Source organism: Carettochelys insculpta, chromosome 4 (assembly GCF_033958435.1).
Source record: "Carettochelys insculpta isolate YL-2023 chromosome 4, ASM3395843v1, whole genome shotgun sequence".
NCBI lineage: Eukaryota > Metazoa > Chordata > Testudines > Carettochelyidae > Carettochelys > Carettochelys insculpta.
Genome location: NC_134140.1, coordinates 47,408,723 through 47,530,618, shown reverse-complemented (window position 1 = coordinate 47,530,618; position 121,896 = coordinate 47,408,723). Strand labels below are relative to the sequence as shown.

The 121,896-nt window shown below is 42.2% G+C and overlaps 1 protein-coding gene across 1 annotated transcript; it reads left to right on the top strand.

Annotated features, from left to right (window-relative positions):
• Positions 1–372: 372 nt before the first annotated feature.
• GABRA4 (gamma-aminobutyric acid type A receptor subunit alpha4) lies at positions 373–66,756 on the top strand. The gene is made up of 9 exons (XM_074991801.1): positions 373–455; positions 557–675; positions 12,898–12,965; positions 15,319–15,539; positions 15,635–15,717; positions 17,573–17,716; positions 21,667–21,819; positions 30,334–30,593; positions 66,223–66,756. The coding sequence occupies exons 1-9, from the start codon at positions 373–375 to the stop codon at positions 66,754–66,756; spliced, it is 1,665 nt and encodes a 554-aa protein (XP_074847902.1).
• Positions 66,757–121,896: the final 55,140 nt, after the last annotated feature.

Below are 121,896 nucleotides of genomic sequence, written 5' to 3'. Positions count from 1 at the left end.
GCCTGGGTGGGACTGACTGGCGGACTGGCGCAGGGAGGGAGGCAGGGAGAGAAGGGAAGGGAACGAGCGAGCGAGCTTCGCTGGAGTCGCCCGTTTGGTTCCCTCTCGGCCGGCGGCGCTGGGAGGGGAGCGGGACGGTGGCGGAGTGGAGCGAGGCGCAGGTGGGCAGCGGGAGCCCGGTGCCCCCGAGGGAGTTAAAGGCTGGGGCAGCCGCGCCGCGGGCTGCCCGCGATGTAGCGGCGCCGCGGTGCCCCCGCCCCGTGCCGGGCGCTCCGGGGCGGGCTCGCCCTCCGCCCGCGGCTGGGCTCGCTCCTCCGGACCGGGCGCCGCGTGACGGGCAACGCGGCCAGGCTTGAAGTATGGCATGCAAAGATGGGATCTGCCACGGAGCCAGCGATCGCCATGTCCTCCGGGCTCTCGCTCACCCTCCTGCACTTCCTGTGCCTGGCCACCTGGTGAGTACCCCGGGCGGGCCGGCAGGGGCCGGCGGGGCGAGCCCACCCCGCTCCCCTTAGCCAGCCCCCGCCACGGCCGTGCCTTGTCTGTCCCCCCGCAGCGTCACCGAGCCCCCGGGCCCCAGCAAAAAGGAGGAGAGGTTATGGCCGGAGAATTTCACCAGCATCCTGAACAGTCTCCTGGATGGTTATGACAACAGGCTGCGCCCTGGATTTGGGGGTATGGTTTCTGTGCACGGTCCCTCCTGTCTGTCAGTCTGCCTTGCCTGTGTGTCTGTCTATGGGGAGAACTAGGTAGGCTTCGTGTGTTTACAATCGCAAGTAACGCGCCTGCATGTTGTTGATCTAAATGCTCCTGTGACAATGCCCCTTTCCCCTCTCACCAAAACGTTGTTGTCCCTCCACGCCTGAGGTGGGAACTCCAGCGAGGAGAGGGAAAAAGCCGGATCTGCTTAGAGGTGGCCAAACCCTACTGGTTTTTTGGATCCCCCAAATTGTACCGTGAACAGAGAGTGCAAACCTAGCTGTTCTGCCTCGTCTGGACCTTGAAGCAGGTGATCTGAAGACGTGGGTCTGTCCCACCAAAGCTCATTACCTAATAAAGTGTTCTGTTATCTTTGAAGTGCTACAGGACTGCTGGTTTGCTGCGTGACCCATGCCCACCTTGGGTCCTGCAGATTTACAGCAGTAATAGCTCAAATTCCTTCACATGAAGGAGTTCAGCTGTGCTGATATTTCTGGCAGGCTCAGCCCCAAGCAAGGGGGCAAAGAGTCGGATCTGTCTTTCTGAACACTGCTGGCTTCGGCTAATTTTAAACCCTGCTTTCCCAAGGGCTATGGCTTAACACAGAATAGGTTTAGCTGCTCCTACTGCTCTAAAAAATATTCTGTCTCCATGGGGCTGCAAAAATACTTGTAGGACACTTTGATCTAGTTGGATCTGGGCAGTTTTTGGTCCCAAGAGCCTGTATGTATAATCCAACTAGAAACCGGGGTTGCTCCCACTGTGAATAATCTGAGCCTTGATGCATCTGCTCCCATAGTACTGGGGAGGGGGGGGCGGGAAACCTGGAATCTGACCCTCAGTTTTTAACTGAAATTCTGGAATCTTTGCCTTGTCTTTAGAGCAGGCACACATGTTCTCTACTTGGATATTAGAAATTGAGGACTTTGGCCCAATATTTAGCTGGCTCCATGGGTTGACTGTGTGTTCAGCACTATTGTGTCATGAAGTACTGGGAGCGAGAGTGTTTTTTCCCCTCTGGTGCTACATGAGAAGATAAACTGTACCATCAAAAGAGAAAGCATACTAAGAGCTAGGGACCGAAACTCATGAGCATCCTGATATATCTAGCTTTTACTTTTTCCTGGAACGAGGGTATTAAAACAGGCGTGGGGGAAAAGAAAAGTGACACAGCATCTCTGGTGATGCACCAGGCTGACAAAGACAGTCATGGGGCTACCTACGCATGAGGTTTGAATGAGGGTATGCTCATGTAGGCTTGTTCTGTGAAATACTTCTATTTTAATTTACCTTCTTCATGCACTTGATACAGCTACACTAATCTATAATCTAACCACTCCAAACACATACCAAATAATATGTGTGACCTTACCATACAAAGGGGAAAAAACTCCACACAACACCATTACAAATCTAAAATAAGCAGAAATTTAGTAATTTTGTGGAGTGCACTTCCTATAAGCCAAGCTTAGGACATTAGTTGTAAATAAAGGTAACCCTATTAAAGCACCAGTGAGGATAATTTACTCAGATGGTCTTTTGCAGCTTAACTCTCCTTAAGGTTAGATTCTTCTGCAGGTTTCCTTCAGAGGAATGTGCTCTGTCCAGAGACACTGTTTGTTCTCTCTCTCTCTCTCTCTCTCTCACACCTGCTCACATAGACAGATACTAGGCATAAAAAGTATGCTTTAAGTGTAGTATTAGAATATCTAAAATGAGCAGAAAATGCCTACTGTATAGCTCAACACCATATAGGGGTTTTTATATTTTCAGTCTATTCTGTAAATACAGAATAATTAAAAATACAGCTTTTTTTCTTCCCCCCCGCCCAAAAGTGCTACCAGGAAGCAAGGAACTGTGTTCTCCTTCTTACCTCCTAACCTATGAATGTAAATAAACAAGTTAGTCTGGGAGGGGGTGGCGGGGCTAGAGTTCAGGTTGAAAAATATATTTTTGGTGAATACTTTAAAGTGTGGAATTAGCCTACTTGTTCGTTCTTCTATAGCTGCTAACTTTAAAACTCAAAGGTGAGCAGTTGTAACATTACAAAGCTGATGAGTAATGCATGAAAAATACACTCTCTCTAATTTATAAGAATGTTAGCACCTTAGCTCTTAGTTACAAAAATTATTTTCACCTGAATGGGCAAAATCTGCTCCCTTGCACCCCCCAGTAATACAATCATGTATGTAAATATCGAGGTTTGATTCTTTGACAGAACTCAGAATAAGAGTTGATTAATCATTAAAATATTTACTTTCTTTCATTAGTTTTAACTTTATTCTGTTCTTTGCTGATAAATATTTATGGTAAATATGATTCATGTTTTTTAAAGTGGGTCATTCACCCGTGCATGCATAGAAAACAAATATCATAGAGGACAGTAATAGTTACAGACAGAAAAAGTACAGTATGTTTCAGTAATGTTGAAGTTATGTCATGCAGACAAACAGCATAATATTCAATGCTGAGGTTTAGTCACCAACCACACTTCATGAAGCTAAAATGCTTATTTCCCTAAGATTATTATGACTTTGGTTTTATATCCTCTCTCCCCAAATTGAGCGTAATTTCTGATTCTCACAAATGTCAGTGAGATTAGAACTGGACCCAAGAAGCTAGCCATACTTTTTGAATTTTTCTAGCATTTACTTTATCAGAATAACAATTTGTTAAAAACTCTGCATACAGAGGAAGGATGGGAAAGATTTTTTTTTTTGTTTGTTTTTTTCCTACAAATGGGATTGCTCCAGCTCCTATAAAACTAAATGGAAAATACTTAAAGGAATTGGATCAAGCCTAATATGGATCCAAATGTTGAAAATGAGTATTAATTAACACAGTTATTGGCAGTTTCAGAAGAGGGGCTGAATATAGAGACAAACTACCATTTTACACTTGTATCTCTTCAGGAATGGGATTGAACCTCAAATAGCTAGGGGTGAGGAAGCTGTCACCCATTCTGTATCAGCTCTGTGCCTAAATGGTAGAGTCAAGTCTGCTAGGCAGCCGGGCTTGTGCCATTCATTAGTGATCAACTAATTTAAGAAAGCAAACACAAAAATGTCTGTTTATAAAATTATTTCTGAATCATTTTCTAGGTAAAGCTGTTTTCAGAATAGTTAATTTACAAGGGTGTGTGTGGAATTAATCTGATTAATAGCAATATGAAACTAAGTTGATAGCATAGTTTTAATGTTTCTCAAAAGTCAGCAAGGGCAATATTGTAGAAGAAATCTGAAGTGTAATCAGGCAGATTTCTTATGCACAGCTGTTTTTGAGGATAAGCAGGTGGTGTTTAAGGAGTGGGAAAATATGTAGCGACTAATGAATAAAATATGCTCTGTGGTTTGGAAGTAAGCTATGCTAGAATTCAAGTCAATTTGCTATCTGAACTATTTATACTTCATTACATTGCATTCAGTATTCTCATTACAATTTAAAGTGGACTTGACCTTTCCAGATCAAAAAAATCATAATGCACTAGCTCAGAAGAGCATGGCGTTCACAGTAAAAACAATGGAAGGTGGCTATAAAAAGACATTTCATGTGAAAGATCATATCTTTTTTGCCATCTGCTGCAAAAATGTTACCCTGCCCCACAGTTTCCAGAAGCAAAAATCAGATGGTGCACCAGTTCTAGCCACAATGGGAATTCACTGCTTGTTTCCTCTATTTTATCATAATAGAAAAGGAAGGAAGAAAAATATGCTATGGATAGCTATAAAGCTTGTGTTTTCTTTGAAAATTGAGCTTGTTTCCTTGGCGATCTTATACTAAATGATATAATTAAAAGTGATCTTTTCCCAGAGGCATATTGTTTACCTGTGTAAATGCATAGTTTCTAGTTTGGATTACGTGGGTACTGGGTTAATGCAAATCCATGGACTTTAATGGAATTACTCGTGATTTACAGTGCAAGTGATACATACTTAACACATTTTGGTGTGTTTCTTAATGGCCTGTATGGTCCCTTAGAACTTGCATGGTTTATTAGGTAAACATAGTTAACCTTTCTTCCTACTAAAGTACGAAGAATTTTGGCTGTTGCATTGAGTGGAAGTAGGCTCAGCACAAGTATGAATTTTTTTTTTTTACATTTGCTGACTTGTGAAAGCACATACTTCTGAAAAAACAAACTCAGGTGACCCTCTAGGTAAGGGCCATGTGTAATACTTGATCTTTCCCATAACTCCTATGGGAAATTTAATGTAAGTTACATGCACAGACTGTAAGGGAGTTGTTTGTACCTTGAAAGCACAGAGCACAGCACAAGTGGTAGTGCAGAGCTGGCAGTCCCAGTGACAACCCATGGAGTGGCAATAACTCCAAGTATGGGAGTCTAGCTGCTATCCCACCCTTGCCACGTGTGCTTCCTGCCACATTAGGCCAGATCCACTGGCTCTTTCAAGAGGTGGAATGGAGCTGTGATCCCTTTTCCACTAACTTTGAAGAGGATAGTGCAGATGGATTTGTTCACTTAGAGCAGTCAGGGGGTTTATGGCAGTGAAGTGAACTGCCATTCTACCCAATCTTTACCCACGCAAAGGGTAGAAAAGTTCCCTCACAACCTTAATCCCCACCTGCACTATGCACCTTCCATCAGGGGATCTGATAGAGAGAAACAAAATAAGGAACGGCCCACAGATGGCAAATGGGGCCCTCCTGTTTACCAGCTCTTGTAATGCAGGAGCAAAGGCCCATTCACTGAAGCAGAAAGGCAGCAAATTCTGAGGTTTTCTTTCTGTGCGTGCAATATACAGCTAGCCTGTGGAAGCTATTGTGACCAGATAGCATTGTGTCAGAGAGCTTAGTAGGAGTCAGAAAAATAGACCTTTAAAAGATATTGAGAATATGCTCACTGACAGTAAATAAAATACATGGGGCTATACATATCTCATAAAACTGGAAGGGACCTTTAGAGGTCAAGTCCATTCCCCTGCACTCACAGCAAGATCTATCACTAGCCCTGACTTTTTTTTTTAAAATCTAACCCTGCCCTAGCACCTTGCAAGTTCCCTCCTGCAGGGGACCTTTCAACCCTGGGTTTACAAGGGCAGTGCTCTAATTGATTACATTTTGATTAAAACTTAATGGTTGCATAAGCAGCTATTTGACTGGAGTTAGGAATAAACTTTGCCTTTGAGCAAGTTATTACTTAATTGTCCTATTACAGATAGTGATGTGTTTGTTTTTCATGTACCTTTCTCGGAAGCATCTGGTGCTAGATACCAGATACAAGATGCTGGACTTGATGGAGTTTCCCTCTGATCTGGTGAGGGAAGACCTATGTCCTTAAATGGTACACTTTTGATCTGCTAGCCAGACATCCTTGGGATTTCAGGGTTCATACAGATGACAACTAAGTTTCAGCAAGGTAGACATGCCCAGCCAATGTTTAATTACATATTATACAATCTTGAGCTGGTGTTGCAGATTGAAAGACTAAACCTTTAGGCTACGTCTACACTAGCCAAAAACTTTGAAATGGCCATGCAAATGGCCATTTCGAAGTTTACTAATGAAGTGCTGAAATACATATTCAGCACCTCATTAGCATGCGGGCGGCCGCGGCACTTCGAATTTGACGCGGCTCGTCGCCGTGTGGCTCGTCCAGACGGGGCTCCTTTTCGAAAGGACCCCAGCTACTTCGAAGTCCCCTTATTCCCATCTGCTCATAGGAATAAGGGGACTTCGAAGTAGCCAGGGTCCTTTTGAAAAGGAGCCCCGTCTGGATGAGCCACACGGCGGCGAGCCGCGTCAATTTCGAAGTCCCCTTATTCCCATCTGCTCATAGGAATAAGGGGACTTTGAAGTAGCCAGGGTCCTTTCGAAAAGTCCCCTTATGCCTATGAGCAGATGGGAATAAGGGGACTTCGAAGTAGCCGGGGTCCTTTTGAAAAGGAGCCCCGTCTGGATGAGCCGTGCGGCGGCGAGCCACGTCAATTTTAAAGTCCCCTTATTCCCATCTGCTCATGGGAATAAGGGGACTTTGAAGTAGCCAGGGTCCTTTCGAAAAGGAGCCCCGTCTGGATGAGCCGTGCGGCGGCGAGCCGCGTCAATTTCGAAGGGCTGCGGCCGCCAGCATGCTAATGAGGTGCTGAATATGTATTTCAGTACTTCGTTCGTAAACTTCGAAATGGCCATTTCTAAGTTTTTGGCTAGTGTAGACACGGCCTTAATGTTCCAGTTTTATGTTAACTAAATCACTAAAATGATTACCCATCCCTTTGAAATTTAGTGTTTGAAGCTGCATAATTTAAATTCTGTGAAATATTGTGTAAAATAAGCACAGGATAGCATTTGTACATGACTAACATGTTTCCTTTAAAATCACTGATCATTAATGAACTAATGAAAAATACATTAGATTTAAACATTTTTTATTAAAAATATGGGTTAATTCCACCCCCGGTTATTTAATATCATAGACTCATAGAACAATAGACCTGGAAGAGACCTAAAAAAGCCATCAAGTCCAACCCCCTGCCCTAGGCAGGACCATGTCATTGACTGAAAAGTAACAGTTCAAAAAAGCCTCCTTTTATTCATCAGATCTGTCCTGTATGTGTCAGTGTGTTTGTATTTGCTTACTTGCTTAGCAGATTTTTGTTTGTTTTTTGCAGTCACCTGTGGCAGAGCCTACATACCTAAGAGGGAGTAAAATAGATTACAAGCAAAAATGAGTAGAATTTTAAAATGTTCATTAATTTCTGATTTGATATACCTGTGTAAACACTGAGACAATGAATTAAATGTGCTGGGGCTGTACAGGTTTCGCTCAAGCCATCATTTGGGCTGCATGGTCTTTATTACTAGTGGCAATGTCAAGAAAATGAAACTTGAATGTCAGACTCCAGTCTGAGTTTGACAAGCTGGCAGCTAGCAGGGGGAAAAAAAAAACAAACCCAAAACTACTTCTCCTCCCTCAAAATCCCTCCTGCCTCGTTTGTATTTGTAAACTGTGCCTACTTGATCTGGAAATAGTAAACATGGAATCCCATAATGCTGCTTTGCACAGTCACTTTCACAGTTGTGCTTCACTTGAATTCTAGTCGTAAGCATTTTTTGTCTCATTTTTAAATGGATTAATAACTTTCTGAGGATCAGGAGGATTTGCCTGTTTTGCCTGCTGAGACTGTATTTGTGAAAGAGTGGATAGATTCTTTGTGGAGCAGAACTACTCTCTTCCAAGAAGTTGCCAGAAGGGTTGTTACAAACGTCCTCCCACCCATCCTCGGGGAGACACTAGCCGTTCAGTGCAGAGCCTCTCCTCCATAGCTTCCACTCCCTACCAGTCCACAGAGACCAGTGAACCCTTTGTAAATAGTTTAAGACTGGCTTCCAAGAATCCTTCAAGCTCCAGTTGTGAGCAAGAAATACTTGAGTGAGGAAATGTTTGTGGGATTAGGGCTTTCATTTGGACTTGCCATCCAGTAAGCTACAAAATAAACATGAGAGACAAAATTTACCTCTGCTCTTCCAGTGTTTCTAGAGGGCAAAAAATGTTTACAGTTATGAACATCTAGTAAGAATTCCTACATCGCTTCAAGGTTACATCATATGGCCTCAGGTACTTATTAAAAATCCTCACTGGGCTAGGAGTGGGAACTGTGCCATGAAGCTGACTGGTTTTCCAGGCAATGGTCCAGTCTTCCTCAGTTAGGTTGGGTGCATCACAGGATTGTTAGCAGGATATAGGATGATTTATCTGTAGTTTTCTGGTGGTATTTTTGAATCTGGCCCAGGCTGGTAGTGACTGAAGTCATTACCATCTGTCTGCTGTTCAATGACTTGGGTAAAATTAGCTGGTATTCTTAGACTCCTATCTACTGGGAACTGGGCTACGTTATGAAATTGACACCAGTTACTATCTCATTGGCAGTTTCAGTGGAGATCTTGACTACTGAGCTATCTCCTGTTTCTTGAAGAGGTTCAGGGTTCAGGCAAATGTGCAGGTGAATGTGTGTGAAGAGGCATGGATATATTGAAATGCAGTGTTTGTCTGAATGTGATGTATAAATGATCCATCATTTATAGTCAAGCCCATAGATACAACCACATCTGCTCCAATCCTACTGACAGAGGCCAAAAACTTCAAGATCTCCATCAGGCATAAAACTTAATAACCCACTAGGAGAAGTGTATGTATTTATTTATTTAAAAAAAAAAGCGGGGGGCGGGGGGGTGCAGAAATACCCACAAACCAGCTACTTCTAGATAAGCCCAAAAAGGTTAATAACAGAATACCACTTATCACCACCTATAGCTCCCCAGCTCAGTCCTCTCTAGTGCATTAACAATAATCAACGAGCTATACTAGAACTTCATGCTATTCCCTTTGGCCTGCCCATAATTTTGGGGTCTGGAATCTCTCCTTTCCAGTAATCCATTAACTTCCCTGCACACAGCCAATTATTTTAGCTTTTTGCGGGGCTGATGTTAATTCTGCATGAGCAGATCTAGAACCATTTTGTTTTGCAGGCTCTGATTCCAGCTTGCCAGTCCCACACACTGCTATGGGCACTACCTTACTACTCAATGGATTTAAAAAAAAAATTCCCCATCATGGTGTTTGTAAATAGCTCCTTAATGTTCAGAGGGTTTGTTGATGTACAGAGACATTCCCTCTTCCGGCAAAGAGCAATTTTTTACTGATCAAATTCAGTGTTAATTGGCTTCTGGTCAGTCCTCTGCTACAGCAGTTTAGGGTTTTTAAGTCATTTTGATTTCATGGCCTGAGATTATTGACTAAGTGGTACAGTGCTCTCATGATGGAGAATTACTTAGTTTCAAGTCAGTGATGTTTTTGACTACATACCAGCTCAAAACACCAAACAGTTTAGCATGTAAATTTTGATATATTAACTCTTTCCCTGTGGCCAGAGAATAGGAAAAGCAGAGGGTTGCTGGTTAGGATGAGCGGTAGAACTCGAGGTGGAAGCTCAAACATTGCTTATGTTCATTATGGCTAGTTCTGTAAGCTGCCATTAACATTTCACAGATGGAAACTTTCATAAGCATGATGTTCCCATTAACTGTAAACAATTTTATTTACGTTGATGATGATTTATGGGTTGTAATGCCTTAACTGTATCTCACTGACGTTAGGTGAGACAATCCAATTGAAGTCATTGAGCAGTCCATTAATTTTAGGAGTGTGCGTTTTGAGTGTAAATTCTCCATTGGAGCTTCTGTTTCTTTCTTTATTTTCTTTGAAAGCACCCTTTGTATGAATGTGTTTATCTTAGGAGCTTGTTAAAGCTAGTCCAACATTTGACCAGAAGTAGTTGCTGGAACAGTGGTTGCCAAATGTTTTGGCATCATGCCCCATCTTTTGATTTTTGAGAAACTGCCATGCCCCCCCACCTCTTCTTTACCATCATCCAACCCCCCTTAACAAAAAATTCAATTTGTAATTTGAAATAAACACAAGTTTGATATAAAATGTTGTTTTAAAATTAAAAATAAAGACTTTTTTTTTTCTTGGCCCCTTATATTTGCCTGGTGCAGCCCCAGCTGGCTAGCTGCCTGAATGTCGTGTCAGCCTCCAGAGCTGCCCATACCAGCTGCCTGCCCGCCCACCCAAGCTCCATGCTGCGGGGACAAGCCACCCACTCACCTGTTAGCCATCCATCTGCCCACTGGCCACCCAAGCCCTGCGGTGCTGTGGCCAGGCGCCCGCCCACCAGCCACCCACCCAAGCCCCGCATTATCAGGGCCAAGTGCCCACCTACTATCCCAAGCCGCCTGAGCCCCATGCTGCTGAGGCCAGCCCCACAAGCTGGCTGCCCAGCCATGCCCCTTCCCTGCCCTCCCACAATGCCAGGTATCCCCAGCCCCTCATCTAACCCCATCCACCTTCTCCTCCAACCCAGCCCACACTCACTCTCATTAGCAGAAGGCAGCTGGCTCCACATGGGTCTTTGCTGGCTGCCTGATTTTTATAGCAGCTGTGTTGGGTCACCCACGTAAAATGGCAGGGGCTGAGAGCCAGAAGCAAAGGCCAGATCTTTCGTCAGATGTGGGGGAATGATGGGGGGTGGGGCTGGGTCACCTTGTACTCCCCCATGGAGTTTCTTCATATGCCTCCCAGTTTGGGAAACCATGTGCTAGAAAGTCAAGTGCTCCTTTGCCAGAGCTTCACATCAGGTTAACTTCTGCAGTAGCGCTAATCAAGCTTTCCAAGTCATCACCTTTACACTGGAAAATTCCATTTTGTTAAGATGGGAATGTGTCCTATTTTGATGGCGGGAAATTTTTTTTTTTTTTGGTGGGGGGGGGGGAGGGGAGGGAAGGGAAGGGAAGGAGTCATTTAAGTTTGAAATGTTGCAGTTCCAAAACAACAACACAAAAGACTTTTCTTCAGAACTTTATATTTGTGGTTTTTTTGTTTAAAAAAACCTTTTTGTTGAAAATTCAAAGCAAAGCAAATCCTGAGATGCTGAAAATTCTGCTTGTCACACAGCTGTATCCTGCAGTGCTTTTAGCCTCCATCTACTTGTGATATGAGGATCTAGCTAGTTACTCAAATGCTGGTCCCATGAGGTAGCAAGACATACTGGTTTTTAGACCTCTGTTGTCTAAGCTAGCCTTTGAATCAGCTTCTAACTTAGTTTTACATCATCTATTTTCAGGATGCTTCAAAGAATGATTTCACTTAATATACTCTGTAAACCTGTCACCTGTCTGGTTACAGCTGTTTAGTTTACTGAAGTAATCAGTGCCTTCAAGGAGCCACCATTCCAGTGGATGCTTTGTGCCTCTCATTATTTCGATACAGTTAAAAAGTTATATAGCTGTGAATTCAGATGGGAAAAATACACTAATTGAAAAGAGAATGGAAGAATTTGAGGAGTGTTAAAACTCATTTAGAGTTAACAGATGAAGTAGTTGGTTAAGGTGGTTATCTTATGTCCTGGAGTAAAAGAGATTAGTGCTTACTTTTTTTAAAGTAACTTGTCCTGTTGAAATAGTTTGTAGTCTGTTTAATGGAGTAATTTTACAAATCTTTAATCTGCTTGTGGCTTGCAATGTGTGTGCTTGGCCAAGGAGAGAAATAGTTCACTTGTTTGCAAGTTGCCTACATCTTTCTTTCTTTTCATGTCTACATTTTGATTTCAGATGACATCTGTGCACACAACAATTTTCCAAGAGACAGATGTACTTAAAAGTTTTCACTTGCTGCTTTTTGGATTGTAGGAGCTATCAAAACAAAACAAAATAAAAAAGCCTGAGTTAATATTGACCCAAATGTTCTTTCTTTAGAAACAAGACTCTCAGGACACTGGCAACTGTGTATCCTTTCACTTCTCTGTTACCAGTTCAAATGTATCTCAAAGTTGTTACTGTTTAATGGATGTTTGATAACATATATGTCACAATTCGATGGTCCAAGTTAAAATTCTGTTGGTCTAGTGCTCACATCACAAAACACCAGTGATATGGGGTACTGTTTAGTACCCTCTTAGCTGTCTCAGTAGGGACAGATCCAACTCCCACTCAAGTCTGTAGACGTTTTTCCCATTTATTTTAGTGGGAATTGGTTCAGTCCCTTTTGTTGCTGGAATAACAGTACCTGCTCTTGGAGGTGATTTCTCTGTAGGATGGGTTCAGGTGGAGGCAATTTGGATACAGCTCATGAAGAGTCAGTTTACTTCAATCTATTGAAAGGCATACGACAAAAGTATTAAGAACAGTTGTGAAAGCTGCAGTGTTTATCATCAATGGAAATCCTAAAAATGAGTCTCAAAAGTAGTTTACTGCTTAAGTAATTGTAGTCCCATCAATTTTAATCACACCTATGTATGTTAGTAGTAAGCCCCTTGGTGTTAGTATGAAGATTTTGATAATTGAGGCCCCTAGTAGTTTAAAATACTAATTTTCTTAATTTTTTTTCCATTGTGGTTCTGGTTTTCTTATCTGTGGAATCAAAGTGTATTTTATTAGTGGAAATTAGTATTGTAAACATATATGACTGACTTAAGCAAGTGAAGCTGATTTCTCTGGTTAACACTGTGACCCTGGGAAACCACTGTAGGCTTGGTTCTGAGAATAAGCTGTCTGTGTATCATGATGTGATTAGTCCACAGAACTTTTTGGAGGTACAACTGCATAAAATGTGGTATACATGCTGATATCCTCTTTAAGACATATTAACTTGCAAAATTTCTTGCTCACTTCCCTTTTATATGTTAGGTCCTGTTACTGAGGTCAAAACAGATATATATGTCACCAGTTTTGGACCTGTTTCCGATGTAGAAATGGTATGTATTTCTGGAATTTAAAATTCCATTTTTTTTTTTTGGGCTGAGAAACCATTAACTGCAGTAAGGAATGGATGATTTTGTACTGTACTGTCAATCATGCAAAGTAGGAAAGATTACCAGCAGCTTAATTTGTAGGCTATGATTAGACTGAGCAGGCCTGATTCTGATCTCACTCAGGCTGTTTTTTTTTCTTTTTTTCTTTTTAAAGACTGGTGTAAGGAATTGACATCAATTTATAACAGACTTATACTGATATCAGAGTCCGCTCAGGTCCAGTAGGGTATCTGAAAGCACTATGTAGAGAGCAGATGATTTGTCTCAGGTCACAGAAATACTTTTCCCCTCTGTATCTTGTCTTTCTCTGCCTCTCCAATTTATTAGTATATATTACTAATGAGTAAATAAGACACTTGTTCCCCCAAATATTAGTTGACATTTTCACTTTAAATGAATTAATCATCCATCCTCATGCCCCTGCTGGTCTTGCTTTCTGTCAGCATGCAAGTAAAAGTCTTTCCAAAAATATTTGCAGAAAGATAATGTCAAAGTGACCTGCATGAATAGTCCCTGAAGACACATGTTAAATGCAAATACATTTGTGACTGTGAGAGGCGTCCACGCTCATGCAAGGCCTGATCCAGAATAAGTCCCATTGACGTCTCTGCAAGTCCCTGCCCTTAAGAAAGGGAAAGATCCAACTGTCATGTGATTTTTTTTTTTTTTTTAATTTAATTTTATTTTTTTTTAATGTGGTTAAGCACCTTAACTCAAATTATGCAGATACACTGTGCTTCAGTGTGAAGTTTAGACAAGATGTTCTTTAAGGGCCAGACTCTGATTAAACTTGGGGCTTCTGAATAGCTGTATTTGTGCTATTCGGCCTGAATTAGGATATCGGAGTTTAGCTCCAAGTAAATCTGATTTAATGAATACATTTTGAGATAATTAACTGTCACCATAGAATAAAGACTATTTGTCAACTAAATTATTAATTTGGAATTATTAGCTCAGCTCCTTTTAATTATACAGCACTCTGGGGGTGTTGGCGCTTTACAGGAAACTAGAATGGGCAAATACCTGCCTTAAGGTGCTGATGATTTAAGGCACTATTCTGTAACCATTACTCACACTGAGTGCTTTTTACAGAAGCAAACTGTCTTATTGTGCTCAGTGACATAACACAGGCATTATGCAGAACTGCATAGCCATAATCAGAATGAGACATTCTGTAGCAAGCGGTGAGAATGAACACAAAGGGAAAGGGAAAAAAAACAAAAACAAAGGCAGTGAAAGACCATGAGATGTTTATTGTTACATACTCCTTCTATACTCAAAACAAGTTTCCGAAGCCAAGGTATCTCTATCGTTCAATAAAATTGGGAGCCCAGTCCTACAAATCCTTGCTCAGCTGAACAGGTGTTAGTCACTGCAATGCAGTTTCAGTGGTTGTGAAGAGGCCTAGTAATTGATCACCCATGTGAGGAAGTGTTTGCAGGATCAAGCCACTAAGGAAGAGGGTTTATATGTCATACGCTTCTTGGAAAATTGCCAGAAAAAAATTAGATCACATTTTAAAAATGTTTCAGCAGAGAACTGCAGCTACATGAGTTAGATGAGTTAACAGCACGGGGCTCTTTCCCAATATTATGCATGTGCAAGTGCTTTGGTATCCCAAGGTAAAAAGTACTATGTGAACATTCCTTCATTTATAACTGTTACTACCTATTTATGGCCCTAATCATGCAAATATTTATGTACATGCTTTATTTTAAAGCATGGGAGTAGTTCCGTGGAAGGCACTGGGAGTACTTGAGCACTCAAGTTAAAACAAATGTTTTGCTGGACAAGGGTTTATTGTATACACTTTTTGTACAGGTGACAGAAGAACAATTAATCTTTTTTTCTGTCAACCACCTGCTTTTATTCGTTGTAATTAGATGTATATTTTCTTATGGTTTTGGTGAACTTGGGAGAAATAAGAAATGATGTGCCCTCATAAAAATCCACAGATGTATATCTCTCTACAGTGCATTGAAACTTGTTATCACATTAGTCATTTTGTTTCCAGTTATATGCTAGAGTACAAGCTTAATTGTCTGCTTCCTGCAATTTTATTAGATTATAGTAATTACTCTTGAATGATTAAAAATGTATTGCAATGTATTTATATGACTAATGTGGGAAAATAAGGTATTAAGAACTGCACAATTCACTTTAATTGGTGGAAACATATTTTTTAGGTGACTTAACAATATTTACTTCAGCACTCTTTTGTTTGATCCTGAGGGATTTTTACAGGAATCATACACATAAAAGTGTAACATGTTTGCTTTTCTGCAATTTACCATAGGAATACACAATGGATGTCTTCTTTCGTCAGACATGGGTGGACAAAAGATTAAAATATGATGGTCCCATTGAAATTTTAAGACTTAATAATATGATGGTTTCAAAAGTGTGGACACCTGACACTTTTTTCAGGAATGGGAAAAAGTCTGTCTCACATAATATGACAGCCCCAAATAAACTCTTTAGAATAATGAGAAATGGCACCATCTTATACACAATGAGGTATGCAGTTATTTATGTCTTCTTTCAATTACTGTAAAGAAGTTATACTGCCTAGATAAAATCAAACCAAATCATATTCATTTTTTTCATTACAGGCTTACCATAAGTGCAGAATGTCCCATGAGATTAGTGGATTTTCCAATGGATGGTCATGCTTGTCCCCTCAAATTTGGGAGTTGTAAGTTACAATTATGAATTTCTTGTAGCTATGGGTATAAAATAAGTTGTTGTTTTTTTTCCTTTAAATTGTATCAACTGAGGTTTTCAAATATTAGGCTTGAGCCACAAGACTTGATTATGAAAGTCAATGGGCTTTTTCTGTGAGTTTGGTTTACGTAGGGATGGCTGAATCAAGTCTGTAGTGCTGTTAAAGCAGGACTCTGAGAAAGTACCACAGATGCTGATAGTTAAAGTAAACCTCACCTCTTGGACTACAAGGATATTTCAGGGCCTGATCTAACATTCTCTGAAGTCTGTGGAAAGATTCTCATGGACTCCAACAGGCTTTGGCTCAGACTCTCAGTGTCGGATAGAAAGAGGAGAGCTTCAGCAATCAAGAGATCTTACAGAGATCTGCTAATTTTAAAACATCCTCCAGTGGTAATTGATTGGGTCAGGTTCTCTGTTGCCTCCATCTTGTGTATGGCACAAGAGAGGGGAAGAGCCAGTCATAGCTCCCTGTTCCCTGATGTATGCTCAGAGCAGTTTTGAACAGTCTGGGGACCAGCTGCAGCATGTTATAATCTCTCTGTCCTCCTGCCCCATTGAACCCCTGGCGCATCCCTGTGCTAAAATCTGATATTGTGGACAGTGTGACCGAAGGGAGTCTTGTTGCAGCCTACATGCCCTATTGTTCTGTCTGCGACTGGTGTAAATCCAGCTTACCCCAATGGAAAATCAAGCATAAGAACTGGTTGTTCTGAAATTCCTCATTTTCCCAGATAGATGGCAGCTGGCGTAAGAGGAGGCTATGATGATAGCAGAGATTCTCCCTATACTGGGAGAATTCTCCAGGGGGATCACTGGCCAGTTTAAATAAGTGCAGTGAAAATTGCACTTCATTCAGTGAAATGATAGAGGACCTACTCCTTTCACATGTAAAAGGAGGACTGGATTTGGCTTTCACAGGAACTTTGGCTATGTAGGGACTGCATGGTAGGCATTAACTGTTTACATCCTATCTGAATATTTCTTGAGGGATGGTGTACATTTTTTTTACAGGCCTTCAGATTTTGACAAACACTTTGCAAACTTCTGAGCTTGGCATAAGTGTTCCCTTAAAATAAATGTCTCCAACCTCTCAGCTATATCCACTTGGGGTGTGTCTACATTGAATTGTAAACCTGGGCTCAGGGTTAGGTTTGACCCAAAAATCCCTCTACTCTCCACACACAGATCTTAGACTTGGGTCAGTAAGCACTCAGGAACAGCATCCTAGGACCCAAAAGGCAAGGGGTGAGTCCAGGTCTGAGCTCCTCTGGCTATATCTGCATAGTCCGTAGAAGTTGGTCTGTAAGGGGGTTGCAGGGGTGGCTTCGGAGTGGGATCCACAATGTCAAGTGTTACACTACTTTTTAGAGTAAGAACCTTGCTAGTTCACACTTGCACACCCAGGCTGGAAGCCTTGCTTCTGCAGACTGTGTAGATGTACTGATTGAGACACGGTTCTGGCCCTATTTTGCAGTTTAGCCACAGATCAAGTATCAGTCGTAAGGTGGAAGTTCTGTGCATTAGTGCAGCTGTGAGACTCATATCCAGCAGTTGTAAATCCATATTTAAAAAGCATGGGGATTCCTCAGGGGTGTGCTTGGAAACACTGAATCCACAAACATAGGTCTCTCAGAGCAGTGTAGATATACCTTTGGTGTACATCATTAGTTAAACTTTCCATGGCTAGATCTGTGCCCTTTCCAAACATTTTCAATTGTTGAACCCCAAATTAAGGGTCTGATCCTGACAGTGTCCTGCATGTAGATGTTCCATTGATCTTTATGGTGGTTCCAGTCTTCATGTTAACAATATGTTCTCTTCAGATGCTTACCCCAAGAGTGAAATGATTTACACCTGGACAAAAGGACCTGAGCAATCTGTGGAGGTTCCTGAAGAGTCTTCCAGTTTAGTTCAGTATGACCTGCTGGGGCATACAGTATCCACTGAAACTATTAAATCAATTACAGGTAAAAATCTCATCTGTGTAATCAGTTTCAGATACAGAATTAACAATGTAATTTTGTCCTAGCCTTTTTCTATAAAATATTCCCAGTTCAACTGTCCTATTATGCATATACACATCTAAATCTGCTCAGGGCTTTTATTTCCATATTAACACTTGCAGATTCACTAGAAGGGAGTTGAGTTCAAAGTCCCTTCAGGAAGCAAGTCAGCATGAGATCATTAGTCAAAAGGCTAGATGAAAGCATGTAGTTATTGCTTAAAATACCTGTATAAACAGGAGTCATGTCACTAAGGCTATTAGAGGCCTCGAAGTCCAGTAAAAGTAGTAAAAGTACTTTCTTGGTGTCCCATCTGTGTTTATATGGGAAAATAATTTTGTATTTTCCGTCAGTGCAAACAATTCAGAATAGGAATACAACATGTAGAATATGTTCAAGTAATAGATTAGAACTATATTCAGGTTCATACTATGTTAATTGCAGACAAACTTGTTTGTTTGCTACTGAAATTTCCATGACAAGTGACAACAAGCTGGCCCCAATAAGTGAAATTTCAATGCTTAGCTATCGTTGATTTGTTACAAAATTACATGACTGAATCCTTGATGTTTGTTGTAAAATAAAATGCTGTGGCAAGATAAAGATAAAATTAAACAACCAACTGAGGAAATACATTTGACAGACTCCTCTAATATTGTTTTATCTTCAGATAAATAGATTTTCTTAATCGGCATCTTGGATATTGGAGATATTATCACATAACACAAAGTAGAACAACAAGAAGTCCTATGGCACCTTATAGACTAACAGATATTTTGGAGCATAAGTTTTTGTGGGCAAAGACCCACTTCATCAGATGCATGAGTGTGTGTGTGTTGGGGGGGGGAGGAGAGTTCAGAGGAATGTTTATAGAGAGGGGTCCCAGTAAAAGGGAGGGCCAGAGCTGACACGGTCCGTTCAGTCAGGGTGGAAATGGCCCATTATCAGCAGTATGCATCAAGAGAGGAGAAAAAACAAGTTGGATCAGTCCGGGGGGATGTGGCCCACTGTCAGATTCTAATGTGGAGATGTGAACTTCCATAGCAGAGAAACTGCTTTTGTAAGGGGCTAACCATTCCCAGTCTGGCTATGTCTACACAAGCCCAAAACTTCAAAATGGCCATGGAAATGGCCATTTCAAAGTTTACTAATGACGCGCTGAAATACATATTCAGCGCCTCATTAGAATGCCAGCAGCTGTGGTACTTCAAAATTGACACGGCTCGCCGCCGCACGGCTCCTTTTCGAAAGGATCCCGGCAACTTCTAAATCCCCTTATTCCTAACAGCAGATAGGAATAAGGGGATTTAGAAGTTGCTGAGATCCTTTCGAAAAGGAGCCCTGTCTGGTCGAGCCGTGTGGCGGCAAGCCGTGTCAATTTTGAAGTGCCACAGCTGCTGGCATTGTAATGAGGCGCTGAATATGTATTTCAGCGCTTCATTAGTAAACTTTGAAATGGCCATTTCCATGGCCATTTTGAAGTTTCGGGCTTGTGTAGACGTAGCCTCTCTGTAATCCTTGGTTGATGGAGTCAAATTTGTACAAGAAGTGCAGCTCAGATTTCTCTCTCCACTTTATTTTTGAATTTTGTTGTGTAGGACTGCAACTTTTAAATCTGTTACTGAGTGTCCAGGGAGATTGGAGTGTTCTCCTACAGGTTTATGTATGTTACCATTCCTGATGTAAGACAAAGTAGATCATTTCCCTTTCATGCCCCAAAGAGACCTTTTGCAATCTAAGCTTGCTGTGTTATATAGTCTTCTGAATACTAGCTCAAAGATGCATGGAGTAAAATCCTGTTCCCACTGAAGTTAATGGGAGTTTTGTCATTGACTTCAGGGGGGCCAGGTTTTCACCTATGATGAAGACTGGACCATGTCTATATTTAGGCCATTTTTGTTGCTTTCCCAGTAATCAAACTTTTGTTCTCAGCTGAGGCATTTGTAGGAGCCAGTTGTGATCTCATAGTTAGTAGTGTTGTATCTAGCAGATGGCTCTGAATTTTCATGACTCTGTACAGTGTATATCTGTATGAATGTTCACTAGTGGAGGAACTTTACCACTTCTTAATGGAAATCCCATTGGCTGGGGTTTTTTTAGGGGAATTTCAATTCAATGGATTGAGAAGATAAGGGGGTAAATTATAGTTCTATACTGAGGAGAAAGTGGCAGAGAAGCCTTCCCTGAACTCCTCTGCGTTGGCATAAGAAAGCCTTGAGACCTAATCTTGCACTTTTTTTTCCTTTTCTTTTGTGAGTAGTCATGACACACTGAGAGAGCCTTGTAGATATCCAATGAGTACAAGTTCATCCCCTCTGGGGAGTCTTGCCACAAACTGGACTCTCTGCTTTTCTTGGTTGGATTCATCTAGATTGTGGTTTCCATTCCTTGCTGTAGATTCCAAGGCCAAAAAGGCCCATCGTGTCATAAAGGAAGTCAAAAGAAATGACCACACAGGTTACAGAATTGCTGCTAAGTGGGGTCTTAAGGCAGAGGAATGCATGCATTACCATATTGGATCAGAATAGTCCATCTAGTGCAGTGTCTTGCTTCTGAAGCATCTGGCACTGACCAGAGGTAGAAAAAGTACCCAAAAAGTTATTTGAGTAAAAGTGCAGCTGCTGTAACCTCTAGATACTTGAGTACAATCAAGGTGTGATGTGTGCGCGTGCTTTTATGAAGTAGGTTTCCAGAGGGACACCGTTGACTTGGACTTATGTACATTCCCCATCCCCGCTACCCTCAAGCTGCTGCATTTTTACTAAAGTAACTTTCTGGGTACTCTTCCCATCTCTGGTACTGACCAATGTCAAAAAGAGGTGCAAGAAATCTCAAAGAGCAACTTTGAATAATCAGGCCATGGTGGAAAATTTTTTTTTTTCTAACTCTTATCAGTCAGCAGTTTGTGCTCTGGAGGATACAAGTTTATTGTGTATGTATAAATACAATTATCCTGTTGAATATAATTCTGAATGTTTGGAGGCATAGTTTACTTTTTTTTTTTTGCCTATGTATTTTGTTTCGTACACTACTGTCCTAGTGATATAGGTAAAACGGTGTCATTGTAGACACAAAGCTAAAATAAAGACTGCTTTACTGCTAATTATATACATTTCTGAGACTGGCTTAAATTGTTATTGTAAATCTTTCTCGCCAGTCAATTTGTCCTCCAAATCCTGTAGTTCTGAAGCATACCAGGTTCGCTGAAGGCAGTCCTGATCCAAAAGGAAAGAATCCCATTAATTTCAGTGGCAGTTTGAAGACCCACCATTTGCATTTCATTCTGAATATTTTATACATCTTATAATATCCACTGATGTAGTGATTGTCAGATTAAATTGACTGATGTAGGCAAAGAACTTAAAGGCTTTATATATGTACAGAGTATTTATGCACTGTTTAATTATGACATCAGTGCAAGAATGAAAACACCTTGTGAAACTATTACAAATTTCCATATAAACTAATATGAATTCTAAGGTTAAACCTAGATATTATGGCATGGTGTCTATGTAAAGTGAAATGGCCCATTCCAAATACCACAGCTGCATAGATGATAAACAGATACTTTATATGCCTTGAGAGCGTGTATTTTTCTGAGGTGCCACAAGAGCTCTTAAATAGCACTTAAACTACAAAAGGCAATCTAACATCACCTATTAATTTACAGTATCTTGTGTTATGTCTTCAGAACGACATTGTAAGGACATACTACTTTCCATTTTGTTTGCTATCCTGCTTCCTGTCCTCCTTGTTTCCTAAGCAACAGATCTTTTAGTGCTTGTGTTGCTAAGCTCCGAAGATAATATTTTCATATCTAATTCTGGCTGGCTGTCAGAAACATGGTTATTCTGAAACAGAAAAATTGCATGTGCATTCAGAAGCATACTCGCCTTTTTGCTTTGTTTTTTTAGGTGAATATGTTGTTATGACCGTTTACTTCCACCTCAGACGGAAAATGGGTTATTTTATGATTCAGACATATATCCCATGCATTATGACTGTGATCCTCTCGCAAGTGTCATTTTGGATAAATAAGGAATCAGTGCCCGCTAGAACCGTGTTTGGTAATTATCTCTTTCCTTTTTTAACTGTTTCCTCATCTAATGATTTTTACTAGAATAATTCTAATTTTGGGAGAGAAGATGCATCTTTAAAGCAGTGCTGGAAACATGGAAAAAATAAAGTTCAAAGGCAGATGTGGCTTTGTTTACTATCTGTCTAATTATTTAGGAATATGCTTTGTGGATCACTGGACCATGTAGGCAAAAAATCTGACATCCATCATAGTTTTGCCTGAATAAGGAGTCCAGGTATGGGTCCTGTACTTGCAATGAAACTGTTCTCTTATTTTTTTCCCCCGTTGCCTTTATGAATATGAACTGAAAAATCAATTAGGCAAATAACCACAAAACATTAAAGTGGAATAAAACATTAAAATACAAATTAAGAGATGCCACAGTGAACACTGCAAATGAAACAATAAAATGTGTAGAAAACAAAACCAAATTGACTCTTAACAAAGAAATGGCAAAACCAGGTGTGGTTAAAGCCAGGGCTTCTTTTAGTGCCAGCACTTGCTGGTACTAAGTACCAGCACCTCAGCAGCCCCAGCATAGGATTGGTGGGGGAGCAGGGGCAGGGAGCCAGCTGAATGCTGGGGGTGTGCGTGTGCGTGTGTGTGTGTTTAAAAAAAAAAAAAAGGCACTAGTTAAAGCAATCCTGTGCAGTGACTCTAATCTTGCTTTAAAAACACAATACCTTTATAATCAGCTGGAAACCATTCAGCCAAAAATGTATGTATCAGTTTAAAAGAATTATATTAGAAGTTCATACTTCAGTCACAGCTCAACCAACATGCAAATAAAGACTGTCTAGTGTTACAGAAAGACTTTGGTTAAGGTTCTCATTAGCTTTTGGGTTTTTTCATAACACCCATATCAGGCATAACATTAGAAGGGGCAGGAATACAAGAGGTGAGCCAAGTCATGTACATTGGCAGTAACTTGTAAGGTAATGGGGATGTCCAGATGCAATAGCCTGGGGATAGTTTGCCCAGCTGGACTTTATTGGTTGGGGTGCTACCCAGCCCAGAAACCAACAGCACTGTTTGGATAGATGTGTCCCTTAGCTACAGATCTAGGGCAGATATGGTATTTTGTATGCAAATGGCAAAATTTTTTGTATCCAGGTCAAAACAACCATTAGCACAAGTGAGAACCGTAAAAAATGCACTAAGTCATGGAGATAAGATTGAAAGAAAAAACTACCAGTAAAACGTGATTTCAGCAGCTTCCTGTTTATGACAAACAAATCATATAGAAGGTTTCTTTGATGCATTATTTAAGAAATGAACCTTTAATAGTGGCTTTGTGTATTTAGCATCAAAACAAAACAGGTTATTTTTTGACACAGCTGTTTTAAATGTTCATTATATAGAAGCCCGCTATAATGCTGAACACCATGGCACTAACAAAACTTTAATAGGCAACGGACTCCCATTCTGCAGCGACCAATACAGCATTTATATATGCCCAATATGCAACATCTCTGAGATCACAGCTGGCTCAGCCACAGACTCCTCTGGATCCCACCCGGGCAGCTGTGACTTACAAGAGTGTTCACCCACCAGCACACAAGAACTTTGTGTGCCCTCTATACTCTCTTTTTGAACCCCATATAAGGCATTCCAGAAGTGCTTCAGGTTCTGTGTCATTTTGTGCTGGAGAAATGTGTCCATCCTTATGTTGCCAGTCAGTTCTGAAGGGGGAAGGGATGTCAGACTGAACTCTCCATGTCATGGTCTGAAATAAGGGTTCAGTAACTTGCACAGTTGGTGTGTTACAACAGTCTTCTGCAAGCTGGGAAAGGCCTTGTTCTGGGCCACACTGCAACAGAAAAATCTATATCACATGCTACAATTGCCAAGTTAGTTGTTGGGACAGAAAGGATTACTGGAAGCTCCTACTGATTTTTCCTTTCTTAACTGTGCAGGAAGGATATCCCCTGTAAAGCCAAACTCAGCAAAGTTTCTCAGTTTGGTTTCGGTGTCTCTTTTTTATTCCCCCCCCCCCAGCCCCCAGTCCCAAGCTTCCATAGTTTGTGTGCCAGACTGCTGGTTGAATTATACCCAGTCAGCATGTGTGTGCTGCTGACAACTTTCTGTACAGCTATTGGCCAAGTTCAGTTGCTGCCAGGGGGCCTGGTACAAACCTGGCTTATCTGTTATACCAGTAGGAAACCAAAAGTTTTGAACTGTTTCCTTGGGAATAAAATGTATACAGAGAACTACAACATGAGTGTCGAAGGTCATATCCATTACCCAAGGACACATATTCCTGTAAAGCATGTGCAATATGAAATGGAAGCCAAGTACAGTAAAAGCTTTATCTGGCATACAATGGGAAAGGGGGTTACTGGTTACTCAAGATTTTTCAGCAAACTCAAAGTTTTAAAAATGAAATAACCTTACTTAACACTCCACCTTTTAGCACCATTACTATATACAGTACTGTAATTCACAGCTTCTCTGCTGCCTCAGGGCCACCAAACAAAAGCAACTTCCACAAACACTGGAAAACAATGCCAGCTATGAGAATTTTTCTGGTTAACTGAAGTGGGAGTGGCACTGCCATCTATGGCAGATGTTGGGTAGCCAAGTTTTCTGGATGTTAAAAAGTGCTGGGCAGCAAAGCTTTTACTGTAGCTGCTTCTTCATGTAACTCCTTTTCAAGCACTTATGTGAGCAGTGAGGCGACCCTTGAATCTACCTGAAGTAACCATTTTCTGAGCTGGAATTGGTGAAATTTCTGCCATATTACACCATGAGTCTGACAGCTTTTTACCAGGTGTACTGTATTCTTGGGATTTCCAGTGAATGTACTTCACTGCTCAAGGATGGGTGTCCTAGAACCATGGACTGTGACTTCATTTCTTTGAGGCTTTTTTTTTTGGTACATTCTCAAAAGCTTTATTTGACTTTGATCAACGCATAGTCTTTTGCAGTTTTCATAACTCTGTACAGGCCATTGTACTATTCAGCAAGTTCTACAAAGTGAGTTGCAGTTCCCTGTCTGTGTCTAACAACTGTATTTAAGCTGTGGGCAAGCTGGTTACACTCATTTTCTTTTACAAATTCAGGCACTATGCAGTTTAAGGGTAAGCTCAGAAAGTGACTCAGCATGTGAAACTGTGGCAGATTCGTGTGTGAAAGCTTCCTTCAGATCAGTGTTTCATTTGTGCAACTCCTACAAAATGGCTAAACAACTCCCTGTCTGCTCTGATAGCTCAAATCTAGAAAATTAGGAGTAATAAGGCAGCAGCTTTTTTAGTGATGCAAATGTCTTGATGCTGAGCTTATGCAGTGATTCAAGGAATCCACGGGTACTTGAATTTTGACTTTTACAAACTGTTTCAGTGCTTTGATTCCTGTATCATTCTCAGTAACAAGCTGGGTAACAGTAGCTGCAGCTGCTACCGGGCCCCTTCCACTATTTTAAGTCCGTATTCAGATCCACTAATATGACTTCTCAAGTGGTCCTTCTGAAACATGCACATCTGCTTTATCAAGCATTACTTTCATGGAAGCTGTGATAGCTGAGTGCTTATGAAAAATGGTGAATTATTTAGACAAAGCTCTTTGCCTCAAAATGACCGTCTCCCTCCCCATAGCTTTTACTTCACTCTTACAACACAAAAGAGCAGAAAAGTTGGACTTTAAAGGCTAACAAAATGATTTTTTTGGTGATGAGCTTTCATGGGACAGACCCAGTTCGTCAGATCAATTTCATTTCTAATACAGACTGACATTTATAAGGACAGAGGACCAAAAAGAAGAAGCAATAAAAACTGACAAATCAAATACCTAGGACTGAAGGAGGGGGAGGATGTTAAAGGCACGTTCTCATGCACTTCCAGCAACATTATGTGTGCCGACAAGGCCCTGCTGCTATGTACATTGGACAGACTGGGCAAAACCTTTGCCTAAGAATAAATGGACACAGAGCAGACATGAAGAAACTCAGTACACATAAGCTGGTCAGTGAACACTTCTATGGAGTAGGCCATTCTGTTAAAGACTTCAAAATTTGTGTCCTGGAGCAAAAAGAATTGAAAAACAGATTAGAGTGAGAAATTTAGGAGCTGGAATTGATATTCAAAGTTGACAGCTAGTAAGAACAGACACATCAATTATCTCACACATTACAAGGACTGTGTCCCTTCCTTGGATGCTTGTAATTACCTCAGGCAGGACAATTAACACCCTTCCCCCTCCTTCAGTCCTATATATTTGATTTGTCAGTTTTTATTGCAATTTGTTTTTCAGTCCTCTGTCCTTATAAATGTCAGTCTGTATTGGAATATATCATTGTTAGCCTTTAAAGTGCTGCATTTCTGCTCCTTTGTGGGTGGTTTTTTGAGTACAGATGAACACATCTGTCTCTGTTCGTATTCACTCTCACAGTTTACTCTTTGACCACCAGCTCTGGCTAAATTTAGTTGTAGACTGAGCCATAGTCTGATTTCCCCTGCCCATGAATTTTTGGAGATATAATCTGGCAGATACCCAGTGAGCATAGTTGGTGTGACCAAAGACAAAACAGTGGCACCATCTCCACAACTGCCAGAAGGTGCAGATTCCTGTAGCTTTCACATTCTGCTCTAATGAAACCCTGTGGTATGTGAACTGTTTTGATGTAATCACTCCAGAATGCAATGGTGAGGAAGATGGTGTTCCAGAACTGCAGTATCTATGCAATCCATCATACGCATTAAACAAGAGTCATTATTTTGACAGTTTGTGAAGGCATTTTGACAGGACTTTATTAATAAAAACTGAGAACACCGAGTTACCACTGCATAATGCCACGTCTCCCTAAAATTTTACTTGGGGCAGAGTTAATCCCTTCATTCAAATGCATTAAACCCTTTTCTGGGGTGGGGGATGCTATGAATTTCAAACTTAGGGCCCCCAGATTAAAAATATTTTATGAATTGGCAAGATAGTAGCTGCTTGGCCATCTTAAACAATATTTGGAAGTATCTGAAAATCTACAACTTAAAGACACAACTATGAATTGTCAACTGATGAAATGCTATTTCATTCTTAAGGTATAGATGTGAGAACCCAGTGCTTTATTTGTGCTGGTACTTGGTGGTACTGAGTACTGGCACCTTGGCAACTGAGTCATGGGGTTGGCTGGGGGTGGAAGGCCAGGAGCGGGCTGAGTACTGGCTCCTCTTTTTTAGTTATTTATTTACAAAAAAGGCACTGTGAAAACCAGAAATCTAGAGGTCCAAATGTTTCAGAGAAAATACTAAGTATGAAACTGAATGAACTAAATTTATAAAAATGCAAAGATTCCTTGGAGTTTATCAGCTCATTCCAAAATTATCCAGAAAAGAAGATGGTAATAATTTGACATGCATTAAGACTAATCCAAACTATCTGCCAGGGCAGGTATGTATTGGGCTGTTGGAGGAACATGTTCTTGGCCTAAGCAACCTCTAGCTCCTTGATGACAATATTCATGTTCACAGTACTGCAGTTGGCTACATTTTATCACTTTAAAATAAAGCAGTACTTTTTTGGTTTAGAACTGCAGTCTAAGTGTTTCCTAAATATGTGCTCAATTTTATTTTCAAATAGAGGAATGAGTGATGGCAGACAGCTGAAGCTACCAGAAGGTTAAGAACCATTGGGAAAGGCATAGACAGAAAATATTATAATTCCGCTATATAAATCCATGATATGCCCACAGTTGCACTACCACTTGCAGTTTGGTTCTTTTTCAATCGTGAATCATGTAGGAAAGTGACTAAAGAAGTGTTTATTTATCCCTGTACACCACACACAAGCTAGAGGTCATCCAGTGCCATTACGAGTCAGCAGGCTTAAACATAAGGAAGTGCTTCTTACACAATGCACAGTGAACCTATGGAACTCATTGCTAAGGATCCATTAAGTGGTGTCTTCTTGAGGAGGCAGCCCACTGCATGTTTAAGGCAGGTCAGCACTTTCTTCTGCTAACCAACATTTTAATAATGCCGTTGAAAAAGACACACAGGCTAAACCATGGAGCCTTGGGAAAAGGTCATAGTCTTTAAAAACAATTTCCATACAGCTGTCTTTCTTCAGCCTAAGAAAATCTCATCATCCACATCAGTGTCTCCCAGGACCTTTTGGAGTCATACTTCTATAAACTCGGAATAAATTGGATGCATTTTCTGGGATTTGATTTGGGATTAACTTTCTTCCCTTTCCAGGAAGATGCTCCTCTTCTTCTTACTCTCATGCCACAGGGCATCCTTCCAGGGCCCTTACTCAACTTGCATTGGTGGCCTCCTTGTTCTTTGCTGGAGACCAGCAGTGCCAAGTGGGACATGGGGGCAAGAAGGTGGGGGGACTGGTAGGGGTGGGGCCAAAAGCAGAAGGGAAGGGCAGTCAGCTCTGGGTCCCCTCCACTAGATGTGGAGCAGCAGCACAGTGCTCCACAGCATTTCAAAGTAGCCTGGGAACTTGGATGCTACTGCTGCTACTTAGGCTGGGCCTAGGGCTAATTTCCTCCTTTGCCACCTCTGCCAGAGACCTAGTATAGTTTTAGTGAGAGAGAGTATTTATGTATCTGATTCCCATACTGCTAGTGCTACAGATTTACTTCCCAAAACAAATGGGGCCAGCCAATGTGAGCTTAGGAATTTCCACATGTTGAGATCAATGTTGCCTCTAATCTTTTCTGTCCATGTGTGGGATAAATTTTTAGGTGCTCTAACATACCTGAATGTGCACCACCAATAGAAACCCAAAACCTAACTATGGGCACTCTACTAATCAACTGGGTGGCACTGGATTTCTCCTGAGTGCCACATGAGGGCACAGCTTACAGGACTCACTGAATGAGATTATTCTCAATGTATGAATCCCACATTGATCCAAAATAAGTACAATTTTTTTCATAAATAGATTGCAAAGTAAAGAAAACTGCATTTGTAATTGTTGTTTCTTTTATGTTATCCTGTTTAATTTTAACAAGCATATTCATAGTACAATAAGTATGTTGTGTGTGGAAAGAAGATGGAATTTTTTTAAGGCAGAAACAGTTCTTAGGATAGTTTGCATAACATAAGAAAGCAAGCATACGCCTTTGCTTTATACTGTATGTGTTTGCATTTCATCCATTGCAATGAAGTAGCTTTTGAGTTGAGCTGAGACTTTCATGTATGTAGATTTTAAATGAAATTGTTCTTTCAGATCTTGATATCTGAGTTTCATCTCCATACATCTAGCAGAAAAGATTGAGAGTGTTTTGTTAAATAAAGTTTCAAACACAACAATATCCCAGTTTTACTCAGCACATATATTAAAATCTTAGTGGTGCTATTTCTACCTATATTATAAATAGGATAGGGGAAAACACAAACTTGAGATGCTGAATATAATTTAACATTTTTCTTTTTTAGCCTGAGTACTGTAATGTGTATTACAATATAAAGCATTTAAAAGGGAGTATTTAGCAAATAGTAACGCAAGCATGACATTCTATAACACATCATTCCTTGTATAAAAATACCTGTAGAAAAAATTGCTCCATGAAGCTACAAAGGTTTTATAGCTGTGAGGTACAGGTTACCTACCTAATGAACATGTCTCTTCATGTGACTATGCGTTCCCTCTAAGGAGCTGTAATACTTCTAGGTATTTATACAGTTTATATATAGAATTCGTGGTGGTGAATGGTAGTATGTTGTTGCCAGGGTTCAATGCATTACTGGTCAGTGGCAAAGCCCTTGTATTAAGTATGCAATGCATAAATCCTCATACAAGATAATTGTCTTCCTGCTTCTTTCAGATTAATTATTTTTCTGCATAATGAAGCACCATCATATTTACATGTAAAGGGGACCATTAGGATCCAGTTGTTTTTGCCCCTAATTTCCTCTTAGATGTTCCATTTTGAGCAGACTCATCAATGTGAATGATCACACTTTGAACACAAATCAAGAAGCCCCAGCCCATCAAGGACATAACTTCAGTCCTTATTCAGGCAAATCTTCCATTGGCTTCAATGGGAATTTGGAAGCTTGGGTTCCTCTACAGCCACTGACATTGCTTGCTCGCAAGGCAAGGTGCTCTCTTTTCATGAGGGATTGAGAAATCCTCCCATCTGTGCCTTTTGCTAGTATGAGAGTGCTAGTCTGAATTTAGGACCTGAATTGCCATCCCCTTATGGCACTGGAATTGTTACCATTGAACTGCAAAGCCAAGCACAGGATAGCAATGCTGTCTCACAATTGTTGCCTGTTTTTCGTTCAGTCTCTAAGAATCACCAATGCTATTTTAAAATTGTACATAATGTTCTTTTTCCTAATTATTCCTGGCAAGATGATTTAAGTGTCATGTTCGGTTAAGTGATTATATACTGGGATCTGCAATTTAATTGCATTTTTGTTGCTGATGTTCTTACATTTTGCATTTACATAAGGAAAACTGCTGGATAGGTTTGAATTTTTTTCTTCTTTATTCCCATTTTGATCTACATGAGTTGAGCAATTTAATTTTGCTTTGTTTCTTTGCTTTGAAGGAATAACAACCGTTTTGACAATGACAACATTGAGCATCAGTGCAAGGCATTCATTGCCAAAAGTATCCTATGCCACGGCCATGGATTGGTTCATAGCTGTCTGCTTTGCCTTTGTGTTCTCTGCTCTCATTGAGTTTGCTGCTGTCAACTATTTTACTAACGTTCAGATGGAAAGAGCCAAAAGGAAGACCGTGAAATCTCTCCTTGAATTTCCAGTCATGCCAATGCAGCGGGAACAATGCACAGAAGAGACAATCACGGTATATTTTTTAATTTATCTGGTATTTGCTTTGCTGTCTTCAGGACGATATACAACTGGTTATGGGTCCAGGGTGTGAAAAATATCTGCTATATAGGGTACTGTAAGAGAATATGCTAAGACACAAAATTTGGTGCCATTGAGGGCTTTTTTATGAAGTTGTTGTGAATGGGCTCAGGGCTTGATTTTGTTATATTGATTGTTGTGATTTAACAAGCGGTACGTTATCATTAGAGGGTTAAATCTTAGTGACATAGAAGTAGGGTGATCATTCATCCTGTTTTGGCCAGGACAACCCAATATCTCAGGCACCAAGAAGGTGTCTTGATTTATTTTAACGAAAGGGCTAATTGCCCCGTATTCAGGCCCCCTACTGAGCTGCCCTTCCCCGCTCCCCACATCAGTGCAGGTGCAGCTGTTGGCCAGAGAGCATTTGGAGCTCTTGGCCACATGTAAAGGCCAGAGAGGGAGCCAGCGGGGGCTCTGACATAGCTGGTATGTTGGGGTGCAGCTGTTGCCCGGTTCCCAGCTCCCTGCAGCTTGAGGAAGCTGGGAGGCACACCAATGAAGCTGCCACCTCCTTCCTAGCTCCCTGCGACTCAGGGAAGCCAGGAGCCACACTGGTGCAGTTGCTGCCCTGTTCCTGGCTCCCCTTGTCTTTGGGCCACAAAGTTTGAGAGTCACTTGGTAGAGTGTTTCTGGAGTTGAGAATGTGTTTACTAAGATTTTTTGAAGAACAGGAGAAAAAGTGGCATAAATAAATTGGAAAGGCTATTCCAAGTATAAGTAGAATTTTAAGTACTTTCTAAAAGACAATATGTAATTCCTCCATCAACCACTCTTGGCACTTTCCATAAATTAAATATGCACCACCAGATATAAGACATTGATCAATTATTTCCTCTCTATTGCTGTTCAAAAATTTCACTTCCCTCCAACACCTGTTGAAAATGCATTGCTTCTGTAGACTTTTCTGTCCACAAAGCAGTAGGATTTTTCTTTCCATTTACTACATTCTGAATATCAACCCATTACATATAAAATAGATTACACCGTTTATTTAAAAATAACTGAGTCCCCATGTGTGTTGCTATTAAAACTATTCCTTTTTGTAAATATTGACTAAAATTGATTTTTTCTATGCATTTCTTGCTATAAGGCCTAACCCAATGTCCACCGAAGTGAATAGAAATTCTTTTATTTACTTCAGTGGGCTTTTAATCAAGCCCATAGCAACATCATGTGGTTAGTAAACTTTATTAATATTATCTCTCTTCTCTGAGCTTGGTGTGAATGCCTTAACACTGGCAAATAACAAATGTTTTAATTTAGAGTTTACTGAAATCTAAGATCCCACAAAACCTAAAGGGAATTAAGTGGCAGATGTTCCTCTGTAATCGGCCTGGTTTCTTTGACATAATGGGAGTAAATGGAGCTGCACTGATTTACAGGTGAGGATATGGTGGTAAAAGCAATTTTAACAGGTGTCCTGTATTTGGCGTAGGGAAATATAGTAACCCTATATAGAGGGAAGATGAAAGTAACCTATTTAGCAACACATGCAAGCTTGTATTTATTCACCTGAGAAGAATGAACTGGACTTCATCCTCCTCAAGGGAGGGAGCTAAGCTAGAAGGTTCTCCTTGTGGGACTTCGTCACAAGGGAATGACTAGGATTACTTTCACTTCACCTCCCTGTTGCCCGGGCTGTGTGGCCAATCCACAAAATGTAGATGCCAGGGCACCTGAGCACACTGGGATCATAGATCTATATGGCGGCTTAATGCCTCTCTACCATCTCTGAATGCTGTAACCTTTCCTTCATTCTCTTCTTTTCATAGGAGAGGCCCCGATAATGTGGCTCCAGCGTATGGCTGGTGCCAGCTCTCTGGAAGTTTGATTATTACTTTTCCATAGGAAACTGAGTGAGACTAATAGGTGTGACAATGCACATCATTATAAACCTAGATCCCAACCTGTCCACTCCTTCCTGGCTCGCCCCTTTCTACTGGCACACCCTGCACAGTGTTCCAGGCCATCCAGTTGCCCTCTGAAGGATCCCAGTCAGTAGGGTTAACCCCAGAGGCAATTACACGCATATCCATGTAAGGCAGACAGACCACTGTCTGCATGCAGACTTGGATTTCTGTGGTGTAATTAGGAATTCAGAGAAGGAAATAAAAATGTGCATCATCCTCCAGAGACAGGATCCAATGTGACAGTGGTGCTGGTCTGGCTGCAAGCAGTCTTTTTAAAAATGGCATTGTGCAAAAAGACTGTGTTTCCCACAACAGCATAGCCATGAGTGAGCCTGTGTGGGTCATGGCCAACCCACTTATCATCCAGGCCTACCCATCCCATTCCATCCCTTTCACTTTTGGGTCAGTCTGGTGCTTTTACTAAGGAGCAGTGTTGGGGTGCAGGGGCTTGCCCAGCTCTGCCTACCCATTACTCCCCAGCAGACCCTACTCCAGGGACCTCTTTACAGGCAGGAGTGTTGGTGGAATGCAGCGAGGCACGTACCCTAACCCTGTGCTCCCCAGCAGCAAAGTTGGTGGATGCAGCTGGGCAGGCTTTCAGATCCTGGTCCAGAGACCCAGCTTCAGGGCAGGAGCACCTGGCAGAGCAGGGTAAAGCCCATGCCCCTCCCGCTCTTAAGGTACCACCCTGGGGCTGGGTGTCCCCTGGCCAACATGTTCATCCCGTCCCACCCTCTCCAAGGCTGTTTGGTGGGATGCAGCCCAATCTCTCCTGTTCTCCTCCCCATATGAAGTCAGAGCCCACACAAGTGTCTCCTTCTGGGCTGGCAATGCCACTGGTTCCCCTCCCCGCCACACTAAACATGGATTTCAGCAAAATGTAAGTTTGAGGCTCTGCATTCTCCATTTAGATATGCATTTTAGGTTCTTTCTTGCATTGTTTGAACTGTGTCAGGAAAAATCAGTAGGTTGTGTCCATCGATAATTAGATCTTCCTTCTTGCAGGCTGTTTCAAATAGTCTCTTTTTAACTCTTATGAATTTATTAATGAAGCCGTTAACGTTTTTGGTTTGAATCTATTGGGAAGGGCTTCTCTGGGACTTTATAACACTTTTAGATCTTCACTTCTTTAGTTTTAATTTATCAAAGATGTAGGGCCAGATTCTGATCCCTTGGCTCTTGGGGAGTAGTGCCTTGCTCCCTGTGGAGCGATCCACTTAAATCAGTGAGAAAAGGTACTGCTCTGCATGAGTAAAAGTGGCACACCCTGTCTCCCAATCAAAGTATTCCTTTATGTGCGGATCTCATAGCACCGGACCTTTATTTTCCATGTAAACCATGTTGTATAGAACTCTTATCATGTAGGTTTTACCAGATCTTGTTGTCTCAGGGGTGGGTTTGGTTCTCAAGGAGCTGATCACAATGCCTTTTGGCACAGTAATTTCATTTAGCTACTGTAGAGTCTTTTCCAAGAATTTTTTCAGCTATCATAGTGGCCTAAGTGACATGTAGGTGGTTTAAGTGTGATTCGTCATTAGTCATTTCAATGTCAAAGCCTGCTACTGAAAAATTTTACCCTAACTTTTGCTGAAGCAAAGGTTTTTCTTTAATCCCGGCGTGAGTTGTATCAGGCCCTTAAACTGCAAAAAATGTTGGTGGCAGCAACTTTGAAAGTCCATGTCAGCTGACCTGGGCTTGTGCTACAGAGCTAAAAATAGCCCTGTAGACACAACTACTCTGGCTCTGAGACCCACAATCCTCACTGGGTTTCAAAGCCCAAGCAGGAATTTCTACATGAATATTTATTTTTAGCGCCATGGCATAAGCCTGAGGCAGTTGATCTGGGCTCTGAAACTTGCTACAGATTTTGCTTTTTTTTTTTTTTTTGCCGTGTTCTTGTTTGAATTCAGAGGCTAGATCCTCAGCTCTGCAAAGCAATTTTGTGAGCTCCTGAACTCAATCAAACAAAGACATATCTGGCAGAATTATGCCAACATTTGGGTCAGTTGTTCCAACCTTTTATATACCCTACAGTAATTTTTCCTAATTTTTACCTCACTAGTGCTTTGTCTCCTGCTCTTTCTCCAAGTATATACTTATTCTGAGGTCCAGAAGAAGGTGAGGGAGACCAGTTGACAGTATCTGGCTGAAGATGAAAGGAGAAGAAATAGGGGTGATGTCTTGTTAGGCATTTACGACAGGCAACCAAATCAGGAGGAAGATGAGATATTTCTACAACAAATAGCAGAAATATCCAAAACACAAAACCTGGTAGGAAGTGGGAGGGGCTTAATTACCCAGACAGCTGTTGGGGAAAAAATAATATAGCAAAACAAAATATGTCCAATAAGTTCTTGACATTTGTGTGTGGAGAACTTCTTGTTTCAGAAGATGGCGTGGAAAAGAATAACGGAACAGCCATTTTAGACCTGACTCTGCGTAGCTGGGAGGAACTGGTTGTGGATCTGAAGGTCAAATTCAATTTAGGTGAAAGTAATCATGATAGTTTTCATGATTCTGTGGAAAAGCCGGAGTAAAAGCAGCAGAATAAGGACCAGGGACTTACAAAAAGCAGACTTTAATTTAAAAAACTGAGAGAATTGGGAGTTAAGGTAATCCTAGGGGAAGAGTGTAAAGGGAAAAAGAAATTCAAGAAGGCTATCAGTTTCTCAGGGATCGTATTAAAGACACAACAATAAAGTGTCCCAGTGCATAGGAAAGATGGTGAAAAGATTAGTAAGTGCCAACAGTGCCATACTTTGTCAAAAAAGGCTAATATTCTGGTAGTTATTAATCAGAGGGCTTGTCTACACTACCACCTTCCTTCAAAGGAAGGATGGTAATTAGGATGTTGGGAGTTTACTAATGAAGGGCTGCCACGCATAGGCAGCACTTCATTAAGCAAACGCCACCCTCCCATGGCAACTCCAAAGTTTTAAATTTTGAGGAGTAAGGGGACTTCGAAGTTGCCCCGGCACTTTGATGTACCGGTGGGTGAGCCACGGCTAGACGTGTGCCGGTACTTCACAGTTTAAAACTTCAGAGTTGCCGTTGGGGGTGGGAAAGGGCAAACTCCCAACACCCGAATTACCATTCTTCCTTCTAAGGAAGGTGGTGGTGTAGACAAGTCCAGAATGTTGTATTTCAGACACCTGGAGGAGGTTTTTTTTTTTTTTTCCTCTGCTTGGCACTCATGATGGAGGATTGTCTAGCCCAATAAATATAAGAATTAAGCAAATAATGGGATTTGATTGAAGCAACATAATTTTATAATTAGAAATAGTTTTTGAGTATCTATGTTATCCATTTGGTCTGTTTTAATGTGACCAATAATAATTTTAAAATGTGGTTTTTTTTTCATGTTAAGTCAATGTGCATAGCACTCAGACCCCTGTGTAATATTTGAGAGACTTAGGCTACTCTACACTATGAGATAAATTCACATTCTTCAAATCAATTTTGTAACTCTGAGTTTTAATTTACTGTTGCAGCAGTGCTTTGTGGGCACCTATCCCACAGTTCTCTTAGTGCCATAGAATTCTGGGTATTTCTGCTGGTGCAGTTTGGGAAAAAAATGCTCGGCAAGTGATTGTGAGTATGTGATATCTTCCCACATTGCATTGCCCTCATTCGCCTCCCGTGGAAAGCAAATGGCCATTTTTTCAGAAGGAATGAAGGAAAAGTAGGGAATCACAATGTGTATGTGCTCTGGGATCATCCAGATGACTATGCCATGTCAACTGGTCCCCCAGCTACTTTTCCATTCTTGGTATGTTATGACCTGTCTTAAGGAAGCCATTTGATAAGGAATTTGCCAAAAGAAACAAAGATTGGAAAGAAAGTATCAACAAAGATTGCCAAATTAACTGAAATCTTTTGCTTTTATAACTGAATTATTAAAGATTTTACAAAAAGCAGCAGGTATCTCTCTTAACCTGACCTCCAGCTATTGTCCCCTCTCCCTTGATTCCAGAAACCTCATCTTTGGAAATATTACAGGAGCAGTGCAAAGCTTGAAGAAAGAGAAGGATAGTAAAGGGTTGGAAAAAAGGCATTTTGTGATGCATGGTTTTTGGCTTTCCGCTTCATTACACAGATGTGTCCAACACAGGGGATGGAGCATGCCAAATTTACACATGCATAAATGCCTGTGTGCCCTGGGATCACCCACGTGTGTCTTTTTTAGTCAAAAGCTCATTTTTATACATGTTTGATAGCTTTTCAAGCAAATCGCATTCGATTTGAAAGAAATACGTTCTGGTTTGTTTGGAGGTATTCATTTGCATTTTGCATAACTCATTCAAATCCATTCCAGAGTTAGCATAGCTTTGGCAACAACATAATTTGACAGCGATATTGGATGTATCATGTGACTATATCACTTTCTTGTGTTTACTTCACTGCGGTTACATCATGGAAGAGACTGACAATATATTTTAAATAAAAAAACATTTTGTCTAAAAAATTAAGTTATTTCGCAGCATAGCTAGGCAATCTGATGCATTTAACTCTGGCCAGTATCTTACTATAGGCTCATTAATCAATCAGTCTAATGCAATTTCCTGATATCAGTGGATTTAGTTTTGTATTTGGACCTCAATCTTGCAATTTACTCTGCAGAGGTGGTCTTCTGCTCTTATGAAACAAGATATGGGAGTCATATCTTGCGACTCAATGTTGCTGCCTTTACACAGGCAAACCTCATTCGTCCACACTATGATCCATGTACTTTCAGACACTCTTGGAGACATTCTATGGAGTTCAATGGGCTTTGCATTAGGCCCTTGATACTCCACTATGATGCATTGGTTCTGCTTCAAGCATTGCACCATAGCTTAATTAAAAGAATTCAGTGGTACACAGGATATATAACATGGGATGTTTGACTGAAAGGGAGTGATCTTGCATTATTTGTACTTAAGTGCCTATATTTATTCTTTTTGCTGTTTATTATTCTTGAGATGGGTTTTAATTCTGCTATATGTCCATAATGTAAATATCCAAGTATCTCTTTCACTAAGAATGACTGTATCAGCTGCTGTAAGAAATGCAATCTGTGTCTCAGACAAAAACTGCCTGGATTTGTGATTTTTTTTTTGTCTGTTTGCTCCCATGAAGTAATAGTCAAAACTTTGTCAATATGTCCATATCTATGGCTACGTTTACGCTAGAGGGTTATGTTGGCAAAAGCTGTGGAACTTCCACACTAAAAATGAATTCTGTGGGTGTACTGTCGACAGACCTTGGCACTTTTGTCAACAGCCTTCTGCCTCTCCCCTGTGAGACAGAATACCCTTCGCAACAGAAGCTGTTGACCAAAAAGCTGGATACTCTGGGGTGGGGGGCTCTGTTGACAGACAGGGATTCTGGGTCACCAGGTTGCCCTGTTTGCTGTGCTTTCATGTGTGGCTGCGATGTGTTGACAGAAGTTTTGTCAGCAGACATCTTCCGACACTAACTTCTGTCAACAGGTCGCTGTAATGTAGACATAGCCAATGTAGTTGTTTGTACCAGTGGAAAGTGCTGGTAACATAGCAGAAGAATAATCATTTCACACGACCAGGAAAATCATGTCATATTAGTAGGTCAAATTCTGTCATTTGATGGGCAGCTCTTGTTGAAATCATCAATGTTTGTGTGGATAATCTGGAGGGGATAATTTGGTTTGTGGCTAACTTTCATATAAGAAATTGCTTTGTTACTACAATACATTAACATTCAGCAGCAAGTCAACGTGAAGTTAACGTTCATTCAGAAACATGATGACTGGGCCCTTTGAGGAAAGGTTATTTTTCCTTTCCCTCTCATATGATTTCCATTGGGGTGGCATTTGCTTCTGAAGGTCAAGGTTGGGAAATAAGGCCACTGGCTTATTGCTTTAAAGGCTTTTGTTCAAAGCCACTTTGCAAAAAGCATTTTCTGAGTAGTCTCTTCCTTTTGCATATGTGATTTCTGAACAAAGAGACACATCTTGCTTTCACAGTGTGGTTACATCTACACTAGCGCATGGTGATAAGCGAGCTGGGAAGATGCTAATAAGGTACTGCCACGAATGTGCAGCACCTCATTAGCATAATGGCAGCTGCATGCACTTTGAAAGCTCTACTTGCGAATCGCGCACCAACTGTGTAGATGGGGGCCTTTCAAAAGAAACCCCCAGACTTCGAAAGCCCCTTCTTCCTAAAACCAAATAGGAAGGAGAGGCTTTTGAAGTCTGGGGGGTCCTTTCAAAAGGCCCCTGTCTACACAGGCGGTGCATGATTCAAAAACAGTGCTTTCAGATTGTCTGCGGCTGCCATTATGCTAATGAGGTGCTGCATATTCCTGGCAGCACCTCATTAGCATCTTCCCAACTTGCTCATTACCATGCTCCTTCTGAAAGGAAGGGGCTAGTGTAGACATAGCCCGTGAGTGTTCTACTCCAAGTTCAGGTCCCTTCTGTTTCTCTTATCCATCCCACATCCTCTCCCAGGCCTTCACTTCACTCACTGCACTATCTGCATGCCTGTTCAGACCTGTGTGAAGTTACCTTCCTCCCACCACGTCAACTTCCCATAGTATTGCTGCGGTCCAGCAAGTAGGAAATCAGACACCTATATCTGCCCAGATAACACTCTTATGCCCTGGGTTTATGAGTAGTAGGATTATTTTTGGCCAGTTCTTTAGGAGGTAGGGTTATGGCAAGCCAGGGTGCAAGGAACTTTTGCCTTTATTATTCCTGAGCAAAGGGCAGCAGATGTTAAAACTACGCCTCCTCTGACCCAAACCAATAGATGAGGACAGGGAGCACCTATGACAGCCATCCCTCCCTCAAGCATAACCGTGGGGTTGCAGGGCAGGCAGCAGGTTAGCACCAGCAAGAGTGAATCTAACGTCATATTTTTGAATGTTTAGGAAAAAGCAGTAATGTTATTGTATATCAGTTAGGTTTGCCAACTTTGGCTGCATTCCTGGGGGTTTTGTCACATGACGTCATCTTTAATTAAAGATTAATTTCTGGAGGCTCCAGGAAAGACCTTGAGGGATGGCAACCCCAGTGCTGGTGGAAGCTGAATGATTTATGGTTTGATAGGCTGATGATTCTCTTTTTATGATTTTGTGCTAGTTTTACATCCGTCTGAAGGATATTCTGATTTTTTTTGTGTTAAAGAAGCATTTCATCATAATTTGGGGACATTTAAAAAATATCCTCCTTTTAAATGAAGCAAAGCTCTTCAGTGCTATTATCAAACCTTTATCCTACTCACAGTATCTCTGGGCTGTTTGGTTCAAAACTAGGTCAGTTTAAATCAACCCTTTCTTACTGTTCTGACCACTTTGAAATATTTAATTTTAAGATGAAATGTACATGTAGATGTAATTCAGAGGGACTCAGTTCCCCTTTTTTACCCTTACTAACCCAGCTCAAGTATTGCTGCCTTATTGAAAATGTTATTCTTTTTAAAATTCTTCTACTGGTTAGTTATTTAATAGCCAAACCTAGCACATGCCAGCCATCTCCTCATTGCTGTTTAAGGGTTAGATTGTGACCACACTGAGCCAATAGGAGTTTTGTCATTGACTATCATGGGGTAGGGTTTCATCCTGTGACTTAGGCAGAGTGCTGAGGAAGGGGAGATTCGCAAGGTGCACCACACAATTCCTTCCCCTGCCTATGCTTTGCTCCAATAGTGGCAGTACCTTATGGGCTCCCTTTGTCTGCACCTCAGCTACTCTAGCCAACGAGTAGAAGGGTGGAGCCTGCTTGGAAGAGGGAGTAAAGTGGCAAGTCACTCTGGTTGCTCTTATAGGATCATATCTAAGATTCAGGTGGCCCAAGTATCGGTATATATTCTCTGACCCCACCCCCTGGCTTTCTCCGGCCTTTCCTCCCTTACATGGACACGCAGTCAATCACAATCTGGTCCAGGCTATATAGTTACACAAGTGTTTAGTTTAATCATTGTTAAAACCTAAGATTTAAATAGTGCTGGAAAATGGAATGAAGATTCCGTTTGGAAATTTAACAGTAGTGTTATACGTCTATCTCCGTTGTTGTAGGTATTTTAAAAGAAAGACTGTTGGGGGTGAGTGGTAAATTCAGCCGTGAACCAAGTAAGAGATACCAGCCTTTTTTAAATATTTGGGGGGTCACATAAAAGGTAGGGCAGTATACGTAATTAAATAAAGGACAGGAGGAAGTGTTCAGTGCTCTGTGAAAATTTCTTTGACGTGCCAGCAATTTTTCTATCACTTTAGTTTCATTAGTATTTCTCTGCTGGCAGTAATTTAGAGTAATAATTTTAGAGCAGTTCTGTGTGGGATGAAAGAAGATGAGGGTCTGGAGCTATTGGCATATCTCTTATTAAATACTATTTGGAAGGTGAGGTAGTGATTAGTAGCTGAATGACTCTAGTGATTCAATGTCCATGCTGAGCATTCGGACATTTGAGGGTAAAGTCCAGCTTCTATTCACATGCATATAACTGGTAGCCAGTGAAGACCCTGATCCTGAAAAGTCCTATGCATTCCTTTAACTTTACACACTGAGTAGTCCTATTGACTTCAGTAGAGTTAAGCATGTGTGCAGGTCTTTACAGGATGGGGCTTAAGTACCAATGTTACAAATAGTTTAACTGAGCTTCTTAAAGTTTCACATTTAATGGTATCATTCTGAATGCATGAGTCAGAGTTTCTCTAAGTGGATGGTCCCTCTCTAGAAACCTTGGATTGATTGATACTATGTCTGATCCAGTTAGGATGTGAAACGTTTTCATAGGCAGCTGCAGAAAAGTGTCCACTTTCTTCTTTTGGAACGTGAACAAAGGTATTCTTGGGAGATGAAAATGAAGATATTGGATCAAGGAGTCCATATTCTGGTTCTACATAACTCAGGTGTAAATCCAGAAAAAAAATCCGTTGAATTACAAATCTGAGTTTGGCCAAGAATTATCAGGATGTAATGTATCGGAGGTGTAGCCGTGTTAGTCTGGATCTGTAACAGCAAAAAAAAAGCTCATGCTCAAAACTTTTCTGTTAGTCTATAAGGTGCCACAGGACCCTTTGTTGCTGTTACAGGATGTAATGATGACAGTGTGACTAAGTTGTTTGACTTTAAAGTTACCAGCACAGCAATTCTATCACAGGAGCTTTCTTGTATATAAACAGAATGTCCTTCTGGAGTGCTTCTCACCTGCAAAGCCTGTTAGAAAGTATAGTAGTATGTTATTTCTTGTAACTTTCCAAAATGACAAGGAACTGGCAGAAATGTAACTTGGCATGTTGAGGCTCTTCTCTGTCGTTATTCATTTTAAGATCCGCTTTATGGCCTGAGTCCAATTTCACTGAATTTATTGGGTTTTGGATCAGGCACTTAACTTTGGAAATTAAATTGTAAATCCATATTGTTAGGCTTCTGTTCAGGACTGCACTAAAGCATGTATTTAATTGGATTACTAACAAGAGGTGGAGTTAGGCATATGCTTAAGTGCATTCCTGAGTCAGGGAAGGCTTGAACAGATCTATTGAAAAACAAATGCTCCAGTTTCACCATTGAAATAAATAGAAGTGGTTGTTTTAATATTGACTTCAAGAACCTAGTTAGGATTTGGATCAAATTTAGGATTCTGATCAGAGGGTTTTTTTTTCTAGTTTTTAATGAAAGTAAATATTGAAAACAGCCAAATATTGTAATGTCTTGGAACATTTTTAAAACCACAAAACCAAAATAATCTCACAGCTGGCAGGCATAGAATTTTTAGGTAGTTCTGAATAAAGACTATACATGCTAAGGAACCAATAAGGAAAAAGCTACATTTTTAAAGTTGCCATTTCAATATACATCATTTATATGAATGTGTATCCACAAAGAGGATCAATTTTCCTATTTCTTGTAAAGATGTTTATGATTAACCTGGGAGTTTAATTTGAATTATTTGCATCGTGGCTTCCGTTTTTTTTTTTTCCTTGAAGTTTGTTATTGGAAAAACTGAGCAGTGAAATTCAGGGTACAGGTGAGCCCAGTCATCACCCAGATTTGGGGTGAGTTTTCTATGCTAAGTGTGACATTTTAGTTGACATCATTAATATTCTGAGAGGATGGGAGGAAATAAAGTGATGAGAAGTTTGGGAAAATCCCTCAGGCAGATTAGTATGTTTTCAAAGGCATTTTCACCAAGCCACTGTAACAAATTTAAGGAGACTGTGAGGTCACTGGAGTACTGAAAAGTGGAGGAAAAAACACTTTTTGAAAGCCTTTTTTATTTCTAATCAGCTCTAACCTCTCTTCCTTTGAATACACTGCAGGGAACAATTTCCCAGTGAGAGATAAACAAATAGACCTCTAGTGGATCTTTTCCATATTTGGTTCTGTTTTTCGTACTCTAGTCTTATCTCAATTTGCATGACTTTTTTGCATTTTTAAAAAAATATTGAGATTAAATATTGCCCAGCCAGGGGGAGTTATTTGACACAGATGAATATCTGGCATTACTGGTAGGATTATAAAGAGTCACTTTCAATAACTATTCTTTCTATTCGCATAACAATTCTAAATGCTATTGATTTCCAAATTATGAAGTAGTTTTGTGCACTGTGGTGTTCTTTGTTTGTCATGGAATACATGATTCTTTTGTGTAAGGGTAGATTGTACTAGAACTAGGCAAAACAAAATCTATAATGCATTTCTTCTGTAAATATTGATCCCTTGACTTTGGAGCATCAACCGAAAAGAGATGTCTATTCCAAGTTCATATGTTTAGGTCCAGAAAGGAATTTTGATTTTCTTATAATATGTAATCAAAGTTAAAAATCTGTGGGAGGAGCAGAATGAACAATGAATACCAGGGAGAGGAAGACACCTTGTTTACACTGATGAAAACATGTTATCTCTGTGGCAAACAAAAAATCTCATGTAATTTGGCAAAATGTCATCTCCTCCTGGAGTAACTGGAAACGACCAGAGAGGTAGCTGTGTTAGTCTATATCTTTGAGAACAACAAGAAGTCCAGTGACACCTTGTAGACTAACAGATATTTTGGAGCATAAGCTTTTGTGTGCAAAGACCTGCTTCATCAGATGCATGAGGTGGGGTGGTTTCAGAGGGGTATTTAAAGAGTGGGGTCCCAGTAAAAGAGCTGACGAGGTCTATTCAGTCAGGGTGGAAAAGGCCCATTATCAGTAGTATGTATCAAAAGAGGAAAAAACAAGTCAGATAAGACGGGGTGGGGGGGGGGGGCGGGTGGTGGTGGGGGATATGGCCCATTGTCAGAGTCTGATGTGGAGATGTTAACACCTAGGGCAGAGAAGTTCCTTTTGTAAGGGGCGAGCCACTCCCAGTCTCTGTTTAATCCTTGGTTAATGGAGTGAAATTTGCAAATGAATTGCAGCTCAGAGATTTCTCTCTCCATTTGATTTTTGAAATTTCTTTGTTTTAGAACTGCTACTTTTAAATCTGTTACTGAGTGTCCAGGGAGATTGAAGTGCTCTCCCACAGGTTTCTGTACATTACTGTTCCTGATGTCTGATTTATGTCCATTTATTCTTTTACGTAGAGACTGTCCAGTTTGGCCAATGTCAATTGCAGTGGGGCATTGCTGGCACGTGATGGCATATACTATATTAGTAGATGTGCAGGTAGAGGAGCCCCTGATGGTATGGTTGATGTTAGGTCCTGTGATGATATCACTAGTGTAGATATGTGAGCAGAGTTGGTAGAGAGGTTTGTTGCAGGGATTGGTTCTAGGCTTAGAGTTACTGTTTTGTGATCTATATTGGCTGGTGAGGATTTGTTTAAGGTTGGCAGGCTGTCTGTCTGTCAGCTCTGGCCCTCCCTTTTACTGGGACTCCACTCCTTAAATTCCCCTCTGAAACCACCCCCGAACCACTCATGTATCCGATGAAGCAGGTCTTTGCCCATGAAAGCTTATGCTCCAAAATATCTGTTAGTCTATAAGGTGCCACAGGACTTCTTGTTGTTCTGGAAACCACCACTTCTCTAGGGAGCAGCAGACAGGCTAAGAAAAGAGCTCTTGGATTAGACTGTAATGGAAAAATGTTTCTAAACTGGGATGAAGGCAGGTTCTCATGGAGTAGATAAATATTACTTATTGAGAGACTCCTTGCCTCCATCTTCAAATTATATTGAAAAGCAGAAAAATGAACACACGCACCTTCGTAAATTACTCTTACGTAGGGTTTTCAAAATTAGTCACATACATTTATGCACTTTATTTACATGTCTTTTACAGTGATTGCATATGTGAATTAAGGAATTGTGGCAGTAGTGGCTAGGAAGCACCATCTGAAAATGGAATTACTTAGTTTGTTAATCAAAGCACCCTAATTATGCTGACAAAGTTGCTTGTAGTTGGAAATCACCCAAAATGCCTGCCTTTTTGCATGAGTGACTGAGTTCTAATTTTGAAAAATCCACATTTTGATTGTGTGATATAAATTACTCACTGTTCCTTGTGTACATTGTTAACCTTGCCTGTGGATTGAAATCTTGGTGATACTGCCATGGATAAAGACAGACTCTAAATTCTGGGCTTGCCAAATTATGAAGGGGGCTCATGCACATTAATTTAACATTTACTTTTCTCTACATACCCATAAAACTCTATGTTATGGCCATCTTTCCCCCTTGAAAACAGCAATGCAAAGTCTGTTATTCTGAATTTATGGTACAGCTTCTCTGACCCAAATGGAGACCCCACTGCAGTAGGATCTAGTGACATAAAAGGCTTGCTAGAGCTCTGAAAAAACTTCCTAGCAATGCCTCCGTAGCAATGTAATGTTCCTGGTACTGCACAGTTGCTGCAAAAGCACTCCTGGGGCCTTCCCTGAGGCTGCTCTGGATACAACTGGAGTAGGGTGAGGCTGATAAAGCACTGCTAGAATGTTGTCTCACCAGCTCCAGGACTGCCAAAAGTGCTGCAGTGGCTTACTCACTTCAAAATAGTGCTGAAGCTCATCTGTACGTATGAGACCCTAAATATACCAGATTTCTACTTATCAGCAGTTGGTGTTCCCTGTTGGCTAGAGACCTACAAAGAGGATTTATGGACTACTCCTACTGATAGCGCTTTTGCTGAACTAGTAGTAGATTTACTTATTTTCAATTCAGATTCCAACAGGGCATGTTCCTCATACAAACTGTGAAAGCAATTTAAACGATTTAGAACTGCTATGTAGAACACTAGCGTAGTGCAGTAGGACTCTGCAAAACCCTTTTAAGCCGTGTCTACACGTGCACGCTACTTCGAAGTAGCAGCACTAACTTCGAAATAGCGCCCGTCATGGCTACATGTGTTGGCCGCTATTTCAATGTTAACATCGACGTTAGGCAGCAAGACGTCGAAGCCGCTAACCCCATGAGGGGATGGGAATAGCGCCCTACTTCGAAGTTGAACATCGAAGTAGGGCACGTGTAGACGTTCCGCGTCCCGCAACATTGAAATAGCGGGGTCTGCCATGGTGGCCATCAGCTGAGGGGTTGAGAGACGCTCTCTCTCCAGCCCCTGCGGGGCTCTATGGTCACCGTGTGCAGTAGCCCTTAGCCCAGGGCTTCTGGCTGCTGCAGCTGGGGATCCATGCTGCATGCACAGGGTCTGCAACTAGTTGTTGGCTCTGTGGATCTTGCGTTGTTTAGTGCAACTGTGTCTGGGAGGGGCCCTTTAAGGGAGCGGCTTGCTGTTGAGTCCGCCCTGTGACCCTGTCTGCAGCTGTGCCTAGCACCCTTATTTCGATGTGTGCTACTTTGGCGTGTAGACATTCCCTCGCAGTGCCTATTTCGATGTGGTGCTGCACAACGTCGATGTTGAACGTCGATGTTGCCAGCTGTGGAGGACGTGTAGACGTTATTCATCAAAATAGACTATTTCGATGTTGCTACATTGAAATAAGCTACTTCGATGTAGGCTTCACGTGTAGACGTAGCCTGAGAGAGCTAGAAAGGGGCTGGGCAAGGAACTTTGCATAATGTTGCATCAGCATATGACTTTCTTAGAGCTTGTGCAATTTGTAATATTTTTTCATCATAGACATATTCAGTAGGGTTTGCATAATTTGATGCACTGTAAATACTTTGTATCATTGCTTCAGCATTCCCATACTAATACTGCACTTCCTATGACTTGTCTAAGGCATCTATTCTGCAATATTTTCAAAGCATGTACTTGCTTGTTTTCTGGATTACTCGACCAGGTCTCATTTTGTGGGATATGAAGTGGGTGTGTTGATTTGTTTCTTTTAAAAACAAAATGACGAAGTTTGTCATTTCAGTGCATCTATTAATATGTTGTTGATCCAGTTGCCGTAAATCTCAGCTCGGCTGCGATGTACTGTTTCAGTTCATGCTAAATTGGCAATCTGACTTCAGTGAAGTGCAAAATTAGCTTGCTTGTCATAAGCTGGTAAAGCACAAGAAAAAATAACAATCTAATACCTGAATTTTTTGGCTGAAGTCAAGAATTCTGTAAGATCAGAGGAAGTTACAAAATTTGCACTTGAGATAAACGGCTGTTAATGGTATGCTCAAACCTTGTTAAATATTGAAGAGTTTAGAGTGAGTCATATTTGAACATCAGTCCAGTGTGATACCAAACAACAATAATCAGCAGTTTTAGCATTATTCCATGTGAATGATCTGTGAGTTGGTTTTTGGACTGACTTATCATTGTGTTTTGAAGTTGTGGCATATGTTGTCATATAAGGTGACCAACGCAACCTTGCTGCAGAAACGTGACATAAAGATTTAATGATAAATCTATCCAATATATGTCAAATGATGCTAACCACATACTACATTGTGTTATCTATGGTCAATTGCTTGTGCTTCCACTTGGAGAGAAGGGCACAACATTAATTACAATATTTATACATGCCCACAAGGAAGCTTGCCTAGTTATCTTACCTTTATGCCAAGTCAAATGGATTGAATTTCAGAGTGGAGTCATTTCTGTCCATTGCAATCAGCCCCCTGGGGGAAAACAATCTATAAACATTTCAAAATAGTTTGACTGTTTAATATTAACAGAAGAACTTAAATTGTTTTGAATACAATAAGGATTTCAAAAAGCCAATTGTATGCTGGAGTGGGTATTACTGCTTGAAATATAACAATTTCTATCTTCACTAAAGAAATAGCTGGCCAAAATATTGGCTGACTACCAAAACAGTTAACACTGATATGGAAAATAATCCTGTTTTGAATGGAATAGACTATTAGAGGCTCTTATATCAAGAACAGTCCACTTTTATTCATCTATTTAATGTCAAATTCGATGGATGCTAATATTAGGAGACGCTACTTTCATATTCACATTATTATTCTAAGAGGAAACAAGTTAGATTAAAACTTTGAGAAGATATGCTAGAAATATAACTAATCATATTTATAACAAACTTGTCCTATACCCACATCTCATTTAAATGCCTCATCTTGTCATAACCAGAATATATTTTGCTGTGGAAAATGAAATCATAAATACATCATTCCATGGGTCACTTTTTTTCCTCAGATAGTATAGTACCCCCGCACAGTGATTTTGATTGATTATTATTGGTGTAACTCCCGCAATCTGTGCTAGGCGCTTTACAGACAGCAAAGAAGATTGCTGCTCTGGATAGTTTATAATGGCCTTATCCGCCTCCCCTGGATATCAGCGGCAAAATTTTCATTAGCTTCCCTGATGGGTAGGCCCCGCAGCAAAATAGCTTTAGTTTAACCTGAAAAAAAGACAAGTTTATTTATTATGGATATTGTTTTAGAGGACCAGGCGGACATGGTCTCTGTCTGACCTATGTTATCATTAGCGTGTGGCGTGTTATCTCTCTTTTTTTATTTTTTTTATAGCCAATCACTTGTTTCTACCACTCATTTAACACCAGTGGTAGAGTTTTATGGGAGGAGTCATTCCAAACTCATTACACCCTCACAGGCTCATTTCCCTTTAATAGGGAAAGTACAGAATTCACACTAGTGTTTACCGCTGTCCCCTTTAAGGGTTGCTTCCTTAAGGGATAACAGCCAGCTGTTGGTAATGAAATTACTCTTTTAGAGCAAATAGTAGAGATCTGCTCTGTGATGCGGAAGGCTGTGGGTTTGAACCCTGCTGATGATAGGAAGGGGGTTACTACTTTTCCCCCAACAACTCAAACTATTTGTCCAACTTCCAGAAAAAATAAAAATACTTGCAGTCTTGTGGTGTGGTGAGCCAAGAGATTGCTTGCACTCTTCCCTGACAGGATTTACAAAAGCTATCCACATTTTGTCACCTTTGGACTAGATTACAGCAATGTACTTTACTTTGGGGTGTCCTTGAAGTTCACCCGCTAGTGCCAGCTTGTGCAGAATCCAAGTGCCTGCCTCCGAAGTGATGGCCACTGCTGAGAATGTGTAATGCCTGTGTTCAGATCTCTGTTAAATCCCACGGGTTGGTAATGATTGTAGAGCTCCTAAGCCAAATGAAACCTGCCTGTCTGAAAACCCACATCTTGCATGGTAGCCCTGCCTAGCAGTTACAACCAAGTGGGAGGCTGTTGCTGTTAGATTTAGTTATTGACCACAGCAGAATCCGCAGCAGAGCTTCCTCCGATGAAGAGACCCCGGGAACAAAGCAAAATACAAAAGTGGAGATGCACAAAGCTGCCTGGGAGTTGCAAGTGCTACTCCCATTAAAAGTGAAGTGAACTGGGCATGCAGCTCCTTTGGGACTCGGCAACGCCAACTGGTAATATTCTTACTGGATAAGATTCACATCTGGCAAAGCCAGAAGGTTCCTGGTTGCAGGAAGTCCTTTGAGAAGGTGATTCAGCCCAGTAGCCCTGACCTAGCGGGAGGGTATTACAGTGGTAAGAACGCTCAAAGAGTGGGTGTGTCTAGTCAGAGCAGGGCTGGGGTGCCTGTTTTATGAGCAATAAGACATAAGGCAGTGGGTGGCATTTCAGAAAAGAGCTCTTGATTTAAGCATTTTATATGAGACCAGTGTTATGTGCTCTGACTCTACAATCAGAGAGGTGGCATCCTGGGTGCAGCCTGCATTTGAGTGCCTGCGGCCACACCACACGAGGCTCTTCCTGAAACCTGACCTTATTCTTTGGCTCAGTTTCTCTCATCCTACTCCTTGGCTACGTCTACACTAGCACACTACATAGAAGTAGCCTATTTCGACATAAGAACATAGAAATAGGCTACTTCAACGCGCATCATCTACACATCCTCCAGCTCTGGTGCCGTCAACATTCAACGTCAAAGTAGCGACGGGGAACGTCGAAAGGAGCCGCCCCAGAAGGAAATGTGGCGTGTCCACACACACAAGTGCTCCCCATCGAAATAAGGGGCCAGCAAAGCCCCAAGGCGCTCCCTTAAAGGGCCCCTCCCAGACACACTCGGCCTGCACAGCACGAGATCCACAGAGCCGACAACCGGTTGCAGACCCTGTGCATGCAGGATGGACCCCCCAGCTGCAGCAGCAACAGCAGCAGCAGTAGCAGCAGCCAGAAGCCCTGGGCTAAGGGCTGCTGCACGCGCTGACCACAGAGCTTCGCAGGGGCTGGACAGAGCATCTCTCAACCCCTCAGCTGATGGCCGCCATGGAAGATCCCGCTATTTTGAAGTAGCAGGATGCGGATCGTCTACACATGCCCTACTTTGACGTTGAACTTCGAAGTAGGGCGCTGTTCCCATCTTCGGATGGGAATAGCGATTTCGATGTCTCACCGCCTAATGTTGATTTCAACGTCGAAATAGCACAAGGCACATGTAGACGCAATGCGTGCTATTTCGATGTTGTGCCAGCTACTTCGAAGTAGCCAGCTAGTGTAGACACACCCCTTGTGTCAGGGAGCCAGCTGCAGCATGGTCAGTCTCCTGGCAGTACACCTGATCCTGGCCAGGGCTGCCTGACTGACTTCACTTGCTGATTAATGAAGGGACAGGCTACCACTTGACTCACCAGTCTCCGGAGCTTGCTGACTGATCTGCATGTTCCAAGCTGAGAGCAAAGGCAGGGGTGAGAACCATGGATTAGAAGCCAAAAGCCCACGAAATGGTGGGGAGCCGGAGCCAAGACATGGTCCTACTTTCTGTGCTTGCTCTTGTGCATGTTTTAGTTCCTGTCCTTCATCTGTCTTCGACACTCCAGTCTTTAATCCTTGGCTCTGGCTCCCCACCATTTCGTGGGCTTTTGGCTTCTAATCCATGGTTCTCCCCCCTGCCTTTGCTCTCAGCTATGCTTGTAGTCCTGACTTTGGCCCATAGCTAGTCCTTGGCTCTGACCATTAGGCTTGACTACCTACAATCCGTTCACGATCCTGACAGTTTGTGCAGCCCAAGAGATAAGAGACCAGGCTTGGCTGCAAGCTTAGCCTCCCTGAGGGAGTGAGTGGACACTGTGAAAATGCTGGAGGCTCAGATCACGGCTCTGCAGGTTCCGGTGCCTATGCCCAGGTCCCAGGAAAACAAAGATTCTGTTGCTGTCCCTATTTCCTATTGACTGTGGGAAATTTTGCAGCTTCCGAAATCAGTCCTGGTTCCTGTTCTTTCTGCAACCCTCATCATTTCCCACTGAACAGGCTCTCATAGAGCTCATTATCAGATCGTTAACTTGCTTTGCCATTGCATCAGTTATTCACATCAATTAAGTTTGCCCCCATCAACCTACAGCCCAGGGCTTACAGTCCATTCGGTATTTACTACCTCTCAGAAGGGGAACTCTGGAAATACCAAGTGAGCACCTAGAGGAGGAGTTTGTTCAGTGTTCCATGGTGACAGTATAAAATATAGTGTAATCTGCTGTCTGCAGAAATGTAAAGGTCATTTTGAACAATAGACTCGATTTGTAGATGTGGGCATACTTTATTTTCCTGAATTATTTAGTAAACTTTTTTATTACAATGTAAATACATGGTTAGGCCATTTTCCCAGGGCTTCATGGTGATTGAAAGTATGAGAGGGGTAGCTGTGTTAGTCTGTACCTACAAAAACAACGGGAAGTCCTGTGGCACCTTATAGACTAACAGAATTTTTGGAGCATAAGCTTTCGTGGGCAAAGACTGATGCATCTGATGAAGCAGGTCTTTGCCCACAAAAGATTATGCTCCAAAAATCTGTTAGTCTATAAGGTGCCGCAGGACTGCTAGTTGTTTTTCTGGTGATTAAAGAGTTAGATTACTCCTGGCTTTATTTATCTGTTCATTTACCTGTTCAGGAGAGTAGCGCAACACTTCTGCTCATATGGCAATGCCAAGTGCAATGTGGAAAACGGCCTACTTCATGCCAGAATCAGCTTTCCAGGGAGAGAGGAGGTAGGAGGAGCCTTGGATTCAATTGTTCTTATTTTCGAGACCAGTCACTGTTGCGGCACTAAGGTAAGGGGCAGGGCAGAAGTCAGGTGGTTAATGAAAACCAGTGACAGCGAAAGTAGGAGCTGTTTTGCTCTGGGAGCCAGTCAGCTATTTTACTATCTAGCCCAGTGGTTTTCAACGGGTGTACTGTGGCACACTAGCATGTCTTGAGAACTGTCCAAGTGTGCCATGAACTTTCACCAGTTTCCCCTCACTGAGGCTCTTCGCACAGCCATGGGGCATGGGGAGAGTTGATGACCCATGTCCAAGCTGGCACGCGGTTTGTCAATTTCCCCTCGCAGTGGATTGATGACCCCGCCCCTGCTGGGGATCAGGGAGAAAGGCAGTCAGTTCAGTTGAAAAAGTGGGTGTGCTGTGAAATTTTGTCTCATTGAAGTGTGCCGTGTTACTGAAAAGGTTGGGTACCACTGATCTAGCCCATTGGAGACTTGCTATTCATGAAGGGCAAAATTCTTTTCAGCCCCTTAAAACTCAAGTAACTGGATTCTGCAGATAAAGAGCAGGTGTGGGAGGGACTGAGGGTTAGAATCATGCCCAACCTGGGGACTAGTGTACACCTCTTTCTCTTGTCCCCACTCTGCAACTCCCATTGGCTGGAACAGAGGCTGCACTCCTGTGTGTGCATGAGATGCGGGGCTCATGGAGTCATATAAATGCTGATCAAACCCATTGGCCACCCACATGGTAGTCTTCCACGCTGATCCGTGTAATGTCTCCATGGCACACAGAGGAGAGTGCAGGCACTCTTATACAGCTGCTTCTCTTCAGCCAGAGATTATATAGTAAAAAGGGTTGGAGGCTGACCCTCTGCACTGCCGGTGGATGTCATCCAAGCAGAGCCAAAACATATGTATTAATAGCCCTGTACTTGAAAGGTGAAGACCACCCCTCATTCTAAGAACTCCAATGTCATCCTTTCTGCAAAGCAGCCCTTTTGGTTTGGAGTGTGCTTTTTAATGACTCACATCTGTTTAAGCATTGCAAGCCTTCATCTGACATGCGAGTATCACAGTCTGGTATTCAGTCAGCTTTCAGTGATGTAACAGCAAACACACACTCAAACTCATGCTGAATGTATAGTTTTGTTTTAGTTTTCCTTTAGATCTCTCAAAATCTGCTTCAGGTTGTAAGCAGCCGTCTTGCAGAGGTTGGCAAATGGCACATCTGTGCATGTGGCTGTACGTTCAGAATAGTGACTCAGCCTTTCTGTTTCAAATGGAATCATTAGTGTTTCTTTCAGGAAATATAATTTCCCCTGCTTTTTATACCATAATTCAACCCTTCACTTATTCAAGCTGCAGCACCATAAATAAATAAACAAATAAGGTAATTAGTAACTGGCAATGGAAAAAGGGGATATTTAAAACCTAAGAGAGATTCTGAAATAAATATATTGCAACTGAACTGGTATATGCTGTTCGTGGTAGATGCGAATAAATTTAGCCCCTGCCTATGTCAGTATTGCCAACTGTCATGATTTTATTGATAGCAACAGGAGTTTTGTTCCTGTCTGGATGCTGTCTGGTCATGAGGGAAGAAGCTGCAGCCTTCAAGTGATTTTTTTTTCCATGTGCCAAGAGGAAAACTCCCTTTGATTGGCTGCTTTCCCCATCTCCTTGCCTTCTGTGGAAGAACAGCTGACCACAGTGGATGCAATAGGCAGGCAGAGCTATTTCTCCTCAAGAGCCTAGAGCAATTTTTTGGATGAGAGAGGGGACACAAGAAGCAATCGATACTGTTTCACAAAAAAGGTGTGGGGGGATGAAGGAGCAGGAAGATCCCAACAACTTGGGGTAGCTTTGCTACCCCGCCCCACCTGTGAAAAATTATTGGGTTACTCTGTGTTCCTCCCACCTGTCCCTTCCTTCCATCTGTCCCTGAATAAAACAGGGCTAGGAAGGGAGAGAAAGGGACCCCCTCCCAAATGAAGATGTCCCCTTCCTGGGAGGGAATTGGGAGGTGAAGAGATGGGAACCCCACCACAGTTGATTTGGAATAGAACATGTGTTGGTGGAGGAAGAGTCTTCAAAGTTTCAGGAGCAGCAGCATTTGCTGTAGGGGCAACAGGCAGAGATGGGGCAGATAAGTGCATAACTAAGTGATGTAAGGCTGGAGGAAGGGCAGGCCTGGAGGGGACAAGAATTCATTAATGGGGTAGGGGTTGGGAGAAGAGGGAAGCCCTATAGCATGAGGAAGTGTTTTATGTAGGTTTTGGGTGATTTTATGCAAGCTTTTATAATCTGATCTCAGGTGGATCTTCTAGCGAGCGCTGCGGTAATGGAGGCCAAAATCATCATTTCCTGTAAATGTGTGTGATTGGCACTCTCTCATGTGTCTGTGTGCACACAGGACCTGGGCAGGGAGAACTGAGAAATCAGGATTCAGAAAAAAACAAAACAAAAAAAAACCACATGATTTTGAGTAACGTTTTCAAACGTGCCATAGGGCCAGATTTTTAAAATGTATTTGGGTGCCTAAAGATGCAGATGCCAGCCTTCTGGTATTTTCAGAAGCACCCAGATGCATAACTCCCATGCTTTCAATGCTAAATTATTTCACTGAACATGAGGGTCGGGGGGGCAGGCAACAGAATTGCTGGGCCCCTGGGCAAGGCAGAGGAGGACCGGGCTGCACAGTCCTGGAAGGAGCAGGGCCTCAGACAAAAAGCATGGCTCTGAATGCAGACAGCTCTGAGTGCCACCTGGAGCACGTTGTGGCCTCTACCCTATTTAAAGGGCCCAGGGTTCTGGCCACCACCACAGAGGCTGGGAACCTGGGGCCCTTTTTAATTGTCAGGTCCAGGGCAGTTACTCCCTTGCCCTCCTCCCTGGTTGGCAGGCCTGACTGAACTTCAAGGATTACGGTAGGAATTCCATGCATAGCTGCTTTTGAAAAATCTCACTAGATGTCTCTCTGCAATTTTAGGCCACTAAATATCTTTGAAAATCTTCACATCAGGAGCCCAAGTCTCACTGAAAGTCAACGGGACCTAGGCTCTTAAGGCAAGAGTCACCTCTGAAAATTTAAGCCAAAATCTTTTTCAAAAAAATCACTAAATTTTGAGTATCTGAACTTTGATTTTTGAAGACCTTGATGTCTTGAGGATGCACATGAAATTGCAGAGGCTGTTTTTTTCATTTCAAGTTACAACATATAAACATAAACTTTTGAAACTAGCAGGTACAAGTGTGCACAGGAAATATTCTTTATAATTAAACATTTTATAATCATTAAAATGTCATGGGTGCAACATTGATAGGTAAATCATCACAACTATATAGTTGATCTTATGTGTAAGTGCTTTTGTAAGGGACAACTAGGTCATTAGCTAAACATAGTTCCATCTGTTTGGCTTTTTTCATAATGCATACAATGTAACAAAAAAGCATTCTATTATATATTAGCTCATGGTTTTGGTGCTAAAGAGAGAATTATTATAGTTTTATGGCCCTGGAATTGGGCCTTTCTTTGTTTTTGATGTTTCGAAGGTAACTGTTGAGCTTTTGTTGTGGGGACTAAATCAGAGCACATCATTTGGTAACACACACACACACACACACACACACACACAGAGAATGTGTCTTTTTTCTGTTGGTGGAAGAGCTGTTTCTTCAAAACAGACTTCTTCAAAGATAAAACAGACAAAACAGTTTCTTCAAAGATATTCCTGATTTGGAGTTCATCTGAGAAATATCCATTTTAAAAAGTTTATTTTTTAAACGTATCGCTGATACTATGAGTTTGAGCTGTACTGTTTGTGACTGGTTCAGGATGGCTGACAGAAATGTTGGACCCCTAGGCAAGCTGTGGAAGGGGGACAACTTCATGTTCCCAGAAGGGATGGAGTCCTTGGGTGAGAGGGTGTGGCTGGCATAGCTAGCCCTCAGAGCCACCAGGAGTGTGCCCTCCCCACAAACCAGCTGTTGGAGCCTCCCAGGTTGCATGGCACAGCATCCCAGCTGTGAGTTAAGTGGCCTGGGGTTCTTGCCACTGCCACAGTAGTAGTGGTTGGAAATCTTGGACCATTTTGAATTTTTGGGCCCCGGGTCAATTGCCACCTTTGTTTCCCTCACCCCACGCTTTGGCAAGCCTGGACTGGTCAGCTCAGACACATGGCACTGTTTCTGTTCTCTGATTACATAAGCATTTCTGCTTCCAGAACTTGTATGTCTGAAGCTTTAAAAATTCAGTTACTGTGAAAACGTGTACGTGCAGTCTTTGAAATTCACTTCAGTTTCCCATACACTTTGAGTGCTCGGGTGTTAGCAAACATCAGACACAAAAGCAGTAAGGAGACTTCTAATAAATTAACTAATGGCTATTACGCCTTCCCTCAGTTGTTACATGAACTTATAAGGCTGGATGGATCTTTGAGATCATCTACCCTGGCCTCCTGGATAACACAGGTCATAGAATTTCCCTGTTACTTCTATACAGACCCCGTTAACTTGTGTTTGACTAAAGTATATCTTCCGTGTGGAGATGGGGAATCCACCTTTTCCTCTAGATAATTAACACCTGGAACAAACTGTCTTCTCTGTTTAAAAAAAAAAGTGCCTTACTTCTAATTTGCATTTGTCAGGCTTTAACTTCCAACCATTAATTCTAGTTATGTCTTTTTCTCTGTTGGAATAAACAGTATCTCATATTTTAGTATCTCATATTTTCTATCTGTGAAGGCACTTTTATGTGCTGAACTCTTACTTCTAATAGGAACTGTTCCATTCTATTGATTTTTTTTCTAATTTCAAGATTTCTGTTTTAGATTTGGAAATTGTTTCCTTCTCACTGAGGAAGTCTTTACCATTCAGAAATAACCATGCCTCCATAGGGTTGATATGGGTTTATCAGAGCTAGAAATGTAGACTCTATTTTAGATGGAACAATGCCTCGCCTGACTCAGATTGCTCTGAACTTGCTCTGTTAGTTAAAGCCATCCCTAAAGGTTCATACTTGTCCAGCAGTCATAGCAGATGTTTTCAGCACATTCCATTTTTTTCTTTCAGTAATGATTCTGGATTGTATTGAGAAATATTTTAAGGTTTTTTAAAATTGTCTTTTACCCCATATTTTGGAAGAATGTGTTGGTTCAGCAGTCCACATACAAATGAGTTATTAGATGAAAGCCCAGTTTGTTCATCAGTTTAACTGAAGTGGGAGTCTGGAGAATCAATGATTGCTGGCTGACATGCAAAATTGTTTCCCTCATTTCAGGAAAATCATTTGGCTGTGCATCGTTTATTCCTGCAGCCCATGTAAAGCAGTGACAGAGAAGTAGCCATGTTAGTCTGTAACTTCACAGAATAAAAAAAGCAGTCCTGTAGCACTTTAACAAAATGATGTCTTAGGTGATGAGCTTTTGCAGGACGGACTCATTTTGGGTCTATCCCACAAAAGCTCATCACCTAAGAAAACATTTTATTAGTCTTTAAAGCGCTACAGGACTGCTAGTTCTGCCATTGATCTCCCCTTTGAGGTCAACATGAGACTCAAGCAAGGCTGCATCATTGCCCCAACATTGTTCTACATTTTCATCACCATGACCCTTCACCTCATTGATGGCAAGCTTCCAGGGTGGTGATGAAGATTGTCTATAGAATGAATGGGAAGCTTTTCAATCTCAGAAGCCTGAAGGCTCAAAGGAAGACCACCGCAACATTGACCTGGGAGCTCCAGTTGGTAGATGACAACATGGTGGTTGCTGTTTATCCCACAGCCCTTCATACCATCTGAAGTGCCTTCTCTGAATCATATAAGAATATTGGCCTCACACTGAACATCAAAAAGGTGAAGGTGCTGCACCAAACTTCACTGATGGGACAATCTCATGCACCTTAGATTGAAATCATTGGAAAACTGCTGGAAAATATGGACCCACTTCCCATGCCTTGGAAGTCATCTTTCCACTAAAGATGACATTGATGCAGAAATCCAGCATCATCTGAGCCATGCAAGCTCTGCTTTTGCCTGCCTGAGACAAAGGGTCTTCGAGAACTGGAACATCTATCGCCTGACAAAGCTCTTTGTGTACCATACAGTGATTGTTCCAACACTAATATTTGCGTGTGAAACCTGGACAACATACAAGCATCATTTGAAGGCACTTGAACAATATCATCAATGGTGCCTCAGGAGGATCCTAAATATCTCTTGGAGGATAGGCACATGAACACTAACATCCTGGAAGAGCTGAACATGATTATCATTGAAACCATTATCATTTATCAACAACTTTGGTAGACTGGTCATGTGGTTCGGATGTCTGATCAGCACCTCCCAAAACAGATTCTGTTTTTCGAATTGGAGGAAAGACAGAGGAGCATTGGGGGTCAGTGGAAGTGATATAAGGACATGCTGAAGGCACACATGAAAAAGTGCAGCATCAGTATTGACACTCGGGAGAACCTTACCCAAGACCATTCCCAGTGGATAATGGTAATCTATAAGGGGCTGATGCAATTTCACAGATCCCACTGCAGTGCAGAGGAGGACAGGTGGAAAAGAAGAAAAGAGCATCAAAAACTGCCGTGCATCCCTCCAACAGCTACCAACACCTGCCCCTTCTGTGATAAGATCTGCAGCACCAGAACTGGGCTGATCAGCCATCAACGGATTCACAAATGGGAGGGTGACATGAAGACATCCTACTTGTTATCAAGTGACTGCCAAGAGAGGCAGGACTGCTTTTATGCCATGTAAAGCATGTTTGCCTTGGTACCAAATGTTTTGACCAAGGGCTAGATTCACACAGGGACTGAATGGCTAACAGCATCTAGGAAAACATGGGATTCACAAAGGCTGCAGTAGGTATCTGGGCTCCTTCTAGAATGAATGGGAAGAGAGTGATGCTGATGCTAGCAGAGAGCGGGGAGCTGCTGAACAGAATGGTGTGCCTTAAGCTTCACCCTTCTCAGGGAATTAGGAACTTTTTGCATGTCAGGAAGAGGAGGATCCTTCAGACACATTTTAGCTTTTAGCCCAGTGGTTAGAGCAGCCAGTTGGAATGTGGGAGGCCCAGGTTCAGTTTGTCACTTCTGCTTGCTGAAAAGAAAGGATAGGAACAAGGCTCTCCCACCTCTTAGGTGTATGTGCCCTTACCCCTGGGCAACAGGATCTTCTCATGTGGGGCTCCCTCAATTTCTCTTATTGAAGCTGTTGAGGGAGTGATGGGAGCAGGGGCATTGGCTTCCCCACACTCCCCCAGAGAAGGCTCTACCCATCAGGCTACAGAGTCATCCTTACATTCTCTCTGGCCCAGTGGCTCTTTAATTATTCATACAAAATGCAGCAGCTTCAACAGGAGAGACTGAGGCATTCCTAAAACAGACTATCCCATAGTTCAGCCTTGCCTGTGTGGTAAGAGTTACTGGTTCAGTTCCGTGCTCTCCTTTCCCCAGGGAGTTTGAACCTTTCCCTTATCCCACGTCAGTGGTTTAAGCAGTGAATTAAAATTATATAGTCAGGCCCCAATCCAGTAGAGGAGCTCTGAGCTCAACTACAGGAACCACCCATTTTCCCTTGCTTTGCGTATTATGCTGGGGCATTGCAGATGGCTAGAGTGATGTGGCAGTGTGGATGTCCAGAAGTGGACATATAGGTACCTAGGGAATTTAGCAGCAGAAATGTAGGCACTGAGTGTATTTAGCCACCTGTAAGCTTCGGGGGCAGCTGAGTGGAAATTCTGGACAGTCATGCTTAAATGTTGGATTTAGGCACTTCAAGTGGCATTTGGATGACAAAATCCCTATATGAGCCTGCCCCCAAACTATTAAGAGGAACGCAGCAGTAGAGCTGCTGATGGGGCATTTGTAACAGGTTTCAGTTTTTATGTGATTGCTATTTAAACGTATTAAGTAGCTAAGATGGGTACAGTGCCCTGAGGCTGGAACATTGAAACAGCAGTCTGTTGTCAAGCTGTTGTTATCTCTTTACAAAATATACATCTCCTGAATTCCTGATCTACTTGTTTGTTTGGTGAGAGATGCGTGTTTGTGCTTCATCAGCTGGACGAGAGCTAAATAGAGTATTGCCATCACTGGTGATGTCTGCTGCAGTTTGTCCATTAGTGGTGGTGGTACATTGCCACGTGACTTTGGAATTCTAGCCTGTATGCTCTTGGACCTGTTTGTTTTTGCTTCATAGTCCCAGTTCAATGTTTTATCTTATAAGTTAGTTGGATATTATTAGTTAAAGGAAAGGAACGATAGCGTATTCTATGTAGTGGGCTTCAATGGGCTTGTCTACAGTTGCCCCCAACTTCAAAGGGGGCATGGTAATCAGGGCCATGGGAGATAACTAACGAAGTGCTGCAGTGAGTACGCAGCACTTCGTTAGGCTAATTTTCCCCCGTGGCAACTCTGAAGTGGCAAACTTCAAAGTGCTGGCATGTGTGTAGCTGCAGGCACTTTGAAGGGCCTGCGCTACTTCAAAGTCCCTTTTCTCCTCAAAATTTGCATGCTGGCACCTCCAAGTTTCATGCTTCGAAGTTGCCGTGGGGGAAAATTAGCCTAATGAAGTACTGCATATTCACCACAGCACTTCATTAGTAATCTCCCGTGGCCCTGATTACCATGCCCCCTTCGAAGTTGGGGGCAAGTGTAGACCCAGCCAATATATATTTTGTCACAGTATAGAGGTGAAATGACTTTGTGATCCTTTGGTAGATGGCTATGTACTTGTTTCACTTGCTGCAATATTTCAATATTAGATCTTTTCAGCATTTCAATACTTACATTAAAACAAACTATCATGAACATCTATTTATCTTCTATTTTCAACAAAATTAAAATGTCTAATTTAGTATTAAGTCGTTAAATAACTTTCTGCTGCCAAGAAGAAATGCATGCTGTGAAATAACATCTAAAATACATAAAGAGGAGTTTCCACCCACTAGGCTTTTTAATAGCAGTTATTTCTACATCTGCGCAGATTTTACTTCATAACTAAATTTGTGGTTGAAGATGTTGCATATGGAGTGCAGTCATTGCTGCTGAAAAGTCAGTCTTTTCCAGCTATTACCACACAGTGGTTATCTAGGAGAGTTCAGTAGGTCAGTATCCTGGGGCCAAACTGTGTCCTTTTGGAAAACAGAGGTCAGATTCCCTGGAAAACATCTGCTGCTTTGTGTCACTGGTTCAGCTCAAATCTGCTTTAAACCAGGTTTACACAAATCTGGATATAGAGCTGTCATACGTCACCAAATCTATAAGAACATAACACTAAATCTGAAACCAGGGTTAAAAACATTAATGCCGCTGTGATGGTGGCCTGGAGGGCTCAGTGATTAGTTAGACTTCTGGCCCCTTGTTCCTCTGTCAGGGCAATAGTGGTAGCCACTCCTGACCTTAGGTAGTATTCTTCAGCTGTTCATTTCCATCTGGGCCTGAGTCCTTTAAGAGCCAAGGTCCAGGTGCAAGCAGAAAGGTATAAGGATACCTATATGCAACTGGGATGTCCCTTTCCAATGGGTCACCATCCAGGGTCTTCTGGAAAGCAACACCTGCGAGACCTTCCCTGCAGTAACTTCAAGTTCACTTCCCTGGGCTACTTCCTACCAGTTTGGAGATTGTCCCCTATGGTGCAGTCACTTTCTCAACAATCAAAACAAGTCCAAAGAAGCAAGGCCCTACAGGACCTCTTGGCTCTCAGAGCGGGTGGTGGATAGAGAAGTCACTGTCTGGCGGGGTCTGATCCACTGGGTGGTCTCCCTGATGCTCACCTTTTGGTCTAGTTTCCTGGAGAAGCTTTCCTCTCTCCTGAAGCCTGTACTCCATCCTTTGCCTGGTCTTCTGAGCTCCATTTAACCTGATCCTCCAGCTGGAGCATGCTCACCAAGTCTGGAGGGACAGAGCTACTTGGTCCCAGTATTATCTTAATACCTATGGGCTCAGTGTGGGGCTTGTGTACCTCGTCACACACCTGCCCACTCAGCCACCAAATTGTGATGGCGCAGTGCTGGTCCTCTGGCTCATAGCAGAAAATGGCATTTTTGTTTTCCTTGCCTGTGTGCTGGGACACTTAGAAGCTACATGGCTGTAGCAAGAGATACCACTGTAGCATACACAGGTTTTGGTCTTTCATGGGCCACGTTTACACAAGAAGCATTTGTTGACAGAAGTGACCGTTGGAAGCGATTTTCCAGTAAAACTTCTATTGACAGATTGCATCTACACATAAAAATAGATCAAAAGAGCAATCTGCTCTGTCGACAGAGAGCAGCCAGATTGCCCGGCCCTCTCTCAACAGAATGGTTGGCCAGAAGCTCTGCAAACAGGGCTGCCTGGTGAACTGGCAGCCGTGTCTGTCACCAAAAGGGCCCCGGAGCATCTACACAGCTGTTTTGTCAACAGAACACTATTGAGAGAGGCGTTATACCTGAATGGTGAGAGGCATAACACTGCCGATCCATGTGTTGGGTTTTGTCAACAAAGTGCATTTGCTGTGTAGATGCTCTGTGTTTTTTCCAGCAAAAGTCCTGTTTTGCTGGGAAAAGCTGCTCATGTAGACATGACCATGGAGTTCCGCCTTCAGAGAGATGCACTGCCTGCTGTGAGTTGGAAGAGCTGCTCTCATAAGTAATATCACAGGGCAGCTGATTTTATTGTTAGGGTCTCTTCCTTATGCCACTTTCCAGGGGCACAACTTTCTCTTGAGAGAGGCTATGTCTACACTAGAGAGTTTTGGAATGAAAACTGGGGTTTTATTGACAAAACGCGGAGCATCTACACGCACACTGTACTTTGTTGACAAAAACTGTTCACAAAAGACATATAGATGCTCTGGGGGACCCTTTTGTTGACAGAGCGGGTCAAAAGATCGATTTGCTCTTATGTGTAGACAGAACATCTCTTTTGACAGTAACTTCTGTAGACAGATGTGTCTACTGTAGATGTAGCCAAAGAGAATGGGTTGTTCTTCCCTGAATTCTTGAGGCAGGACTTTTCCAAGCATGATGCCAACTGTGCTGGTTTGCACAATAAATGATATTATGAACTCTGGGTGGAATAGCACTGGTTCTTGAATCAAATTGTCTTTCAGTGCTTTGAATGCCTCATCACAATTTTTTCATCCGACAGATTTTATGGGGTTCAAATCCTTTCCAAGGCTATGAGAGGGGCAGCAATGGTACCAAAGATGGGGTACTGTCAGAGATTCATCCCTAGCAATTCCAGAAAACAATGAACTGGTTTTTGGTGGAGGGGATAGGGCAATCTTCTTGAGCTTGGACTTTGTCCATCAGGGGTCATAACTTGTCCCCCTCCCACTGTGTGCCCCAGGTAAGTGACTTCTTCAGCAGCCATATGGTACTTGATTAGACTGACCATCAACACTGCCCCGTAAGAACTTGTAGTTTTCAATAATGTGCCCTATATGGCCAGTCCAATCTTCACCATATGCAAAAATACTGTTTAATGTAGGTGGCTATTTGTGCCCCATGTGGCTGCAGCACTTTATCCATCAGTCACTGGAAGGTGGCAGTGGCCCCATGGAGCTCAAAAAACCTGGTCTTAAATTGATACAACCAACTGGGTGGAGAAGGCAGTCCTCTCTTTAGATGTGGGCCTCAAGGGTATCTGCCAGTATCCTTTCAATAGGTCAAGAATGCATTATATATTCTTCTACATCCAGGCTACAAAGTCCATCTCATCAGACAAGATGCCCACGTTGAGGAGTGGCGGCGGACACTTAATGCTCCATTTGGCCATGGGGCATGATCATATAACTGCAAGGACAGTGCTTCCTCTGGGTCCTCAGCATCTGCTAGGCACTCACTTAGGGCACCCTTCCTCAGCCACTGTGGCCATCTTCTTCTTTTTGTTTTTGTTTTTTTTTGAGAGAGAGAGATGTTTCCACTAGAGACGTGACACCCTCTGAAAAACCTTTTAAAAAAACACCAGTCACACCCCAGAATGACCAGCTAGGTCAGATCTTTGCCACTCCAGCACGTATTGTCTTAATGAAGTTTTGCAGGCCATTTAATCTCTCTTCTCGTGTAGGGCTCTGTGTCTCCCTCAATGAACTGGAGGTAGATCATCCCTCTCTGTTTCTTTCCTGCTGTCACCAGCATTCCCTGACCAGGGTATGGCTGCGGCAAGAGTCTGTCCTTACATGGCCTCTCTGTCCACTTAGACTAACATTGTCCTTTAGCCTTCTCTTCTGAGCCTGGCTGTCTGTGGTCCAGACCTCCCCATAATTACAATCCCTTAATAGGCAGTCTCATGAAAAATTGATGGGTTTCCTGTCCCCTGGGCCTACTAGTGACAGGTAACCTCCCCTGCCTCCTTTTGCCCCTCCTTCCTTCATTCTCCCATTCCCTACTATATCAACTCTGTATTCTAAATCTGCAAACCAATCATCTGAAGAAGTATTTGGTCACCACAAAAACTGATGACCTAATAAATGTGTTAGTCTTTAAAGTGCTACAGAATTGCTTGCTATTTGTGAAGCTACAAGGTTACTCGTCTGAGACTATTTATCTTGTAAAAAGCAACCTCATCACTGCCTCTCTCAGTGGCGATGGCCCCGTGGGCCAGGTCGTTCCCTTGGGCCCATATCCCTCCCAACAGGCTGAGGTTGGACTTCTGGGCTCTTCTTGAGGACTTTATATCCTTAACCTCTGGGGTTGGCCATCCTACTTGCCAGGGAACCCTTTGGCTGGATTCAGAGGTCAGTAATATGTATGTCCTGGGGTCTTACAAAGAGGGAAAAAAAGGACTAAACGTCAGGCTATATATCTATATCTATCTATATCTATATCTGTATTTCAAATAGGAAGAGAGAAAGGAAGTGCAGTCATCAGCAATGTTCTTTCAGACTCTGGGCAACGGCCCAGATGTGAGTCTCAAACAGAAATTCATCATGGCAGATTCACTCAAGGGTTTGGAAGTGATATTCAGGCACCCATAGTAAATACCTTGACCTGGGTGGCTATCACATCGAGGACCCAATATGAAATCTGGAGCATCTCTGACAAGTAGAGAGCCAGTTGGTTGGCCCAGCTTTCCATTGGCCAAAGGGTCATGGTAGCAACGCTCACAAATGTGATGAGGAACGTCTCTGGATCATCTGTGTGCCCTACCTTTGTCAGTTTCGCCAGGATGTGTGGCATTGGGGAGATACTTCCCTCTGGCTTGGTAAGACTTAGTGCTGCCCCAGGAAGCTGTGTGAGTGTAATCATCTGTTTGATGAGCAGCTGCTGTATCCCCCTTTCTTTAATCAGCTGCTGTTGCTGGGCAGAGTGTGTTAGAGCCATTAGTTCTGCTGCTGAGCTATTTGTTAATGGTTTTTCCAAGACCCACTTCAGCAACTTCTCAAAATCTATTTGTGCTTTTTCCTCTACCTCTCCTTTCTGGCCTATTTTCAGGCCTGGGACCCTATGCTCCCTTCATGCTCTTCATTGTATGATGAGAGCTGGATAACTTACTGGATAGCATACACTGCTTTTGGCCTCCTTGTCATGGTAGTAGGTATATCTATTCCTAATCTAAAACCAGGAATTTCCAGCTTTTCTCCTACATCTGGACTTGGCCCGTAAGGGGTGGTGTAGTGGGATCTGGGCCCTCTTTTTCCACCAAGTCCCAGCACAGGGCAACAACAGTGGCAGAATTCTTTCTGTAGTAAGTCAAAGGTCACTTCCCTGGGCTAATTCCTGCCAATGGGGCTCTTAGTTAGGGTGTGTGACCCCTATAGTGTAGTCAGCCTCATACAAAAAAAAATCTAAGGAAGCAGAGCCCAACAGGACTTGCAAGTTCTCAGACTGGGTGGTTGTTGGAGAACATGCTGTCTGGGGGCCTTACTTGCTCTGTTGTCCCCTTTCAGGCTCAATCTTCTGTATTGCTTTGTGAAGAAGCATTCCTCTCTCCTGCAACCTGTCCACCATTCCTTGCTTGGGTTTCTGATCTCCCATTTAACCCGCTCCTCCAGTCAGCACATGTTCAGAGGGGTGGAGCTGCCTGGCCAAGTATTGTCTTTTAACTCCTTGAGGCGCAGGGTGGGGTGTTTACACCCCCTCACAGCCCAGCAAGAGAAAAACCAAGGATCCTTAGACTAATGGTATTAAGTTTATATTGATGTCACTTGTTGCTAGTAGCTTTGATTTGGCCATGCCACAAGTAATAGCATGAGGAGAAATCTTGGTCAGTTTTGTGGGTTTTTTTGCAACTGAATTCATGTTCATCAGCAGATGGTATCTTTGAACTTTGATACGAATGAGTACTTGCCTGGTAGGGCTTGTACAAAAAGTTCCCACCACTTCTGTGTGTGTGTCTGGAAAAGTGACTAATATTATTTCTTATAACTTTGCAGACTACAGATGCCACTTCGAATGTGAGGAAAAGAACAAACACGATGGTGCAGTCGGAGGCTGATGGTGGGAACCGAACTGACACAGCAAGCAGCTCCATCCAACCTTCTGCGGTAACTCAGGGGTCTTCTGACATTACACCCCAGTCTCTGTCAGCATCAAGTCCAAACCCATTCAGTCGCCTCAGTGTCTCAGAAACATTGTCTTCTGCAAAAGCTACTCCGCCTGCTCCTCCTTCCACCCCAATTTTAACTGGATGCATAACGCAGCATGCTACCACTGGATCCTCCTCCATTCCTCACTTAGTTGGATCTAGACTGGAGCAGATTCAGACCACGGCTAATACGGTCAGAGCATCTGGAAAGCCGTCTGCTGTCTCTCCGCCTCCTGCTCCCCCTGCCTCGGGCTCTGGCACTAGTAAGATAGACAAATATGCACGCATTCTGTTTCCAGTCACATTTGGAGCATTCAACATGGTCTATTGGGTAGTGTATCTATCCAAGGACACCATGGAAAAATCCGAAAGTCTAATGTAGTTTTGCTGCTACATAGTAGTTTCCTTTATTATTATAATACATTTGTTGCAGGGATCCTTCTTTTAAAACTGTTTTTAGAGAGAGATCATTAATTCCTATTTTACAAGGCTCTGTGCTAGGTTCCTACTGTAAAGGACAAGTTTACGGGGGTAATTAACTAACTCATCTGGAGCAAAAGGTAAGAAAATTGGCTTCCCTCCCCACAAATGGCAGTGAACCAGTCACCTTGTTCAACAAAATATGCTGGGAACAGAGAACTTGTCTTGGGGCAGAAGGGAGGGAAAGAACAGTACTGGGAAGTGAATTGGGGCCAGTGACACACATTTTATGCAGTGTGACGTGCTGACTTTTAGTAATATGCCACAATGATTAGTAGGAATCTCCTGAGGCTCCGAGCACCACTGCCTAGACCTAGCAATGCATTTTCCAATATGACTTGCAGTGACTGTTTGGTGCATTGTTTAAAATGCTGCCAGGAAGGGACTCTTCCCTGCTAGATTAAAGTTGATGAAAGAAATGATGAGTGGAGAGAGAAGGAAGAAAAAAAAAGGCCTACAGGTAGGGGAATGGAGGGATGAGAGTAGTGCAGTGAAAAAGGATTAGGCAAAGTAGTTTGAGGTTCTATCTGTGTTTTTTTACTATGCAGTATTTCGTGTTGCTTCATAGAAAGTTCTCTCTGAACTGAAGGATGAGTTAATCTTGTGGAGTCTGAGATTTTATGAACTAGTTCTTTGGGGTTTGCAAAATTAACTTAATACCCTATTTTTTTTTTTTGTTTACTTGCATGAGATTTAACTTGATTGTTGTTACTCCTAATTTGCAACTGTGTAAGAAAGAGAAGAAACAGGCATGTGATGTTTGGGTTTTGATTAGAATTCTTCCTTCTCTGGTGCCTTTCACTTGTGTTTTTTTTCCCCCACTCTGCCTGCTCTCCTCCTTTGTCACCATTATTTTTCACTGGATGTGTCCTTTCTTACACCGTTTCGTGTAGCCTCCCCTAATCAAAATGCAAACCCAATAGTGTCTGAGTTCAAGTGAAATGCTCAGGTGGCTTTAAAATGGCAAAATGAGTTTGCCCATCCTTTCTAGGGTTATGGTACAGGACAATGGTTAGGAAAGGAAATTGGCTCCTTTGGGAAGTAGTCATGAGCAATAAATAAGAGGAATCCTTTCCTAGGTGTGGTCAGATGCTTCTTCCTCTTGCTCCATCTTGTCTTAAAAATGGTCAGTGGCAGTACAGTTCTCTCCTGAATGTTTGGTGTTAATGATGAATAGGCAGGTAAGTATCTGAATTTCTTTGAAGTGAACTGTTTAAATCTAACAGAGGTCTTGTTTATCAGTTTCCTCTCTACCATACTGGGTAGATGACATTCTGAAGATTAAAAAAGCTGCCTGCACAAACTCCACCTGGGTAACTAGATGGAATTCTCAGAAATTGTATACTAAAATAATATGCCAGTCTCTGGTTGAAGTGGGATTATGCTTGGATGGGTTAGTCTCCATCTGGAGTAGAGTGACATAGCTGACTCCTAAACACTCCTTTTAGGAGCCTCGTGTACAGAGGGTATTCTAGGAGCAGAAGCAGGTATTGGTAGCCCTTTTTGACCAGTTGACAGATGGACCTTGTGGAAGCAATAGCCAGTTTGAGTTTCAGGAGCCTGCTCTATCCTGTTCTCAGATGAGAGCCAGGAAAAAATGCTCCAGATACAAAAATTGGCTTCCTTGCATCCCTTCTGCCCACTTCTACCTTGTAGACATAGGCGTTAGCTGAGAATCTGACTGTGAAATTTAAAGACTTTATGAGCGGTAAGAACATAAGGGCTGCCAGACTGGGTCAGACTATGGACCATCTTACTCAATATCTTGTCTTTGACTAGGGTCCAGAACAGATCTTCCAGGGGACTGTGGAATGATCCAACCTTGTCTTCCACCTCCAGGTTTAGGTTGTCAAGGGTTTAGTTTCACCCCAAGCATGGTGTTTAAGATCACATGTAGGATGGCTTTCCGTTCATGTTGTTTTACCTTAGACTGTACAGAAACTGGATATGAGTTACATGAGTTTTCTTTTCACTGGCTTTGCCAAGCACCCAGATGGAGCCATTTACATTATGTTTCTTTACATCTACAAAAAGGCGCAATACTATTTTTTCCTATGTAACAGGTTTAAGATTTCCACGCTTCTTAGAATACCACAGCTGCTGCCATTGCACACAATTATAAATGCAGCACGTGCACTAATTAGCTGTCTGAAGCCATTTTTGATCTTTGGCTGTATCTCTGGTAATTGTAGCCTTTGGTCCCTATGTTAGTCACAGTATCACAATCACGCTATTGCTCCTGGCCACAAGCTATAATCTATTTATCTACTTAAACTAAGAGAAACAAGTAAGTCCTGCAGCAATTGCTTAATCATAAAAAAGCTACATAAATACTAAAATATTTTTAGCACAATCAACAATGTAATTTTGGTTTGTTCGGAAACTGCATTAACTCTGACCGTTACTAAAAATCAGCTTGGCTTTCCACTCTGAAGAGGCGAGAAATTATCTTTCTCAGGAATGGCCTTCAACAAATCCTCCCACCTCTCTGATTTGGATGTGTAAGCAGCACATTGTTCAGCAGACTCAGTGGTGGTTCAGGCTAGCTGACAAAGATGATCTGTAGCTGTATGTTGGATTCAAGCCAATTGCTACTCTGGTTTGATAAACTTAAGTTAAAGCCTGTAACACAACCACAGAAAGTTGATTTGATTTGATTCCAGCCTTCTGTTTTGGGAGAGAATACTTAGGAGTTTCTCACAATAAGTAGGTTTGGGCTTTTTTAAAAATTTGTCAGGGCACTTTTAAAACACCTGCCATGATCTACATGGCTGCATCCAGAATGAGAAATGACATCTGTCAGGGATGATGTAGATGGTGGTTGGTCCTGCTATGAATGCAAGGGACGGATTGGATGAGCTCTCAAGGTTCCTTCCAGTTCTGGTATTCTGTGACAAGGTCATCATAAGGCTAGGAGTAATATATAATGCTGCACTACATTTTTGCATAAGGACATATGAAGAAATTACCATAACTAGGTTTCCGTATTAGATAAGGACAATGTAAAGGGAAAATTGTTAATGGAGGTGTTTTTTTTTTGTGGGGGGGGGGGGTTACTTTGTAATCCCTTAGTAGAACAATCAGAAATAGCAGAGAGGCTGTAGTGTAGTCAGCATTAGTGTGTTATGAACTATCTGTGACCTAAGTGACTCCTAAGCACTCCTTTTATGAGCCCTGGGCACAGGAGGATATATTAGGGGCAGAAGCAGGTATTGGTCGCACTTTTTGACCAGTTGACAGATGGACTTTGTGGGAGCCACACAGCCAGTTTGAGTTTCAGGAGCCTGCTCTATACTATTCTGGGACCAGAGCCAGTGAAAAATGCTCCAGAATGTAAAATTGGCTTCCTTGCAGAGGCACATACACACACAAACCAAAACTCCCTGCTAAGGATAGGCTAGTAATCCTGGGCTAAGCATTCAAAACTATCATTTTAAATTGTATGCCCCCAAATTATTCATCATTTCAGTCTTCTGATGAAAGCTGTCTTCTGTTTGTTTTTAAATCACTGAAGTATTACTTTAAAAAAACAACCCATCTGATTTATAAAGTCCAGTTTATAAATAGTAAATAAGGTGATGACAGAAAGTTTTAAAAAATCAGAGTATTAGAAAGCTGGGGCTGATCTACACTACAGAAGTAGGTCGGCTTAGCTATATTTCTCAAGGCTGTGAAAAAATTCTGTTTTGCTATCTACGCTGTCTTGAGGCGGTTGCAGCTGTGTCACTGTTGCCCTTCTAGTGTCCATATAATCCCAGTGAAATCTTCACTAACTGCTACCTGCAAAGAGATTGTCCACAGACCTTGATAAGATGGGGTGAGGTAATATTTTTAATTGGACCAACTTCTTGAAAAAGACAAGCCTTTGAGCTGCACGCAGGATTGTTACTCAGAGGGTCATAGCTAAATACAAAGTGGAAAAGATTATTTAGCATAAGTAGCTGACGCACATAGTGAAGGATCATGAAATTACTAGGCAGCGGGTTTAAAACAAACATAATGAAGTGCTCCATACCATGCAGAGTCCACCTGGGATGTTGTCAAGGCCAAAAGTATAACCTCAGTTAAAGAATTAGGTAAATTTATGGGAGATAGGTCTGTCAATGGCTATTAGCCAACAGGATTGGGGATTCAACCCCATTTTCAGAGTGTCTGTAAGCCTAAAACTACAAACTGGACTGGATGACAAGAGGATGGATCACTTGATAATTGTCCTGTCCCATTAATTCCCTCTGAAACATCTGGCATTGGCCACTATCAAAAGACAGGATACAAGACTAGATGGGCCATTGTTCTGACCTAGTGAGGATATTTTCATGTGTTTATCATGATTGTAAATTTTAATATGGACAAGGAAGAATCTTAATAATAGGGATTAAAAACCAACTAGCAATTGTAGTGCAGGTAAATCTAAACAAACCTGTATTGTAGCACCTTGTAGCGATTCTAATTGTCATTGCTTGTTCTGTATTCAGACCTTCATAATATTTCTAAATTCCTAAATTAGGCGGCAGTAACTTATTCAGATCATTTGGGAAGGGAAGGGTTACCTTCGCTTTATAATCTTCTGTGACGAATAATTTAACAATGCAAGAAGTGGAACAGCACCAATTCACTGAAGTAGAAAGAACTTAATGCAAAATTTGTATTTAACAAGTGACAGTTAAACAGAATAAATGAACTTACATGTCAGAGGTGTTTTAAATAATGCTATAAACTATGCAAAGGTGAAGCAATTAAATGTCAGTTAAACTTCTCCCTCAAAATCATATCTTACTCAGTGTCAGATTCTTCTTTTATTTATACCAGTTTTGCACTGGTGTAACTCCACTGCTTTCAGTGTAAATCACTTCTGATCACAGTGGTGTAAGAACTTGATCCAGAGCCAAAGTAGGTCAGTGGGAGTCTTTCAATTGACTCCAGTGGGCGTTAGATCAGGCCTTAAGTAAGAGAAGACTCAGGCACATTGCATCTCTCACCAGGAGTAAGCTGCCATCTTTCATAAAATTCTTGCAGCCGTTAGTGGTTAGCATTTGTAACTCCTCATTTGGAAGGAAAACTGAACTTTCTTAGCATGTGCTTTTTTATCTACTTTTTAAAACAAATGCAGTTTCAAACTGTTCTGTATAAAGCCAACATTTTGAAAGCAAGTGCTTCTCCACATTCCATGTTCACACTTAGCTAAAGTGAAGTACTGAGCACCTTGATTTAAAACTCCCTCCTTAATTGTTGAGATTGGGAAAAAACAGTTTCTTTAAAAATAAGTGATGCCTACAAAACATGGTTTATTTTCACCGTTGAATTAACAGATGCGATGGCTATATCTTTTAAAATCTTTAGTTTGTTTTGGTTTTGCTTAGTAATGTATAATTTATTACACTGAAAGATTTCTCTTGGACTTTGCGTGTTATCCTATTAGAAAAGACAAAGCAAATTAATCAATTTACAAATTAATCAAATTACAAAGCAAATCAATCATCTAAAAAGTCGACTTCATTTAATTTGTTCAGATTTTGGATTAAAATTCCATGAAAATTTCTTGTAAAACAGAGAAAGCCATGCAACTACTTATTTGAAGAAAAAAAAAAAGCACGTGGAATTTAGAGTCTGTGAACTAATTTTGGTTTAGCCAAGAATTATTGAAAGGCTTCTAGCAAGTGCAACATAAGTCCAATATTAAAAATGTTCACATGATGACAGACTCTATGTAGTATAGTGGTATACTTATGAACACTGAAAAAATGTTCAAATATTATATTTATTAATTGTATGGGAGACATTATGAAGGTGTACTTAAAAGCAAGCAAATCTAAATTTGAAAGGTTTTCTGCATGGATGTAAAGAACAATATAAAAGATCAGTATAAATTATTATTGTCTTTGCATTTTTTCATTTTCAGAATAAAAAAGAAAGATACTTTGATAAAAGAAATAATATATTGTACTATTATAATTAATCTTGGCATACATAGGTTTAGTTTGATTAATTTTTTTGCCTGCTGCTTCTGATCTACTTCAGCATGCTTGATCTGAAGTTTAATAAAGGATGTCTCCATACTATCTGTTGGAGTGAATACTACAACTCATGGTGTTATTCTGTGTAAAAAAAAAAAAACAAAAAACAGAAAAAAAACCAGACAAAAAAGATTATGACAGTATTTATTTTTGTAAAACCAGTATTATTTACAAGCATGTTTTTGCCATTAAAAAGCGCTGAACTGGAGATTGATAGAAGCATGAATCTATATGAAATACTCAGCTGGGATCTGAGCAGAGTAATTTCCCAAACAGTTATGGGAATATTGAATACCATCTTGTCTTGATGCTAAGGATGACAGCTCATCTTCCTGTTATGGGAGGATGTAACTGTGGCATGCTAAGAAGTCAGGAATATTTACTTTTTACCTGAATTTCCTCTAAAGTGCTTTCAAAGCCTGAGATTGTTTGTTTGGCTGAACCTCGTCACTGCAAATTAAAGTCAGAATGCTTTGCCATTGCAAGCTTGAAAAGCTCCCTTCATGTTAGAATTCATCTGATCATCAAAGGAGCTGTGAATAATGCATTTTTGGGAGAATAAGAATGATTTATGTACTTCATTGTTAACTTAGATGAAAGTCATTGTTTGAGTTTTGAGGCATTTCAGGTACCCATGCACGTAGCTACATTTCTGGCATTTACATGAACAATGCATAGAACCCTTAAAATCTGCAGATATCTGTGGGTATGCATGTCCACGGATGCGGACATCTGTGGCTCACTTTTGCCAATGCAAGTGTGAATGAAGATACCGATTTTGTATCTCCACAGGGGTCTAAAAATGAAGTTGCGTCACTTAGTAATTACACAAGTAACAAATCAATCATATGCCACTTAAGCTTTCCATGGAGCTGGGGCAAAATCTTGCCCTTGCAGATTTCAGAAATGCCTGGCTGGGGGCGTTGAGGGGGAGGTGGTATAGGTGACAGTTGAGTGATAGTTTTCTTTGAGGTCCCTGAGTCACCCTGTCAGCTGCCTAGCTCAGGGATTGTGGGAAGCAAATGCTTCTCAGTGGCCCTCACTGGTGCCCCAAATAGCAGGATGATGCAGCGTCTCTCTCCCCATTTCTTGTCATGTGCAGCAGAATGCCATGGGGCGACCAGAAGCACAACAAGGTTCCAGGCTAGTAGGCTACCTCGACAGAGTGCGCAAACATCTGCATTAACCACTCCCTCAGTGTGACCCGCAAGGGAAATAGGCTTCCGTCCTGCTTAGCAGGTGTGTGGGTGTACTCGGGGCGGGGGGGGCGGGGGTGTACCCTCTGCATCCCTCCAGCACCTGCAGTGCAAGTGAGGCGGGATTTTGAGACTCAAAAGGCAAAGTATAATGGTACTACAGTGCATTGTCTGGGACAGTGGCTAAAGGAGACTGAAAACAGAAAGGACTCTCCCTGTGCACAAACCAAGGAAGTAAGGGAGTGTCACTTACCCAAGCCAGGGTAAGAAAAGAGAACTTGGCCTGGACTTTCAGCACAGGCTGGGGAGCTGTAGGACCCCTGCTCCTCTTTTCCATAACTCCTCTGAGACACTCTTACAGAGGGCCCAGCACGTTCGTTTCTCACTAGAGTCTCCATTGACTTCATTGGATTCATCACTGTCAAGCTGGGAAAAATCAAGCCTAGATTTTATATCTAGGAGAAGGATTTCAAAATAAACTTGAGGGTTGGTAAGATTTGAAAACCTTTTAATATAATCTGCTGGCAAAGGTAATCAAATAGCTTTTTCCAGTCAAAGTAGTGGCCAGATGCCCATAGGTGTACTGCCACCAATATTTCCTTTTGGTTGGTGTGGTTATTCTATTTACTTAAAATAACAAAAGGACTGAAAATCATATGCCAGGAGTTCAGAACTCATGAAAGTCCATTAAACAACCAGGCTATGTGGGAGTAAGGGGAGAATATGGCTAAAGAAGCAGAATTCAGTTTCTGGTTGCCAAAGAGTTATTTTAAGAAATGTTATTTTGTGAGGCCTTCAGGCAGGGTGACAGCATTTAACTAACAAAGATTTTTTTATGAATGATGAGACTACAGATATGGAAAATATCTTGACAAGTGCCATTTTTTAAAATATATTTTGCGTTCAGTGAATATTCCCTTTCTAGTTCATAATAGCAGGACTAAGAGTTAGGATAAAAGACAATTGTTTAAATTTCATTAGTCTGCTTAATTTTGAAGCATTTTGTAGCTTGAAACAAGGAGTAGTTTCAGCTTCCGAGCGCTTCAGACCTTCTTAATACCTTTAACAGTGAAGGTTGGTGCCTTGATCTTTTAACTTACTCATTATATTCACATGGCTAAATTCAGAAGTTTCTGATGAGGATTTGAATTATTAAAGCTCAAAGATCCAAAACCTAAGATAAAAAAATTAACAAAATATTCAGCAATTGCAATAGCTGAGGCTAGAATTTTCTGAACTGCTCAGCACACCCTATTAATTCTAGCCACGTCATTTATGTGTCCAGGCAGGAGCTGTTGGGTGCTGAGCACTCCTGAAAATCTGGTTCGCATGGGGTAGGATCAAAGGGCTGCTGTCTAGAGGCCAGCACTGGAAGGAGTGCAAAAGTAAACTATATTTTTAAAGAAGTAGTGTGCTGGATGCTGCTTCTCCGCATGCTCCCTCAGGAGCACCACGTGCACTGTTTGGTATCTGCATTGCACAGGAGAAAAGCCTCCCCACCCCCAGCCATCACCACATTTCACACCAGTGTAGATGTGAAGTGGTTCACCCAAGCAGTGGGCTTGCTTTTGAGAGTGTGGCCTTCTTAGATAATACCCCCGTGTTGTCTAGCTCATTGCCCATCCTTTGAATGCTTTAAAACTTCTTCTTGATGCTCCCCCCCACCCGACCTCCTCTGTTTTGTTGTTTCTTTGTGAAAATGAAACATCAAAGGGGGATGCTTTCAGATTTCAATGTAAAAGCAAACCAATATGTGAACTGTAGAGTCGAGGGCACATTATAGGTAAGGGGAAGGTAGAGCTTACCTTCCTATGCACCTACGGAATAGGGAAAAGTCTAGGAAGAATGGTTAAAAATGTTGTAAAATGAAAAAATAAACAAGTGCATGGAGTTTTGTTCATTATATCTTAAACAATTTATAGTTTTTCCAAAGTGTTTTGCCCATGCCAGAGAAGCTAATCTAGTCTCAAAGAAATTTCCATCTTAGCCTTCCTCTCTGTATACTGGAAATAAGATCCAGCAAATGTCAATGTTGTTCTCTGTTATATCTCATAGTTTGAGATGGTTGGTATTGAACAAAATAGAAAATGTTTAGCACTGTAATATTATTCAGTGACAGTCTCTTATGTAGTTAAATATACTGAATACATCTTTTGTTTCTGTGCCTGTAGAGAGAGGTATCCCCTCTCTGCAGACTTTATGTAAAAAGACACATGAATAAGTACAGCCAGGCGATGTAAAATAACAGGGGAGTAGAATGTATCTGAATTACAACCTATCATTTACTATCATAATTTAGAAAATATGTTCCTTTTGGTTAAAAAATATTTTCCCCACAATAAAAGTCCAGGGAGGAGTTGGTGGGTAGAGATTCTCAACCACACGTAGAAGTTTAGGGCTCAATCCATCCATTCTTTCCCTGTTCAGCAAAGCATATAAGCACATGTCTAATGTGCAGTATGCTTAAATGCTTTGCTGAATTAGAGGTATGCTCAGGCACAAGCGCCCCTTACTGTATGCAGACTCTAAAGTAGCCCAGCTGATCATGGAGACCATTAAGCCTTTTGCTGGTTGCGGGGGAGGGTGAGGTGTGGGAGGAGCAGAGGGAGTCCGTTTCTGCTTTACAGTGAGGGACAGCTCAATAACTAGTGAGGGGAAATTGGAAACATTTTCCTGAAAACAAGTGTACAAAGCATCCTACTACTTCTGCAAAAATTATGACCATCTCTATTCTGGTCTCTCTCATCCTGCACTCGAGATATCCAGATGTAGAGTTTCCAGTGGCAGAAAGTCTAAACAGAAGGGGTATTGTGGTGTTACAAGACTCCTTCAGTATCCCCTCAGCTAGGGGAAATGCAACCCTCTGGATCATTTCCAGGAGTAGCAGCAATGACAGAGAGGGAGAACGGTCAGAGCACCAGGGGCCATCTTTGGTTTAGCATGTAACTGCCAAGGTCTAAGGGTAGGAAGTATAGTCCAAGGTTAAAGTTGCCACCCTAGAGGAAGCTGAGGGATGAAAGGCAGCAGTACTGCTAGCTGTAGTGCTGTGGCTGAATGCACTAGTGGAAGCAGCAGACCACACTGACAAAGGGAGGTGCAACATCACAGTGGCGCAGGAAGATGGGCTCCTAAAGTTAGGCCTCTAACATTCCAGTTAAATGAAGGTAGAGTACTTGGCGCTTCCAACAAAGTCAGTCGGAGTTCAGGGCACGAAGCACTCAGCCGTAAGTCAGTGCAGTAGCAAGACTCAGCTGATGACTCAACTGAGTTCCTGGTTTCCAGCCTTGAGCTCAATCCACTAGATCATGCTACTTTTCCCAACTCTGAATTAATCCATTACATATGTTTTATTTGGCTTATTTCCAGCCATATTTTTCACTGTGTATATGTCAGTAACAAGACTCTTGTGCATTTAATAAGAAAAGTAAAAACAAATGTGCCTGGAAAGGTGTATAGGCCAGATTCACTGGTATTGCTTTCGGCTGGTCTGATGATATACAATGGCAAACACATTAAACTTGCTGATTAAACCTGGTTTACAACTTCTTTACATCTCTAGAGAAGTGCAAAGCAGCAGAAATATGCCAATAACAGTGACCATTATATATTCACAAACACCCCTTACATGCGTGGTGATGCTAGCCATATGATAAATGATGGAGCCATGTAATAAGTTGCACAGACAGGTTGCATTTATCATGCACTCTTGGGCACTCATCTGTATGCTGCCTATTAATCCATCTCCTGCAAGTTAATTCTAACATTCCAACCTTAGAGCAGCTTTTTAAAAATAACCTGCCACAAAAATGTTTCGTTCTCCAAACTAGGGAATGTTTTATCCCTCCCACTTTCAAATTACACTGGTCAAAGATGCACAATAGGCTGTATTCATTTCCACGCCAGTAACTGATTTAGCATTTGACACATTATGTATCTACCAGCTCAGAGGAAATGGAGCTTCCCTGCTTCCCAGTGTGACACAAAGCAGCTGTTTCCTGCTCCGTGACATTTTTAAGTGCAGAAAAGCTATTGAACTACTATTTGGTGGTGTGTGATTAGTTTTAACCCTTCATTGCCTGTGAAGCCCGGTTCATGCTCAGCAAGGTGCTTGACATTCCACATAGTCCTGGGGGAATGCTGCAGTTGTTGCATTTGGAGTAAGAGTAAAATTGCAGCAGGACTGTTACAGGTAGAGGGATAAAAGAAGCAATCCCGACACCGTTTTCGAGACCTCCTGAAAATAATTTTTAAAAATAAAATGTGGTGCACAGAAACAGCACAATAATGTGGTAGAACTGTGTCATTAGCGTAAGTCAATACAGTAACAAGGGGGCAGGGGGATTCAACCCCTTGGACCATTTCCAAGAGTAGCAGTACTCGTGGGGATGACTTGAATAACTTCTCCTGCATGAATTTATAACTAGTAGGTCAGGAACCAGCCCAAACTCCTGTTGATAAAGCCTTTATGCCATGCCACATTATCACATGCTCCATTGTAGTGCTTCAATACAAGAGGCATACGTGTTTGGGAGCATCACACTACAGAATCACCATTAAGTCTCATTATTAAAGTGGGTGATTTTAAATGTTAAGTTATGCCTAGTTTGCTGGAGGTGGAAGCCGATGGGTTCTTTTATAATATTCTTCATGCACATTTTTGTTTGAATGAAGCAATGTGTCTGAAAGACTGGACGAGTCAAAGGTTAATTTAGTTACTAGGCTAATTTGCATTATGTTCTGTGCTGGTCACCTGATAATAACAACACAATCTAAGGTGATTTGATAACTGTAACCTTGTTTTGCTATTGTGCAGCTTAATTGTTACCTACCTGTATTGTGAACATCTGTGTATTTGGAAATCTTACAGGAAAGACTGTGCAACCTTTTCCTATTATATACTGATGTATATTGCTGATGTCAAATAAAATACTGTTGTTTAGTTCTTAAATGCTGGTCCTTTGTGGTCTGGAGCAGTGGAAGTGCTGCTACAATATGTGATACGGATCCCCTTGCTGTTGAGAGTTAAAAACTGAAGCTCAGTGATTCACCAATCTGAGGAGGCATGTGAACAGATAGGGGAATGGTTTTAATCAGCAATATGATGAATGCTAATCTATTGTATAATACATTACACTGACACACAGGCCGACTGGCGTAATAATAATATTGCCAAGATGCTGCTCAATACATTAATCAGCTAAAAGCTAAACAAATTAACCTGCCTCTCTGCCAGTAATAGAAACAAATGATTTCTGCCTGTAATTCCTGTACCTCAAATTCTTACTTCCTGTTCTAAGTACCTCAGTTCTAATTGTACATGGTGTTCTAGCTCATTACCTGTGCTGAAGTATTGTGTTGGGATGCTCTGCTGGGACCTGATCCAACCCCTGCAAAGCCTAAAGATTCAACAGAGTTAGAGCTGAGGTGTCTGTACTTTAATGGTGAATGATAAGATACCCAGAAAGATATGTATATATCCAGAGATATTTACATATCCTGTCACTGTAGCCAAATGCCTATTCAGTACGCACAACAATCTATACTCTGTCATGCTGCTAGTATGGCCAGTAATATAGGAGAATTCTTTTTTGTAGGCATCTAAGAGGTTAAAAGAAGCCAAGGGACTATACAGGGGGAAGTGACTAATAGGAGGGGGCTGTGAGAAGTAGCCAATCTGCACCCAGCAAGGCCATATAAGGAGAGCTGCATGGTAGAACAAGGCCAGTGACTGGGGGAGGAGGATGATTGAAGAGAAGAGTGTATTGCTAATGGACAGAACCCTGAGGCATCTTGGGCAGAGTAGCATGGGACAGGATCAGGAGACTAGAGAATGCCCATAAGTGACTGGGACTGAATAGGGGGCTGTGGCTGGGTGGAATTAGCCCAAGGAAATGCAGCAGTAGTTGAGGCAAGGGAATGCAGTGGGTGACAGCAATTCCAAAAGTCTCTGTCCTGGAACCTGAAGTGTTTGGGCCTGTTTTCTGCCCAATGGAGAAGTGGCTGGGTTGCAAGACCAACACTTCTTCCCCCCACCAGCAAGGGGAAACACAGACAGTGAACTAGCTGATTGGCCAACCTGTGAACAAGTCACTGCTCTTCTTGAGGCTGTGAGAGGGACTGCCCATGGATAACAGAGGTCAAATGAGGGCACGTACAACATGGCTGGGGTTACTGATCTTGAGTTAATCTCAGAGTGACCCGGGAGAGGTGCCATCCCTGTGGTGTGTGATGCACTCCATGGGACAGCAATAATGCTTTTTCCCAGGCCTACAGCTAAATGATGAATATTAGCTAGCCATATTCCTTCCTTGGTTTGACTTACATTATAAGTTTCTTACTGAGCTCACTTTCCTGTTTAACTTCCTAAACATAAAAGGTAAATATCTAAAACTCCCTCTCCTGGGAGGATCTAGTGTTTTGATGCCCTGCCGGTTATTCAAAATGGCCCTAAAATGGAAGAATTAATATTTTGGAGGGGAGAAGCTACCACAACTCTTTTGATTGTATGTGCCAAAAGAAGCTCTCCCAAACCATACCCTATTGAGTATAATACATGCAAACAAGGCTTTTGTGTTCTGAATGGCTGGTGCCATGAAGCTGGGCTGCCTCTTCCTTTTTCAACTGGAATTGAAAGCTGAGATGGATGAGAAGGGAATGAAAGTAATACTGAGTTGTTGCTGGAGAGTTTACCCTCTCTAGACCCTGCCTGTCCCATTTCACCTGGCTGTGTCTCAAAAGTAAATGAAAAAGACGAGACTATAGTCTTGGGTGCACAGGTCTTTTCAGGAAACTGCCTACTCTTGCAGCTCCTCTCCTGGTAGCATGGGTGGCTGGTAGAGTAGTCAGGCTGTAAACATATTCGCTGCTGTTGCCTAGACCTCTACAAAACCCTGGGGAGTAAGCACATATTGCCCACCAAGGGGAAAGTAGCACAGCTGACCCAGATGAAAATGCTTATGAGAAAGTGGCAGCCTGCTTTTGCCATGCTTGGTTCATGATATGTCATTCAGTAACCTGCACAATAACATCAGGGAAGATATTGCTCTTCCTGATCAATGAACCAGGCTGCAATACTGATTTTATGCACCGAAACCATTTCTGATTGTCAAAGAGAAGTTAGTGCTTTAAAGCTGCCAAATATCCTGCAGTTTGCAAGGTCCTGCAATTTGTCTTAATTGATTTTCATGTATATGTATTTTAAATTATTTTTTAAAAATACTGAATAAATACAGTTAGTGCTGGATAAGATGCTCCTAAAGTAGCAGCTGTACCAAAGTACAATTCCCTGAAGAATTTATGTGTTATAATGTTTGGTCAAGCGCACAATTAAGGAGCCACTAATAGAGCATTTCATTTGTTCTGAAGCTTGATGGGCTACACAGACCCCTCAGTATTGATCAGGAAGTGGTTAATGGGCCTCATCCTATTACATCTGTCAAAGGTCTTAAGTTTGCAGAGAGGAGTTAAAAAAAGGAAAGTCCAGCTTGGCAATGGCTGACTGGAAGGTGGTCTGGATTTCTTGAAGTAACCCAGTGATAGCAGGTGGAGTGACTAACTAGAACTGCTTAGATGCCAAAATCTCTTTGGAGCAGGTAGAGCTGATGTGGGATTTTTTTTTTTTTTGTTCATTGTCTTTGCTATCACTAGTTTGGTCCTCCTCCTCCGCAGCATTTTTATTTTAATCTGAGAAAGGCCTGACTGTGGGGAAGCTAGAAAGCAGCACAGGGTGCAGTAGAGGGTCTGACTAAAACAGATTATCTGCTTCATAACAGATTCAGTGGCTACACTCCAGGGGAGAGGGTTGACTTAGGTTCCCGAGCTGATACATAGGATGGGATGATGTGAAGACCCAGGAACCTGGGGCTGAAAGGCCCTTGAATCCCCAAGGGATGGACAAAGATCTGCTATAGCATCTAACTGACAGTACAGTAATAGTGCCACTGAAATAAGTGAGGTTACTTCTGTGCCTATCTAGAAGACACCAGATCTAAATAAGTTAAACCCAAATCTACAGCCTTGTACTGCCTTGAACAACACTCAGACTACAACTTAAAGTGTTTGATAAAAATTTCAAAATTCTGTTTTAAAGAAAGTTAACTTTAAATCTCCAAGAAAGTTGTTCTCTACTTTCTTGCCTATAAATATATGGAGATGTACATCTCAGAACTGGAAGGGACCTTGGGAGGTAATTGACTCCTGTCCCCTGCCCTCCTGGCAGGACAAAGTACCATTTTTTTGAAGTCTTTTTGCCCCAGACCCCTGTATGGTCTCCTCAAAGACTGAGCTCATAACCTTGGGTTCAGCAGGCCAATGCATGAGCCACTGAGCTACTCCTTCACTCACCTCTCAGTCTCTCCATATCAAAATAGCACATGAGGTAGACAACTGCAAAGCTATCTTGGAAGACAGTGTATGATCATATTTTTCTCACTAGCCAAACAACTTTAGCAAAGAAACCTCCGTAATTTACATGTTTCCTACCAGTCCCACTTTCAAGCATGTTGCAAGCAAGGTATCGACAACAGCCTTGTTTTCCAGAATTTGCAATGTAATACAACATCATTTCACCAGTGTATGCAATAGTATTTTTGGATTATTTAACTCCAGATTGTTTGATTCTTTTTTGCCTGGAGAAGCTTCAGTTTTTTTAATCTAAAATGTGGTTTCTAATTTACAATCCATTTGCTTAATAAGCTGATACAAAGTGCTTTCCCCTACAGCTGCCAAAGAAGCCAAATCAATAGACTTCAGGCGTTTGAGTGATAAACCGCAGCTTCTGTTGCCAGCGTCTTCAAAGAATCTCTGTTTGCACTGTGAGATTTGCAATTGATTAATTGATCCAGCTGCTTCTGGTTTTTTTTTAACTTCTCAGTTGATTCATGTTAGTTTGTCCCCATAAGATAATTGTCTGTCAAGAAGCCAAAACCAAAGGAATTAGCTAATCAGAATGTAAGGGTACTGTTGGCTCCTTACTAAAACTTGGTGGGTTGTGCTTTTTTTTGGTTGGATAACTCCCAGTAGCAAAAAGGAAGAGGAGTGGTGATGAGAAATCTGGAGCCTGAGATTGACAGTCCCCCAGAACACTGGGGAGAGGCCAACGCTCCAGGCCAGCCTGATTGATATGATGGGCAGGCTAATGATGGAGTCAGGAGGCTGGGCGGGGGAGGGGTCCTGTCCTCTGGGTGAGCTGGATATACCAGTGTCAGAAGCTGGGTTGGGCTAAGGAGAGAACAAGGCCTCAAGATGAGCTAGGGAAGCAAAGCTATGCTAGTCAGAGAGAACCAGAGGAGCAGATCTATGCTGGGAGCAGGACTGTTGGACCCAGGGCCAGAGAAGCAGCCAAGGGTGCTGGAGACAGAGCAACATCAGTGCTAAAGCAGTGTGGAGGAGGGGCTGGAGCTGTCTGGGTGTGGTCATTGAGGGACCCAAGCAAGGGTCCTTGTAGGCCAGACCTGGGGCGGGGGGGGGGGGGGATCATAACCCTGACAGGGGAGCTGATACTGGGAAGACGCTATCCAACTTAGAGCCTGAAGGTGCTTGCCTGCTACCTGGCAACCCTGCAGCACAGCCAGGGCTGAGAAGGAGGCCTGGGATGTGTGAGGAAAAGACTGTGAACTTCCCTTACATTCCAGAGACTGTTTGCGATGTCCCCAGGCACACAGGCAGCTGAGGTGTTTTCTCTTCATTGTGCAACCTGCATAGCTTATTTTGAGTTTAGGCTGTCAAGTAGACGTAGCCACAGAGCACCAGATTATTTAATCTTTTGAATGTAGTCACTGCTTCTGATGCTTTCTAGTTTTATCAAAGCTATATATAGATGTGAGATTTTTGGTGAATGTATTAAAACCCAGCAGTTAAACCACTTTGGGATTAATACAAATTATATTATGCTATGACTCTGTTAGCCGATGGTCGGGTGAGATACCACCTATGCCCTTATTTTCATCCGAGTCTTTGACTGCTAGGACGGACAGCCCCTTCACAGCGGGCAGCCCGGGCAGGCTGATGGATGCCCCAGGGTCCTAACACCTGAGTCTTCTACTGCTAGGACGGAGTCCCTTTGCAGCGGGCAGCCAGGGAGGCTGACAGGTGCCCCAAGCGTCTGCTCCGTGGAGGCAGCACGACTCAGCACTCAATATGCTCCACCAGTTACCAGGCTATTACAGCTGAAAAGCAGCTGGGTTCTTTGTTTTGTGTTCAGTTTGCACAGTAACAGGAAGAGTCAGGTTACCACTTAACCAATTACTTGTTTATTTAACTAAAAGAGTTAAGCTCTTATGGTTACAAGATTACAAGATATATACTTTGTTGCAAACTTACAAGATTTATACTTTGTTACAAAGATTACAAGGTTTACACTCTGTTCTTTGGTTGTCAATAGCTAGCGTGTAACAATTCATAGATCTATTATTGAATGTGCACAAAGAAAACAAAAGAAAAGCAATACACTTCACAGGTCTTATTCTCACCCCTGCATTACCAATGTGGCATGGTCATTGTTTCACTCAGTCCCTCGGGAAGAAGCAAAAAATAACAAGGACCTCAGGAGGCAATGACCCTCCTGACTGGTAGGTAGGGGTAATTGGAGCTCAATTAGGGGGTCTGCCAGGCCCTTCTGTATACCCATTGGGTCACGTACGCTTCTTCCTTATCTAAAAGGGTGCCAACTGAATTAACTCATCTGAGACACTAGTTCGCACAAGGCTGATTCACACCTATGGGGTGGAGATAATTTTTGGGGCATTCTTTCTTTATGGGCTGGAGACTTTTCCTCCATCTGGGACGTTTGTGTAGGTGAATCAACTGATGGTAATTAACCAAGGGCAGTCTGAGGCTTGGCTGTTTATTAGCCCATTGTGTCTTGCTCTGGAGCATTCAAAATACTGTGGCTGAGATAAGCACATCTGCGCTCTTGGGAATTCCAGGGCTGAGCTGTTTCTTTTAACCCTTTGGTGCTCTGAAGCAGCCAGGAGAGACAAGATGGAGCAGAGAAAAAGTGGGGGGGCTTTGTCTGGCTACAGACTCCAATTGCTGTTTGGAAATACTTTGTGATTAGGAAGACCCTGCCTGGAGAACCACTTCATTGCCAGAGACTGTGGAAGCCATGGGGAAGAGTGAATTAGAGTGATTGCAAATATCAGATGTTACCATGGTGGGTGCTCCAGTACAGTGAGTTGTTTACAGTGCTCTTATTCTGGAATAATATTACTTCATTCCCATTTAGCTTAATCCATTTAGGAACTGTTAATCAGGATAACTATTACAGTCTAATCCTTAAAGCTAGTATGAAAGCCACCTGTGAACAAGGGCTTATTCATGGTTAACTCACTAAAGTATCAGTACTCTGCTGTAGCTCTACCTGCTCAAAATCGGCCTTGTGTCTCTGTATAGACACTTGCAGCCACATAATCCTTATTTGAACAGTTTGCCAGTGATGCTGAGAATTGAAAATGCCTTTATAATTGTAACACTCTTCCTTGTCTCCTTTGTTTTGTAAAGGATAATGTTATTTGCTTCATGAATGTCCTGAGGAACTTCTTCCTTTCCAACATGAAGGAAGAAGACAAAATGAGACACAGACTTGCCTGAGGTTCTTCAGGAAGTCTGTGGCAGTGAGGGACTTCCATACTACTTATACCGTGAAAAAGATTTTCAGAAATTTAGATATAAATCTCAATTTGATTTCAATAGTATGCAAAACTCCTGCTTGCAGCTTCTTGAACAGACCAGTATTCTGAAAGATGTGAGCATCCTGCACCTTTCTGGACCAGCCTGTGTTAATGTCTGTCAAACGCCCATATCCACAAGCTCCAGGAGACCCAGGGAGAAAAACAGCTTCTGAAGAATGTACTTGGTGGCAAAGTGTTCTGATGCTAGAATTGGAATATGCATGCCATTATTGGCCCTCCACAGGTAGGGAAGCCTATCTGTGTAAAGCCATCCACAATTCACACACACTGCCCAGAGTCAGTCTTTCAGAGAAGACAGCAATTAATGGCCCTGCACACTTCCATCAGTGTGAGTCCAACAGTCAACTTTCCCGCTCCAAACGGGTGACCAGTTGGTAGCTGTCTGGAGTAGCCAGCTTCCATAATGCAATTGTCACACTCATCTTCATTGGGAAGGCAGCTCCCATTCTCTTGTCTTTGTACTGCAGGGTGGGATCAAGATCATCACACAGTCCCATGAAAGTGGCCTTTTTCACCTGAAAGTTCTGCAACCACTACTTGTCATCCCTGATATGTACGACAATGTAGTCCCAAGGTGGTGGTCTGCTGTGGTCAGAATCTCTGTGAATGCCCCAAGAAATCTTGTGTCATGGCTACTGTGGCTGTCAAAATCAGCATCCGACTCGGCCTCATCACTTTGTAGTTTAAAGAATCACTTGACTGCCATTTGTGATGTGTCAGTGAGATTTATCAGCATTTTCTTCTACAGTTTGGGAGTCATTCCTGTAGACTGAGGCAGAATGCACAGCACAGAAGCCACTGAAAGATGGTGTCAAATGCAGATGGGTAGTACAGGGGGTTCTGCGAAACAAAGCAATATTCCATGGGGGATTGGGACAGGAGTCAGGCTGCCATGCAACACCACAAGCTCCACACCTGCCTTCCCACAAACCCCAGCGTTGGGAGAGGAGGCCCCTGGGATAGCGGCCCAGAGTGCACTGTTCCAAATGCTGCTGAAAGTGCTGCAAGAGTGGTCATGCTACTACACTGGCAGCTAACAGTATAGACACACAACTGTAGTTTCACTGCTGTAATTGGTGATCACGGCTGTAACTGCCAGTGATTTACAACTAAATGCCAGTGTAGACCAAGCCTGAGTTAATCAAACTAGGTATACATTCAAGCTCTACTTTGCTTCTTTTACCAAGAATGAGTCATCCAACTGCAGCTCATGAAGAATACCTTATGAAATAAATACCCCCTTAGAGCAGTGTTTCTTAAACTTTTGGAGACTACAGAACAACAAACACTATTTTTATGCAGAACACCCATGAAAATTTTCTTCAAAAACTGCTGTCATACCAAAAAAAAAAACCAAAAAAAACCCAGCAACATGTGCAGCAAAACCAAAATGAAGTAATTTAATCTAGTATTGTGACAATGAAGAAGTAACATTGTATCTGGTTTTAATAATAGAAAATATATATCATCATGCATTTTTCCAAATGCACACAACACACCTGTGAGTTGTTTACAGAAAACCAGTGTTCTGAAGAACATAGTTTAAGAAACACCGATCTGGAGTACAAACACTCAAAGTAAAAGTTGCAGTGTGACCACTCTTTTGGTGAGCTGTAAGTGTAGTGTGCGAGCGATACTTTGGCTGAAGTGTGTTTGTGTAAAAGAAACAAATTAAAATCTAAGTCAGTTTGTGCATAATTCACAAAGTGGATTCAGTGAGAAGATTATCTTCTAAAATTTTCCCAACTCTATTTCCATTATCACAAGCAATTTACTTAGTGTTTCAAGGTATGCTAAACTGAGCAAATCAAATCAACCAAACAATTACTTAATCGTGTGTTTAATTCATTGTCATGCATGTTTCTCATGAGTATTGGTTATGCCCTTGAAAGATAGGTTGCCTTCATTTTTCTTACTGCCAGCAGTCTATTTCCTTTCAGTAGACATGCATTACTTTAACAGATACGTCTAAATTTAGCTTGCCTCGAAAGCAGTTAATTCAGCTTTAAAAATAACATGTGTGACTTAAACAGAAACACTGGTTAAAAAGAGACTTGACTTATATGGAAAAAATACAAGAGTAGCACTGCACAAAAGTTTTGAGCTAGACAAAAAATACGGAGTCACATCCTCTGATCCTCTCTGGGTAGGGGCCCTCAAATTGCTGGCTATGGCTTCCTGTGCCCAATCCCCTAGTGAGCACAGCTTGTTCCAGCAGTGCCCCCTATTTGCCCACAAGTTTAAGGGCTGCTGGGCAGGCAGCAGAGAAGCCAGCTTTGCACCTCTAGGGAACTTTCATTTTGTCCATTTCTCTTTTATATTCTATGCTTTCTTTCATCTTTCTCAAAAGCAGCTTTACCTTTCCTCTGGTTCTCTCTTATTGACTCCACCTTTTGCTCTTTACCCCATGGCTCTCTTGGGCTATGTTTTTTTTTCTCCCCTCTTCAGAGGTGCTGGAACTGGGAGTGCTAGGATGTTGTTGCACCCCTGGAATTAGTGCTAACAAATATCAAATATGTTTTCATTATCAGCATCCCTGCTATAAACTCTGTCCTTGAAGCTGGCCCCATTTTCTGATTTGCTCGCCTTTTTTCTCTCATGGCTGTCTGCTGCCACATTCTCTGCTGTATTTCATTGTCTCACTGCAGTTTCCCCAGTCTCAGGTTCTCTAGCAATTACCCCAACAACCTATAATTAGTAGATAGATCATTATTGACCCAGCTGGAGTTATCCTTTCCCCTATTCCCTCAGGACTGTGCAGGGGAGTGAATGTCTGGGAGCATCAGGGCCTACAGATCTTACCCTTTATCCAGTGTGGTGACAGCTGAAAGAAGCCCACCAGAAATTCATCGGAGAGCAGCAGAAGTAAGTAGTTGTGGTATGGAGTGCAGGGTTTGATGTCATCAGATTCTAGCATTTCTAGGGCACTTATTCTGATCTAGTTTTTAATACCTGGCTAGTATTTTTCCTGGTTACTTTTGCATGGGGTGTGGTGGGTTTTGTTTTTAATGGATTTGTCAGTTGCCCCCCAAAAACTTAATCTGCTGGGTTGTTTGATGTGGATCAAAAGATTTGCAAGACTAACACAATATCGAATGGTAAATGTGTGTGTCTAGCTGAAGATGCTGCTATGTTCTTACTTCTGCAGTTTACAGGGAAAAAATGACCAAAAATGCTGAAAATACAGTAGCTGGCTACCCACCAAGATGCAGCTGCACTGCACAAGTGTGTGAGAGAGGGCCTGAGTCATGCAAAAGTGAGGAGATACAGTGTTACTCATCTTGCCTCTTTGTGTTATTCCAACACAACAGTGCATGAAACAGCATGGTTAACAACTGCCCCATGCCTGGAGTCTCTTCCTCTCCTGGGAAGGAAGTGTTTGTTTAGGCAGGGTTTTTAAATATGCCTTTTGCTGTGTGCTTATGCTGAGAATAGAAAGGGTCAAAGAAATGCACCATAAAGGTGGCATAGAAGGTGGGTGAGGTTTGTGGGGGCCCTTAATTCTGGAGGAATTCATTCCACAGTCTTAGACCAGCCCCTGAGAAAGTTCCTGCACCGCAGTCAGGGGAGTGGCTGAACTGAAAGTGTTGGTGTGTTGCTGTTCCAAGGCAGAATAATGTCTTGCAAGTTCAGAGTCTGTGGTGTCCAATAACAACTCTTCGTTAGATTATAGAGTCTTTTTGTTAGATATGTACATGCTGTATGAGTTTGGAGAGGGGTTTGTTTATATACACGGTGGATTCTTTTAATTGTTGGGGCAGTCTACCCTTCTGCACACTCTAGGTGAAATCTTACTTTTGTGTTTGGTTTCAGTTAATGCTGACAGAACAGTATGGCTACTACAGCAGACAGCTGTGCTTTGAATCAGCTCCCAGTGTCTTTCTCTGCTCAGTCCAAGTGTAATAGCAACTATTGTGCATGAGGAATCAGGTTTTTGACCATGTCTTTATCATGAAGTTTTCGGTAATCTAGATCAGGGATTCCCAGCCTATGGGTCGAGATCCAAACATGGGTCTTAGATTTGTAAGAGTTTCCAGCAGCTCAGAGCTGCATGTGGCTCTTAAAGGAGCCATTTGCAGCTCCTTAATGCTGCCACATCCAGCAGCTATCTCTATCAACAGCTAAGTGATTACGTATTACAAAAGCAGCTTCTCCACCTTTGATATTCATTGCCATCCTAGGCAAGCTACTTAAGACTCTTGCAGTAAGTAATTTTACCCCGTCTCTACCCTTCCCCACTTTTGCCCTCCCTTCTGTTCTAAGTAGCTGATTTGTCAGTTTTCATTTTTTTTGTCTCTATGTCTCCCAGGCCCTGAGTGTAACTCCTCCAACCTCTGAGTGTTGGGTTTAAGCTGGAGGAGCAGAGTGAGAGGGAGCGGTTTGGGGATGCAGGTCTTTCTCTCACCACGACTCAGATTAACTATTATAATAAATGTAGTGATTTATTATTATTAATGTATTTTCCCTTTTTCTGTGAAATAACTACTATGAATATATAACATAAGGGGGAGCAATTTTATATTCTTGACTTAGGCACAAAATTACCTAGTTATGGCACTGCTCTCCCGCAACCCATTTTTTTGATTTGTGTTGGGTCACCGAGTCTTCCTGAATTGTCAGAATAAGACCCCTCTGGAGAAGGCTGGGAACTGCTGTTCTAGATAGCATGATCCTAGGCTGCAGAGCACTTTGATGCTAAGGACTGAGACCTTGAATTAATTTGCTGGCTGTTCCCACTGTGTTCCAAACCTCCTTCATAGTCTCTTTAATTCAGCCTTAATCCACATGTCTTCTGTGCTCCCCTGGTTTCCTGTCTCTCATACCCCTCATTTTAGCGCTTGACCTTCCTTGTCTCTCTACAGCTAAATCCCATCCCAACAGAATTCTCTCCACACAATTGTATTCAATGGGGCTTACATGCAGGCTGTTTAAAGCATAAGCATGAGTGTTTTTCCTGAACAATGAGGCTCTCCTTAATCAAGACTTAAATATAAATAGAATTTATGAAGGGTTGTCAAAAATATAAATAGATCTGAGTGGTGGTTAGTTCATGGACATTTCACAAAATTAAAAATGGCAACATTAATCAAATAAGTTACTGATTACAAATTGCTCAGTCAGCTGAATAAATCATGGTTTTTTTTCCTCCAGAAGCAGAATTTTTAATCATTAGACATTTACAGTGTCTTGTAAAGTGAGTCTGTGGGCATGCAAAGTAATTTAAGAAGGTGAGTATCATTTTTTTCAATTATTTTCAGTAGGAAAAAATTGTCACCATAAATAAATGCAAAGATGGACCTCTCGCAAAATACACCATCCAACATAGTGCACCTCAGGTGTATCTCCTTGGAACACAGCATCCCATATTTTAGTAACAGAGTTAGTTCTAACCATCCATCACCGACTATCCCCTTATAAGTGGGAAATTCCCTCAACAGATGATGCCTTTTACAGCAGTTATCAGAGACCACTTTCATTACTCACCATGAATCCTAAATCTCTGCCTCAGGTATTGCTAGCAGAGAAGTGAAGATTCTGCAACAAAAATAGAACCTTCCCTCAACCCAATTACTTCCATTGCCTTTTGTATGTCAGAGGTCATGTAATCAGCCATGTTAGGTCACCCCCACATGCCACTGCTTCGTTTGCTTTCTCCTTTAGTGAGCCTGTGGTGGGGGGTCTTCGCGGTGGAGCTGACTGTAGAATGAAGGGGACTGGGTAAGAGTCTGTGAGCAAGAACCCTTTGGACATGTCTATGCTGGTATTAGACATCCATGATTTGGCATCAGGACATGGATTAAAGGATTGTTTAACTGCATTGGACTGTGTAGATCTTTGAGCTTGAGCAGGAGCAAGCGGGGAGAGTCGCAGAGTTCTGGATGAAACCCAAGCCCAGAGGTCTACATGGCAATGAAACTGTCCCACAGCTTGAGCCCTTGGAGCCTGAGTCAGCTGGCACTGGCCACTCATGCATTTTTATTTGCAAGATCTTTAGTTCCTTGCCCTTTCCTTCCTACATAGAACAGCAAAGTATGGCAATGGCAAAGAGAAGAGCCACCTTGCTTGGCCCTGGTTAAATAATCCTATTAGTTAATTTATAATATGAGTGGTTTGGGCTTCTGATGCCCAATAGTGATTGGGGTTGGGGACTGGAAGGACTAGGACCTGATAACTTTCCGTAAGGCAGGATTTTCAAAAGTACTCGCCATTGACCCCTTTCCACTTCTACTAAAATTAAAGGAAGTTTTATCCTCTACTCTAGTGGGGCAGAGTTAGGCCAAAATTGTGGTGTTTTTCCTTGTGCAATCTCAGTCCTTTACTGTATCTGGTGTGGTTTATTTTTAAAATCACTTTTAGTAGCAACAACTGCCTCACCATTTTAGGCTCTCACAAGATTAAAATCAATATTGATTTCGGTGGAAGTTCCACAAATAGAATAATGGCAAGAATCCTATATCGGAGGTTCTAAAACTCCGGTTTGTGGCCTGTGTGCTCCATTCGGATGGTCCGTGGATAGTTCCCTCTAAGGTGCACACCTGGATCGCTGCAGGACAGCAAGAAGGGCTGCCTGCCTAATTAGCGGCTCACAGGTGTACCTGGAGCCCCACATGTAATGTGAGACGGTGGCCTTGGGGTAAATACAGGGTAGGTGGGAGGGTGCAGTGGGTTAAGGTTGGGGTAGTAGTCAGGTGAGAAGATGGTGTGGTGGGGGATTAGAGCCGTGCAGGTTTGCCAGAGAAAGAGGTGACTCTTTCAAGCTCCAGAGCTGCAGCTGCTGGGGAGACACAGCCTTTCTTCCCAGCCTCAGCTCTGTGGCTGCTGCTGGCGGACAGACCCCTACTGATATTTAAAATATGAATTGTGTGCTTTTAGGTGTAGAACAAATACTAATGGGAACAAACAACATTTGGAAAGATCATTAAGTGGTTCACCAAGACCCTCAGCAATTTTCAAGAGGTTTGCAGAAAATGCTTGAGAACCACTGTCCTATAGCATATTTATATCTTCCTTTTAAAGGAATGGTTTAGGCCTCTTCTCTAAAGATATATGAATCCAAATGCAGCATCATCTTGGTTTTGAAAGCTTTGAATTCATTTAAAAAACATAATGGGCTGCTGAGTTAGTGGCTTTTTTTTTTTTTTTTTTTTTGAAATCTAAAGCTTCTTGTACCATCATACATATGTTCTTCTTAGAGTTTACACTCTTCAAATACTTGTAAGCTCTCATGGCTCTCTCCTTTAGTCATCTCAGCCAGGCTACATATATGGCGGGATTTTAATTTTTAGTGGGAGATCTTCAAAGGCGCAATGTTGTTTAGCTAGCCACTTCTGATTTGACTTTCAATGGCTGTGTCTAGACTAGCCCCCAGCTTCAAAGGGGGCATGGTAATTCGGCTGTTGGGAGATTGCTAATGAAGTGCTGCAGTGCATATGCAGATCTTCGTTAGGCTAAATCTCCCCCACAGCAACTTCGAAGTGTGAAACTTCGAAGTGACGGCTTCCGTGTAGCCGTGGGTCAGCCGCAGGTACTTGGAAGTGCCCGCGCTACTCCAAAGTCCCTTTGCACCTCAACATTTTGACTTCAGAGGAGAAGGCTGACCCAGGGCTACACGCAAGCCAACACTTTGAAGTTTCATACTTTGAAGTTGCTGTGGGGGAGATTTAGCTTCATGAAGTGCTGCATATACACCACCACACTTCATTAATAATCTCCAGACATCCTAATTACCATGCCCCCTTCGAAATAGGGAGCTAGTCTAGACACAGCCAATGAGAATTAGGCACCTCACTGTTCTTTGTATATTGGAATGTCTGGGATTTACTATTTATGGGAAATAAACAGATTCGTTTACAACAAGCAACTTTTTGTTTACCTAGATAGGAAGGAGGCACACACGGTATTGAAATATGGCAGAAAAGAAGCAGAATAGGTTGAGTAAAAGTATTTTGGTGTTTCTTTCTGAACTCCCTTTAGTTTCTGAATAGTGGCAAGAATGATTAAAGGTCTAGAGGACATGAGCTATGAGGGAAGACTGAAATAACTGGGCCTTTTTAGTTTAGAAAAGAAGACTGAGGGGACACAATAGCAATTTACAAGTACCTAAGAGAGTGTTACAGGGAGGAGGGAAAAAATTATTCTCCTTAGCCTCTGAGGTTAGGACAAGGAACAATGGACTTAAACTGCAGCAAGGGAGGTTTGGACATTAGGAAAAAGGTCTTAACTGGTTAAATACTGGAATAAATTGCCTAGGGAAGTTGTGGAATCCCCATCACTGGAGATATTTAAGAGCAGGTTAGACCATCCATGATAGATGTCTATCTAGATGGTGCTTGGTCAGGGGACAAACTGGAAGGGACTGTGAGAAATCTAGTGTTCTGTGTTTCTAGTATGGAGCTGGCAAAGCAAAACTAAGTTTGGTCAAAGCACAAGCTTTCAGTTGAAAGGGGGATAATTTTGCTCCATCTTCTTGTTTAGAATGGAAATATTTTATATTATCATTGTGCCTAGTAGCGCTACTCGTGGACCAGGAGGCTACGAGAATAGGCATTGTACATGCAGAACAAAAAGCAGGTCCCTGCACAAAGGAGCTTACAATGCAAGTATAAAACAAGATCCAGCTGACAGGGAATGCAGTGAAACAAGAATACCCTCTTGGAGAGCATCATAAGGGCAGTGGTCTTCACTACTGTCAGTTGCTTTGCATGTGTCTTGGCAAAGGACAGATGACTGCAATGGTTACAAGGAGCTATTCCCAAAAGTGTGGGACTGCACAGCAGGGAAACAAGTTTCTTTTCAGACACCTTTATCAGATGAGCTATGGAGGCTGGTCTTGTGGCAGACAAATGGCTCAGCAGTATCTGAAAGCTGATAGGCGGAGTGGGGATTTACTGGGAAGAACCTTGGAAAGAGAAGACAAACAGCTTACATTTGATCTGATTGAGTTTGTCGCCCGTCTTTGAATCTCTCCACTGTCTTTCCTTTCTCAGTGATGGGCTAGGTGGATGGTCTTTGCGGCTCCATTCTGAATTGATACAAGTGGAGCATGACTGCTTTTGTCCAGGCTGGAGGAAAGAGTGGTGTTTGTAGTCAAAATAAGAGCTTGGATGAGAGTTTTACCTGTGTGAATGGGTAACTGAGACCATCTCCTGGAGATGCGCACAAGGCGGCTACTCCTCTGATAATTCTAGTGACTAGTTTAGATCTAGTCAGAACTTGCTGAAAAACTATCTTGAACATGTACCCCAAATCAGAATAATTCTGTGTTTTAGCCAAGAATGTAGAAGAGAGCTAATATTTTTGGGAAATTAACTGCAATTGGTAATTCAGCCAACAGTACCCAACTGCAGTGTAGTTTTCTCCTTCTGTAACCCTCATGATTCTGGCTAGAAGGAAAATTAAAATATGTCAACTGTCATCTAAGATTAAATTGAGAAATTAACAGTCTGCCTCTAGTTTTGTAGTACATAGATGACACAGCATCCACCAACAGCATTTATTTCCACTGTCTTGTGCACCACAAATCTGAGATTACTGTTGCAACAGTAATCAAGACCTTCAGTTTTGTTGGCTGCCAAGAGTCATTCAACTGTATTTGAAAAAGAAAATTGAAATTTTCTAACATGATAAAGTATGTTCCTGCTCCCTTTCAGTTCTGTCTGCTCATATGAGCTGAACTGCATTAATAAAAGGAGAATAGATCCTGTTGCCTGCCACAAGCTGAAAATACAAATTCAGTTGTGAGAAATCATGTGTTAAGCTTGTATAACTTCACTCCTATTATAGAACCTTGAGTTCTTTGTGTATTCCACTGTCAGTCCTACTGACATAAAAAAAAAACTGTGAAAAGATACGGAAGGGGAATATTTTCTTTGACTTCGGGTTTTTACTGAGACATTCATCAGTTTTATTTATTTATGGGGAAATATTTTAGGATTAACGCTGCTCCCACTCTGATTTCTCATTCTGAGAGGGGAAGCTAGAGTGATGTCAGTTGCCTAGCTAGCGCTGCTGTACATTTGTGATGCTTTTCTTAGGCCGTGTCTACGCTTCCGGGAAGATTGACGCTGCTGCAGTTAATCTTCCAGAGTTTGATTTAATATGCCTTGTATGGACACCGTATTGGCACTGGCACGCCTATGCCTCATTAGGAGTAAAGGACATTGACAAGAGCTAATGCTCCCTTCAACCTCTTACTGTGGAGATGGTGCACAAGCCTGAATTAAGGTGTATTGACTGCAGTTACATAATTAGCATACCTTAATTTGGCCTTCTACTTTAGGGAAGACCTGCCCTTAGGTTGAAGGCCCTATCCCCTGGGGATGTGGTTTGTCAGCCCCCCTGGAGGCTGATGGTGGAAAGGGCATTTCTGAGTTGCACATCTGCTGCTTTTGGTAAGATTTGGCACTTTGTAAATACCCACCATGCCTCTGTAGTTAGTACAACATTCAGAGAAAATAATTGAGTCTGTTCTGGTCTGGCTATGGTCTGAAGAAGTGGGTCTGTCCCATGAAAGCTCAGCTAATAATTAATTTTGTTAGTCTTTAAAGTGCTACTTTTTTTGTTTTTATTCAGATAAAATGTGTGTTTTCAAAAGGGGAAATAGGTGTCAAGCAGGTACCTTTCACGAGTATTTAACAGATATATCTGAAATCTTGAACCCTTTACTATTAAGGGAAAATGGCAGTTTTAACGATAAAAATTAAAACTTAGTTTTATTGGCTTAAAACATCTTCTTGTTTTTGAAACACCGAAACCTTTAGTTGGGTTCTATTTGTTTAGTCAAAACAGTGAATTTTAAGGGGAAAAACCTCAACAAAGCAATCCCCATGCTCACAAAAATAAATGGATTTTTTAAAAACTAATCTGCTAAAAACAACAAGCAATGCTTGCTGTTTGGGTTGAAAGGTGTCTACTGTTGTCAGTTAAGTTTAATGACTACTGGTGCTAAGAGTGGCTACAAAGAAGAGTCATAAACCCATGCATGTGTACATGTTGTTAGGAATGAGAGAGGATAAATTATCAAAGTTTAAGAGGAAAACAACCCTGCCTGAGTTCCATACTACTGAATGTGTGCATGTATTTCCAGGATATCCATGACCTAAACCCGGGGGTAAGAATCTTTTGTAGTCTGACTCTGTGAGACAGCATAAGGGAGTGTAATATGATTACAGGTTGAAGCTCTCTAATCTGGTGCTCCCTTGATTGGCAACATCTGTAATCTGGCATGATTTTTGTAAGCTGTATGACCACTTATCATGGGTGTGGCCAAGTTTCCTGTTGTCCCATAAGATTTGTTGACAGCCACCACTCATGGCTCAGTCGTTATTTAGCTGTAATTTACCCCTAAATGTCTTCTCAGAGCCCAGTAAGCAGTGGAAGTGTTGGTAATGTGCTAGACAATATTGACCTCCCGTTGTGCAGCAAATTCTCTTGTTTATCACCAGTCAGGTCCTGAGGGTGCTGGACTAGAGAGGTTCAACCTGTACAACCAAACCAACTTCTGCCCTCCAGTAAAGATAAGTGCAAGTCCTATCCATACTTACTTTGGATACTGAATTTATTTTGTTTTTAAGCCGAATTTGATTTGCGCCCACACTGTGCATAGTGTATAATTTTGGTCCTGCGAGGTGCTGCTCACTTTGCCCCTGCACAACTGCTTAAATACATGTGTCACTTTTTAAACATGGCTCCATTTTAAGTGGATCAAGTACATGCTTAATTCTGGGTTGGCTAGAGCCTGGGAATGCTCAGCAAACTGTAGGACTGGGATGTATATAAACTACACACACACTATATGACAGTTGCTGACTTAGAAACTCTGTCTTGCACCTCCTTTTTAGCAGCAGCAATATCTCAGTGATTGTTTTGTGTACGTGGCTTTTTTACATCTAACTACTGAGAGAACTAAAGCATGAGCATCCTTTCCTAGATAATATTATGAATCCCTCTTGTATGGCATGTCAGGATGAAGTGCCTGCATCTTGTTTATGCACAAGGGAGTTATGGGGAAATGAAGAGCTTGAAGCATTCGTCACTCAAATGACAAAACTGCATTATGGGAGAAGAGAATACCAGAGAAGAAGAAGAATTATTGAGAACATCAGACGACAATAACAAAAGACGATATTTTAGTATTGGAACAGGTGAAGCTGCCTGAAATGAATTTTTGGAGTTAATATTCGGGTAAAGCATTTAAATGCTTAATGCCAGCTGAGTTAAGAGAGAAGAATGTCTGCCAGGAGACTTCATTGCAAGGAAATTAATATTTCAGAAACAGGGTATATTAATATTTCAGAAACAGAAATACTGGTGCATTCAGTATAAAGAGGTTGCTCATATAAATGAGGGCAAATTATGGTGGATAAATTCCAGAATTATTAGGGTAAAGAAGTGGGAAGAATAGAACTCATGATGGGGGGAAAAAATGCGAGAAATATATGTATGAGGTTGTGTGTGTGTGTGTGTGTGTGTGTGTGTGTGTGTGTATACACGCATATTTATGAGAGAGATAAAGTAAATAACCGCAAATATTGTAAAGCCTCACTTATTGATAAGTGCAGTCCACAATAAGTTACTGTTGTTACAGTATGTATGTAGGTAGTCTGTCGTGTCTGACAATGACGTCTTGAGCTTGCACAGGCTCATTGGTTGTGAACTTGCATGTGGCTGAGGAGTCCAAGCTTTGAACGGCATGGGCATTCACAGTGGGGGCAAGGGAATTGTCCTAGCTCTGTTGGTGAGGCTGCTGCTGTTGCTTTCTTCCTCTCATGAGCATCAATGAGGTGTGTGCATTGCTGCTCTGCAAAGTTGTTACACACATGTCATACGAGAGCTCGCCAGCCTGTTTGGTCTTTTGCATGCTGCTCTAGCTGATCTGGTTTTAAACCAGCATAAGCAATATTAGCCTTCATGGCCTTTATACCTCTTGCGAGGCTACCTTGATTCTTTTTGCCCTGGGAGAGTTCACCATAGAAGAGTTGCTTAGGGATTCTTGACTCCTCCATTCGTATGACGTGCCCTGTCCAACGAAGCTCGGCTTTCAGAATCATGGCTTTGATGCTTGTGGTTCCTGCTCTGTCCAGGACTTCCAGGTTTGTAAGTCTGTCCTGCCATTGAATATGCAGTATTGACTTCGGGCTGCGTATGTGGAAGTGCTCCAGCAGTTTTATGTGTTTTCTGTACAAGGTCCAGGTTTCACAGTACACAGTTAGGATACTGACACACTCTTCATTAGCAAGCCTTATATTTACAGCCCCTTTTTACGTATACCATCTGATTTTTTTTTTTTTCTACCAGGGTGCAATTTTGGCAAACAGTCTAGCCCATATTTGATAAACTTTGAGGAGGAATAGGCTTCCCCCTCTCCTGCATTTAAATTATGCAGTATGAAAACAGCAATTTACAGAACTAATGAAAAAAGTGAATCACTTTAGGAAATTTCTTCCTTGGTCCTGTAACAGGATTTTTTTTTTTTTAATATTGTGGACTTGATGTGAAAGAGAAAATTGAAGCCTTCCTTTCAAAATGTCTCTGTTTTTGGCACCTCCATGATAGGAAATTATAAATATCCTTTGCACTTCTATAGCATTGTTAATCTGAGGATCTCTGTGTGCTGTAGAAATTTAATTAATGGTCCGAAGGCCTTTTTGTGAGGCAAAATACTACTATTGGAGGAGAGACTAAGGCACATTTAGGGTAAGTGAATTGTGCAAGGTCACACAGTCAGTGACAGAGCTAGGAGCAGATTTTCACATAGACTCAGCCACTAAGATCTCAAATCGGCTGAAATATTCAGTATACTATTCTCCTCTTCCTCCTTTCTGCAGAAGGGGATGAACAGCCCTGTGTGTGGGTTGGCTTTGTAAATAATTTCAAAATGTACCCATTTGGATGGGGTAAAAAGGCTTCCGGCTCCAGAAGCTGAGGACTGGCCTGGACCACTGGTCCCTCTGACAGACAATGCTGAGAAGGAGCTACCCACCCGAGCAGAGGCCCCAGATTCCTATGGACCCAGAGGAGTCAGACCACCACTCCTCCAGGTATGAGGAGAGGGGGGAGATCCAGAAGTGTGCCAGGGATAATAGGGTAGGTGTGTTGTGGTGGGATCCCCACTGACCCTCAAGGCAGATCCCTGTGCCGCACCACGGCCCTGGGCCGGGTTGCAGTGGAGTGGGTGGGCTTACACCCCCCTGCCACTCCTAATCTGTGGGTGTCAGTCTCTTCCCTCTCCCCCACCGTTCCAGGCCTGGGTCACTCCATGCTCTCGGTGTTCCAAGGACCCAGGCATATTGCCCTTGTACTGGACTGTTTGTGTGTTGCCCTGCCTTGCACCAGGGCCCGGGCTTATTGACTCTGCATTGAACTGCTTGTTTGTTGCCCTGCCCTGCACTAGGCCTGGGGCTTATTGACATTTATATTGACTCTGCTTGTTTGCCGCCCCATCTGCACCAGGGCCTGGGCCTTTTGACTTTGGCTGAGACTAACTGTGTTGTTGCCTGCCAAGGAGTTGAGCGTGGGTCCTCTGAGGCCTGCACATTGTCCTGAGACCCCAGGAGTGGCCACTCACTGAGGCAAATGGCCAACAATGGGACTAACATGACTATCTAGTCTAGAGACTGAAACTCAAGGATGGGAAAGCAGGTGTCACAAGTCAGCACGGATATACACTAGCAAAATTCTCCCCCTCTCACCACCTTCAGGACTGCACTTAAATAGTTACTTAAAAGGGAGTGCTTTCATCCTAGTGTCTTCGGGTGCTTTCCCTGAATTAAATAGAGGCAGGGCTTTTTTCCTGCCAGCATGCCACCGTATGGCGTTCCGGTGTCTTTTTCCCCTAACCGAGACGGGACGCTGCACCGGGAGCTGCTCTGGGCAGCTCATGCATGGCCAGGTCAGGATGCTGTGCCAGGAGTTATTCTGGGTGGGAGACTGGAGGAGCCGCTGGCTGCTCTTGTGAGGTAGGTGGTGGCGGGGGTGCAATTTGAGGCTGTGGGAAGGTTAAGCCAGGGGCAGGTTTGGGGGTGGGGGGTGTGGTTTGGGTCTGTGGGGGGAGATTAAATGGGGTGGGGTGTGGCTTGAGGCTACGGGGGGTGGGGGTCGTTAAGCCAGGGGTGTGTGGTCTGAGACTTTGGGTGGGGCGGGGAATGTTAAGCTGCCTGGGGGGAAGGAGGGGCAGGTGGTTTGTGGCTGTGGGGGGATTAAACTGTCTGGTGATGGTGTGGGAGGGGTTGAGTTCAGGCACCTTTTTCTCGGAAAACAAGCACTGAATACATGCAAAAAACAACTCTTCTGCACTTCTGTGACTGGCATTTCAAATTCATTTAGGAACACCCTGCACATATTTACAAGTAAATAGAGCCGTATCAGATGAAAACCTTTTTTAGTAGTACATATTTGGCCTGTTTTTGTGAATGTTGCCTTTGGCTGTTTGTTTCGTAAGGACTCATATTAAAATCTCCCACAAAAATATTTAAGACCTGATTTGTGTGGCTGTCACAGACGCCATGCATATTTTATCTTTTGTAATTCCATTGTTAACAGTGTGTATGTATTTATACCTATCTAGAATAGCTTTAACCTTTCTGGTGCTGGGAATGTGATTTCCTTAAAAGTTGAAGTTCTTGAAATTAAAGAATCAAAGGCTTATATTTCACTTAGGGCCACTTCTGATGTCTATATATTCCCCTTTAAATCTACTGGTATGCAGTGGGTTGCTACCTCATTCAAAGAGTATGTGTAATTAACAAGCAGAGACGAATGTCAGCTTAGGAAACTCAAATTCATAAAACTTTACTTACAGTTGTTAAAGAGAAAACATCCTGTTCTTGCTGCTTCCTAACTCTACTACTTCTCCTCCTCCCTCCTCCTCCACACTTTGGGTTTTTTTTAAACTGAATGTTTCATAAACTGTATTCTGGGCAGAGGGGGAGATCTTGACACATGATGACAAAGAAATGCAACCGCCAAATAGGTTAACTGCTGCTGTATCTTGTTTTCAGGAACGAAGTTGAATGGCATGGATATTTTGGAATGCTCCCTCCGCCCAGTAAGGAGAGCTAGAAAAACTAATTATGACCCACTTTAGATAACGTCTCTTACTAGCTAATGTTGTGGCTTCTTTGAGGGGCTGCAAGGAACTAGAGGGCCGGGGAGCCGGGTATCATGGCATTCCGTTGGAAATGTGGTTTAGTTTAAACATTGGTGCAGTAGATGGATGTGTCCTGTTATCTCTCTCTCCCCCCCTCCAACATCAGCCGCTTTTGTACTGCTAGTTAAAGTGAGAGCTTTCTTTCTTCAGGGAGCGAATCCTGGTCTTTGTGCATTAACAGCTTCTTGACACACAGCTAAGCACTAGCAGCTTTTCCGTCTTCTTCGACTCTAAGCAGTGGGGCCAACAGCCACTGTGGGCATGAGGGCAATGGGTGTGCATTGGGGGAATGGATCCATATTGGCAGCGGGGGGGTGGGGGGGGGTGGGCTGAGGGCAGTCAGCCCTTACTGCTGCCCAGACCATGGCACTGGCCCCTTACCCAGCCCTTAGAGCTGCACAAAGAAGCACAGCTGCAGCAATTCAAAGGGCTCTGGCTGCCACCCCTGCCACAGTGGTAGCAGCAGCATCTTGGAGTTCTGGGTACCTTTGTGAATGTCTATGCTCCAGTGTAACTGCCCCCTTGCTTCCCCCCACGCCCCACTCCTGAATCTTCCCCCATTTGCAGGCCTGACTCCAAGCATAAACCCCCTGTTCATCCGGGTGAAAGTAATTGCAAAGGATTCACAAGTATTCCGGGGTCCTTGGCACCAGTGGGGGGTGGGGCTTTCGGCAGAAGGTGCAAGACTAGAGACCAGACTCCTGTAGCATGGCTACCACGGCAACCAAGAGCTCTGATTGTGGCAGCCAGAAGCCCTGGACCCTCAAACACTAAATGTCTGTAGATGACACCAAGCTGGGTGGGGTTTCCAGTACTTTGAAGGATAGGATTAAAACTCAGAGTGGGTCTGGACAAACTGGAGAAATAGTCTGAGGTAAATATGATGATGTTTAGGGAGGAAAAGTGCAAAGTACTTCATTTAGGAAGGAACAAGAGTTTCACACATACAAAATGGGCAGTGACCTTCTTGACAGGAGTACTATAGAAAGGGACCTGGGGGTCATAGTGGACCACAAGCTAAATATGAGTCAAGAGTGTGACACTGTTGCAAAAAAAGCAAATGTCATTCTGTGATTGTATTAGCAGGAGTGATGTAAGCAAGACATGAGAAGTAATTCTTCTCCTCTACTGTGCACTGATTAGGTCTCAGTTGGAGTATTCTATTCAATTCTGGGCAACAAATTCTAGGAAAGATTTGAGATGGTCCAGAGAAGAGAAACAAAAATGATCAAGGGTTTAGAAAATGAATTCTGAGGGAAGACTTAAAGAACCGGGTATGTTTAATCGGGGACAGAGACAACTGAGAGGGGATATAACAGCTTTCAAGTACCTAAAATGTTGTCACAAGGAGGAGGGAGGAAAAATTGTGCTCCTTGACCTCTGATAAGGCTTAAATTGCAGCAATGGAGGTTTAGGTTAGTCATTAGGAAAAGCTTCCTAACTTCCAGGGTGGTTAAACACTGGAGTAAATTGCCTAGGGAGGTGTGGAATCTCCATTATTGGAGATATTTAAGAGCAGGTTGGATATCTATCAGGGACAATCTAGATAGTGCTTAGCCCTATCGTGAGGGGAGGGGACTATACTTGATGACCTCTCAAAGTCCCTTCCAGTTTAGTATCCTGTGATGCTATGAAGTCATTGGGCATGTAGGCAGTGAGCACCACCTGTGTGTGGTTTGGTGTCACTGGTCCGTTCTTACTAGTACGCGTACTGGCTTGTACTGCCCTGCTTTCCTCTTGGCTGTTAATAAAAAGCCTGGGTATGGGCCATGTTATGTGCATTTTAATATATGCTACAGTAGATATGGTTGTGGTGTTCTGGTGCTCTTCAAAACCCGTACATGTCCACCAAGATCAGTTTGCTCAAATAACTATATTTTAAGGCCAAAAGGGACTATTAGGTACGATCCGATCACCTATATAACAGGCCATAGGACTTCAACTGAGAATCAAATTGAATATTTTGATTTTTTTGACTAAAATATACATTCAAGAAAGGTTTGATTTGAATTCTGTAAGCAACAGGGAACCCACCACTTCTCTTGGTAGTTTTTTCATCCCAGTAATTAATTGTCTTCACTGTTAAAAATCTGTGCTGTATGTTTCAAATCTGAATTTACCTGGTAACAGCTGCCAGGAACTGATTTGCTATTGCTATGCTTTTTTCCCCACTATAGAATCTTTAAGTACGCATTGTTGTCTCGCCATGAAGGCACCTACAGTTTGATTAGCTAAATAGACTGAGCTCTCTCTCTCTCTGTGTGTGTGTGTGTGTGTGTGTGTGTGTGTGTGTGTGTGTGTGTGTGTGTGTGTGTGAGAGAGGATTGTTTCCATCACTTAAATAATTTTTTGTGGGCACCTTGTGGATCCTCAATTTTTTTTCAAAAATTGAGATCCAAACTCTATACGTAATTCTAGTATCTGACTTACCACCACCATGTGCAAAGGCATGCTTTTAAAGTCATCTACCCCTACCTCTTTCATTTGTGCAATTCTTTCTCTTAGTGCTACACAAGCAGCATCAAACTAATGTCTGTCTTGGCATCACATTGATTATTTCATCACAAAGGATTCTAGAAGTCAGCTTTCTCAGATTTTATTAATGCATAATATATTTCCCATGATATATATATTTAGTTGTTGTTGTCCCTGTGTGGCAAGCTGGTGTGCTTCACAACGCTTTGCTGCTGCATCTCCCAACCTGGGCTCCTTACAGATGAATACTTTTGGTCACATATGAAGATGTAGATTGGCTGATTAGTTGTTAATTTGTATGCTAATACAAAACCTGCTGAACTCTGAGGAGGACTCCTAATAGACATTGGATCAGGACCATAATAAACAAGGGGTAGAAATGAGATAAGTAGTTCACATGGAATCCTTACTGATTTTGCAGTTTCTGCAAGACTGAGAGGTTGTCTGTCAAATTGGAAAAGGAGGAAGCAAGGCAGAGAGCTCTTTGAAAGATTGAAAGGAGTGAGAATCAATCAGGGCAGTTTCCTGATAGATTGTTCAAAAAACTTATGTGGAAGTCTATTACAAACAGAAAATGAGATTATCAGTCGATGCAAAAGGTACATTAATATTGACCTAGACAAGATAAGATCAACAATGAAGCAGAATTAATTAACAGATATTAAAATGAGGCCTTTTTAATAACTAGGCAAGAAGGCGAGAAAGAAGCGAGAAAAGAATTTCATGAAAGATGGTGAAATTAATGAGGACTCAGAAAATGGCAGAGATCCTGGGCTTTTAAAAAATGTATTGAGGGAAGAGATTGCCATTAGGACGTGTTGCTATATAAAAGGAGCTCTTGATTAAAAGCATGCAAGGGAATACTAGAAGAGATGTAAAACTGAAGTGAATCTTTTACTGTTTTTCCCAAGAGAAACATGGGGGTTAGGGGAGATAAAGAGAGCACCAGATTCACTGTGAATGAGTGTCACACTTCATTATGTCTTTAAGGCTGCATATCCACTATGAGATAAATTCAATTTTTAATACATTCAATTTTTTTTGACCTGGTTCTTAAGAATTCAAATTTAAGTGTCCACAAACCTTCTTGAAATTCGACTCATCTTTTTTCTTTGTTGACTTTCTGCATCCCGATTGACCTATGCAAGTTCGACAGTGTGAGCAGTGCGTTGTGGTTACCTGTCCCACAGTGCCTTAGCCCCAGTTGCTTGTGGATGTTTCATGTTAGAATCCCAGAATGCAAAACACTGTCTCAGAATTCAGAGCACCCAGTAACAGAATTCAGCCATCCCCCAAGCCGCCTGGGTTCCCTGTGCTACATGTCCTCTGTGGATGTTGGTGTAGCAGCGGGCAGCTGTGCCTTCAGCCCTGCCCACCCACACCCGATTCGTTGAACTGCGCATCCGGTCCTTTATATTTGCATGCCTGGGCACTGCAGAATTCAAATTCTAATTCAATCAAAAATTTGCAGGCTTCCTATGACCTTCTCCCTGCGCACTTGGATGAAGAACAGTGGAGAAGGAAGCAGCCATGCATGGAAGGTCACTGTGTAGCCTTGTGGGTTACATACAGGACACTTCTGGAGGCTAATTAATTTGAACTAAAGACATAGCACTTCTACACTAGCCTTTATTGGAAATTTGAAATTGATGCTATACTTATCTGGTAATATTGACATTTTGTTATTGGTATCAGGGCTCACTTATTTGAGCTAATGGTATTTACAATGACGACAGTGATGTTTTAATATTGAGCCAACTTCTTTAAATTTGATTTTTACCTCGTAGAGTAGCTGCAGCCTAAGTAAGAGACAATAACAAAGGAAATGCTTCAGTAAAATTGTCAGAAGCTCAAAAAACCTGTTTGGAGTTGTGACTTGGGCTCATGGGTTTGGAAGAGAGGGAACACTTCCCTCCCCACACCCCCTCCTTTTTTGTTTTTTTTTTAAATACACGTCCTATCGCCAGTGGAAAAGCGTGTGTTGCAGAGCGGGGGCGGGGAAGTCTGCGAGGAGACAATATTGATTTTTAAGTAATTTTAGCCTAATTTTACCAAGTGCCTGTCTTCACTGTAAATTCCATTAGCTTGGTTTATGGTGCACTAAAATTGTTATATCAGTATCATCATATCGTGGTAACCTTATGGGTGTGGCATTCAGTTCGAATTTAAAATTACGAATGAAGGGTAGTGAGGATATGCTGTGTCTTTAAATCAAATTCATTAGCCTCCAGACATGTCCCGTATGTGTCCCACAATGCCCCACAGTTCTCCACTCTGGCCTCTTCCATCTCCACTGCTCGCAGGTGTGGAGGAATTAGGTAACTGGAAGCCCGTGACTATAGAGTCATGAGAGGCTGAAAAATCTTTTCTTTTTGTTTGCTATTAGCATGGCTGTGGTGTCTGTTGTTGTGTGTACATCTCTGCTAGCTGCCTTTTTTTGTGTTGCCTGGTGCAAGCTGCTGTCCCCTTGTACCATCTGGCAGCTAGGGTGGGGATGTGCTGGTATGATAGGACAAGAAGCTTCTTTTCAGCCACTTAGCGTTGGCCTGAATCCCACGTCCCCTCTCTTCCCTCCCCCCCAGGAAGCACCACGCAGTCTGGAACTTTTCAGTGTGCAGCTACATCACGTGGCTTGACCCTGAACCAATGAAAGGATGTGCTGTGTAAGGTGCTAGGCAGCTTGCGCATGGTGAGGGTCCTGTAGTCCACCAGAGGAAGTGTGCCGGTCAGTAACAATTGTTGGGCAACAGGGGAAAAGACTTTGTCACTCGAATGGCTGTCCTCTCAGAGGAAATTCTTGTATGGGCTTTGTCCAAAGGCCATGGGGCTGGTGTAGTTGGAGGGTCTTTTAGCCACCCGGGGGACGTCTCCCTTGGCGGTCATGATTTTTGGGTGCTGGCTGTAGCCACAGGTATTTTAGCTGTCCTGAGCTGTAACTTTCAGTGGTTCATGCGGTTTCAGTGTAGTGCCCATATCTACTTAAACAAATTCTTGTTCTAAGGGTCTACTCTTCCAGGTCCAAACCTAGATCCAAGCCTGGGCCCCCTGGTAATAGGGGCAGGTGGTGGTTCCTGCTTTGGAGTGTCAGCGGGTAATGAAAGCAGCCATAACTGACTGTGATCCATTGCATTTTCAGTGTAGTGCCCATGTCTACTTAAATATACATTTCGTGTGCAACTTCTTGTTCTGAGGGTTGTCTTTGCCAGGAGGTCTAAATCCAGATGCAGTTGGTGGGTCCTGCCCCAGAGTGTCGGCCAGCATCCTGGGCATGGATGTAGCACTGCTGGGCCTCCTTCACCTGGACTTTCTCCATGCTGCAGCAGGGGGTGGTCTTATTCCACTAGAGAGGTGGCCATCTGGCATAGTCTTGGGCATTACAGTGCTTCACCTTGGGGTCTAGGAGTAGATCCTCCTCATCCCGCAGGTCCAGAAGGGTCTGTACCTTTTGCCCAGTCCAGAAGGGACCCACCTGTTTGTACTCTGGGCTGGCTCTTGGGCCTTTGAGACAAAATTATTGATCTGAGGATCTTCTTTTCTAGGAGACCTAAGTCCAGATCCAAGCCTGCAAAGATCCAGTGCTTTTGCATCCTATTTTAAAAACCTGTCACTTGGGAAGCCCAAAATATTTTTTCTAACCCTTTCTAAGCGCTTTACTGCCCCTCCTCTCCCCTCAATTATAAAAAGCACATCTCTTGCACAGGCAAGCCAGACCCTGCCTGGAAAAAGGGGCATTTGTTTAACGTGGCAGGTGAATGAGGGAAATGTTGTCAGATACCCGCATCCAGTTATGGGGCATTTTTTTTCCCATGCTGCACCAGTGAAAATAGCCAGAATGCTATTGGGCCCAGGAAACTGTGGGATAGCTTCCCCCAATACGCTGCTGCTGCAGCCGATTTAAGCTACTTGAGTGACAGCTACAAGTCGTTTGTGTTTTGTTTTTTTTTGTGGGGAGCATGTGCAAATGTGAGGATGCTCAAAATTGAATTGATAAAACCCAGCATTAATAAATCGACTTTTAATAAGATTGGTTTTAGCTTGTAGTGTAGACGCAGCCAAAGTGGGATTTTTCCTGATAGAATGACATGCAGACACATTGAAAATGACAACAAAATCCCTTTTCTTTAGATTTCTTTTTGAGAGGGGGCAGGAGGACTAGTTTTGACCAGCTGTAATCAAAATGCTAAATTTCTGAAGTTACACAACTTTGCTCCCTTTCAGACAGGCAGATTTTCTGTTTGTTTTATTCTACATTGAAGGCTCCAGTTTTAAGACCCTGAAATATAGGACACATTAACTCAAACATCACTGACTAAGTGTTTGAAATGCTAATGCTAGGGTATCAAAACAAAAAGCAGTCAAGTAGCACTTTAAAGACGAGCAAAATAGTTTATTAGGTGAGCTTTCGTGGGACAGACCCACTTCTTCAGACCATAGCCAGACCAGAACAGGCTCAATATTTAAGGCACAGAGAACCAAAAACAGCAAGCAAGGAGGACAAATCAGAAAAAGATAATCAAGGTGAGCAAATCAGAGAGTGGAGGGGTGGGGGGGAAGGTCAAGATTTAGATTGAGCCAAGTATGCAGACGAGCCCCTATAGTGACTCAGAAAGTTCCCATCACGATTTAAACCATGTGTTAATGTGCCGAATTTGAATATAAAAGCTAGCTCGGCTGTTTCCCTTTCCAGAATGGTGCGATAATTCCTTTTCAGTAACACACATACCTTTAGGTCATTGACAGAATGCCCCATTCCATTAAAATGTTGACTAACTGGTTTGTGGATCTGGAGTGTTTTGATGTCTGTTTTGTGCCCATTGACCATTTGTCTAAGGGAGTTAGAAGTCTGTCCAATATACAAAGCATCTGGGCATTGTTGGCACATGATGGCATATATGATGTTAGTAGAGGAGCATGAGAAAGTGGAATTATCGCACCGTTCTGGAAAGGGAAACAGCCGAGCTAGCTTTTATACTCAAATTCGGCACATTAACACGTGGTTTAAATCGTGATGGGAACTTTCTGAGTCACTGTAGGGGCTCGTCTGCATACTTGGCTCAATCTAATTCTTGACCTTCCCCCACAACCCCTCCACTCTCTGATTTGCTCACCTTGATTATCTTTTTCTGATTTGTCCTCCTTGCTTGCTGTTTTTGGTTCTCTGTGCCTTAAATATTGAGTCTGTTCTGGTCTGGCTATGGTCTGAAGAAGTGGGTCTGTCCCATGAAAGCTCACCTAGTAAACTATTTTGCTTGTCTTTAAAGTGCTACTTGACTGCTTTTTGTTTTGGTAGTGTATAGACTATCTTCCTCTCTGTTACTAATGCTAGGGTAGGTAGAGGAATTCAAGGCAAGCCGCTTCACTGGGTTCCTGTTCAGGGCCTCTTCAGCTGTGTCTACACGTGCACGCTACTTCGAAGTAGCGGCACCAACTTCGAAATAGCACCCGTCGCGGCTACACGCGTCGGGCGCTATTTCGAAGTTAACTTCAACGTTAGGCGGCGAGACGTCAAAGTCGCTAACCTCATGAGGGGATAGGAATAGCGCCCTACTTCGACATTCAACGTCGAAGTAGGGACCGTGTAGACGATCCGCTTCCCGCAACGTCGAAATTGCTGGGTCCTCCATGGCGGCCATCAGCTGGGGGGTTGAGAGATGCTCTCTCTCCAGCCCCTGCGGGGCTCTATGGTCACCGTGGGCAGCAGCCCTTAGCCCAGGGCTTCTGGCTGCTTCTGCGGCAGCTGGGGATCCATGCTGCAGGCACAGGGTCTGCAACCAGTTGTCAGCTCTGTGTATCTTGTGTTGTTTAGTGCAACTGTGTCTGGGAGCGGCCCTTTGAGGGAGCGGCTTGCTGTTGAGTCCTCCCTGTGACCCTGTCTGCAGCTGTGCCTGGCACCCTTATTTCGATGTGTGCTACTTTGGCGTGTAGACGTACCCTCGCAGCGCCTATTTCGATGTGGTGCCGCGCAACGTCGAAGTTGAACATCGACGTTGCCAGCCCTGGAGGACGTGTAGACGTTATTCATCGGTTGCTACATCGAAATAAGCTATTTCGATGTTGGCTTCACGTGTAGACGTAGCCTTCATGTCTTACAATTTCAGCATATTTCCTTGGAAACCCTCTTTTTAAAAAAACAAAACAAAAAGTAAATGCAGATATACTGCAGACAGCCTGTTCTTTAAGGATAAGCAGGACTCTTACATGGTTGCCAGGCAGGACTTCAGAGTACACCCAATATGCTATTGTACAAATAGGCCCTTATTGTACCTGTTTTGTACCAGCTAGCCCCAATTCTACATTGTGTTCAGCCTAGGAGATTATGGGTGCATGTTAGGAATGTCAATTTGATAACAACTTTAAGGCTGGTGATGTCCTGATCAGAGAGCTAGAAATAACTTGCCCTTTACAAGTCTATAACAATGGTGGCAGCACAAAGGCCCTGATTCTACAAACATGTACCTTTGTTCAGATAAGTAGTCTCCTTGCCATCACCGAGTATGGCAAAGAAATATCTGTAGTTTGGCTTGTGCCGGCTGACTCAGGCTTGGGCTGGAGCCTGGAAGTCTAAACAGCCCAGTAGCTTGAGCCCTGGGTGCCTGAGTTAGCTAGCTAGGGCCACCAGAAGCATCTAGCTGCTGTGTAGGCATGCCCACTGAGATTACTCGCATCCTTAAAAGTGAGCCCATGGTACTGTATGCAAAATCAGGTCAAAGATAGTAACCATCTTTCCAAATTATTTGATGCTCAATTGGCCTCTTAATACAGATTTCATTATAAAGTATTATGCAAAGACACTTTATTTTCTGCCCGTTTAATAGCACTCAGTCAGTATGACAACTCCATTCTTCACCTGACATATCTTTTAAGGTGTAAATGGTTTCCAACTACAATTTTTTTTATCAAGATCATCTTCTCACTATAAGAGTCAATGCCTGATTGAAAGGTGCTTTCTATGAGTCATCCCAGTGATAGATGTCCGACAATTGGAGTTGTTTGCATCCAAGAAAAGAAAATCTTCATGAGACCTGTAGCAAGAGGTTATCATCACATTTGTGTGAAGAAGGATTTTTCAAGCAGCAAAGTGGTGTTTAGGAGTACTTATGAAGCTTTTGTAAGAATAATTATAAATGTATACAATAGCAAGATTTAAAATGTGGCATATTGGATCAGTATCTCCCTCCTGTAGTTCCTTCTGATTTGAAAGCTTAAATCATGGTTATGTCTATTAAAGTGCCAGAGGTTTCCTTTGTAGAATCTCTCTCCTAGCCTTATATTCATATTTTGCTTTGGCATTTGGGAAGGGCATCTGTCTGCAACAGCTAGTTTAATTAAATTCAGAGAAGAAGCAGGGAAGTGATGTACAGTACAGCCAATCTGTTCAAAATACAAAACATGTCATGTATGGTCTTCATAATTTGGAGAGCTTCAGTCAACAAATCTGCCCACTGGGTTAAAATAAATACCTAATTACACTAAATTCAAGCCTTGTAGTTCCAGTTCCCACACACTTTTGACATATCTGAGTGAGCTTCTGAGGGCTATGATCAACGTCATGACCTGCCAGTGAATCAGAAAGTGCTCTGATTTTCTGGGTCTGAGTTCTCTGAATGTTAAAAACTTAAATATTGAAAAAATGTTTGGACTGTTTTTTCTTGGTGTAGCAATAACTAGCTGCAAAGCAACGATGTTACTGATGCTAAAGGGAAGAAAAGAGATTTTGACTTTTTTACACTTATGCTGCAGAGATTTAAAAATCTATCCTTCAAATTTTGTTTCACACAAGGAGACCCTGCCTCTCCTCTAAGGTCAATGGGGCTCAGGGGGTGCACAGAATGAATTGCAGGACTGGGGCTCCTCCTGTCCAGCTCATGTTCTCATCGCTTCACAGATTCTCAAGGTAGCAAGTGTGAATAGTGCACTGAAGGATAAATGGGATGAAAAATCTGAATTAGTTAATAAAAAGAGGCATTTGCTGTGACAATAAAAACAGTTAATATATTTGCAGATGAAGTTCACCCTATGCATGGGTGCATGCTTGTTTGTTATTTAATAAGGGTCTCCACACTTCACACTGTGTACAAGCTGAGTTTACAATGCACACCAATGGCTCCTTGCATTCCTCCATTCACCTGCCTCCACAAGCTCCCTGTGTTTCACCCTCTTCTATTTCAGGGGCTGTCTGCCAGGGGTGCGCTGTTCCCCTCATTTTTGTGTGCACTTCCATGTACTGAAATCCCCACGGCACAGGGTCTCTATGTGTCCCCTCCCATGCTACTGGGGTCCCATTCTCCCTCAAGGCAGGGTTTCTGGGTATGCCCCTATTTCCCCAGACCAAGGTCCCCTAATCCCTCAGCCTCCACCGTTATTCATTCTGGCTGGCAGATAACTCATTTAGGTGTACCCCTGTTAAATTCCAGTGAGAGGAAGTAAAGAAATGAGATTAGAGTAATTATGCTGGATGGCATTAATGGCAGACAGTTGCAGAGGTGCTTGAAGCTATGGCTGTGCTAAATAGATGGCAAGGTCTCCACATCTCCCTCACTTTTTCCTTTCATTTAATCCCCAAAATGATATGATCCTGAAAACTGCTGTCTAGAGTGCTCTCTGCAACAGTGGAATCGAGCAGATGCGACTGGATGATATGTTCATAAATTAGTACATTACATGAATACAAACCAAGAAATGCCAGCTAGTTGAGCATAAGGTTTCAAACATGGACAGTGAATATTTGGATGAATGCTAAGTAGTTGTCAAACTAGCACTAAGGCCTTGATCTTACAAGTACATATGCAAGTGAATAATTTAACACAAGAGTAGTCCTGAACATGGAAAAAATATTCATAGGGATAAGTATTTTTCAGAATTAAGGCCCTAGTGCTTATTTACTCTGCTTTGCTAAAGATGACAACTATCTAAAAATGTTGAGATAAAGCAGGAAAAAAAATTACATTTTCACGTAAAGTTTCATTCATCTCTAGTAATCAGTCATATTGTGGCTTTTGAAAAACTTCAGTCATCCAGCTGGGAAGAGGAAAGGACAATGCCATGTTACATATGCAATCTACCAAATAAAAAACATCAAATAGTTAGTTTGCCAATAACCCATCTGATGAGAATTCTGTTGAAACTACTTAAGGGATATTTATGAGCAATTAAATATGTTCACAGTAAAAAAGAGGAGTTTGAATAGCATTTGTGAGCAGAAATCTATATTGTAAAAGGAGAGGTGTTTGTCTGTCTGTCTGTCTCACTCACGTCATGAACATCTTCTGGACGAGTCCAGAATGTGATCTGTCTCTGCTGTAGCCTAGTGTTTCCCTACAGCCTCTGTTCTCTCTCTTGCTCCACACCCCACAAGAATCTGCTGCCACTGTTGCTGAGGGAGAGCGGTGACCAGTAGTGATGGTGCCCTGCCAACCACAGTGCTCACTGGGCCTGCCCATGCAGTTGCCACAGGCAAGTCTTGCCTGGTTCCTGCAATTCATGTCTGTTACTGCTCCTCGCTCCCCTCCCCACGAGATCTCTCCACTTCCAGTGCACTGTGGGTACCGGGAGCAAACTAATTGCCCCTGTCACCTGACATAGGTCTTGTCAATGGAGGAGGGGTGGCAACTGGAGCCTGCAGGAGTGACAGGTTGAGAATGAGAATTCTGTTAAAGTACTTAAGGAATATTTATGAGCAATTAAATATGTTCACAGTAACAAGGAGGAGTTAGAATAACATTTGTGAACAGAAATAGTAAATACTTTGACTAGCTCCATTTTAGTGTGCAGGGACAAAATTGCTGATTTATCAGTAATAAATTATAGGTGGAGTAAATGAGTTTAACAAATCAGCCTCAGACTTTCTTTACACAACCCATCTTTGCCCTCTATTAACTAGTTTAATAATGTTATTTGTACGTCATGAACATTACATTCAGCTGGGCAGTTGATTTATGAAGTAATGTGTGTTCCTGGAGATCTATTCAGCTAAAACTCCAGTTGCTGTTTTCAGAAGGAGGAGTCTGGAGTCTCTAAGTTCCTGCATTTGGCAATTACTCTTCTGTTTTGCTTGACACATTTCAAGTTTGCAAGTGCCATGAGCCTTGGAAGATAATCTCTTTGAAAGTCTCAAAGCCCTGTCATTGGGTAACCTCAGAATTCATTTATAGGTTAGACAATCATGCACCATGGCACTAGCCTTTAGACACCTAGCATTTGTTTTATGGGTCTATGGTGGAGTTTTTGCTTTTCCTGCTGCTAGCTGTCACATCTATCTTGCTGACAAGTCAATTACTTTGTCATGGAGGGTGGAGTCGGGAAAGGATTTTCAGCAGCACTTCAAACAAAATAAGGGTGGTGCATCATAAAAAGCCTAACAGACTCCAGTGAAAATAATCAAAAGACAGAAAATGAAAAAGCAAACAAATCATACCCATGCAGCAGGGATTCACTCTGTCATGGTCAGTGCACCCAATCAGTAGATCTGCTAGGCCACATCTACACGAGCAGCTTTTCCCAGCAAAACCAGGCTATTGCTGCAGAAAACCACGGCGCATCTACAAGGCAAATGCACATTGTCAACAGTTTGTCAACATATCTGCTCTCCCTGTTCAGGTATAACCTCTTTCTTGACAGTGTTCTTTTGACAAAACAGTCAGGTAGACATGCTGGGGCCTTTTTGTCAACAGACAGGGCTTCCAATTTGCTGGGCCGCCTTGTCTGCAGAGCTTCTTGTCAGCTGTTCTGTTAAGACAGGTCTGAGCAGGCTGGCTGCTCACTGTTGACAGAGCAGATTGCTCTTTCAGTCTGCTTTTATGGGTAGACGTAATCTGTTGACCGAAGTTTTGCCAGGAAATCCCTTCCAACGGTCACTTCTGTCAACAGAGGTGGCTTGTGCAGACGTGGTCCTAGATTTATGACTGCATGACAAGAATGGCAGAGTTGAAGACTAAACCAAGACTCCTCCTGTACACAATCATAGAACACTAGAACTGGAAGCAACCTCGTGAGGTCATCAAGTGCAGTTCCCTGCACTCCAGAGGGGGTGGGGGGACCAAGTATCATGTGTACACACCCGCATTTTCCAAGCATTGTTAAAGTAGGACATAGTCATAAGGAATTTCAGTTCAGGTCTTAAAATAAAAGAAATGCCCTCCCCTTTTTGTAATTTTTTTTTAAAGTGCATGACAGACAATACTAAATCTTGGTTTTGTTCTAGTCTGATCCATCGCTTTTATAAGTTATGACTAACTGAAGAATAACGGACCAAGAATGGTAAACATTGATCTAACTGACCTTTTTGTTTCCCTGTTACTTGGAGACAGAGTGGGATTTGTCACAGCGTATGTTGCTCCATTAATAACAGTTTGGTGAAATGTAGAAAGTAGTATTCAAACATTATCTCACAAATTCTCAATTGCATTTGAATTTAGCAAAAATCACACCCCCCCACCCCGTATTCACATTTTTGTTCCCACTAGTATTTATTCAGCCCAATTAGCTTGTGTTACACAAACATGTACATACATGATTATACATATTTGCCCTAAGGGTGGGCAGCAGGTTGGGTACATTCTGGATTTGATTTGCCAATGTCTTGCACTTGATTTACATAAGTGCAAAGTGGGTATAAAAAGCTTGCTTTCTGAATTTCATGCCTGCTTTGTATTTGGTATGCAGAAGTATGCCTGAATAAACACAATGCAAAGCAGTAGAGAATCTGTGCCATAATCTTTGTGGCTTTGGCAGGCAGGGCAGAATTTGTGGTTAATCAATAAGTTTATCAGGGTTTGTGAATATACACGTAATTTATCCATGGCCATAACCCTGACTCACGAGGAACTAAATGAAACACACTGAGTGCATCTACACTAACCGTCTACTTTGAAGTAGCCGGTGCAACGTTGAAATAGCATGCGTTGCGTCTACATGCACTATGCTCTATTTTGACATTGAAATCAATGTTAGGCGGCGAGACGTCGAAATCACTATTCCTATCCGAAAATGGGAATAGTGCCCTATGTCGACAATCTGCGTTCCGCTACTTTGAAATAGGTGGTGCATGTCATTGTCCCACCCCTGCATGACCAGCTGCTCCCACCACTCGGAGCTGGTGGGGTAGCTCCAGAGGCGGCGAAGCACCTGGTGAGGGAGGAACAAGGGAGCCCAGTGGTCAGGGGCATCCCCGTCTGCCCCCTGGGGAGGGCACCCCTGCCAGGAGCTGCTGGGCAGCCTCTCATGCAGCACATAGCAGGGCACTTGCTCCCTGGGTGACTACCTGGAAGGCTTTCAGGTGCTGCTGCTGAGGGTCTATGGCTGCTGTGCGTCGGTCTGCAAGAGTGTGGCGATCACTCTGAAAACCTCATGCTCTGCAGACCGGGTGCGTCTGGGAGGGGCCCTTTAAAGGAGCAGCTTGCTGTTGCCCCAGAAGGGCTCGTCCAGCCTGTGACCCCGTCCGCAGGCTTTCCTGGCCCCTTATTTCGACGGGGAGTGCTTGTGTGTGTGGACACTCTGCGTTTCCTTCTGGAGCGGCTCCTTTCAACGTTCCCCATCGCTACTGCGACATTGAACATCGATGGCACCAGCCCCAGAGGATGTGTGGATGATATGCATTGAAGTAGCTTATTTCAATCTTGTTATTTAGGCTACTTAGATGTAGTATCCTAGTGTAGACGTAGCCACTAAAATGTAGCCTGACTCTTTGTAGTTAGGACTAGGCATGTACATAGTTACGGCCAGCTGCTCAGCTCTTGTAAATGGTGTACCTTGATTGTGGTTCTTCTGCTGTGTGTGAATGTGATGAGAAAATGTGTATATATACAGGCTGTTGTAAACCACAGATGACTGTACTTTCAATGGATTATTTCTGCCTTTTGAGCCAAGAATCCAAGTAATGCAAGGCTTATGTACGTGAACTAGACAATATAATATGGTGGAGAGGTACTCCCAAAAAGACAGACTACAGTTCACCTGCCTTTTTCCATATACGCATTTGGTATTAGTCAAGTGCAATCAGCTCAAAGGGACACCACATTTGAGATTTTAGACTTCCAGCAGTTACAAGGGCAACCAACCATTGCTTCTCCCAGTGCGTCCTTCTCCTGTCACCCACTTAGCCTTATAAAGGAGGATGGAATGTAGCTACGCCCACAATGGACAAAAATAACTCTTTTGTTTAGTTGATGTTTCATGAATAAATTCTTAAGCCCAATATATTTTTACTTTGGACTTCCAAAAGGTTCTAATTGTCATAACTATGTGCCTGTGAGTGTAACAGGCGCTTACAGAAGTGGTGCTTTAAAACATAGCAGTAGGTCACTGTTCCAGAGTCTGAAGTCGCAGCAGCTGAGATTGAGGTTTGAGAGACGCATGATGTGTCAGAATTTTGAAAGTGATTTGTTTGCTCTCCACTAAGAAGAGACTATGTGTAAGGGTGGGGGAATGAAGCAAATGAATACAGTAGGTATGACTCCTCCCTGAGCCAGGCTACTTTATGGGTGTTGATTTTATATCTCTAACACGATTCTGAAAAGTTAAACAAAATTCCATTTCCCCAAGTTTTCCCTCAGAGATTTTAAGATGGAAACAAAAGGAGTTTCCACTTCTAGTTAGATTTCTATCACCTGAAAGCAACCAAAGAATTTGAGAGGTCCACAGACACTCAGACCACTCCAAATTGAACCCATGCAGGTTTGCAATGTTTTTTTTTCTCCCCTCTTGGAGGCAGGTGGTTGCTCACCCAGCTCATTTTTCTGTGCAGCTTTTGAGTTGCTTTCAGGTTTAAATGTATATTCCACCACTGAATCAGAGGCTGTACAAATGAAACACTCAACTTAAAAGCAGCTTGGTCACCTGCAAAGCACTGACAAGCCAGGTAGCTGATGGATGCAGTATTTCTCCTAAAGCTCTGCTGCCCTCTTCATTACATTTTCTAAGTGCTTCAGAGACTGTTGGGCTGATTTGAAGTTGAACTTGTACTTCAGGAATGAAAATTGGAGCTGTTTTCAATTGTCCCAGTTTAGGTTTTTAAGTAAAACAAAAAAACAGCCAGGACCTCTCTGAAGCCCTGTGAGCAAAGCAGCTGCTGAGCTTGAGGGACACACAACATTGCTTTGAGATGGCTGCAGTCCTTCTCTCCTAGGAGCTTCTGAAGAGGAACACCTCTCTCATCAGGCTTCCAGAGGGGCCTTCACCCATCTCTTCCCTCCTGGCTCATTCACCCTCCAGAAGATGTTTTTCAGTTGAATATTCCCACAAGAAGATGAAGTTTCAATTGGGCTTGACCTAGTTTCCCAGTTAAAAGTGGAAGAGGAGCACAGTTTCTTCTCAAGTACTACTGAGTCCTGTGAATAAGTGGGAGAAGACAGGGTGGGTACTTGGGGGAAGAATAATGCCTCTTCTGTTGAATACTCTAATATACTCTTCATAATCCTTCTCAGCAAGCAGCAGATGGTCTTTCATGTTACTGGGTGAGTAACCAATGCTCTAAACTACAGGTATCCCTTTCTTTTTCTCTTTGTCCTCTTCGCCTATTTTGTGTGTACTCATCTGAAGAGAATGATTCAGGAGGTAGCTTCTAAGCATGGGTACCATGTCCCGTATTCAGCATAAGTGGCTGAATACCTATCTCCCAGTTCATGAATCTTGCACAGAGGTAGGCACCTACCCTCAGGGCAGGGGTGACTTAGATGGCTATCTCCATGATAGGGAGGAGGGTTAGTATGTGCCCCTCTAGTCACCGTATCCCATTGGCTATCTTAGGCAGCTCCCCATCTAGCTTGGTGGCTTGTATTTTAAGGCACCTGTCTTTTTTCCCATCAGTTATACCTGGAGCCTAAGTGCCTAACTCTTGCTTTGAGGAACTCAGTGCTGTTCCTGTGATTTTTTTTTTTCTAGGTGCCTAAACATTAGGTATTATGACACTCAGAGTCACAATGTCTAAATCCCTTTGAGGAGCTGACCCTTAGTGACTGTCATGGCCTGTTGCTCATTATGAAAAGCTAATCTTGGAGCATTGTTGTACTTTTTTTTGGACAAGAAGGAACCATTATTGTCAAGTCTGATCTGCATAACACAAGCAAAGGACTTCCTGAAGCTGCAATAATTCATGGTACAATAGTAAGGACTGAACCATATCTTCTAGAAAAACAATCAATCTTGATTTAAAAATTAACCATGACAGACTTCATCACAACTTTTGCTAAATTGTTCCAATAATTAGCATCACTATTTTTGCCTTTGTTGTTATTAAGGTGTGATTTCTGGGCTGAATTTGTCTTGCTTCAGTTTCAAGCCTTCGGGGTTGTTCTGTCTTTGATAGCTTGAAAACCCTTCTAATATAAATTCTTTGACTTTAAGGCCGGAAAGGGCCTCATGCTCAACTAATCTGACTTCCTGCATATAGCAGGCCTCAAAACCTCATCCCTCCACTACTGTAATAGACCCATAATCTATTGATTTCAGGTCCTCAAATCAAGATTTTAAGATTGTTGTGGAAAATCTCCCACTGACACTGGTTTACGCCTGCAGTCACCCATATCCTTTGCAGCAGTGGAAAGCAAAATGCCCTGTATCTCTGCCATCCTGACATGGGGGAAAATTTCCTCCCTGACCTCCAAACACAGTGATCAATTATACCTTGAGCATGTGGGCAAGATTCAATAGTTAGATATTGGGGATGAGTTCTCTGTAGTAAGTCTTATCCCTTGGCTTCTAGTGTCCTGTCACCAAGGCTAAGATTTGGCCATGGATATTTTTACTAAAGGTCCCTGGCAGAACATGGGCAATACAGGAAAATTCACAGAAGCTGTGACCTCCCCCTGATTTTTTTTAAAAATTTTTTTTAACTAAAAATATTCATGTTGAAATGGGAAGGGGCCGGGCAGCTGTGAGGTGGCAGGGAGCTCTGTCCCCGCCCAACCACAGTAGATGGGGAGCTCGGGGTTCCCCCTGCCCTGGAAAAATGCAGTGTGGACATGGCTCTTTTGCAAATAAACCCCGTTTTCAAACGTAAAAATTAGGAATAAGGTTTCATTTGAAGATAGAAAGAGCCATGTCTGCTAGATAGAATAGAGAAGATATTTTCGAAAGAGCCATATCTGCACTGCTTTTTTTTTTCCCCAAAAAAATCCTTTGGAGAAAAGAGTACACAAATGAAGCATGAGCTGTAAATCAGTGCCTTATTTGCATTTTTGATTTCCCTCATTTGCATTCCTCTCGAAAGAGGAATGCAAGTGTAGACATAGCCTCTGTGTTTGAAATGCTTCAGAATGCAGTGCAGTGCAGTGCAGAGGAAATATTTGCTGTGCGGGGAAGCCCTAACTTCTTCTTAATTGGAGTGCATTGTGGGCCACTTCACCATCAGAATGAGCCAAACAGTCAAGCAGAAGTAGCGAGAAGACTGCCTGCTGAATCTAACAAGTGTTTCAAGTTTCATTTGCATTTCCCTTCGAGTTTAGAGAACTTCAGATGAAACAGATCTAGAATGAAACACATAAGTTCTCAACCACAGATCTCACAAATCAATCTCAATCAACAAAACAACAAATCACACCAAGTTTTATGGGGCTATAGCTGTTGATCTCGGGATTCCTGCAATATTTTACACAAATCTAGCTTCATTACTGTTGCTTGTGTTAATACCACTATGGTGCTTTTATTTATTTATAGCTTTGTAACTCAATTACAGTAAATGATCAGGTTTGCAGATGTGTATGCTTACAACAGAGAGCATAACAAATTGACTCTAACTTATTTGCCTGTCTATAAGTTTTTCATTCCTCCAAATGCAAAACTCACTTGAAAAATAATGATCCCTTGTCTTTTAATTCACATATGTCAACTGTACCAGTCCATTTCTGCTTGTTTAAGTCTTTTTTAGTACATAAAGCTGTTAGACCATTTGAAAAGAAAAGTGCTTATTAATGTTTGACACTTTGGGATTTCAGCTTTGTTTAGAACTGCATGCAATGAACAAAAGCTCCAAAAGAAAAATGTTCTCTAAAAGTCTAAGTGCTAATATTCCATAAATACTCTAATTTTCCATCTGTGGGGATAAGTATTCACATATGTCCACAAAGGACATTACTTTAGTTTATCTTCCAGAATATGAACAAATTTTATTGCTATTGAATGGAAGTTAAATTTGACTGTTTGCTTAATTTAATTTGGTTAATCTTATCTTCAGTTCTACCAAGTAATTGCTTTAGCAGTCATGAACACATAGCTCTAGTACAGGAAGCTGAGCCAGCATCATTCACAGAGAACCACTCTTTTGGTAAGTCCATCCTGTAACTTGGGAATGTGAACATATTTTACCTGCTTTGAAGTATTGGAGAGCATCTCCCCAGTGTTTTACATTTGGTCTTGAGACCCAAACTCAGTATACACTGTTGCCCTCACAAGCAGGCAATGGCCTCCTTAAGGAGAAGGGAATTTTGCAACACTTTCCAGCAATAATACCTATCCCACAAGTCAGAAGCAAAAGTATGGGGCTCTCATGTAACCCCAGGACCCACTGCTAATACTGTACTTCATCAG

Excerpts from the sequence above, each read along its gene's own strand:
- GABRA4 (XM_074991801.1), top strand. The coding sequence starts at position 373 with ATGGGATCTGCCACGGAGCCAGCGATCGCCATGTCCTCCGGGCTCTCG. Across the intron at positions 456-556 it reads TTCCTGTGCCTGGCCACCTG|CGTCACCGAGCCCCCGGGCC; the intron begins GTGAGTACCCCG and ends GTCCCCCCGCAG. Across the intron at positions 15,718-17,572 it reads TCCCCTCAAATTTGGGAGTT|ATGCTTACCCCAAGAGTGAA; the intron begins GTAAGTTACAAT and ends TGTTCTCTTCAG.